Source organism: Heterocephalus glaber, unplaced genomic scaffold (assembly GCF_053883595.1).
Source record: "Heterocephalus glaber isolate CG9 unplaced genomic scaffold, H.glaber_assembly_v1.0 deba00001608, whole genome shotgun sequence".
Taxonomy (NCBI): Eukaryota; Metazoa; Chordata; class Mammalia; order Rodentia; family Bathyergidae; genus Heterocephalus; species Heterocephalus glaber.
In genome coordinates this window covers 35,020,258-35,164,436 of record NW_028258379.1, presented here as the reverse complement: position 1 = coordinate 35,164,436, position 144,179 = coordinate 35,020,258, and positions in this window count along the sequence as shown.

Below are 144,179 nucleotides of genomic sequence, written 5' to 3'. Positions count from 1 at the left end.
CATGACAACCTGTTCCATTTTAAAGATGTCTTAATTAGGCTAATCCTGATTGGGCTCTTTCCAAAACTCCTGTTGGCAGAGTCCGATTTCAATTAGCATTCTGCTTCCATACGCAAATGCCCTTGCTCAGTATTTTTTTTTTTAATGTGCTATTTTGGATGTCACCACTCCAGCATTACCCTGTCTCAGAAATCCTACGGCTCCCAAAATATTTCAAAGCACCAGCATGCAGGAGAATTTTGGCAGTCCCTCTTCCCTGAAACTCTCAAGAAACATAGTTGTGTTGATCAGTATCTCGCTCGCTGTGATTGTAAACTTGCAGAGGACAAGGTGCACACATCGTCCGGAACTTCCCAAATCGGCATTACCTTTTTTTGTATTGATGATAGGAAGTTGAAACTGAGAGTGTGGGGAGACCATTCTTGCCCAGGTTTATCCAGCTCCAGGTGAACTGGTGTTCAGGGCCCACAAACATAGTAAGGCATGGAGTCCCCACGTCAACCCTGCAAGGTGGGTGCCATCTGGTCCACTGTGTGGATGAAGATGCCCGGAATGTAGGAGATTTAATTGACTTGCTCAAGACTACACAGCTCACAAGTGGCATTTGGGATTCGATTTCCTTGCACTTGACTATCCCAATATGCATTTCATAAAGTATTGCTATGTTTACTCACCAGCTACCAAAGGATGAGATATGAATTTGAGCAAACATGTTGGGTACTTTGGCCATCAGTGTGAATGCCAAAGCCTGCTTCCATGGAGCTGCCATCTATCTCTGCTCATGAGTCAGGGGGCAGAGCTGGTGTCTAGCTCCATGACCCTGGACAGATACACCCCCCTTCTCTAGATGCCAATGAATCACCGGAGATAAGGGATCACTAACTTCTTATCTCAGGGGCTGCCCCAAGGATTCACTGAGGTGACCCTCACTGGTGTCAGACACCATGAACAGCAGGAGCTCTGAGCTGATGAAGGCTGTGGACCACAGACTCCAACTCTCAGCACTGTGGGTGGCCCGGCTGGATCCATCTTCGATTCGTGCAATTCTCTGTGCCTCGTAGGATGGGTAGCCAAGTTGCCGGCCTTCACCTTGTGGCCAGTAGCATGTTCTCCTGTTGTGGTTATCAAATGTTCCCAGGCATTGCCCCATGTCCTCAACCTGACAGAGTGAGCAACATCGTGATGTGATGTCCCAGAGCTGTTCTTTCTGATACACTAGCCGCAAGCTACTTATGAGCACTTAAGCTGTAGCTCAGGCTGTAGATTGACATCATAGTCTGGATAACTGGGTTAAATAAAATGTTATTAACATTAATTTTACCCATTTATTTTAACTTACTTTTTTAACTATAGCTACTAGACATCTAAGAATTACATATGTGGCTTGCATATACTTCTGCTCTAAGATCACTCCAGTTGGCTCTCTCGAGCCTGGTCCCCATTTCTTCATGGCCATGGACATCACCAATGACTTGACAGCTCACATAGCAAAAGACCTAGCCTCTTTGCTCCATCCTGCCTTGGTCAGCCAGGCCATCTCCACCCTCCCAAGTGACTGAATCTTGAACACCCACCACCAGCCTCACCTCGTTCCTACTACTCGATCCTATATCCCAGTCCCAAATTCAGCATTCGACGTCCCTATACATCTCAGTGTATCTAAATATGAAAACTGATCCATTAACCACGGAGAAAAACTAGAAACAACTACATGCCAATAGTAGCGAACTGATAAGTAAATTACAGCCCGTCTCCATGGTGCAATACTATGCTAGAGTCATATGTGAGGTTATTGATATTCGAATGAAAAATGTTTAGGCTTCACATAGAGAAGGAAATAAATTAGGACACAGAACAAAGGCATGACTTTATTTTCATATCAGGAGTGCCCTGTTGAGACTCACACAGGTGTATGCATATTAGATACATTAGCTATATCAACAGAAGTTTTGGATGGCTCATGAGAACCCAGGTGAATACGTGTTTGATGTTATAGCTTTGTTCCCATGTTTTCTACAATGGAAAGAAAAGTAGTGCATGTTGTTGAGAAGCATACTCCCTGAGTAATCCATGTACTCTGGCTGTGAATTGTTTGTAAATGCAGTCTCTGACCGCTGGCAACCAGGTACTGACATGGTCTACAGTGATTATGGGAACGTATGACACTGCCTGAAGACTCTTGGTTGTCATGATTGGAGAAGGAGCCACATCCTGGCATCTGATGGGTAAAGGCCAGGGATGTGGCTAAGCATCCTACAATGCACAAGGAAGTGTCCATTCAAAGACCAATCCAACCAGGCTGTCCACAGTGCTGAGCATGGGAATCAGTGGACCACAGCCTGCACTTGCTCATGCGCCATGGTCATGTGGTCACCATGGCAACCAAAAGTCCCTCACAAGTTGTAGGTCTGGACCAGATCCTCTCCAGGTCCCGGACTGCTTCTACTTGACTTCGAACATCTCAACTGAAACAGAACCTTGATTAGCTCTCCAACAATGACCCCATGGGAAGCAAGAAAATTTGTTGGAAACAACACAATCACCCACAGGCGAGGCAGGGAAGGGGAAGAAAACAGAATTCACCTTCTCAGGGAGGCAGCGGCAGTGTCTGGTTCACAGTGTGGTGGGGAGGGCAGCACCATCTGCCACGCATGGCCCTGCTGGACCTGTTCTGTCGAGAGTCTACAGTTTTGAACACGGTTTGTCTGGCGCCCTTCACAAGCACTACATTAACTGGAGTTCATTTGAAATTCATCATTTCCAAAAGAGACAAGACACTGGAGGTTGCGTTTCCAGGATTTTAAATGCAGGCATCTAACATGCGCTGTGCAGACACAGCATCTGGAAGGGGGTGTTTTTGAAATGTAAGTACAAATAGGAGAGGCTCTCTCAGAACGCACATGGCCGGGACTGTGCTGGGCCACCTCTCCGAAAAACAGAGCTCACTGCTCAAGTTAAAAAAAAAAAGAAGCAGATGCTTCAGGACCACGTGATCCTCCCCCGCCCACTCCCCACCTCCACCCCCGTTGAAACCAAATTCCTAATGTGGATGTGGCCTCTGGAAGGTGCTATCAGGAAATGAGGGTTTTGCCCTCTCAAATGGGCTTGGCCTCCTTGCCAATGAGGCCTGAGGGAGGCTGTGAGCTTCTTTCTTCTTCCGGATGTGAGGACTCAGGAAGAAGGCACCATCTTTGAATCAGGCAGCAGACTTCATCGGACACCGAATCTGCCAGCAATTTGGTCTTGGCCTTCCAGCCTGCAGCACCATGAGCAGAAGAAACTCCTGTTGCTCGTGAATTCCACAGCCCAAGGTGTTTTTGTTACAGCAGCTCAAATGAACTAAGACAGACGAGTCTCTCAAAACTGGTCAAGAAGAGAGCCTGACATGTGTGCACCCAAAAAGAAATTGTCCTTCCACACTCAAGGCAAAATTAAGTGTCAGGCTCCAGCCACACCATCCTCCTTGCTATTTCTCAGCTACACCAGGGACATCCCTGACTCAGGACTTTGGTTCTAGCCATTCTTCTAGAATGTCCCTCCTCAGATACCCATTTGGCTCCTACTCATGGCCATTTATGTCTTTGCCCCTTCTCAATAAGATGCACACTTACCTTGCTCCTGAATAACTCAGTTGGTCACCTCCTACCCCTACGCTATTCCATAGCTTTGTGTTTTCCATCCCTTGCTCCAATCTGATGTTCTCTTGTCTGACTCACCACACAATTTCTCATTTATGTGATATTTATTGTCTCTTTCCCCTTGAAGAATGTAAGGTTTACAAAGATAGGGCTTCCTTTTTTCACCGGTGGACACACAGTGCCTAGAACATGCTATGGTGTCTAGAGAACATCTCTGGGATTCGCATGATTCTCAAGCCTGTAGGAAGGAAATAGTGCTAGTGCCTGTCCCTGTGTGGGAGGAAAGTACAACCAGAATAGACCATGAAGCTGTCCCAGGTCCAGGGGTGTCACAGAGACAACTAGAGGAGCTTGAGCTGGCTTCTGGTGCTGGTAAGCAACAGACATCTAACCCATAAGACCCCCAGCAGATAGGGGCATGTGGTTCTGTAGGTGCTTTGGGAGCCTGGGGAGGGGTGAACATGTGTGTAAAAAGGGAGTGACCTTGTCCACAGACAGGGTCCTCATCACAGACAGGGTCCTTATCACTGGGTAGCAGCTTCAAAAAATGTGGTTGAATGAATGGAGGAATGGTGTGGAAAGGTTTGTGTGCATTTATGCATAAATGTATTTTTATAGTATGTAGATATACATCTAACTACATATATAGATAGCTAGAATACACAAAAGCCTAAAAACTAGTATATATTACACAGATATAATGTGTACATATAGTATGCATATATGCATATATGTAATATTTATACATAACCCATACATACTCCAATATATATAATTTTAAAAAGAATTTGAATCAGTTTGTAAGAAAAATATACACCTAGAGCAGGACATTATAATTTAGAGAGTATAAAGATTCTGCTTTGGGGAAAACTCAATATACAAGAAGCCCCCCTTTTCATGACAGTGCCTATTTCTGACCTTCCTACTGACCAAGGTGACAGAAGAGACCTACAGGTTAATACAGAAGAACAAATGTTAGCCTAGAAACGTCTGGGGATACTAAGAATTCAGCTCTTCCAGGGAGGCACATTTGGAGAATGGGGAGCAATGTCAACATTAACAGTTTCAGAAAAGACAAAAATGGTCTGTAAACCGATGTCTTTGGTATATATCACTCTGTGTTCAAAATCAGTACAAGATGACATGAAGGTTCGGCATGGGCATTTCATCCCCGTCATGCATGGTGGTCATGGAGGCCGGGAAGGAAGGCAGAGGGTGCGCAGGAGCTGAGTCACAGTTAGACAGGAGGAACACCCTCTGTGGGCTGTCGCACTGCAGAGCGACTACTGATAACAAGAACGCACACTGCGTGACAAAAAGTTAGAGGAAAGATTCTGAATGCTTTCACCATGCAGAAATAATACATGTCTGAGGAGATGCATGTTTAACCAGATTTAAGCCTCACGCAATGTACAAATGTACAGAAACATTACATGTACCTCATTAATATTATGTTTTTATGTAGTAGTTCAATGTAGTTCAATTTGAAAAGGAAGAATCATTAAATGGATTCATTTCTCCCTGCCACTCTGGAGCCTGTGGTCACAGGCTGCTCCACTGAATACCAGCTGACAGCCTCTTCCTGACTCCATCCCAGAAGGGTGGCTAAAGGGATCGCCCCCCACCCCATTTACTGTACAAGGAGCCAACTTTTAATCATGGCAATTAGCAGCACCTAACATGATATAAACAGGCAATGTGTCTGGTGATAAAGTGGGTCATGAGTTGAATTTACCAGGCTTTTGATAAGATTTATCATTGACCTCCTATGATGAAATATTGTAGATTCTTGGGTCAGTCAACAAACCACCCATCTCTGCTAAGGGGTCAGGAAACACACTGTGGTAAACATAGCAGAAGCAAAGAGGGTGTTTCAGGAGGAGCCTCCTGTCACCCTGCAGATGCTGTGACAGTAAGGTCACCCTGCCCTCCAGTCGGCTGGCAGTGACTCCAGAGGATAAAATACCACTCTGGGCAGGGTAATTAGAAGAAATTCTTAAAAGATGATGCCTCCCCCCACTTGAAAATCAAAATCCCAGACAGCATAAACAATGTCAAGGAGCGTCTTTCAGCAACCAATGACAAGGAGAAAAGTTCTGCTCCCAACAAAGGAGGCACACAATGGCGGGCTCGTCCATGAATAGGAACCGTGTCTATCTAACTTCATGCAGCCTCACAGACTGCCAAGTACCTGTGGGCGCTTAATAAATGCCTTTGAAGGGTGATGAATGCCGACATTATTACATCTGCCATTATATTTTTTAGTGAATGAACCTTCCTTATCAATCTTTACAACCATGATTTCAATAGTGTTAATTCAGCCACCTCCAATACCAAGTGCTTTTCTAAATTTTAGTCCTCAAACCTTGTCAAAAAAAACAATGCATTTGATTCTTGCAGTGTCACATGCTGGAATCAAAGAAAATCTAACTTATATGCCATCTTCTCAAAGGGTTGCAGCATAAGTGGCTCATAAAGAACATAAAAGAATTATTTTCCAGTTTCCGGTCTGTACCAATACTTTAATTTTTCACATGATGTTGAAGACTTCTTTCAAAATGCTATTTGATGTTAGCAATGTATGATTTTGGAAAACAAAGAGCCATTGTTTCTAGGAGTGGTTGCCTAAAAAGTAAATACTTGGATATTGCCTGTGAACTACAATGCTTTCCATCATATTTTAATGCTACTTAAATCAAGGTAGACACAAAATTTAAAAAGCACCCAGAATCAGATCTTTTTTATGGATACAAAATAGTGACTGCCTCAATTCTAGTGCTCACTTTTAATTCGAGTTACCTCTTTAGCTTCCAGGGCAACCCTAGGATCCTTTTCTGTCCAGCCCAAATAACCTCTTCCTCCTTTGAAATGATAAGATCTGTTATTTCCAACACTCATTGGACAAAATGTGAAAACACTAGCCTTCCTTTTCCCCTGCCTTTTTATTTCTTCTTTTTCTCTCTTCTCTCCCTCCTTCCCCAAACAAAGAAGCCACCCTGGACAGAGAAGCGATTCTGGTAAAGGAGTGGAAACAAAACACTACAAGGTGCACTTGGCAAAGAGAAAGTATTCAGCTGGTCTCCAGTGAGAAATGGAACCAAAGGTAGAATTCGGCCAGATTATGAAAGGGATTGCACCCCTTGCTGAAGGACTGGACTCAGCCTGCTACCAATGCCCACACTGTGTAGCTCACTGTAGGTGCTTTGTTTGGTACCCAATATACAAGGTACAGTTCATGGTAGGTGTTTTCCTGGTACACACTATGGACTTGTAGCTCATAGTGTGTGCTTTACTTGATAGCCATCCATAAACTGGAGGGTTCACAGAGGGTGCTTTAGTGACATACACTCACGTATCATGTGGCTCACGGTGGCTGCTCACTGCCCAAGACACTGGAAAGTTATTATGTTTAAGTCACACAGTGATACAAAGGAGACAGATCCTGGTGTTATGGTGCCTAGAGCTTAAAGTAGTTTTGAGCATTGCTTTAAGAAAACAAATTTTAAAATCTATGAGCTGCAAACCGAGAGAAGGGCCAGCAGGCATGTGGCCCCAGGGCTCAACTGCATTAGCTCCCATAGCCTCTGGATGTGGAGGACTCTTGGGGACCAAGGAGTCAGTTGGACCTGAGCAGATAGAAAAGAAAGGCTCCGAGCTGTGCTTCTCCATAGCTGTGCTTCTCTGTATCACCAAGCCAGTGGGATGCCATGCTGGTTTATCACCCAACTACATGGTCACTGTGCAGGAGCGGTTATTGCCCTTTATTTCCACAATGGACCCCAGCAGGATGCTTCACAAGAAGCGCTGTAGCGACATCTGGCCTCTGACACTTGCTACCTCCATTAACCCACCCTACCTCTCTCTCTTTCTGAAAACATTAACCAAGCATGTATTATGTTCCAACCATCAGACATGGCATCCATGACACATCAAGGAAATGGGAATAGAAAGGGCTCTTTCCCTGCTCTTGAGAAGCTGTAGCTCTTAAGAAAAGACAGGCAGCGTGGTAATCACGTTGCATATTTACTGTATGCTGAAATAACTGGAATAACATATCTCATTTAACCTTAACAATCCAAAAGACAGGCAACATTATGTATGACCACTGTTATATGAATGAGGTCACATAGCTAATAAATGACAGGACTGAAATATGAAGCCAGGAAGTGTGACTGCAATACCCATATTTATAGAAAACCAATATTAAGCAAAAACATAAAAATAGGGTCACATGTACGTAATATAGCCTGTTTTTATCCCCTTCCTTCTTTCCTCCCCTCTCCCCCCTCCTTTTCTGAACTAGTACAACATGTACTAATAAAATAAAATAAAATAAAAAATAGGGTCGAGGGGCTAGGGGTATAGCTCAGAGGTTCTGGGTTCGATTCCTAGCACCACAATAAAAAAGAAAGGTTGCCAAAGAGGGCAGCAAATTCTAGGACAGGGATGGCACAGGGATACAGTCAAGGAAGTGGCTAACTGCTGTGTGTTCTGGGAGGCATGAACTGAGACTCCAAAGGAGAGTACCACACAGGCGGAGAGGAGGGAAGAGCGTCCGAGATGCAAGTGGGAAGAGAGGTCTGAACCCCACGGCCTGCACTTGCCAGGGGCCGGGAAGCGGTCCAGGAGTGCTTTCCTGTGCAACTGTGCAGGCCTGGCCAGGGTCCTACCTCCCTTTTGCAGTAAACCCTGCCAACTGCAATGCGTGTCTCCAACAGGTAATGACAGCCACGAGGCCCTGAGCAGGGTGGCAGCTCCCTTCGAGTGGAGTTCTTCAGGAGTCCAAGTGAGGCTAACAAAAGAGGAATTAAACACAATGCTGCGTCCTGGCACTTTGACTTAAGCGTCCACTTAGAATTTCAAATAAAATTAGAAGATTCTTCTAATAATTGTATAGGATGGCAAATAAGGTTCAGGGCAGGCACATGTGGCAAAAAGTGACTAATCGTATTTTGCAAAAAAGGCACCCGGGCCTGACCCTTCCCGGGATCAAGCTGCAGGGCAGTGAGACAGGAGGCGAGGTTACTGAGGTTAATGTTAAGTAGCCATCCACCGGCCGCCCCCTGCCCCTCCTCCATATTCATGGAAACTACACCCATCCATATTCATTACTGTCCAAAGAGTTTAAAAGTAGCGAATCGGAGCGTGGAAGATTTCAGTTCTAATAAAAGTGCTTCTGATGACGAATGCCACAACCCTCCTCCCCTGCAACTTCCAAATTAGAGTAAACTAGTGAAGGACACCAGCAGGCAGTAGCGCTGGAACAAGCGCATCTTCCTTAAGGCAGCCAAGTGTGCCTCCAGTCACCGGGTGTCGGCTGGTGTCTGCACTGACTCAAGAAGTCCTGGAGCAGGCCTGCGTGGAGTCCCAGCTCTCCTACTTACGTGCGAGCTGCATCGCAGCCAGGGCCTCGGTTCCCCCCACAGTCACACCCTCCCTCGGCCGGGCTTGCCCATTTGGCCACCCTTTGGGTGTGCTGACCAAGTCACCTGTCCCCTGCACCTTCTTTGGAAGATCTCGGGGAGCCAAGGAACCAGGATGAGGTACCAGCACCTAGTACCGCTAAAGGCTCAGTACAGTTTCCAAGACTTCAAGTTTCTTTCCAGAAAGTACAACCGAGTCAGAAGCCTTCTGGGAATCAAGTGAGCTGGCAACAGAGCTCCTGCTTTCCATCTGCCTCTGCCTTAGGCTCAGCAAGACTCCTTCAGGCCCCACCCTCTCCCCATGCCTGGCTTCACTGGCACCCCCATCCAGCCCACTTAATGAGGGGGACACTGAGCTTTCTAAGCGCTGACAAATACAAATAGGTGACCATCTCAGCGAAGGCCAGATGTCATTATTGGGGGCTTTTGTTCCAGTTTCATGAAGACCAAACAGTAAAATTTGAAGAATTTGCCTAAAAAACCATATCACCTCAGGAAGATATCAGTCTAGGATGTTTGGCTCCAGGGAGAAAGTGAGTCCATGAGCACAGCCTGGGGAGAGGGCATCCTATAAAGGATTGGAGATGTAGCCCAAGGCAAGCTGGAGGAGGGAGTCCCCAGTTCTTTCTGTCCTGCAATCTATGAGGGCCCCAAGAACCCTTGTTTCTGACCTGTTGTGGAGCCTGGTCCCCTAGGCAAGTGGGAGCCACTGCTGAAACCAAACGGGGAGGGAGGGGGCCAGGTTCTCGGAAGCACAGGAAGAAGGTCTTTGATGTCACAGGGTTTGGGACACACACATGCACACACTTTTACTTCCTTTGGTATCGGAGGATTGAGCCCAGGGCCTTCACAGTGAGCTAAATGTTCAGCCCTTTTTTATTTTTTATTCTGAGACCGGGTTTTGCTAATTTGCTGAATTACCCAGGTTGTGCTCCAATTTGTGACCCTCCTGCCTCGACCTGTCCGGAGTGCTGGGATCAGAGGCCTGAGGCTTGCACACGGGGCCTATGTAGACGTGGTGAGTGTGCTGGGGATCCGGGACCCGATTTCTCCTCACGTGGTTTTTCCGGGAGGAGGCAGAAGGGCCCGGGCAAGAGCCCCCCCACACCCCAACCCGCCCCACCTGCGCCCACATCTAGGCTCACTGGGAAGAGCTTAATTCCCTGTACCCCGACACGAAACCCACCCTAGTGCACCCAGCTCCCGGGTGGCTTCCACCTTGGCCCTGGGCTCCTGCAGCACCCAAGCAGATCCCCAAACCGCCCGTGCGCACCTGAGATTGGGGAGATCTGGGCGCGAGGCCTAAGGGCAGATTCCGAAAGGAACCGAAAAAGAGGGGAGGCGGTTAATTCAGCTAAACACAAGGGGAGAAGAAAACAACCCGGTTACGGTTACAAAAGCCAAGAAAAGCTCTCCGAGCCTGGGACATTGCGGAGCCCTGGCCCTGAAGTTGGGGTCCAGGGGGCTCGCCGGTGCCCTGCAGCCCCGCGCCAGCTCCCTCCCCGACTCCTGCAGCACCGAGGCGGGAGAAGGGATCCGCTGTGGAGAAGAAAACCCAGACCTGTCCAACGAGGCTGCTCTTTGGAGAGCAAAGCTAGCTGGAGAAGCTGATCTCCGGACGGCTCTGGGGACCCAGGGCTGTGCGCGGTGGGTGGGGTCCGTGTCTCCGCGGGATCGGGTCTCTCCAGGGCTCCCCGAAGTGTCCGGAGCCCAAACCGCCGCCAGCGCGGCTGGGGCTGGGGGCTGAACTGTGGGCCGCCTCCTCGCCGGCGCTCGCCTCCCTCGGCCTTTAAGTCACTGTGGTTACAATGGCAGCCAAGCTGTTCACTGGACCAGAGCGGTTCCGGCTCCGGGCTGGTTTAGTCTGCAGATCGGAAAGCGCCCCCCGCAGCCGCCGCCCTGCCCCGGGAGCTTTCCCAAGGTCGCCGGCCCGCTTGCTTCTGGGCCTCATCCTCCTCACTCTGCTGGTTGCTGCGACCCCGGCTATTTTGCTTATAACGGGAGTGAGCCAGGTTCAGAAGTGACGCAAAAGCCCTGCTCGGATTTACAGATAGATGCATAACATCGCAAATGCTTTTAAAACAACATGAGACTCCTTTTTTTAACGAGAGCCTGCCAACAGTTACTGCGATGGAATAAAATTGTGCGGCTGAGCAAGTAACTAAAGGACATATAGAAAGTAAATGCAGATGACAGGTGGAGGTACAGGATAGTCTGAAGGTCTCCACGCCACAGTTTGTCCCCTGGGGTGAGAAGGCCTGCAGCCCAAACCGAGGCTTAACCGGTGAACCTGTGAACCGGAAGCCGGGAACAAACGGCCTTCTGGTGTCTTAAGCTCCTTTCCCAGGTACTGGAAAAGACAGAAGAGGCCGGAGTGCAGCCCAGTCATTTACAAAGTGGGGAAACTGAGGCTGTAGCAGTCATGGCCCAGCCAGAGCCTGACTCCGTCCCCCAGACAGCACGTTGGAGGAGGGCCCACTCAGGACGGAGATCGTCATTCCATTCTGTGTGTGCAAATAGAGAGGTTGAGAGGGAGGTGGCACTCAGGCTCCACTGGGGTGCTCCAGCCCGTGCTGCCCACTTTGGGCCCCACTGCGGGTCGGAGACATCCCCACATGTGACCATCATGAGACTTGGGTCCGGATGCCGTGGATATTTTTTTCTGTACCCGGAGAGTAGAACCCACTTCCACCCCCGAGCAATGTGAAAGCCGCTTTTTGGAACCTTTGATTAAATGCTGTGGATATGGGTTCTTTTCTGTCTCATCTCTCTAAAAGAATAAGCACTGTAAAATAGGGCTCCTGGGGAAAGTGTCCTGGACTGAGGTGTAAGCAGGCAGGTTGGGGGTTCTGGAGGCCAAAGCTGGGTCCTAGAGGCGTTTTGTTTGCAGAGATGCAAGTTCACAGATTGCTGCGTGGAAGCCTCTTCACATTCTTGGAGCCGAACTTAAATGCCTCTGAAATCTTGGCCCGCCATTATCCTGTAGCTGTTAATTAAGCTTCGAAAACTTTACATCGTGTTTACAGTGCACTGTGTAAATTGCAAAATAAATTAGAACCCCCAAAGAAGTTGAAGTTTTCAATAAATGGAGCAAAAACCCAGAGAGACTCTCTTCTTGTATAAGAGACTCCCTCCGATTTTTTAATATGTATTTCTTGCTAAGAGGGGAAATGGTCTATGAAGAAGTAAACTTTTGCTTCTTAAAAGCAAAATGTCCTGTCTAAAATTTCATCATTTTGCACCTGTGTGCTTGTGTGCTCGTTTACGTTGAATTATTCTGCACAGAAAATCGAATGAAGAAAAAGTCAGTGCAGTAAGAGAAAGGAATTCCTTCACCACTGAAGAGACCTAAATTTCAAGACCACACTGATCATTCTCAGAGCTAAAAGCCACCGCCGCATAAAACAAAATTACAGTATGGCATCACAAGTCCTAAAGCAGATTCCAGGTGAACTTTACATTTGCTTTCGATTTTTTAAAGCAACCTGTGCTAAATTTGGGAGACCAAAAATAGCTTTTTTAAAAAGGCATAAACAAAACTCCATGCAGAGAGAAACAGCTGATGTTTTCCAAACCTCTAACCTAAAAGATAACTGCTAAAATATATTCTTTTGAACATTATTGTTATTCAGCTCTCAAAATAAAATATCATATACTTTCTTCATTCTCTAAATGTTACATTTGGAAAAAGGGCTTAGCAGAGCTTGAAACTGGACCTTAAAAACTGTTGTAAAACTGAGCAGATATGGAAGGTTTTATGAACAGAAGAGGGAGGAGACTGTGTGTTTAAATCAGATAAACTCATTTTTTTAAAAAAATCATTCAAAGTAAATCATTCGCAGTATTCCATTCTTAAAGTTTTAAGAGAATAAAGAGCAATCTTCACTCTCACTTCTTAAAATATTTGCTAATTTGTTTTAAAATTGGAGATTTGTCATCTGCCTCTCAGAACAGATGCAAAAAATGATATAAATTTAAATCTTACTGGCAGTTTTTAATCCTGTCATAAAAACTATGAGAGAAAATGGGAGGGGGAGAAAGACAAAAAAAATTCCACGGGGGTATCTCCTAAACAGTAACTTTCCTAGAATGAGCCCATAGAAATGGTTGCTAACAATGTGATAGCCCCTAACCTCCTCCCAAAAATCATTACATCGTATCTCCTAATTTAAAAATAAATCTGGTATTTTGAAACCTCTCTGCAAATTCTAAATATTAAGACACAGATGATAAAAACCATCTTTGTGTTCTACCCAGGGAGCTAACTCTTCACACCAAAAAACAGCAGCTCACAGAAACACCGCTGACAGAGGGCTGGCCAGATATTGAGCTTTGTGAATAGCAGGAAAAAAATTACAATATCTGCACTTCCCTCCTGTCCTCCCTCCTTTCTTTATTTTCTTTTCCATTTAAAAATCTTATTTATTTGAGTGTGGCATGAGAGAAGTGACAGAGAACAAGGTTTGGAGTCAAGAGATCCCAAGTCTCAGTGGTTCTTTATGCCCAGCCCTGTGACCCCAGTTAGTCCACTTGCTGAGCTGTTTCCTCATTTGGAGATGGATCTGGATATGGCCATGGAAAAAGTTCAGAGCCAATTTAGAGCTAGATGTGGATATGGATCTGAGAAAAGATACAGGTGTAGGTATAAGGACTGTTAATATAGCTATGGGAAAGATACAGAAATGCAGACATGGCTATAGTTACAGACCAAAGAGAAGTGTGCAAAAGCTATAGGCATAAAAATAGAGCTATAGGGCCAGGGATTTAGCTCAGTGGTTCCGCCGCCTGCCTGCCTCGCAAGTGGAAGGACCCGAGTTTGATCCCCGGTACCAAAAGAAAAATAGAGCTATAAATGATGTAGCATTGGTAACAATGATGTTTATTTGCCAACCACGCAGGCTCAATGGCAAACATGCAAAAGAATATTCAGTGTTATTTTTTATAAATTGAAAGTGTGAGAAATAAAACTTCACCTTATGTGAATGGCACCTAGTGCCTTTTCAGTGAATTTAACAATTCCTAGGTTAAGTGAGTAAGAGAGTCTGAGGCAAGCATTCATTTTTTTCCTCACAGTTATTTACTTCATAGCCACTCGCTAGGTGCTTAGTAGGTAAAAAGAGTTTGCTTTTCTCTGCCTGCCTTTAAGTATAATTTCTAATGATCAAAACAATTAATAGCATCCACACCACCCCTTCCCTAGGCCGGAAACCATCAGTGACTAGCAGCATCACACCTATTTGTCACTCATCCCGTAGACAAACGTGGAACACTGAATGGGGTTCTCTGCATTGGCTAATAGGGAAACTGAGGCACGGGGAACAGTGATGAGCAGGTGCCAACTCCCACACTTTGGTTCTCGTGGCCTTTAGGGAAACAAATATAAAGCAAACAATAATCAGGTGGCTTAATTTGTCCACAGGTAAGTGTTTCTCTCCACATGCAGAGGGACAAATATCTAGCTTGTGGCTCTTAGTCTGTGCAAAGTTTTGACATTTCACTAGCAGAGGCAGAGGGACTTCAGGACGGAGGGATGTGGGGACAGAGACAGGATAGCAAGGACATCATGGTCATTCTGCCCATCCCTTGCATTTGACAGATGAAGAAACTGAGACCCAGAAGCAGTGAGTCGTCCAGGATCATTCCACAGCAAGTATAGAAGCCAGGAAGGCTCAGAGTCATGAGTTCTGGCCTCAGGTCCAAGGTCAACACTAGCACATTTTGCTGAGCACAAAGAGTAGTGGCGAGTTCCATTTTTCTCGGATTAAAATTTTATGCTGCCTTCATGCCGGAAGGAAAATGAGGGAGGCGTGGACAGATGCCCGTCTCTAACCTGGGACAACACCAGCAGCAACCTAGACCTGCCCATCCTGCTAGGCATGTGTTCCAGGCCTGTTCTCTTCTGGGCTTCCTAATTCCCAGTCCCTTCCATTGCGGGGGAGTGGTGCTCGATCCTGTCCCACAGCACCGATGCCAAGCTGTTGAGTCTGACTTCCGCACCTCCACGCTGGCCATGAAAATGTGCATGGCCCTTTGACTCGGGTCTTCCAATTCACGCGCAGCCTTACATGTACAGAGGTACAGAAAAGAAATGCTCCTGATTCCTCACTAATAGGAAGAAGCTGAGTAAAAATGAAATGCCCAAGCACACCATTATGGTCATTAGTGGTTTGCCTTTGTGTTAGTGAAGCAAGCAGAACAAGCTCTGGACTAGAACTAGATGTGCAGATGGACCCAGCCTCTTACACTCACCTGGCTTTCCTCAGGGGCTGATATAGCATAGGTCTCAATGCCAAGAACCGCACTGCCTGCCCTGTGATGTGGACGTGTCCTACCTCCCCTGCCTGCATGCACAGCAGTGGCACCCACACACACGAGGGGTGGCCAGCACAGACTGGGTGTGTATTTCCACTAGCTCAGTCTTTAGGCACTTACAGGGGATTCTCGTCAATACCCTGCAGCATAGAACATCAGCCTGTGAAGAGGAAACAGGCACGGAGAGGCCAAGTTTCCCACCAGTCACAGAGCTGGGACAGGGAAAAGCCGGAGCCCTGAGTCTGGGTTGGCCTCACGCTGAGCCTTTGTGGATTAGATTCAAGAACACGTGAAAAAGTGCCTTTCAGGACTGGGAAAATGCAACCCCCACCATCCCTGCCACTTCTGATGTTTTAGGCCTTTAAATAATCAAACAGTGCTGTTGCAGTTGGTCAGCGGGTCAAGGGCAGGATGAGGGCTTGGGGAAGGGGAGATTCTCTTTAGACCTTAGAGGATCCATCGGGAACTCCATGCTCAAGCTTACTAACTGTATTGGAGCCCTTGTGTGGCTCCAATGCCTCACTCGCCTGCAAGAAGCAAACGCCAGGGCCCCAAACTCGAGTGCTCCTCCTGGGCCCTGGGCCCTTGTAGGCACTGAGACCTTGAGCGAGGACTGGTCACCTCTCTGCCCTTGCCTCAGGCCCTGCCCCCATCTCCATGTTGGGAATCTCTAACTGCCCTTCCTGTTGACCTCATGGGACAGGAGGAAGGTCTCAGAGCAGTACCAGCTGGACGAGGACTCGGCAAATCAGCAAGCACGGGGACCCTGGGAAGAGCCGGTGCACGGAATTTGTTCTCAGTCCCTCCTGGGGTCTTCTCATTTCTGTCATCCCCCTTCTGTTGGTTCTTTCCTTTAGACGAAGATGTCAAGAGGTATGGTCTGCATTTGAACTGAGTATTTTTTCAAGTGGAGTTTGAATCCAGGCCCTTAGCACTGGGCTACATCACCAGCACTTTCTTTATATTCTTGAGACAGGACCTTGCTAAGTTGGTAAGCAGCCCAGGCTAGGCTTGAACTTGGTGTCTTCCTCCCCATCTTGGCAAAGTGCTGGGATTGCAGGTGTGCACCACCCTGCCCTGCCTGGGCATGGCCTTTAATACCCTCCCTACTGATGGTGTCAGGCATGTACCACACTGCCTCTCCCATTCTCACTCTTGGGCACATTCCCATCTCAACCCGCTGCTTCCACCACCTCCTGTCCAGGCTTCCAAACCAGAGCTGAAAATGGGAAAATCCACACAAGACTGGAGTGCAAGCCCTCCTCCGGTGGTTAGCTCCATACTCCGGATTGCAATTGTGCTGTTTCCATGAAAAGGAGTGTCATCAGCCAACTGCACAGGGAAGAAAACATTTTTTTGAATTTTAAAAACATGTATCGCTTTTAGGTTTTAGAGTAATAGTGGCTTTTACCTTCTTGCTTTGATTCATTATCTTTGCAGAAGCATAAAACTGTCCTTTGACCACTAACTTCTATTACATGCATAATAACAACAACAACAATAATAATCACAACATCAGTGATTTGGGACTTTACAACTTATTTTCCTTAAGTTCCAGAGCTGAGTTGGCTATGAAATAGCATGACTATTGCAAAGGATTCTGTTCTTGGATTTTTTTTTCTTGGAATTCTAAACTTTCTAAATATTGTTTTCAGGTAGACGGGGTATTTGTTTTACAGAACTTGCCTGTTCTCAACTCAAAATTGCTTCTGCTAACAAAACAGTTGCTGCGTCCCTCTTTTGATAGCATTTATGAGCCCAGAAAGATCTATGTAGGTTGAAATCCATCCTTCTCCAAAAACAGGATTTTTTTTTTCCCTTGCATGAACAAAGAGTATAGATCAGTTCATGAACTCATGTGTAACATGCATGAGGCCCTAGGTTCAATCCCCAGCACTGCAAAAATGGGGGGTAATTAATCACACATTAATGACAAGCTACATCTTGGAAAATAAACCTATTTCCTTTCATTTAAAATATATACACGATGCTTACAGGATAACCCCAACCCAGGCTAAGATAAAGGGATGAACAGTACTTGCTTCTATTGTGTGATGGTAGGAAATCATTTCAAGATATTTCTCCATTAAAATTTGTTTTATAATATGTACAAGAGTCTTTTTCTCAGGGCAATAAAACAATGTTTCATTAATGATAGAGACAAATGAGTGTGTGTGATCCCCGTAATTTCCACTTTAAACATTAGGCCTTCTCTTGCTGAACATTTTCACAGCAAGTTGATCACAATTTGACACGCATACAATTTAGGAAGATTGATTCATTATACAATTTTTTAAATTCCTGAATTGCAATTGTCAAATAATGATTGTTCAGCTAAGGAGTTTTGATGTTCTGAGAGTAGCCTTATAAATCTACCCCACTGAATAAACTCGTAAGAATTTCAAGCAAAATAGAGCACTTGGCCCTGAACAGTGCTGCCTGAGACAGAGAGTTGATATCAACTCAGCAGGGTGGAGTTGCACTGCATACTGAACACACTCATCATTAATTCCACATGAGATTAATTGATTTATCTTTCTTGTGATGGAGAAGTGGTGTCAGGGTGAAAAAGTTAACATTGGTGAGTTTCTACCATGTGCATTTTGCATGGAACATTTTCATGTGTATCAGCCGTGTAACAAGCTGATAAGGACATTCCCGCCACAGACAAGAAATGAATATTAACACAGAGACATTGGACCACTTGTGTGAAGTCACACAGCATTCAGCAACAGGTCTACTCAGCACATACCAATGCGCTCTCTTCCCCGTCTTTTTGTGTTAAATCAGCTTTATTTTATCTCTCTTGTTACAATCACAGCAGCAGTCAATGTATGATCATAAGTAAAAAAAATTTTTTTAAATACAAGCAAGAGTTCTCTCATAACCCAAATGCATAGTCACTTCCCCGTCCAGTTTTTCTTATCTATACTGTTATCATCGTGTTGCTGTTACACTGCAGAAGGAGGAGTGGATATTCTCTCCAAGACTCAAGACGCCTCACATTGTCTGTTGCCTGTGATTTTTAAGTAAAGAATCGTACACACTCATTTTTTAAATCTCCAGAACGAACGGAGAAGCAGAGCTTAAAGCCGGCTTGAAGTCCTACCCAGATGGCTCTGGGAGGCCAAGCAGCTCCATCCTGGGGCCCTGGCCACACGCCCCAGTCTCTAACCTGCTCATCCTAGTCTATTTTTCACCAAGCGCCACTGCACCCCGAACATTTCTCTAACAATCCTCTGCCTTTTCTCCCCTAAACACAATGGAAAGTTAATTGAATGTTTTATGCCTTCAAAATATCAAAGAAATGAAAAGAACGTAGGTTTCAACCATATTTCAATAATAAGTGCATTAATTTTTACCTTTTAACTGACACTTGTACTAATTTCCTTAAATGCTCTCTCTGGTTCTTTTTTGATCTGTCTGGCTTTGTTGGGCTGGTGATGAAGGCTTACTTCAAATGCAAAGAGATTAGCTCTCTTTTCCTTAATAGCACAATTACAGATTGTATGATGTCTCCATCATGAAGGAGGGCTGGGACAGACTTTTAAAGTCACACGAGTTTATTACGAAAGTGGCAGTAATAATTTTAATTACTTTACCCTACAAAAGATATCAAAATTGCCCTAATTGTCTGGTGGCATTTAGGAATTGTTGTGGATAAAATGCGGGAAAAGAATTCAGTAGGGCCCCCCACCTTTAATTTGACTTGGGCCATTGTTTTAATCAAGTATTGTGATACATTATAACATGAGCCCAGTTTTCACAAACCCCGGTGTACAAAAGCCTTCCGAATGCAGAATAAGGTTCCTCACATCATCTTCAAAATGAGCTAGAAATGATAACTCTAAGTACTATTTGTGGCTTACTATTTAAAGCCCAAGAAAAACAAAGAATAAACTCCTTTAAGTTTGCCAAATGCGTACAATGTTTAAACTCAGCAGCGAGTACAGTTCAAAAGACCAGATGTTCTTGTGTATTTGTATAATTATTTAGCACAATAGTTTACCACTGGCAGGAAAAAAAATCAAAGTATATTGTTGTATTCGGCATTTCTATGGTTATAAAGAAACTATCTAGAGATTGCATTTTATTAAATTAATTCTAATTTTATTAAAGCCAGAGAGAGAGAGAGACAGAGAGAAATAAATGGAGAGATAGTCATATTAGTCTTTTACTAAATTAAGTCCAAGAATAAGAAGCAACATTGATCAGAGAACAGAAAGCCTCCGTTCTAATGCATTGAGGTTAAAGGAGGAGAAGCGGGAGCAGTGTGACCATTGTCAGTCTATTTTAAGATGAACGTTTGTTAAATTCTAATGAAAAATGTTGCACTTAAACTCTGGCAGAGAGACAATTAGTACTTCCCCCACCCTCCCTCTACTCAAAAATTAAAAAAAAAAAAAAGTCCAGAATTTAAAAAGTAGAAGAAAAAAAACTATGAGGAATAAGCACTTTTAAAATAATCTGCTGGAGGAGGCGACATTGTGATAAAATTAGATGCTTCCAACAAAATTGTCTTGAACTGAGGAGCCCCTGGTTTTTATTATCTGTAGATTTGCAGGTAGGAAATTACACAGGTTCCCGTAATGAAGGACTTTTCTGGCAGTAAATTTATTAATTTTAAGAAAAGATAGGCCCTTTCAATAAAAGCTAGCCACCTAAAAGGAATGATTGTGGAATACAATAAGAGAAAGAGTGTTCTATCATACAGTGCGTTTAAAAGACATTTTAGATTCTTAAATTTCTATCTTTCTAATTCTTTGTTCACATAGATGATGAATGTGGAAAGTTATTGGGAGGCAGAGATTAATACAAATGAATATCTCATCGGGAAGGAGAGGGGAAACCTTTTCTCATTTAATATTATCTAGATTTAGTAGCTTTTTATCATACAGCCAAAAGCAACAAATAAAAAAGAAAGGAAGGAAAAGTAAAGAAACATTTGATTTTATTGAGGGGGAGAGGAAGGAAACGTTCAAAGCAGCTGTTTAAACTTGGCAGTGAGGAGAGCAATTCTGAAGCCCGGTACCGTCACCCCTCTGACGCAGCAGACCCAGGGGCGCTGCTTGTCACTGCAGAAGAAGCACCCAGGGAAGGGACCAGCACTTTGGCCTTCAGAATGGCACATGGAATGTCCACCCTTTGTCACCACTAGAGTCCAGAGCAGCCTCTCTCTGACTTCCGGCTCCAGGGCGCTGATTTGTATTTCCCGGAGGAAGTGACCGCTGACATCACAGCACACTGCAGATGGTGACCAGAGCAAGGGCGCCACCACAGGAGACCACCTTGTGCATCCTCGGTCACGGCTGCACCTCCTCTGCTGGGCACATGGGCCACTCACTACATAAGCACCCATTCCACAAATGCATGCTTCGCGGAGAAAGAGGCGAGGTGCTGTATACATCATCCTGTCTGCAAAGACAACCTTCTTAAAAGGCTACGCATGGAATTCAATGAGCCACTCCCTGGCGGAGGTGACAGGAAGTGCCAAGCGAAAGCCACTGCAGCCATTTGGTAGCATGGAGAACAACCTGGCTGCCTCCCTCGCCTCCCGTAGATGCCCAGAGCCCAGGTGACCCCGCCAGCCCCCCGCCAATCCGGACACCTCCCTGCCCACCCTCCCTGTGCCTGCTCCTCCTCCTCCTCGAGCCTGTTCGCAGGAGCACACTGTTCCTTAGCAGTTTGCGCTTGGTGGGAAAAGATGGTGCGGCAGGCAGCTCGGTCCTTGCCAGAACTGCGAGAGTGTGACGCTGCGAGGAAGACACCGTCAGGAGCAGTTGCTAATTTATTTTAAGTGCCCCCTGAGTTTTTAATTTCTCTGGAAAAAAATAAATAGATAAATCCTAGGCTGTCTCTGCCAAGCCAGCCCAGCGCCCGGTCTGCCAGTGGCTGTGAAGTTTTGTGGGGTGACAGCGACTCCCGCCAGAGAGAGGCGTCAGTGCTCAGCCCACAGAGCAGGGCAGGGCTGCAGATCCTGGTTGCATTAGAACCGGATGTATCACATTCGTGCAGAACTGACCTTTTCTCTTCCTGAATTGGCTGCTGATACACTTGCTAATTTTTTTTTTCTTCTCCTTCATCTTCTTCTTCTTCTTCTTCAAATAGTCTGCAATTCCAAATAGTACCGCAGGCTTCTCCAAGCCCAGATTCACTGGCAAGTTTGGAATGCAATTCGTCTAGTTTAGAAATCCATTTTCCAAAGTGAAGAGCCCGGCAAATATTATAGTTTCATAAATATGCAGATTTTGTTTACTTAAACATTTTTATGACACTTTGTGTTTCCCTAAATTGGGTCATCATTTTAATATAATTGGAATCTGATGTGTGTCCTGTTTTCCTTAAAAGCCATCTGGTTCATTTTTGACTTTCAGAAACCAAATTATTTGTGGTAATATTGGGCCTTGTTCATGCCTCCTTTTGAGCCAACGTGTGACTTTAGGGTGTCGGACCAAGGGCCTTTTGGAGAGGCCTCCTTCATCCCCACTTTCACCGTGGGTTTCTAGGCTGAGCAACTGAGATGGATCCATGCCATGAAGACCTGTAAGGACCACAAGAAGCCACATCCAACTGGAAAGAAATGATTTAGAGTTAAAATGTCCCCCAAAGGCCAATTGATGGCTTTTGGGAAGTGACTGGATCATTGGGTGCTAACTCAATAGATTAATTCACTGAAAAGTTCATAGTTCCATGGGCTATTAAGAGCCAGGGCCTAGCTAAAGGGTGTGGACCATGGAGGCATGATTTTGGCACCTCCTCCATGCACCTTCCTCTCTTTCTCTCTCTCTCTCTCTCTCTCTCTCTCTCTCTCTCTCTCTCTCTCTCTCCCCCCCCCTCCTCTTCCTGAATGCCATGAGGTAAACAGCTTTCCTTCTCCATTCCCTTCCACCATGATATTTCTGCTGTACCATGGGCCTAGAAACAACAGAGCCAAGTATCCATGGACTGAAACCTCTGAAACTGTGAGCCAAAATAAACCTTTCCTCCTTCACATTGACTTCCTCGGGTATTTTGTCACAGGGACACAAAGCTGACGCTGTAAGTAAACAACTCCACTGGGCACCATCTTGGATAGAGGGCAGTGACTCACCATGGCCTGTGTGGCTAAGACAGAGTGCAGAGGTCCTGTGTCACCTAACCACAGACATGACATCCCAGCACCTTCGCCATCCTCTGTGGCTAGGAACCAGTGAGGGCACCCAGCCCACACTCAATGTGGGGGGAGGGGTCCATTATCCTCAGGTGGGAGGCTCAGGAGCCACGTTCAAGGCTGCCATCTATCACATGTGTCTCTTTCAATCCAAAACATCAGGTCCCTAATGACCCCAGCAGGACTGCTGAGTCAATGTTGGTAAAAAGAAATTAAATTAAAACAATTTGCTGCTTACACTAAATCATAATTGTAGACCACTGGACATACCCGTTGGAATACATGCGTGCCTTTATTTGTTGTACATAGAGATGCAATGACCAAGACCAACATTCCTTCCAAAGTCCACCAATAAGAAGCTTTGAAAAGTTTGCTTGTTATTTTTGCATATTTGCATATTATTTGCATATCATCCTGCCAGGGAAGAGGAGCATTCCGTGCCATCAACTACCCCAACTTCACTTGTGGGATAAGCTAGGTCACACCTGCCTGGCTCTGGACTAGTCAGGCATTGTGGGTAAAGATCTTACCTGGAAATGAGGGTAACAACAGCACCTTCCTTAAAGGGCCATCATCAGAACATCATGATCGAATATCATGTTTTTCAGACCATGGGTCACAGCCAACTGGTGAGTCTGAAGTCGGTTTGATGCCGTTGTCGACAAACCTTTTTCACTGTAAGAGGATCTTAACACTTTACACATTGCAGGTGTAATGGAGTCTGTCTTTTGAAAGTGTGCTTTCGTAGTGGGAAAGCTGCCACTGATGCTACATACACAAATGCATGGCTGGGTTCCAATAAAAACTTTATTAACAAAAACAGGTGGCAGGCTGGATCAGGTCCAAGGGCCATAGTTTACCGACCTGAGGGTCCATAGATTGTGACTAGCAACAGAAGACTACATTAAGTAACACTGAAAATGTAAATGTGCTGTGCACATAGAGAAGGTCAGTGTGGTGTAGTGAAATTTTGACTTCAGCAGTAATATATATGGCAATGGCTACACACACACACCATTTATTGAGGTGAAAGGTAAGACGTAGTTTTCTATACTTTTTGATTTAAAAAAAACACCACGAAAGCAATATGTGAATACCTGTGGGGGGGGGGGTTGTTTGTTTTTTTCAGAGAAGGTCTGGCCGTGTAGTTCAGGCTGGCCTCAAACTCACTGAGCTTGTCCTGCCTCAGCCTCCCAAGTGCTGAGATTACAGGTGTGCACCATCACACCCAGCTTACACAGAGCAACCACTGCACCAGGCACAAAGAGGCTGGGCTGGAATAGGCTGTGTCCACAAGGATGCACCATGTGCCAGAAATCAGGGACCAGCTGTGGGAGGCTTCCCTCCAGGAAGCCAGCGCAGGATAGTCCAGTGTGGAAGAGGCAGGACAGGTGCGTAGCTGACATCCATAGCACAGGTCATATTTCGCCATTCGAGGGCTTCCTTCAGATGGATCAGGTACCCCTGACTGAGAAACAGGTGAACCCTGAACAGGGTTTGAGAGATCAGCAGGATATGCCTGTTTAGTCCTAAAGTGCTGTAAAATTAGTTTGCTGCAGTCAGTTTAATTCTGTCTGGGAATTATGCTTATTAAAATAGTCATGTAGCCATCAGCAAATGCTTATTGACCAGACTCCTCTGTTCCAGTAGCATTGGTAGTAACTGCAACAAAACCTAGCAGTTTACATTCAAGTTGGTGAGACAGAAAAGTGGAGGGGGCGGTCACACACTGTCGTGACGGTCCAAGAAGATTGTGACAGAGCTGAAAAATTTCCACCTCCTAGTGACACAGTCGCCATTGTCACATCACAGCACGACAGGTTACTCATGGTCCAGACAAACCCACAACACTGCCAGTTGTGTAACGGTACAGCTTGTGCAGTTAGCTATGGTGTCTGACTCTGGGCATTGATAATAAACCTCTCTGGCTTGGTGTGGTGCTGCACACCTGTAATCCCAGCACTCTGGAGGCTGAGGCAGGAGGATCACCACAAGTTCGAGGCTAACCTTGACTGCATAGTGAGACCTCTGTCTCAAAAAAAAAAAAAAAATACAGCCACTCCATAACTGGTCTGTGTATTCGACTTTCTGCCATTATCTGAGAGCATGCTTCTTCTACTCCTAAAAACATTACTGTAAGGCAGGCTGGCGTTACGCAGGCAGCAGCCTTGCACCCTTCATGATGGCTGCTTTGGTGCTGCATCGAGAAGCCACATCTGGGTCCTGGCTGCTGGGTTTGTGTCACTGCGCCCTGAGAGGCCTGCACAGTGACAAAGTCACCTAAGTGTGCATTTCTCAGAAAGTCGCTTGTCGCTAAGTGACGTGGCTGGCTGTGTACACATTTTATGGACATATGCGTTCATATCATCTGTACAACAGGCTAAGGAGAGAGAGGTGCGGATCTGGGGGACAATGGGGAGAGAGAGATTCGACTGAAGCAGAGAACCACTGTGTCCCTGAGGAAGGGTCTGGAGGCCCTGCACTGGGCACAGATGTGGACAGAAAGGGAGCAACAGGACTCTGGCACCCAGCAGTGTGGGAGCTCAAGGAAGGGGGACCCAGGGCCTTCAGTGGGTGGGTGTGGGAGCTCAGGCAACCCGGTGGGAGCCGGTGTGGCTCTGCCTCCAGGTAGATCAGGTGCCTGGGCTCTGGAATCAGCCTGAGTTTCACTCTTAACTCTGGAAACTTCTACTCATGTGGCCTCAGCAAGCTGCTTGTCTCAGTTTCTCCCTCTGTAAAACTGCACCTTCCTGAGCCAGCGGGGTGTTACCCACCCACTACCCACCTTCTCTTCACCCTCCCTAAGTGACCTCGGGCATTAGCGAGGACGGCAGTGTACCCAGCCCTGTGCTACTCTCCTCAGCCTCCCTGGTGGACAGGAAGGGGCAAAGAGATTTGGATGGACATTCCGGGGTGCTGCACGCCCCATAGCCTGAGATGTAATTATCATTGTCATCAGATGCTTCTAACCTGCATTGACTCTGTGTAAAGAATGTCTCAGGAACTGGTCCTCCCCACTTGCTAATATTCCCATTTTCCAAGTAAAACAAATCCAACAGCAAAGAGTACCAGGACTCAGGGCTGGAGAGCAGGGATGGTCAGGCATGGCTTGATGCCAGTTCCTTGTCCCCCATGTAATGACTGTTTGGGGTCCCGATAAAGTTGTAAGGAGTTTTCAGCTCAATATGAAATGCAGCCTGCTATGTCACTGAGTTATTACCTCCCTCTGGCCACCAGACCCAGGCCTTTCTCCTGCAGTGTCGGGAGGGCACGGAGGAGCGGTACTGGCACAGCACTTACGGCTGCAGACTGCATGGAGGAGGGAAACCTGAACTTGGGTGAAGAGTTTGTCATCAGGCTCGTCATCGGCCTGGGTGGCCCCATAAGCCCTGAAGTTGAGGTTGAGGACACGAATGGGAAGTGGAGGGTGATTCTCCGGGAAGACAAAGCTGACTAGTGCCAGGGCAAGGGGTGGGTGAAAGATGGAAGAGAAAACCTTGGAAAATGTGGGTTTATCTAAAGGAGAAAACCAACCTGCTCAGAGTAGAAAAACAAAAGCAAAACCCCACAAACACCAGCAAGTCCAAACTTACCACTAACTTGAAATTTAAAAACAGAGATCTTCCAACAAGTGACGTTTACATTGCCTTTATAAAGAGTTTTAGATGATTTCGCCGAGGCAAGGCAGCAATATTCGTCTTCTATTGGAAATGAGAACAGGATCTGTCACAGTGTCTGTCAGAGACCTCAAGTGACCTGCTCAAGGCCTGTCCCTAGTAAGCATGCCCATGGGGATGTGTCGCAGGCACCCTAACCTACTGCTTGGCCAAGACAGGAGAGATCTCTCCAGACCCTGGCTTGAGACAAGCCTAACACCAGATAAGGACAGATGTCCCCCAGTAGTGCCACCACCTCTGGTGACTCGATAGGGAGCCAATGATATGGCAGTGTCAGGTCAGTGGAGGGGGAGTGGGTGGAGGGAAGGCAAGGTGTGGGTAAGAGTTGTCGGCTTAAAATGTAATAGGAAAAAATAATACACTTATGAAATGATAATTTGTTAAAAATAATTGTGGGTATGGCATATAATGCTTAATACTACAAAAGACTACACACAGTATACAAAGTAGGAATCATGGGGCACACATAGAACATACAATTGATCCAAACACTTTTTTAACATCCTCTTTTTTATGTAAGCACAGGAATATAAAATGGATAACGCCCCAAATGCCTTAAAAGGTGATAGGTGAGTGGCAGGACTAAAAGTGATTTTTATGCTCCTCATGCTTTGCCAAGTTCTCAGATCTTCTTCTGTCAGCTGTATATTTCTTTGGAATCAGAAAAAAATATTCCAGTAATGATGTGCTGTTGTTCATGCTGTTCGCCGGGTGTTTCTGATTCCTCCACTTCACTGACACAACAGGTTGGCACTTCCTGGTGCCCAGGGTGGACCGGAGTCACATGACCAGCTGCAGCCAGTGAACGGTGAGAGCAGTGATGTCGACACCTCTGACTGTGCACTGGGTGGCCAGGTGAGGCTCTCCAGAGCTCCTCTCCCCCATGGCACAATCAGGTCCCCTTGTCAGAGTCACCTGACTCCCTCAGCCCCGCACCCTTCAGTGGTCACCAGGGCTACAGCCCGAATGCCAGACTCGGATCCACACAGGCAGGGCACAAGGAGAAATAAATGCATATGGATTTCACCCACTGACATCAGCATTTTTTTGTCACTGATTTGATTGTCTTCAGATAGAACCAGTGAATCGATTTCCTTTTTCTTTCACCTTTTCCCAATGGTCAATAATGAACATTGTTTTTCAGTAGAAAAAAATGATCAAATCAACATTATAAATGAAATGAGACTGCGTGGCATGACTGTCAGACTCCTTTCAGGGGAGTTGGTGGATCCCCCGGGTCCACAGTGTACTTCCGCTTCCGGGTCTTCCCCTGCAGCAGGGGGCTGGCCTAGGGTGCTGAGGGCGAAGGATGTGGGGGGCCTGGCCTGCATGGGTACGCAACAGCAGCACAGAGGTGGGGTCTGACAGTTGGGTGGAGCTTGTGAGTATCTGTAAAGCCTACACAAAAGATTTAAATAATCCCCAATTCATTTGAAGGAACAGTATATTCTTCTAGATTAGCACAATTGTGCATGGAGGCAAAGAATGTGAACACCAAGGTATCCCTCAGTCCTTTCCTGAACTTCCATTTTACCCAACAGGGCTTTGGGTCTCCCGACTAGGGCACTAGAGTTCATGTGGCCATCTGCAATATGGCGCATGTTTGGGACCCTGCCCACTGTCGTCTTCCTGTGCACCGAATTAGCCAACCTCAGCACCTTCCAGTCTGTCATGCATTCCCCTTGGGATGCCAGTCTTGGTGCCTGCTGCTGTTTAAATGGGTGGTGGCCCTGAGATAGACGGGGGATATGGGAGGGTAGAAGTAGGTGGACTTGGTTCAAATCTAGACTCTGCCTGTAACTCTCGGAGCTCTGCCCTGAGTTTTGTGGGTTCCGCAGGAACCCCAGCCTCCAGAGACAAACACCTAGATCTCCAAGTGGAGCCCAGAGAATAAGGAATTACAGAGGAGCAGGCAAGGGCACCAGTGGTGGAGAGAGCATGAACAAGAGGATTCAGGGCTTGTAGAAATACCAGGCAGAAGAAACCGAGTGGACAAACATTTAAGAAAAAGCAAAATCCTATCCACAAGAGCCATTGATCTTAATAGAAACAGTTTGTTCCATCTCATGCCTGTGATAGAAAGCAATTATCTATACCAGTCACTGGGCGATCATCCAAACCTACGTCCTATTAATTACTTCTCTTCTTCACAGATATTTCTTGGGCACCTCCAACATGCCAGGCAGTGCAGTGGCATTTGGGACGCATCAGCCAACTGCTCTTCTGTCCTCCCCTTTTAGTTTATCTGAAATAAATGTATTTTGCAAGGAAAATTTATGTCACTTCCCTAGAAGAAAAGCTACATCTTTGTCATTTATAGAAAGTAATCATGAACGGGGGGGGGGGGGGCACGTGCCTGAAGCCCTAGCACATTTGGAGGCGGAAGAGGGAGGATTGCAAGTTTGAACCCAGCCTGGACAACTTGGGGAAACTCTGTCTCAAAGATTTCAAAATTAAAACTTTTAAAAAGACAAGCTGGGGGTGGTGGTGGGCATCTGTGATCCCAGCACTCTGAGAGGCTGAGGCAGGAGGATCACAAGGTCAAGCCCAGCCTGGGCAACTTAGCAAATTAACAAGACCCTATCTCAGTAAAAAATACAAGTGCTGGGGATGTAGCTCAGCCTGAAGGCCCCGGGTTCAAACAATCTCCAGTACCATAAACGCAAATAAATAATTTAAAAGATCTGGGGATGTTGCTGAGTGAGTTCAATCTCCAGTACTGGAAAAAAAAAGAGGAGGAGGAGGAGGAGGAGGAGGAGATAAAGAAGGTAATCCCAGAAAAATAAAATTAAAAAGTCAAAATCATTGTATTTTTCAGAAGATACTATGGCCGGAAGTAGGCTCCAAATCTGAGACCTCACCCTCTTTATTAGTAAATGAAATTCAGCAAGCTCATGGTGTGGCAGAGCAGTAGAAACTTACCAGGACCACACGGGTCCTTGCTCTCTAGGGAAAAGTGAGGAAAGAGTTGACCGAGAAGAGCCACATCCCTGCCCGTCATGGTGTTGGCACCCACACCCTGTCCCTGGGAGAAGACTGTCCCACAGAACCTAGGTCCTGCATGTTCAGTGCTAACCCTGAAGCACAACTGGCCACTGACTCATCAGAGACTTCACGCCCGCGTACCCTGAGAAGACGGTGACCTTAGAAGGTCGGGGAAGAAAATAGGACTCGGTCCGACCACATTGGAAAACCGTGCATCTTCACGGCTCCTCATGTCACAAACCGGGCAGGCAGGACAGTCAACGTGTGGCCCCAGACCTGTCTGACCCCAGTCGGGCTCAGCCCACGGTCCCTGTCACTGTCTGTCACACAGCCTATAATGGGCTGATCGGGTCGCGGAGAGGTTGACAGCAGGCAATTCCATATTTTCTCCAGGTAGAATCAGCTGGTCATACAGTGGCAGGCACATCGCTCTGGAAATGGTGCTGTCATCCCTGAAAGGAAGAAAACGTCGTTGTCCCCTCTTTACCATCCTCATGTGTCCCCAACCATCTGTTTTGTAATATCGCCATGCATCCCTTCAGAAACCTTTTTTTTTTTTAGGTGTTAAAGAAATCCAGAGAGGACTTGGGAGGGGAAGTGTTAAACATTTTATTATTCTCACCACATTTGTAGTAAATTGTGTAATAGTTTTCATGTCTTAATTACTTAAATTTTATATTGAGCTATAGTGATATTATCTCTCTTTTGTCTCCACACAACTGTATTTTATAATAGCTTTTATTAGAACCCACATGAATGGAATTTAAAATGAACACATCATTTCTGAACTCGTGCAGTATAGAAAAGAGAGCACTTCTCTGATATTTGGCATGAAAAGTACCTTCCTTTGTATTTTATGACATGAGCAAGTTATATTAGGTGGGGACACACTTTGAACAGAATGGTAACTAAGGGAGACTTTGAACCTCTTTTTTCCCCTCCTTTTACTAACTTCCTTGCTAAAGAAGGGTGTAGAGTGTTCCATGGATCAAGCAAAACTCCCCTATAAAAGAGGCATCTAATTATAGTAAAATGCAAATTATATATATAATTTTAATCTGAGATTTTTCTTCTAGAAAATTTGGACGTGGTCTGTGAATTACAGAACTGTCAGAAAATTAAGTGTTAAATTATGATATTACATTTCCTCTATTAATGCAGTACCTGCATTCATTTTTTTTAACTCAATAGTTAATCTCACATGTAGCAAACTGAACAAATTGTGTCCCGCTCTGGCTCCTTTTAGAAGGTTGTGATCTTTCCAGCCTGGAGTTTTCAAAAGAAACCAATAACTTGTGTTCAAAGAGATATAGCAAGGGCTTCGATACAGAGCTGGAAATGGTTTCCCTTGTTGTTGCGTTGTTTGGTGTTTTTTCCTTCGTTTCCTTTTTTTTAAACCAAGTATAGTAGAATCTGTAAAAATCAAAAAGCCTCTTGCATCTAGAAACTCAAATACAAAAGGGAAAAATCCCAACAAAGGATTCGGTGGGTACTTGAGAACGATGGCAATGGAAATAAATGTGAAGAAATATTAGAGATGCATATTTAATATTGTTGTGTTTATTGCTTCATTTATAAAAGTCAACCAGCTAGGAACTGTGAATGAATAAACTCCTCTCTGGATACAAGTTCGACAAAGTGTGAGGTATACCTTAACTCTTACTGTTCCCAAGGCAATTAATTTAGAAAATAATTGCTTCATTATAACAAAAGGGGTTCTCCTGGAGGAAGAAGAAAAGGCAGAAGCAACAGGCATTTCTTCCTGGCCAGTGCCTGGTAAGGGTTCCGAGCTGGCACCACACTCCCTAAAACACCTCTTCTTCCTACTCATCCCAAAGTTGCCTCCTCTGTGAAGCCACTGGGCTTTCACACTGGGAAATAACTGCCCTCTTTCCATCTTGGTTCCCTGCCTATGTGTTCTGAATCTCAAACCAGCATGAGGCTCCAGCCCTTCCCGTGACGGGCAGCCCTGTCTACCCACCAACAGTGACCTCTCTTTTTTTTTTTCTTGGTACCAGGGATCGAACTCAGGTCCTTGCGCTTGCGAGGCAGGTGGCCGCACCACTGAGCTAAATCCCCAGCCCTCTGACTGCCTTTGTACCCACAGCATCTACTACACTTCCTGCTCTTGCTAGGGCCTAAATTCAGTGAGGCGGCAGGAAAAGGACTGCAGCATCCCTGACAGGGTGCTTGGGGATCCAGGCATCACATCTCATACAAAAGGATACTTTCTCCCCTTAAAAAAGGACAGGTTATCAGCCCCAAATTCCCTGCCCTTACAAAATTTGAAATTCTGTTGATTAAATAAGGCACAAAAGAGTGAAATGCATAAAATGGTAAAGTGAAGATACATGTGATGGATTGGACTTTTTATGGACTTCAGAAGAGAAGCTCAAAGGACTGGACTAGAATAGGGGAGGAATTCTAAGACGAGAAAAAACAATCCTGTGCTTACTCTGTAGGGCTGGGCCCCATAAACAGTTCTGAAGAAAGCTGTGCTTTCCTGAATGAGTCACTGTACAGCACATGTAAGGAAAGAGAGAAGTAAAAGAGGAAAGAAAGGAGGGAAGGTGAAAGGAAAGAAAAAGGAAAAAAGACAGGGAGGGAGGAAAGGAAGGGAAGGAGAGCAGAAGGGAAGAGACAAAAGGGAAGAGAAAGGGAAAAGGCAGAAGGAAGGAAAATGAATGTATTAGGTAAGTAAGAAAGAGGAAGGAAAGATCAACAAAGAGACAGAGAAAGAGAGAGAGAAAGACAAAAATGAAAAGTGCAAAGACATCAGACCCCTAGCTTCTTTATGAGGATCTTTCCATGATTTTCCCATTAGCGGCTCCAGTCCACTTCCAGATGCTGTGCTTTTCCATCTGCACTCAGCCTCCCTCCCTGTCCCGGGTCCACTCTCCTTCCAGCCACCCCGGAGGGTGGGCACGGTCTCCCTGGGCTGGCCCCGCTCTGCACCTGCTGCTGTCCCCCCCTTCAGAACAGGGGGTGTGAAGGCCCCACCCGGCCCCCACCTGCACCCCTGCTGCCTCCATCAACTCTCTTACACCCCTCTTCTTTTTATTAACATGTCCGTCCGCTCTGGCTTCTTGGGGAACTAATTCCACCACGTTTGTTTGGATGTTGTATGGATGTTCAGAATGGAGATCAAGAAGCACAAAAATAGATTTTGTTGATTTATGAGTCCTCGCTGTTTCCAATTCCCCATCAGTATGGGCAGGCACGATGTGGGCTAGAAAAGCAGCATCTGCTTCCCCTACGTTTCATTTGTGAACTTTAGCACCAGATGTAAATCATTCATAAAATCCCCAAGTGTTGGAAGGTACTCATCCCTGGCTTTCACAAACATAGACTCCACATACTGTACCTAGTGATTTCTGTCATTTGTTACAAATGGCAGGAGCAGAATTTTAATGACTACCAGAAATAAATTTCCAGCAGCAGGAAAAAGAAAAGAAAAGAAATCCTAGTTCAGGAAATATTGGGAAACCCCAACATCCACTCCTGGCTTCTTAGAGTTCTTCTGAAACAGAAGGTGTCATGCTAGGGTGTCCCAACCCAACATCTCCACTTTAGGAAGAATTAAAGGGGATGACTTCTATGGGGTTGATGCTGCTCTTTTCCATCCTTTTGAGGGTGTCTGATCCATGTAATGAAGAAACTTTGAAGAGCACTGCAAAGGATGCTTGCTGCTGATTGGGTAGCATCTCTGTCCATCCTCCTTGGCCACACCCACTCTGCTGCCTGAACTCCAAGAAGTTGTTGAACTTCTTTCATGAGGCATCTGAGGAAGGCACAGTCCCTCCTCCTGAGACATCCACAATCCTATGGGGCCAGGGTTCGTCCAGATGTGCATGTCAACAATTGCACTATGGAGTGGTGTCATAGACTTCTCTCTGACTGTCCAACAACAAATGAGCTTCCAGTGGAGATTTGGAAGGTAAGTCGGGTCAACTGAGGACTTTGCCATCTTCTCCCGAGGAAAGAGAGATGATGCAAGCAGATTCAGACACTCCATGGAGCGAGTGACCTCTAAGAAATGGTCAAAACTGATGCATCCCAGCAGCCATGGTTTCCAACTTTGAGTCCCCTGGACTTGCTCCAGTTCATGACTTCCAGACCCTGGTTACCCAGCCCTTCTGACCTCAGAGCCACACCACGATGTTCCAATAAACGCTTTTCCATAAAGGTCGTGCAAAGCCTGTTCCAATTGATTGCCGCAGAGCTACCTCTATGATGTCCTCTGGAAAGCCCTGCCATTATTAGAGAATAGTAGAGCAGGCAGTGATAAATTTTGTCTGGACAATGGGAGGAGGAAACCATCAAAGAAGGCTCCTTGGAGAAGGTGAAGTCCAAGACTCCTTAAGGACAGGAATGGACAAGATGAGCTTCAGACACCTTTTTCAAGGCCAAAGTTGTGTGGCCACAAGGATGACTGCCACTGCCTGGTGAATGTCCACCCTGCATGTCTTCTGCTGGAGGCATCTGGATCACATCCATGCTGTTTTCCTAAATCTACTCAGCTCTGCCTAGGGTCACTCAGACAGAGACTTTCAAGCTCTAGGTGCTGGGATTTCATGCCAGCTGCCTGCCTGCTCTTCTCAGAAGAAAACCTCCCACTGGTTCGTTCGAACAAAGAGATCCCATAATTCCATGAATGTCTCATATAATGATGAAGGGCACAGGGAGACTCTTGGTTGGCTCGCCCTTGAGAGTTTCCCTTAAAATGACCAGAATAAATGAAAAGAAATGGAGAATGAGGCCAATACTTGGCTTTTCTTCAGTGCTGTGTCCTTATTGCTTTGTAGGTCAGGTGTAAGGAGAGGCCCTGGGGATCCTGCCTTTAATGGGTCATGGAAATTATCATAACAAATATCTATGCTGTCTCTCTCAGACTTTGTCCATCCTGTCATTTAGGCTTCCACTTGCTCATTTATCAATCAACTCCTTCATCGTTTATTGTACCCTTTAAAGATTTATTCATTTACAAGAGAGTCACGTTATATAAACATAATAAAAAGCATTATCTCTGGAATTTTATCTCTGGAAGTCCAAAGAAATGGCTATTCTAAGTACAAAATGTTAAGGTAGGCATGATGGTGCACACCTGTAATGCCAGCCTCCCAGGAGGCTGGCAGGAGGATTTCAAGTTGGAGCCTGGCCCGGAGAACTTAGGAATTTAATGAGATCTTGCTTCAAAATTTAAAAAAAAAGAAGGGGGCTGGGGATGTAGCTCAGTGTGAAGGCTGTGGGTTCCATCCCAATACACACAAACAAGTGTGGGTCTGGATGAACCGAGATGTGTATCCAAGAGCCAACACTGCAACTGATGGGTGGTGAGAACCAGCTGCTTAGCCTGTTTGGAGCCCTCACATCTGTCTGCATTTGAGTGTGGTCAGAAAGACTGAAGCCACCGCTATTCCTCTGCACCCCAACGGGCTGGGGGGCTATGGGATCTCTCTGCCCTCATGATCTGATGGGGTCACCACAGCCTCAGCACCCGCACCCCACTTCCAGCTACAATGCCTGCAGCATCAGGAGGGAAAACAGGAAGGAGGGCGGCCAGAAGACTGGAGACGGACTGGCATTGTCCTCGTGGCCAAGAGCCGTGCTGATGCCCATGCCTGGCTGAAGACAGGATGGTCCTGCTGGAGGTCCAGAATGCTCTGCCTAGAAATGCTGACTGCTTAGCTCAGCCCTGTCCTCGTGCTTCTCCGCCCTGAGTCATGGAGCCTGGGCATGACAGTCTCCCTGGGGCCTGGCTGATCCCCTAACCTGGGTGGCCAAGACTATTCTGTGTCCCTCCCCTCCCCTCTTCTCCTTTCCTCTCCCTCCTCCTCCTCCTTCTCCTCTTTCCTCCTCCTCCTCCTCTCTCTTCCTCCTCCTCCTCCTCCTCCTCCTCCTCCTCTCTCTCTCTCTCTCTCTCCCTCTCTCTCTCTGCTTTTTCCCCTCTCATTTTCAGTACCAGTAACAGAGATAACCCCTGTGGAGCACCTGCCTTTGTAGGAGCCCTACATGCCTGTCCCCACTGGGCTCTCGTAAGAGTGTGACCATGAGGATCCTGCTGCCACTCATCTGCATCTCACAATAACCACTGCAAAGGGAAGTGACTTTCGGAGTCACCTGGTTGGAACGGCAGGCTGGTAGACAGAGCTGAGCCAGCCTGCTGGACCCCAGATCTTGACAGTGAACCCGGGCCACTGCCACATTTAACACTGTTTCCTCCCATTGATTCTCTCCCTCTGTGTCTCTTTCCACCTCTGACTCTCTTTACACAAACACACACACATGTGCATCACACACATACACCTGAGCTGATAAGAAGGTAGAAGACACTGCCACCCAACCTCTCTTGCCAACTTGACTAAGCCACTTTCCCTTTCTTGATCTTAACTCTCAATGTCCACATGTCTAAAATAACCCCACCATGTCTCCCTTTAGACCCCGTTTCTTAGTTCTTTTCTCAGTTTAGGAAAATTTTCTCTGAGTAGCACATGCCTCCAATCCCAGCTACTCAGGAGGCAGGGGAAGGAAGATTTAAAGTTTGAGACCAGCCTGAGCAACTTAGTGAGGCTTTGTCTCAACGTAAAAAGGGCTGGGGATGTAGCTCAGTGGAAGAGCACTTGCCTGCCATGAGCAAGGCCCTCAGTTCCACATGCAGCACCAAGAAAGAGAAAAAGGAAAGAGATGTCAAGCTTGGCGAACAGCTTAGTGGAGCATGTGTGCCAAGTGTTGGTGAGGCCCTGGGTTCCTACACCACTTCACAAAACAAGTTTGGTTTTTTTACCAAGCACCTTTGTGATAAATGATAACTTCTATCATTCTGGTTCTACCTTAAAAGGTGTAATAATTGATCTTTTTATCCACTATCCATATTGATGACGTTCTCTCTCCTCATTTTACCTTTTTATTTGCATCTTCATTTTAGGACGAGTCTTAAGTTTTCTTCCACATCACTGATTCAGACTTCTTTTGTGTCGATTTTGCTATTCTCTACCCTGAAATCCGTGTAGAAGTATTTCCCTACTCTGTTTTCTTTCCTTACTTTGTTTTCTTATTTTAGCTCTCTATTTTTGCCTCTTTGCCATCCCATCAGCCTGCTTTTGTTTTTCCTTCAAGCTTTTGAGGCGTTTTGCTCTTTCTTTCCCCAGACTTTGTCTTTCCTATGCTATTAAAGATTTTAAATTTAAAAAGCCTTCAGGAAACAAGATCATTTTCTTGGGTGCCCTGAGCTGACAAAGAGGAACAACTGTAGTGTCTTCTGCCCAGATGTAGCAGTGTGTGCACACATGTACGTGTGTGAGCCTGTGTGTGGGTATGTACATATGCAAGTGCATTGTGTGGGTGTGGACATGTGTGTGTTTCATATGCATTATGCATGTGAACACAAGCATGTGTGTGCATGCATGTGGATATGTATGCATAGCTCTGTGTGTCCATGTGTGTATGTTTGTAACTATATGTGTATGCATTGTGTATCTGTGTGCACGTGTGTGCATGTGTGTAGATGTGCACATGCATGTGTAGACACGTGCCTCTATGCTACTGTGTGTGCACATATGTGTGTGGCTGTACATGTGTGTTACTATGTGTGTGCACATGTGTGTGTTGTGGAATGGGGCAATGCGGCATCACTAAATGACTTTCCAGAGAAGAGGAAGGCATGTAGGTTTCTGTGTCCTGCCTGGCAGTGCTCACTTTCTGGACGCTGCATTCCTCACCGTCACTCCTGTGGGCGCTGAGCTGGGCACATCCCTGAAGCGGCCTCTCGAAGAGCTGGGCATCTACGCCAGAGCCCCCAGGAGTCTGGATGTCGAGGTTGGGAACAGGAAATCTGACACTGGCCGCCTTTCGTAGGCTGCACTGTGATGCCAGAGCCTCTGCCATCCCGAGGCTCAGAGCAAGGCTTGGCTGGCCCTGCTGGCACCTCTGCTGCTCCCCTTTGGGGCGAGATGGAAAGGGCAGGTCCCCCAGGGGCCCCTGGGCACTCATCGACGCCCACATGTGCACAGAGCCAGGAGCTCTGCCACTTGACTCCCGGGTGGCTCCAGGGTTTGCCCAGTCTGGCTGCTGCCATACACGACAACTGGTGCCACCGCAACTGGCCTTTCCTCTGTGCCTCGACAGCCAGGTCAGGAAAATGGGCTTCTCCTTCAAAAAGCAGGGTCTGTAGGGTGAGGTCGGGGTGTCGGGGGCAGGTGGGCAGCTCTCCTGCTGCATCTCAGCTGTGCCTGGCTGGGCCCTCAGCCAGAGCAGAGTCCCCAGGGTGGCGGGGGAAGGGGCACCGTGGGCTCCTGCAGCCCAGGCCTCCCAGCTCGGGCTGCAGTGTGTCATGAAGGGAGCGTGTCACGGGAAGTCAATTCATGTATGTGCACATGTGTGCAACACAAGTGTGCATGCACAAACACATTTGCACATGTGTACACATGCATGCACACATGTACACAGGTAGGCCTTTTCCAAAGTGCCCAGGTTTTTTAATGTGGGGAATTTAGACCTTCATCAGCCACAGCCACAGCTTGCCCTGGCCAGGCCAGGCCCAGGGGGCCAGAGTCCAGCGTCCCTGCACCCGACAGAGGCCCCAAATGGGCAGGTGAAGATCCTAGGGATGGTGGTGATGACAACTGTCATGACGGGAGCCCCTAGGACCTCTCAGAGGTGGCTTAAGCACTCTGCGAGTTATAATGAGCCCTGTTGTCAAGATGCGGACACAGAGCTTTGGAGGAGTCATGAGCTTTCCCAGGGCCTCATCGGTGGATGTGGGTTCAAATCCTGGCCTTGGCTTCCATGGCTGAGGTCTAACAGAGCACCCTCCTACCCATCAACAGAGGCTGAGGACAGGTGTGCTGAGGCCTTGTGGGCAAGGTCAAGACAGCATGGAGATGTGGTGGGAGATGCTCAGGCCAGTCCTGCACTTGGGGACGGAGGCCAAAGATGGGGAGGGACTGAGGGCCCCGCCCCGAGCTGTGCCATAGCAGTCTGTCTCCGGGCGTGCTGAGGACAGATCGAGCCCCCCTCCACTCCGAGAAAGCCTTGCCCATTAGTTTTACTCGGAGCCTTTACGTGTTTGAAAATATTCCTCTTCATTATTCATATTGTGCCACAAGAATGATATATTTGAAGAAATCATCATGAATAAAGTGGCCAATTTAGCAGTGAGATTTAGTAGGAAAATACTCAGTAAAAAATAGTCAGCAACCACATTTTTGGGCAGAGGAAATAAAAATGCTATTTGGATCTTAATAGTCAAAGAACAATGCTCATAGCCATGGGATCCTATTCAATAATGTTTCCTATAACATTTCTTGGACAAAGGAAGAAAAGTTTATTTTTAATAATGATAAAAGGGGGAAAAAAGTGGCCTCAGTGCTATTCAAACCTAGTTACGAGGCGGGGAGCGATCATCCTTTTTTCCCTATCATTCTAAAAGAGCTGGGGGTTGGAAGGGATAAACACATGTGTACTTTAAAAATAGAATTGCTAATAATCTCTCGCTCTGGTGCTTTGGATTTGGGAGGCCAGATGGCAGGGCCCTCTCAACCCAAGCCCACCCACTCCGCAGTCCGGGGAGAGGTCGGTGGTTACAACTCAGTAACTCAGTTAACTCAACTTAAAATAGGGCTCTTACTGTGCTTCACAGAGAGGAGAAATTGGCCTTCAAAACTGACGTCCTCCCTGCCATCTCCGGAAAGTGGCTAGAAGCGTGCTGTGAAAGCAGCTCTATCCAAAACCAAAGCAAACTGAAGCCTCATGTTTGCAGCATTTGCCAAAAGCTGAGGTGTAAATGCTCACATCAAGGCTGACTTCCAGCCACTAAGGCCACACAGATAACAACACGGGGCATGGAGTCGGGCAGAGGCCGGCCTTGGTCTCTGGAGGAGCAAGGGCCGGCATAGCCTGAGGGTTTGTCCAGCCCCCACCATGTCCCCCAGCCCCCCAGCTCCCCAGTAGCCAGCTGCGGTCTGGTTTTCTCATTGCTCTACGCTGCTTCCAGGGCAAGCATTTGAGAGGTGGGGCTGCCTCCTCCATGCCCAACCTTACCTTTCCTGCAGAGCCCCAGGATGAAAGGCACCTGCCTGGAAGAATCTGCCCTGGACCGCATCATCCACCTTAAACTGCGAGCAGATTTGGAAACAGCCTTCAGAGACACTGGTAGCCTTACCTTAATGAAGCAGGTATGCAAGGCATACTGATTGTCTGATAGGGCTCTTCACAAAGCACTTAACTCAGAAGCAGGCACGCAGGGTACTGGATGTCCCCTCCCTGATACATGCACCAGAAATAGCAAAGGTAGAGCCACTCATTACTGTGCAGGAAGACAACGGCTCCTTCCCTCAGGTGTGAACAGGCTGCTGTGTATAGATATCTATTTATTGATTAAGCACATTTACTGAACATCATACCATTTGCAAAGATAAGTAAGTCATCTTTTCCTTCCACAAGGCAGCCGAACTCTGGTGGGGAGATAGAGAGGAGCTTTGTATACCTAGGCCCTTATTCAAAAATGATAGGGAGGTGCGCATGGGCAGTTTATGGGGGACACTTCAAAGCTTCCAAGCACTGGGGAAACTCCTTAAACACCTTAAAGGGCTGGTTTTATTATTATCCCCACCTTACAGAAAGAGAAACTGAGTCTCTGTAATGTCAAAACTAGGATGAGCACCCAAGTAGTCTGGCCCCAGGCCAGATGCTCTTAGTCATCTCCTGACATCACTTCCTGTGCTGGTTCCTACAAAGCGCAAGGTCATGAAGAGATGGGACAGGTGTGGGGGAGCTTCTGAGACTGCCCTTGAAGGACATGCAGGCTGGGTCACCGGATGCCAAGGAGAGGGATGCTCCAGGCCCTGGGGAGCTGGAAAGGAAGTGGAGCCCTGGATCAGGAAGGCCCCACCTTCCTGGTGAGGGAGTTTGGGCTTGACTCCAAAAATCAAAGAACTTGAAAATAAATTCGAAAGCCAGACAGGGCTTGGATAATTCCAGTTCTTCACTGTAAACGACTACCAGGCTTCAACTCCAAGTCGGAGCTATTCCACTGATTAGCTCAGATTCCCTTCGCGAGCAGTTTCTCTCCAGGACTTGGATTTATTTAAGTTCACCATTAAAATGCAAGCTGGAACCTGTTCTACCATCTCCATAGCAATGAATGTCCTCAAAACCAGCGCCAATTTTAATGATTAAATTATCTTTATTTTCGGTTTTTATATCTCGACATTCCCCCCACACTTTATTATACTTTAACTCATTCGATCATACTTTGCCGAACACCAGAAAGAAGTGTCGTTTCCTCCAAAGAGATTCATTCCAGCTGTGAATTATCCACAGTTGAGACATCTCTTCAAACGCCACCATTTGAACAGTGGTTAGGGACTGCTTATTGTAACAGTTTTGAGTCACAAATCATAATCTTGCAGAATAAAGAAAAAAATCCTCTGCAGCCCAGGGAAGCCTTGTGGGGATGGCATGTTGTTTGGAGTGGTGGAGAACATCATTTCAAGGAGGAGCTTTTTTGCTAACGTTTTGCAAGACATTTGAGCAGAACTGATGCTTTCTTGGTTGTCGTCATGAATGGGGACAATCAGGGCCTGCAAAGCATCAAGTGAGCCTGGTGTCATTACCGTGATATCGTGGGTTGTGAAGCAGCACAGACAAAGGTGGCCTACACCAGGCCACAGCAGCAGCTTTCTGTCTCTCAGTTTTGACCCGGTCCCCACCTAGGCAAAGCCAGCATGGGAGCTCACCGAGAGGCCGAAAGAGGAAGTCCAGGAAATTTGAAAAATGTCTTCAAACCTTGATTGATTCACCTGTTCAAAACAACTCAACCAGGCCCACTTGGTTAGGGTTAGGGTTAGGAGTTAGCTGTTAGTGTTAGGGTTAGGATTAGGGGTTAGGGATAGGGTTGGAATTAGGGTTAGGGTTAATGTCAGAGCTCAATCCCTGGAGGTCTTGTGAGCACATCATTTCCTCCAGAAAACCTTCTGGGCACCAGAGTTGAGGGTTGGGCATGCTGGCTGGTGTGCCAGTGAGCTCCTCCTGAGCAGCCTAGCTGGTAGCAGGCCAGAGTGTCTTTCCCACTGTGGGCTGTAGCCATCCTGTGGGCCTGATTCCTGCACCAGGGCCTCGATGGTGTGAGTCTGACCATGCTACACAGGTGCATCCCACTACAGAGGCTGGGCTGCAGCCCAATGCCACTGGGTGGTGGAGCAATTGGAACCCACTAGCACCATGTAGCTCAAGCCCACAGTCTGTGCCTTGTGTCTCTCACAGCCCCTTGGGAAGAAGCGGCTTCTCTCCCTTCCCTAGGGCCTGCTTGTGCCTGGGAGGCCACTTCCCCTGTCAGGGGCACATGGTGTAGAATTGGCCTCCTTCCTGGATGGGGAGGGAGGACTAGGAAGGAAGGGAGGATGGGTCACCTGGGGCCTCCACCCCGCTGTCCTCTCCAGAAACAGCTCATCTGAGGCCTGGGGCAGGGCTGTAGGTGAGCTTGTCCCTGGATGGAAACGGGGAGAACCTTGCCCTCTAAAGTCAACAAGAGTTCCTGGGAGGTAAAATCACACCTCGCAGAATCCAGTGCCCTCTCTGTTATCCACCCCAGAGTCCCTTGCTGAAACTGCATCAGTGACCTTCAGAGAAAGGTAAGAGAGGAATACAGTGGAGGCCTCACCGAGAGAAGCTGAGGTGGAGATGGTGCTACGATCAGAGCTGACCCAGACCCGGATGGTTGCATACCAGGCACTGTTATGTGCACCCCATCCACCCAGCGTGGGGACTCTTTACCTCACTCTGCAAATTTGGAGACCAAGGCACAGAGGAATCGATCACTCCTAAGTGGCATGGTTGCCATTTAAGTCAGAGTAGTAGCCAGGTTCTTAACTGCTCTAAGTAAATCTGTTGTCCATCACAGCCGGGGGACAAGTTTCTCTGTGAAAGTATCATCAACATTGATTCTGCAGGTACAATACTAATAATCATCATCATCATGAGTAATCTACCCTATGTAGGAGTAGGGAGATCAGAAAGTTTGCTCCGAAAGGAGTAGCTGTGTCATTGGGGTACTAAGGGTTACATTGGAATTGGCCAGGGCAAGAGGTGGAGGAAAGAGAATCTCATATCTTAGGTGACCCCTGAGCGGAGATGGAAGGGCCAGGAATAGGACAGGCAGCAGAGGCAAAGGAACTCACTGTGGCCAGACTGGGAAGGGCCCCGATACAAGGTTAAAAATCCCCTTCTCCTGCTGTCTTCGTAAGAAACAATGGGGCTGGTTTGCAGTCTCACCTCATTTCCCTTCCTCTGCCGCCCACTTCCCACACAGCTCCTGTAAGATCTGAAGAGCAAGCTCAGGAAGGCTGTCAGCCTTGGCCAGAGTGCTCAGCACATCCGCACTGTGGGCTGAAGGGGCAGAAGGCCCGGGCGGCCTTGGGGAGGCCACAGCCTTCGGGGGTGGCCTGTAGGGGGACAAAGTGGCTTCCCACACATGGGCTGAGTCTCCCGTTGTTGGTCACCAGGAAACCCCAGATGCTCAGATAATCTGTAACCCAGATCCTGGGTCCTGAAATAGCAGAGTGTTATTTTTCCAAGAGATTATTTTTAAAATGTACTCATCAGATGTATTTATACCCCACGTTGCTCAATTTAAAGGAAAAAAAAAAAGGGATTTGAAGCAGCTAAAATAGCCAACATGAAATAAGATTGATAAAAGAGAACCTAAAATAAGAAAGAGTGATTTTTGACAAATAAGCATGAGCACAGTTCCGGTAATTGAGTTCAGAACCATGTTCTGGGTTTCCTAGTGGCCAAAGCAAAAAGAGAAACTTAATGCTATACAACATGTGTTGCCCCAAAACAACCAAGGGTGTCATTTCTCCACAGGAGACAGACGTTTTCCTTGTTCTGAAATCTGAGTGAAACATTGCAAGTCCAATGTTTAGCAGGGAACACGGGAGTAGCATCAGAGAGCTCATAGAGGGCTTACATAAAATACAGGGACATGACAGTCACAGCAGTTCTCAGGAGGAAGGGTGTGGTGCACACAAGGAAATTCCCCGTGACCCCCGGGTTCCCCTGCCTGGGCTCATTCTTTGGTCATCCATCTGCTGGAGTGGTTCATGCCTTTCAATGCCCACTTGTCTTCTAGACCCCAGGAAGGTTGATGAGCCAGGAAGTCATGGGGAAAGAAGGAACTCCAGAGCTGATCTTGCAAAATACATAACCAATACCAGGCAGAAGACTCGAGGACAAAGCCAGGAGGTGTGCATAAGCTCGGCACACCTCGGGGTGGTGCTAGGGCCCATTCCAATGCCCAGATGCAGGGGCAGGCACTGGCCACCACTCAGGTCTCTCACAGGAGAGTCCCCACAGAGCAGATGTGGCAGGGGACCCCAGCTGGACTCTGCCCCAACCTTCAGGGTCTCCTCTCCAGCCCCCCGCACTGCCTTCCCTGCATCACAAGAAAGCAGGGTCCCCTTTGGCACACCCCTCTCTCTCTCATCTGGAAATGGACTCCGATGGCGTGTATGCATCCAGAGGGCTGGAGTTTCGGCATCAGCGATAAACAAACACATCTTCCACATTTAACAGGGACGAAGGTGTTGATCCCCGGAGTCTGGGGATTGCTCAAGTCCTCCCCCTACCCTCAAGCCCTGTAACCACCTTTGTGGGGCATTTGCCCTCTTCTCCCATTAGATGTTAACACCCCACAACCAAATCCTTAAAGAGAGAAATCCAGGAGCCAAAATATAAATTTCACATGATCACAGGGAAACTTAATATTGCACTGAAACCACATACAATTACATTGTTCAGTGCTGGGCTGATTTTCCTTGCAGCGATTGTACCATCGATCTTCCTAACAGGCTAATTTGATGAAGTATCAATTAGTACTTTTCAGTTGTTCATTTTGGGACTAAGTGACCTGGAGAGCAGAGGATGAACACGGCCAGGACCCTGGCTCTGGATCACCTGGGCCTTTCCTCACCCAGCAGAGTCATCCTGTATTTGGGTACAGTTGTGCTGGCCTCCGTGTCACCTGGGTGGAGGAGCCACTTCTCTCAGTGAGATGGGGACGAAGCTCCTGGCACCTAGTGGGTGCTCGGTAATCGGCACTCTGTCCTGATCACTGTTATGGTCAGTGTCTCTGGTGTGTGGTGGTCTAACTTCTTTTTTCTTTTTTATGAGTCCATGCTTGCTGTGCACACTGATAGCAATCACTGTGGGGAGTTGGTGCACACACAAAACACATCCTAATTCTATTTTCATCCCTTTCCCTGCCCCTCCCTCCTCTCTTGGTCCCCTTCCCCTATGCAAAAGATGGGTCTCTCCTCCTTTGTATAAAATGAGGACCAGAGATCTCCAAGGCGACATGGCTCTGAAAGCCTGAAGTCTCCAGGGCTGCAGCCACGGCCCTGGACTCCTCCCGCTCAGCCTGCAGCTCCATGGGGCCTGGGCAGTGCCCATCGCACCTTTTGCAGAGTGGCCACTCTGTCCCCAGGCTGCAGTGACACTCTCCAGATGCCTAGGACACATTTCCAGGCCCTGGTGCTTTTGATGCCTGGAAGAGACAACAGATGCATCGCCGTGACCCTAAACATTCAAGTCCCTCACTCCGGGGCCAGAGCGCCCCCTCACTAGAAACTTGTAGGACAGAAGCAGGCCCCAAGGCTCCTGCAGGGGACATGGGCTCCAGTGGCTTCACGGATGTGCTGGAACACAGCAGCAAAGTGACACGTGTAAGACGAATACCAGAAGGAGCAGGGGGCCCAGGGGACAAGGATGGATCAGGAGAGAAAAACTGGGACCTGAAGGATGGGAGGGAGCAGCCAGGTGAGTCCTCTGTCCAGGGTTTGGGACCAGAAGAATGACACACTCCACGTGGCCTCATGTAACGATGGCCTCATGAGCCAAGTGTGGTCCTGCATACTTGTAATTGCAGCACTCTGGGAGGCTGAGGCAGGAGGATCTCAAGGTCAAGCCCAGCCTGGGCAACTTAGTGACTTAGTGAGACCCTGTCTCCAAATAAAAAATTATTTAAAAAGAGCTGAGGATGAAGTTCAGGGTGAAGGCTCTGGGTTCAATCTCTAGTACCCCAAAAAATATTAAAAGGAAAAGAAAACAAGAAAGAGAAAGGAAGAGAGGAAGAGAGGGGAAAAAGGGAAGGAAAGCAGGAAGGGGGGCGAGAGGGAGAGTGAAGAGTCCTTGGCCTGTCTGCTACCGTGGTGCTGAGTCCACCCGAGCCCTGGGCCCTCCCTGGGGATTCTGTGGTCTGAGCGAGACTTCCCAAAGCACCCTGGACTCCAGACTCCCCCATGGGACAACGTGGGCACGGCCCTCTGCTTGGCATGGTCCCTGGGCTCCGATGTGAAGAGTCACCAGTCAGCACACAGCGTGACCTCACCCTTTTCTGGGCCAAGGGTTCGGGCTGGGGTAGTGAAGGCCCTCTAAGCCGCGCCTTCTAAGCAGCCACTACAGCCCCAACATCAACAGAAGCAGTGACCCGGCCCCTCTGCATCGGAATAGGCCCCCTCGGAGCACCCCTTTTGGGGGGTCACCCTGGCAAAGAAAGAGGCGCCCTGCAATTTGAGTGTCAGATGCACAAACCAAAATGTTTAGTAGTCGTATGTTCCGAATATCGGATTACACCCTACCTACCCACCGCCTCTGGGTGCCACAGCTCCTCATCCCTGCAGCCCCAGCGTGGACACCCACAGCAGCTGGGGCAGCTCAGCTCTGCACCTGGGGTGACCCTCACTGGGCAGCACTTCCGAGGGGCCTGGGCTCCGCCACCACCCCGGGGAGCTGGGCAGCAGGGCCTCCCATGGCTCCTGAGACTGTTTGGCTGACAGAGCCAAGAAACAAGAGAAGGAAAGAATTTGCAAAGGAAATTTTGGAAGCGATAAATGTCAGCCAGGGGAGGTTTCCACGGAGATCTGGAATCTCCCAGGGGCTGACTCAGAGCGGCCTGCTGCACAGCCACCAGTAGGCCGGAGACGGGACAAGGACAGGCCACCCGGGGCCACCCGCCTCCCAGGCTCCAGAGATCCGGCCCGCCCTGATGCCGCCTCTCCTCCCCGGCCCTCTCCTTGCTGCCTACAAGGCACCAGACGAGGCCGGACTGGACCAGACCACCAAAGTCCGACTCCTCTCCTGCCCTGTGCTGGGGTCCACATCATTGCTCCCAGGGCAGAGACAAACAGGCTAAGAGAGCTCACAGGAGCCAAGAGGGCGGTGCTGCGCACGTACTGCCTCCTAGCAGGGCTGCCCTTAGCAAGGTGTCCGGCACACAGTAGGTGCTCAGTAAATCTCCGCCAAGTCTGAACGGGAAGCGAGGAAGCACTAGGCCCTGCAGTTTCTGCTGTTCTGATTTTAGGGAGAAAGAAACGGGCTTTTTGGAGGCAGCAGACACCATTCACTACTAAATTCACTCTGAAGCGTGGCGGGGGGAGAAAAAAGCCTCCACTGAGGAAAGAGATAAGGCTTAGGCCCGGAATGAATTCAGGCTCGTATTTAGGTAGAGAACTAATCAGACCATCAAAGCGGAAGGAGAAAGTGAAAGGGTGTTAAGACAAATGAATCTGAAAGCACACAATACCAGTCCCTGATTCACTCTCCCGGGCAATGAAATATTTCAGAAGATTAAAAATGGTTATGTAACTCCCAGAATCCACATTGTCAAAAAGATTTGTAACTCAATGTTTTCCTATCCAGGTACCAAATGAAAGAGTTTCATCTAGGTTTTGATCCTGGGCAATTTTTTTAAAGATATAAAATATATTGAAATATTTAAATTGCTTGTCAAATGTAAACTTGCCCGTGTCCTGACACTTTAAAATATAACGTGGCTTCAAACATCACTTCTCCTGATAGGATTTTTTAAGTTGTTTTATAATGCATTAATAGTGAAGATCAGAATCCGAAAGACTACTGTATTTGTAATATTCACTTTATTTTTTTTTCCTTCATCCCCTGTAATTTCTAGAATGTAACTCTGCCCCCAGCTGGCTAAAACATCTCTGACAGAGAGAAATGGGAAACCTTCTAAAGGTCTCCAGCTTTAGGGAGAGGATGAGGGAGGGAAGTTTGCAGAGCCAACAGCTGCAGTGGGGAACAGGTCCCCCGGCTCCGGGGGCTGTGTTTGTTGGTGGGATGCAAGCGCGCAGTATTTCTCTTTCTGTAATCAAGGACACCCAGACTGAGGGGGAAGTGTCTCACCCAGAGCTAGTGGCGACTCCTGCCCAAGAGCCTCCCATTAATGAGGTATCCATCGCCTGGCTGCGATAATTATGCCATCGCTGGAGATCAGCGGGGATGGAAAGTTGATACAGAGGACCGACCAGGACCATCCCAGCCACGCAAGCCACCACCACCGGGTTTGTCTTCTTAATGTGCGCATTTTCACCTTTTGCATTAAGTTTTCGAAAATGTATTCTGGCCGGCAAGGTCACCGGGGGAGCAGCGGGAGTGCACCTCCAGGGCTTCGGGGGCTCTCTCTGAGCCCTGGGTTTCTTCCTGCCCAGAGGAGCCGGGTAGGAGGCCAAAGCCAAGGTCCCCGCCCATCCTGGCACCCAGCATGGGCGCCTTAAAGGCACCAGCCGCGTCTCTGTGGCCTGGAGGACGGATGGAGGGGACGGAGCTCCCTGGCCGAACGAACCCAGGAAATGGCATTCGTGTCGAAGTTGCGCTACCCCAGCTCTGGGGGAGGCCCTGGAGCCCACAGGGAGTTTCACTCAGAAGGGTTGCTGCAAGGTTTTATTTATTTTTACTTTTTATTTAGCCAGCACTGGGATGTGGACCCAGGGCCTTCACGCTGAGCTACAGCCCCAGCCCCCACCCTTCTTCTTTTTGCCAATTCTCTGTTTATCTTTATTTACTTTTATTTTCACTGGTACACTTTTGCAGTAGGTAATGATCCCGTTGTTTATGGGGAGTTGGTACACATGCATAATACATCTTAATTCCTTTTGCATCTTCTTCCCCTCGCCTCTCTCCCTCCCTCCTCCTCTTGTGCCTTTCCCTTTTGCAAAAGATCTATTGGGACAGCAGCACGGTGGCCCTGCAACTGTGTGCCCTAAAGAGAGGGAGATCTAGCAGGCTGGGGTGGACAGGACCTGGGCTCTGGAACAAGGCAGTGCCATGCGAATCCCTCCCCTGTCCACTCCCGCCCCGGGAATTTACAGGGCTGTTGGACTTCACCAGGCCTCCAGGCAGCATGTGTGAGTTTGCAAAATCAAGGTCAAGAGCTAGGAGACCCAGGGCATCTGAGAATGTGGGCAGGGTCTGGGCCACGAGGGGGCCACTCCATGAGTGGAGATGCTTTTTCTGCCCCAGGGCCTTCAGGGAGCCTTTGCCAAGCTTTTCTGTAAAGGGCCAGACATAAGAAATACTTTAGGCTTTGCAGGCCAACAGGCAAAATCCAATTCATCGTGTAGATAAAATACTTATAAAATTTTTTCTGCAAATAATGAAATTAAAAGTATAATAAAAGGCCAGGACTTAGGGAGGGATGACTTAGTCCTGGGGTTGAAGGCCTCAAGATAGGCTTGGTGTCCATATAAAAGTGGCCTGAGGGAAGCCAGACATTGTGGTACAGTCCTGTCATCCCAGGACTCTGGGAAGCTGAGGCAGGAGGATTGCAAGTTTGAGCCCAGCCTGGGCAACTTAGCAAGACCCTGGCTCAATAAAAAGTAAAAAAGGGCTGGGGATGCAGCTCAGTGTCAAAGTCCTGGGTTTGGGCTGGGGATTTAGTTCAGTGGTTCTGCTACCTGCCTCACAAGCACGAGGTCCTGAGTTCAATCCCTGGTATCAAAAAAAAAAAAAAGCCCTGGCTTTAATCAACAAAATACATAGTGAGCAAAATGGCCCCAGGGAGCTTGTTTTCCCCCTTGGCCACCTGAAGATGCAGGAAAAAGCACCTTGTGTTTGAGCCAGATCAAGCCTTACCAGACACTGCACCTCCCTATGCCTTGGCCTCAGACTTCCAGCCCGCAGAACCACATGAAGCAAATCCGTATTGGTAAAATACCGGCCCATGGTCCTTTTGTTACAGCAGCCTGCACTGACACAGTCATCTCTCCCAGCAAGCCCCTCCTTGCTCCTCGTCACTTCTTCTGGGAAGCCTTCCCTGATTTCTTCTTGCTTCCCAAAGTGACTAACACCAGCTGCCCTTGACAGGCACCCTGTAAGACCCTGCAGGGAGCCAGGAAGCCCTTGAGGCAAGGCCTGAGATTTCTCACCCAGCTGATTCAGGAAGTGGAGCCCGGAACTCGCTGAGCTCAGCCCATGCGCTTGGGGAACAGAGCAGAGAGGGATTCGGTCTGGGCCCAGCCGGCACGAGGACCCTGCACGCTGCGGAGCTCAGCCCTTTGCAGCTGGCTCTCACTGAGACACAAGAGGCGCTACTGTCTCACCATTGCACAGACCAGGAAAACCAGGCCAAATTACCTGGGTGAGGTCCTCGGCTTCCGACCCACCCCACCCGCGTACATCCCCGTCACCTCTCCGTCCCAGCCAGCACCTTCCAGCCTCATTCACCATCAGCATCGTTACCATCGCAGTCCACCATGGTCACCGTCATTGTCACCATCACCCTCAGTCACCTGTCCGGGAGTTGCTCTCACTGCGTCATCAAGAGAGCAGCACATGCAAAGGAGCTTTAGGAAGTAGAATATGGCAGAGAAAACTTGCGTCCTTCCTATTACCGAGGATAAGTCCTTATTAACCAGCTTCTCATCTGTGCTCAACCCCATGAGATGTGGGGTGGGGGTGGCACCTGGGAGCCCCAATATGTGCTTGGCACAGTGACCCAGTTGTCGTGAGCAGCCCGGCCAGGAAGTAGCAGTGAAGGGATGGGAAACCAGGTCCCCCTTCCCCAGATGGTGCTTCCTTCTGGTCTGGGGCTGGAGCCACCTGAGCCGTGACCTTCCCACTGTCCTCCTCCAGTGTGATGGCGGCACAGGAAGTCAGCCACGCCTCAGCCATGCTTTTCTAGAATCGAGGATTCGTCAGTTGATCCTTGCTACAACCGAGCGTCCACTCCGGGCTTGGGCACTGGATGTCAGGATGAGACCTGGAGATGCGGTTTTTAATAAGAGTCGCAGTCCCTGGTGAACCCGGAAAATTCAGAGTCCAGAGGAGGGGAATACGGGTGAGCGCTGTCCCCAGTCACCAGCCACTCCGGCTGCATTAAATGGCCTTGGGATCCACTCGCTGTCCACGGTGTTCTCTTCCCAGCTGATCTCTCCAATCACACACCTCCTGCGACTTCAGATCCTTCCGTCCCACGCTGGCACCCTTAAGGAAGCTCTGGCTTCATAAAGTAAAGCAGAGTCCTGACCCCAAACCCTACAGACAACAGGGACACAGCCTGGCCGCCCTTCGGCAGGAACCGTGGGTCACCTTCCTCGCAGGATCCGCATCCGGTCACCCTGCAGCCTTCGCCCTGCCTCCACCCTGCAGCCACGCCCAGCCCTCTCGCCCCGCCCTTCGCCCTGCCCACTCCGGCCCCTCTAGCCTCGTGAACACACCACACACTCTGCCTGGGAGTCTTGGCACTCTCTGGTCCCTCTGCCTGCAATGCGAGTCCCAAACATCCACACAGCAGGTCCCGTGGTGTCCCCTGGACCCTTCCGAAACCACCTATCAAAGAAGCCTGCAGGGAAGAGCCACCTCCACACCCCACCCACGCCCTGGTCTCCTCCCCAGCCTTACTTCCTCCCCTGCTTCAGAGTCTGTCCTGTTACAAATATGCCAACCTGTTCCTTACCAGCCTCCCCCTTCCTGGGGTGGAGCTGTCCCACGGACAGGAAGTGGTGTGGTTACTGCTATTACTGTGGGCCAGGGGTGGGAGGTGAATATGTGCTGAGAAAAAGAGAAAGGGAGGGGAGGAGGGAGGAAGGGAAGAAGGAAAGAAGGAAAGAAGGGAGGGAGGGAGGAAGGAAGGAAGGGAAAATTAAAACAGACAGGACTTCCAAGCCGTCCGCAGTTGCTTTCTTTGCAACTGATCTAAAACCTTGAAACTAACTTCTGAGCCATGTTAACTTTCCCTTCTCACACAATGCTCTCTGCAGCCCGTTCCCTTTGTTGTGATTTTTTTCCCAAATCCCTCAAACTTCGCACGTCCCACATTTCAAGTTCCAGCCAAGCACGCTCACCGCACAAACTTCAACTTGCAATCTTGTTGTCTGAAACCTCCCAAGGTTGTATAATAACCAAATGTCTTTGTTCTCACAATGAGAGTATGCATCAAGAATCAAAGAAGCAGGAGGAAAAGGAACGTTCCAGGCTATTACTGTAACAATCCAATTACAATGCCTATCAAACTTAACTTCACAGGTTATAGCTCCTAATTGCCTGACAAAAATTGACACTTCAGTCTCAACAGCATAATATAATCAGAGTCCAAATTAAATTTGATCGTGGGCAGAAAACGATGCTATCATTCGAAGGCATGGAAACAGGAGATCAACTAGCATGATACTAGGGATCAGAAATGAAAATTATTCATTAATGGCAATGCGTTTCTGATAATGGAAATGACACAGTTCAGATGGCTTCGTAAAAACACTATTAATTAAAAAGATGATAGACCTAACAAGCCGTAGAAACAGAGGGCTTTTTGGGGGTGTGCTCGTTAAGGTGAAGGATAACAGTCCATTTGGAGGAAGTATTTTGCTGACTCGCGAGCCAAGTTTACTGGCCGCTGCTCTGTGAAGTGGCACTCTCGAGGGGGCCGTGTTCCAGGACTATAAAAATGAAAAAAAGGAAAAAGAAAAAGAAAGACTCTTTGGCCATAACATGGCTTTGTAGTAAGTGCAACAGTGCTGGCTATAAAACAGAAGGGTCCAATTCATAAAAGAAAAGCACATGGGAGTTTTGCGTACAATAAAAGGGAAAAAAATGCCTGGAAGCAGCTTTGGAGTGTGCGTGTGTATGTGTGTGTGTGTGTGTGTGTACCCATGCATACAAGTGTGTTTTTCATCTTGCCAGGTCTGGGTGAATTCTAGTCTAGGGGACTGAAGTAATCAGTAGGACAGGCAAGCCCAACAGGGTACCGAGTTTAGGGACAGACACTGAAGCACCTGGTTTTGATTTAAAAGACAAAAAGCTCCTAGGAAAGTTATACCCCGTGACAAAGTTGCTTTGGCTATTTGTTCATCCCATCACTATTTACTGAATGTCTTCAATGTGTTGGGTCAGGGGCAAGGATGACACTCACAAGCAGAGTTACTGGTTCCCCGTCTTCCTCTGCGGTCCTAGGGATGGAACCCAGGGCCTTCACACTGAGCTACATCCTCAGCCCTTCTTTGGTTTTTCATTCTAAGACAAGGTCTCACTAAGTTGTCTAAGCTGGGCTAGAACTTGGCATCCTCCTGCCTCAGCCTCCCAGCGTGCTGGGATTACAGACCTGCACTGTTCCTCTTCCTAGAGAATATTCCGTCCAGCCAAAAAGAGGAATGACCAGGAGTTTCACCAATGACAGGAGGACTTCTGGGGGGAGTGACTCATACCCAAGACCTGAGTGAGTTCCAGCCCGGAGAATGACGTCCTGGAGCCTTCGGTGTCATCTGCGGGTCCAGCAGGAGCAGAGACAGACACAGCGGCACCACAGGACCGACCACACCTGACACAGCTCAGCAGTGTAACTCAGCTCTAACTGCAGGGCCTGCCTCGGCCCTGAGTCCCTACAGGAACAAGCAGTAGAGGACACAAGACCACCACCCCCCCCCCCCCGCGGGAGACCCAGCTGCTGTGTTTGGCCCAGGGCAGGGCACTGGCCTCAGCCATTCTGGACTCAAGTTCAAGAGCAAGCCCAGGAAGCTGGGCGTGGTGGCTGACACCTGTAATCCTAGCACTCAGGAGGCTGAGGCAGGAGGATCACTGCAGTTTGAGGCCACTCTGGGTTACACAGTGAGTTCAAGACCAGCCTGAACTGCACAGTGAGACCCTATCAAAAAAAAAAGAGCAAGCCCAGGGAGTCTCGGGTTCAGGCCTCTCCCTCTCCTGGATCTCAGAGTAAAAGTGACACAGAAAGATCCGCAGCTGCCAAGGGCGGGAGGGTCCCCTTCATCTCTGCTGCCTGCTGTGCCTCTGGTCGCCCAGGTGGGCACTGCACAGACACAAGCCAGGTGTCCCCCCAGCCCACAGGACACAGGGGCGGGGCCGAGGAAGCTGTTGGGGGAGACTCAGAGCGGTTGGCATTTGAGGGGGAGACTCTGGTGCCGGGTAAAGAAGATCCTTCCACAGGGACGGGGGTCCTTGTGAGGTCCCCTGAGACCCTGAGACCCGTCCCTTTGCTCTCTATGGGAAGCCGAATGCCACCACCCCAAGGCCACCAGTGACAGAACATGGACCAGGCTGTCCAGTCCAGCTGCATTTAGCCTGGGCCAACATCAGCCAAGCAAGGGGATCTAAAGTAGGCAAGCGTCTCAGCTCCAGCCTTTTACCCTCTATCCTCATACTCATTCTCTCTCTCTCTCTCTCTCTCTCTCTCTCTCTCGCTCTCTCTCTCTCGCTCTCTCCCTCCTCTCAATCTTTAAAAGGCTAAGATGCTGGACAAAGCCGTGTCTTAGCCCCTTATGTCACCATAGCAGAATCCCAGACACTGGACCCTCTATAAAGAGCAGGTTTGCTACTTGCAGCTCCAGAGTCTGGATTGCTCCAGGTGGAGGGGCCACCATCTACCCAGGGCCTCCATGTGGAGCCATCCCATGAGGAAGGGAGCTGACAAGAGACCGGGATCGAAGGGGGCCGACTCTTCCCTTCCTCGAGAGCCCACTTCCGCCATCACCAACCGGGCCCAAGGCAACGCCATCGACCACCCACACAGGTGTCTCACCTCTGAGCACAGGGCACTGGGAACCAGCTTCCCAACACAGGAACTTTGGGGGTTCATTCAGACCACAGCAGGCTGCTCCCCTTGGAGCAGAGGGAATGTCACTGCGCTGGCACAGCCCAGGGCTTCCCTGAAGCAGGACCCTGGCTCCTGGCCTGGAGGTCCACACAGCAGACAGCTGGGCTTCCAGGTGCAGGTGGTGAGGATGCCAGGGTCACCCTGGGCCTGGGCCTGCCATAGCACCATGGGCAGGCTGAGGCGGTGCAAACAGGGCTGACAGCAGGAAGCGGAGCCCTCCCACCAGCGATGGCCGGGCCGCAGCATCCTTCTCCCGCTGTGTGCAGTTCCGAAATCGCCCAAGAGTCCATGCCACCTCTTGCTCATTCACTCAATAAACACTCACCGAGCACCCTCTGTGGGCCAGGCCTCCCCAGGGGCATTATAAACCCGCACACAAGTGACTGCACAGAGACCCACGTGGGGAAGGCTTTGGAATGGAGCGAACAGGTGCCCAGCTGGAAGGTAACTGCTCACAGCGAGGGACAGAGGGACAGAGCAGAGCTGCCTCCTGTGGAACGGACATCATGAGGTTTCCTCCAAGAACTCACATTTGCACTGAGCCCCACCCTGGGACCCGCAGGCGGCCAGGCCACCAGGGCAGGCAGAGAACACCTGGCTGTCTGGGAGCAAGAGGGTGCACGGGGTGGGCGGAGCCGTTTGTGAGGGCGAGAGGCTCCCCTAGACCCTTGGGTACAGAAGGCTCTTCAGGATTCTCCGTCTCAGCACCCCGCTGAATCCTTCCGGGCTGCGTCAGCTGCTTTTCCATCGCTAGCACACGAGACTCGAAACCCACAGCTTGAAGAAGGACAGCTTTGTTGGGGCTCACAATTTAGTGCATGGCCGGCTGACTCCAAGGCAGCAACAAGATGGCAGAGGGGCCTGGCAGAGGGGCCTAGCAGAGGAAAAGCTGCTCACCTCATGGCAGCCAGGGAGCAGAGAAAGAAGGGAGGAGCCAGGGACAAGGACACCCCCTTTCGGGTCAGGTCAGACCCCCTGGGACCAACCTCCAAGCAGACCCCACCTCCTAACAGGACACTCAGCTACTGAGCCCCTCCACGGATGAATCCACTGAGAACACGGCGGCCGCATGGTCCGGTCACCTTCCACGCACATGGGACTTTGGGGGCAGTTTAGGTCTTAAACCAAAATACATGCATTTCTTACCATTTGCATTTTCCCATTGTTTTATTTTTAGGCGTCTATTTCCTCCTTGAAGTTCTTCTGAGTTCCACGGAGTCGCTCCATCTTGCTCCCCATAATGTCCCTCTGCCTGCAGAAATGCACAGAAGGGAGGAGGAGCTGATGGGGAAGTACCCCGTCTAGGGACAGCCTAGGCACCAGGGGTGCTGGCTTGGTTGAGGCAGGCATTTCCATCCCTCCAGGTGCAGGGTGCTAGGTGCCAGCTGGACCCCAGGGGGATCTCTCCTTTCTCACCATATTGCGCATTACCGAAAACTAAAGCAGAGTCAACAGGGGAAACATAGGCCACAGCCATCATGGGAACTAGCACGTCGCTCCTGCGCCTGCGTATTGTGCGTTACGGGCGGAAGAGCTCACCAAGAAAATGGCTGCTTCCCTGGCGGCCCCTGCAAGGGTAGAAACCAGAAATAAACACCTGGCGGCTTCCGAAAGAGTTTAATGGTCCCAGAGCATCTATTATCTTCCTACACAGCAGTATCTGCAAGGCTCTGCCCGGCTTCTCATTGTACGCATTCCACTTCTTGGCCCCAAAAGACTGGGGGATGCCGACATCTGTGTTACAATAGAAGTAAGATCTTGGCAGCAAAAGCCTCACCTTTGTGATTAAAGAGAAAAACCTGTGAGCTCCTCAACCCCATTCGTACAATCCAGAGAGTAAAGTGCCCCAGGCTCCATGCATAACACCAGAACGGGGAAGGAGGGTGAATGATACCGAGCTTCACACGGAAACGAAAACAAATTCTAAAATGAGCCAAAGAATTAAATGTAGACTTGGAAACTAAAAAAACATGAGTAAACATTTATGTAACAAGGGGTAAGGAAATTTATTTTAAGTATAATAAGCCACAAAACTCAAGAAGGGAGCACACCTGTGATCCCAGCACTCTGAGCGGCTGAGGCAGCAAAATTGCAAGTTTGAGCCCAGCTTTGGCAACTCAGTGACTTAGTCAGACCCTGTCTCAAAATAAAAAATTAAAAATGGTAAGAAGTGTAGTTCAATTAGGCCCTGGGTTCAATCCCCAGTACCACACACACAGAAACAACAACAACAACAAACGAAAAAAAGAAGACAAGAAAATACTGATTTTGAGAAATATTTTAAAAGTCTGTATATCAAATATAAGAGAAAGAGTAAGCTTCACACCAGAACAAAATGTTTTTGACACACACACTAATAAAGAATTCGTGCTTTACCATGAAAAGCTCTCTTGTAAATTTTCTTTAAAAAGATGATCACCACCCCCCTCCCACCACCATTGAAGAATGAGAAAGTGATGTGAACAGGGAATTCACCATGGATAAATCTTAGTGGGGGAAAAAAAAAATCTACATAACATGTAATTAAGAAACAGAGGTTAGACACAGTGAGATATCATGTTTCAGCTACTCGAATGGGCTATGATTTCTTTTTGAATGCTGGTCTTCAATATTGTATCATAAAGAGTGGACCGTCATCACATGTGCTTCTAGAAGTTGTTAATGGTCACACCATTTGAGGAGGCCAATTTTTACTTAAACCCTAATTTTTATGACCCTGCCTGTGGCAGACAGATGTCCAGCCTCCCAAAGATGGCCACATTGCAATCTCCAAAATCCACAAATGTGTTACATCACTTAGAGGAGCAGTTGGAATTAAAGCTGCTAATCAGCTAACCTCAAGATAAGATGATCCTGGATTATCTGAGTGGGCCCAGTGTGACCCCAAATCCTTGACATTGGAAAAGGGAGATGGAAAAGCCAGTGTCAGAATGATGTGGCAGAAGTGGACTGGACCAGCTTCAGCTGGCTTTGAAGATGGAGGAGCCACAAGCCAAGGAACCCAGGTGGCCTCTAGGACCCAGGGAAAGCAAGGAAAAGATTCTCCCCAGGACCTCCAAAGGGAACACAGCCCAAACACATGTTGATTTTAGCCCAGTCAGATCCATTATGGACACTTGACTGTCTTTAAAGGGAACATATGTGTTGTTGAAGCCACCAGATTTGTGGTAGTTAACACAGCCATAAAACTAATACAATGGCCTTTTGCGACCATTAACCCTGATCTGCCAACTTCATGGGATTAAGAAACACCTAGCAGGTTGCTAGAGCAAACTCCGGGGATCTCGGGGGGGGGGGGGCACAGAGGTGTGGCCTCAGGTGCCATATATGGTCCCTCCCCCTTCCTCTCTGGTGCTGTCCTCCTGCTCTGCTTCCCAGCCTCCACAAACTGAAGGGCTTTGTTCCTCTGCTCCCTCCCACCATGCTACTTCTGTCTTGGAGCAGCCAACAATGGACTGAAACCTCCAGCAAATGACACCTTGCCTACTCTAAGTTGTGGGTATCAGGCACTGCATCTTGGTGAATACAAAGCTGACCAATACCCCTTTCTCCCTAAAAAAATAAATTTTTAACAATTTACCCTATTAGTGATAATCAGAAATGTGACTGAAATTATATATTCAATCACGCTTATAACGGCATGATATATAAAAGTAAAAATTTGCGAAAAAGGAAAACAAAGTCATTTATAAAAATGAGATCTTGGAATCAATTTCACATGATGTGCAGTGGTGGATAAATAACATGCATCCAGGATGTGGAATACTACACAGCCATTAAAATCAATTTGTAGAAGACAATTTATTTTCATAGGACAGTGTCTGTGATATGTTGGTTTGAAGGTGGTCTATGAAACAGCGTGTAGAGTAAGGCACAATCTTTGAAAAACTACCTGTGTCTTTGATGCATCTATTTATACCAAACAGCAGCCAAAATCATTGGGTTAGCAAGCCTACAGACAGCTTTTTCTTTCTATTTTTCTTGTCTATTTTTCCAAGTGTCACAAGCCTGTGTTATCTAAGCAATTTTGAAAAACATATTATAGAAGTGTCTGATAGAGCAACATATAATGAGATAACATGCTACTGTTTTAGCAAATCAGAGTGTGGGGGACATGCAGTGGTGCTGGAAACTGCTGATGGTATGTTCACAATTGAGAGTAGTTTCTGATCACTCATAGTAGGAATAAAAGAAAAAGACAGAGAAAGAAGGTTGACCAGAAAGATCCTGGCATGTTCATTCCAGTGGGATCGTGAGGGGTTTCTGATGTCTGTGATTAAAGCATGGGGATCATTTTGGTTTGCAGAAGCACTTGGGAGTAGTCTCCCGGACACCAGACTGGCAGTGACCACCAGAGGCCAAGGGCAGCGGCAGAGCATGGTGCTGGCGGTGATGCCCTCTCCGTGGGCCAGTGTCCCTATGGCATCCCACTGCCTGTGACCCTTGGCCACGTATGCACAGAGCAGGGTGCAGAGCTGGTGGGGAGCCCTATGCTGGAGCACCCCATCTGGGCTCCTTCCTTGGAATCCCCAGTGCCACCTCCTGCTGGGCAGCAGCTCTACAGTCTCACCACCTCTCCCCGAGGGAGCCTGGGGCTGGGGAGAAGGCAGGAGGCTTTCTCATTTCTTCTCCATACTGTGCCTGGGGACATTCTGCTCAGGGCCCCTGTTGGCCAGGCCCTGGGTGCTGTCCCAGGGTCACTACCGTGGGGCACCCTCAGCTCTTCCCTTGCAGTGGAGCCTCGTTCCTCCTCCAGCATTCTAGGAGGAAGATCTTGTGTGGAGACCAGAAGTGTCCATAGAGGAGAATACAGGGGAGAGAAGGCTCCAGAACAGAACCCCTGATGTTTTATGGCTTTAGATCTCCCCCTAAAGGCTCATGCAGTCCTAAGCAGGATCTTTAGAAGGTGATTAGATTTTAGGGGTGCCGTAGCTGACTTGCTGTTAAGAAGTGGGGTCTGGTTGGAGAGCCAGGTCATTGTGGATGTGAACCCAAGGTACCTCTCTTCTCTCTCTGATTCCTGTCCGCCATGCCGTGAGCAGCTCTCCTCCACCAGGCCTCTGTGCCATGTTGCCTGCCTTGGAGCCAGCTGACCACAGACTGAACCATGAGCCCAAATAAACCTTTCCTCCTTTTAATTGTGGATTCAGGCATTTTGTCCCAGTGATGAGAAAGGTAGCTAAGAGACAGTGTGAGCCTCATGGTGGGCTGGGAGAGCCACTAATACTGCAGTGGACAGACCTGCAGAAAGATCAGCAGTGCCCATGTCAGTGAACCAGGGGATTGTGTGTAGAGAGCACACTGGCTGCTTTAACGTCCAACCTCCTTCTGTGTCAATGCCACCATCTTACCCTCCTGGGGCTGGGGACTTATTTGGGGGAGGGGCTATAATGGCCACAGAGACAGATGGGGACACCCTCGGGGCCAAGCTGAAGGAAAGTTACACATGAGGAACACCAGTGGTCATGAGATTTCTGCAGTCCTCACACGGACATCCCAGGCCCACTTGTACCACACTCACCTGCCATGCTTTGGGGAGTCTGGATTGGGGCCTTTTTGTGGGTTCCTGAGGATGCAGAATGGTGTCCTCCTAACTGAGCCCAAGGTCAGTGCTCCTGGCCAAGCTGAGCTGGGCCTTCCGTGCTCATCCTCCATCTCAGAAAGGCTATCTGATGCCTGGGGCTTGACGTGATAATCAAGAACCACAGGAATTTGGCAGAACTGATGCAAACATGGAAGACGCCAAGATCGTTTGGCGGGAGCTACCTTTCAGGCCGCCTGGAGACCAGCCAGATGAGTAACCAGTGGCAACAAGAGCCTCGGCCTCCAGTTGGAACATCTCAGAAGGTCCAGTGTGACAGTCAGAAGGAGGCACCTGCCTGGGTGCTCAGGCTGGCCCTCCCTCCGGCCTGGTGTCACCTGGCCAGATGCTGGGGAAGTGTGACCCAGGACAGAGAGACCTGGAGCTAGCCTGGACCTACAGCAGAATCCAGCCCAGAAACAATGCACAGTACTCCTTATACTGAGCAGCAGTGGTCGGAGATGCCATTTACAGTGCCAACAGCAAAAGCAGGCTTCTGATCCCCGAGCATAAGGAATGTTCTAGAATGTTCTGGAATGTTCTGGAATGTTCATCCTCAACACTTTCCCAGTGTTGCTACACTCAGAGGCTTTCAGTTAGGCGCACAACTCTTCACGACTCTCTCTTTCCAGACTTCAGGGGACTGCAATAAGCAGAACAAAATCCTCTGGGATTCTTACCTCTGGGCAGGGCCTGATACAGAGAATCAAGTGCTACCTGTGACTCTGCCTAGGTCTTGTGGACAAACTCTCCCATGCTGCCCCTCTGGGAGAAATGTGCAGAAGATGTTTGGAGACTTTATATTTCCATTTCCACACTTTCATCTCCAGCCACAATCTGCAGCTGAGGAATTCTGAGTCACTTAGAATTGGCTTGTTTGAGTTTCTAAGAAAAGATTCTGCCTCAAAGACCACATAGGAAATTGAGGGAGAGGATTATTTGAGATTTTCCATGTATTTGTCTTAACTTCTACATGCTGTCCTATCAAAACACTTGATTAAAAGGAATGGTAAGAATAAAGCAGCAGAGACTCTCAGTGCATTAGAGAATGCTCAACAGCATCACCTCAGGCATTCTGCCAGATTAAAGACGATTCCTCTTCCTCCATTTTCTGCTTGGCAAACTCCTATCCATCCCTTCAAACCCTAACTCAAATTTTCCATCACCTGTAGAATATTCCTTGACAACACCATTTCTTTTCATTTCTAGACTTGGTGGGGTGTTTTTTATCTACTTGCCTTATTATGGATGCTTATAATCTTTGTATACTTTAATCTGCTATGTGTAAAAATCTGCACCAGTAAATGTTTGCTTTCCATAGTGAAAAAGATGGCACTGAGCCTTTTGCAGTTCCTCCCAGACTCAGGTGACATGGGACCTCCCCCGCCACCCACCTCTGCCATGAAGTCTACAGTGGTGCTACTTCCTGCCCTTAGATCCTGCAAGAAGCAACCAGAAATGAAGTCACAATTCTTCCTGGCCACCCCCTCCTAGGCTGGATGAAAAGACCCCCAGGGTGGCCAGGTCAACTCAGCCTCCACCTCAGTGTCCTGGGCTCTCGAGAGTGGAACCAGTGCTCTGCCCATTTCAAGCTGTGTGACCTCCAGTAAATCACTTGACATCTCGGAGCCTCGATTTCTCAGCTGTGAAATGGGCAAAGTGACAACACCGAATTAGAAGACCATTGTGAGAAATAACAGATACAGCAGCGTCAAGTGCTTAGATGCAGCTCCTGATTCCAGTGGGAGCTCGATAACACTAGTTATGCTGGATTTGTTCTACGGATTATTAAGAGTCTGAGTGGAAACTGTATCTTCTCTCTTCCCCAAGTGCTTGGAGCAAAGAGAGAAAGATTTGCAGGGCCCCAGGCCAGTTTGCTTTTCCTGAGTTCTCCCAGGCTCACTGCAGGGTCCTTCCTGTCCCCGGAGGCTGTGACAGGGATCCTGATGGGCAGGAGAATGAGGAACCCCCGACACAGGTGTGTAACTCCCTTCTGTGCCCCTGGGGAGGGACAAGCTGGGGATAAAGGACTCTGGAAGGGCCAGTTGTGTCCAATAACAAAGGAACTTGGGGTGAGAAAAAAGGACAAAGGACAGCTGAGCATGGTGTCCCTGCCTGGCCCAGCCCCAGGCTGGCTGCAGGTTGGTCCTCCTGGCGCACAGCAGCCGGGGCTGGCTGCCGACTCTGCAAGTGCACCCGACCGAGCTCATCTGGGCCACACCTGATCGGAAGGCGGACTCCTAAGAGAAGGGTACCAGGTCCAAATTTTAGATGAAGGGATTCAGATCTTGAATCATCTTCACAGAAGAGAGGAGCCAGGTGTGGTCCCCACACCTAGAATCCCAGCACTCTGGGAGGCTGAGGCAGGAGGGTCACAGGTTCAAGGCTAGCCTGGGCAATTTAGGCATTTAACAAGACCCTGTCCCAACATAAAATATTTTAAAAGGCTGGGAAGGTATCTCAGTGTGAAGGACCTGAGTTTAATCCCCCATAGTGCAAAAACAAACCCAAAAAGTGGAGAGAGAGGGAACAAATTTTTTATTTTCCCATTTTAAAATGGGAAATTGGCTCTTTTCTGTGGCACCTCCTAGGTGATAATCTGCCTTGAGATGTGGTACTCAGGATGTCGCATCCGACAATAGTATCCAAAGATAGATACTAACTTTTTAACAGACATCGAGCAATAGTCACTGCTGAAGTTAGTTTCTGTTACCACTGCTGTTGTTTTCATTATGCAAGTTCCCCAGTTTCCCAATTTTTTCCTTCGTTTTCAGAGGTCTGATCTTAGCTGTCACTCTTACAACACCCTAGGGAGGAGGATGCCCTGCTAACCCCACAGTGCAGCAGCTGGGAAGCCGGGCTGAGTCTGCCCTGCTCTGGCGCTGGCGCATGCAGCAAGCTATTCAGTAGCCAAACAGGTAAGAGTGAGTTGCCAAAAAAAAGGAGGGACAGGAAGGGGAGAGAGAAAGGAAAAAAGATAGGAAAAGGCAGGAAGAAAGGAGAGAGGTGCGTGGCTCCGCTACCCGCCGTGCACAGGTTCCTTCTGGCACGGTCCATGCTGTCCCATCCTGGTCCACGCACCCCCCCCCCACCAAGTGCCATGCAATATGGCTCTAGGAACCCCAGGTCTCCTAGCTGCTGTGGTGGCCAGGCTGCATGATAAGCATCGCAGCGGAAATACAAAACCAGGAGCAATGTTTTATTATGTGTATGCTGTATTCGTTCTTTCTTTCTTCTTTCCTTCCTTTTTTTTTTCTTAGCACTGAGGATTGAACTGAAGGTCTTTGTGCTGAGCTACATCCCCCCCAACCCTTTTTTATTTTTCATTTTGAGACAGGGTCTTGCTAAGTTACTAAGTTGCCCAGGCTGGGCTGGAAATGGCTGTCCTCCTGCCCCAGCCTCCCAGAGCACTGGGATCATAGACTTACGCCACCACCCCCAGCTGTGCTGTACTTTTGCACAACTGGCAGCACCGTAGGTGGGTTTACAACAGCATCACCACACACACAAAGCTAGTGTGCTGCACTAGGGTGTCACGAGGTAGTGGGAATTCTTTCAGTTACCTCACAGCTTTGGGGATGCCCAGCTCTGACTGAATGTCTTGCTGCAGCAGGAGACCCACACTCAGTGCACAAGTCGGCGTGGAGGGTGGCACTCACACACTTAGCTCTTCACTGCACCAGGGCTCTGCAGAGCTCTGCTGGGTCACAAGGGGAGGCGCGAACACAGGGGACAGCTTGAAAGAAACTTGGGGTCTGCTCTGACCAGAGTGAGGCAGGTGCCTAAAACATGGACCCCGAATGAGCAAGACAAGAGGGACATGAGATCCTCCATTCCCGAGTCTCTTGCCACTTGTACCCTGCCAGCCACATTCCTTGGGGACCCCAAATTATTATTATTATTTCTTCTTCTTCTTCTTCCTCTTCTTCTTCTTCTTCTTATTCTTCTCCTCCTCCTCCTCCTTCTCCTTCTCCTTCCTCTTCTTCTCCTTCCTCTTCCTCTTCCTCTTCTTCTTCTTCTTCTCCTTCCTCTTCCTCTTCCTCTTCTTCTCCTTCCTCTTCTTCTTCCTCTTCTTCCCCTTCCTCTTCTTCTCCTTCTCCTCTTCCTTCTCTTTCTCTTCCTCCTTCTTCTCTCCCACCTCCTCCAAGGTCTTGCTAAGTCACCAGGCAGGCTGGCCTGGAACTCACAATCCTTCTGCCTCAGCCTCCCAAGCAGCGGTGATTACAGGTGTGCACCATGGCACCTGGCTCCAGATCTCTTCTGGACCAACCACCCCCATCTTCCCAATGCAGCTCCCCCAGAGAGTATGTGGCTCTCACCAAGGAGCTTATGTGTGCTCCCCACCTGTGCAGCTTGGGTTCATCACTTTCTCTCCCTGAAGCTTAGGTTCCTCATCTATAAAACCTGATGCGCAAAGAAGCTGTGGTGAGAATGGAATTAGAAAACCCTCCTCATACGTAGTCCCTAGGAAAGGCAAGTAGTCATTGCTATTGTTGCCTTTCAGGTCACAGCTTCTTCAAGGACATACAACCAAACTAAAATCAGGATAGAGTCCAGCTCCGAGCAAAGTAGCTTTTGAATAACAACAGTTTGGCAGCCAGAAATCATTTCAATTTTTTCTGAAATCTCTTAAGGAACATGGAAGGAGGCCCAACTCCAACTCCATGGCCAGACTCTCCCTGCTCTGCTCCACCTTCCACCTTTCACCAGCACTAAAGCCCCCAACACAGCATCTGATCTCTTTCCTGCCCTACCCTGACTCCTGGCCCTGCCATGCCCATTCTCATGGCCCACTCCATTCCTGATGTGGCCCTTCCCTTTCTCCATTGCTTCTTCTCAGTGTCCTGCCCAATCCATGAGGCCGCAGGACATGCCAGGAGATGATATCCTTCCTGAGGAGGGCGGGTCTGCAGAACATCTGGGCATTAATCAGCTCTGCCCCACTATCCACTGATAATTAGAATCACTTTTACAGAGAGGTACAAAATAGGGCATGCCCTGCTGCTGGCAAGGGCTTCTAGCTCAATGACCAGCTGGTTCCTCCCCTGGGAAACCCTACAGGCCCCATCCAAGCCTCAAGGACCCTTCTTGCCTCCTCAGGAAAGAAAGAGCCCAAAAAACCTCATGTCAGAACTCCCCTAAAAGGCCTTCTGAAAGGCCCACTGACTCCTTTCCCATGACCTCACCCAGTTTGGTTTTCCAGGGGAGAAGCCACTTGCCAAGCAGGACTGTTGCCCTCCCTGTGGGGCAGAAGAGCATGTGAAGAGAAGTAGGTTTACTGGGAGGTAGGTGCTGCCCTGTGCTCCTTGCTCTACTTTCATCGAAAGCTCTGTTCCCTGTTAGAGTGGCCTCATTCAGTGTTTTCAAGGTCTCTGCTTTGCCCTTGACATTAGAAAGCAGTGATGAGAAAATTTGAACCCCTCTAGAATATTCTAGGAGACTCTAGAATATTCTATAATGTTCTAGAAGACTCTGGAATGCTCTAGAAGAAAAAATTATGTAGATGGAAGTCCACTCCTGCAGGCATATGGTAGATAGAACTTTGTACTTGGAACTGACAACAAATCTACTGAAACCTTTGGACCTCAAGTCAAGAGCACTTGAATCTGGGCAACATCCATCACCAGCGCCCTCAGAGCAAGGCCCATCACTCAGCAGGCCGAGCGAGGGTCTGCAGGTGCCCATTAGCATTTAATGCGATTCTTTATGGTAAGTGGTGGCTGAGTTCCACTCATTTGGAAAGGGCCTGGGTCTGTTTGCCCATGGAAAAGGATGCATTAGTGAGATTAAATGGGGCTCATCATGCCAGCACATGTCACTGGAGCTGCTACAGACAATAAGGACAGCAGGAAGTGATCTTTCCCCAGTGATGAATTCGGGCCTGGATTTGATCGTGCTGTTTTGTGAAGGTGTACAGAGGGTCAGAGCCTTGCACGCTCCAAGCCGGTTTCCTGCCAGCCTCCCAGCCCCAGAGTCCTGAGCAGATTGGGCTCACCACTCTGTCAAACGCAAGCTCAGGGTTGTGCCTCTGAAGGAGATGTAGATGCTGCTGGGAAGTGTAACAGAAAGTGAGAAATAACAGTGGGTGGATTGGGGAAACTGCTTGTTGTATCCCAGGCAATGGGTCACATTGGTCAATTAATCATATCTGTTTGCCCCTCAAATACAAGATCCTTAAGAGTAAGAACTATGTCCTATGCCCTTCTGTTTTCCCAATCCCATGACAGCACTGACACATAGTAAGCACTCTAAGAGCTGATGAGCGCATGAATGATGGGACGTTGCTTGATTCCAATTTTAGGGAAATGAAAACTAGACACATTGTTTTAAATAGGGGGGAAATAAATGAATGAAACAGTCCATGTTCATTATAACACAACAGTATAATGCAACATTGTGTGGCCACTATGGCAGTGGATCTACTGATGGATGGATGGAGGGATGGAGGGAGGGAAATAGATAGATAGATAGATGATAGATAGATCTCAAGTTTTAAAAGGCCAGAGATTCTGACTCATGCTGCAACATAGGTAACCCCTGAGGAGGTCATGCTAAGTGAAGTAAGCCAGCCATAATGGAGTAAATATTGTATAATCCATACAGGGGCTACACAGAGTAACCAAATTCATAAAGACAGAAAGTATAAAGGGTGGGTCCCAGAGGCTGGGGCAAGGGGAAAGGGGTTACAGAGTTTCGGCTTTATTTTGTGCTACCAAGATATATGTGTAAACATGATTAAGATGGTAATTTTTACGTGTGTGCTACCACAATTAAAATTTAACATTGGAACTTTTGACTAAGTGGGAAAATTCAATGTGTTTGTTCAGTGCAAATGACAGAATGAAGAATGACCTATACAACAAGTGCACACAGGCACATGGACAGGAACAGAGGGAAAGGCATTCCATGGCGGTGGTGGAATTATTAGCATTCTGTTGCTTTTAAAATTTATTTGTATTTTCACATCTTCTTTTAAGAATCTTTTAGAAAGTAAGATGAAAAGGAATACCTAACAGAGACAAAGGACATATAGATCTGAAAGAGACCGACAGCAGGGCTGTGATCGTGGGCTTCTAGAGGTTCCTGGTATAGGACACAGAGCTCTTTAGACACCAAGCCCTGGTGATGGGCAGAGACAATGAGGGCTGCTGCAGTCATGGTGGTGATGGTGGTGATGGTGGTGATGGTGGTGATGGTGGTGACGATGATATAATTCGACCGTGCAATTATTAGATGACATAAATTAATATAAATTATAAAGAATTCAACAGCACAAAGCTAACGCTGAAACATGAAGGTGAAAACTGAAATCGCTGCTAACAAGGCAGCTGGCCATGAATTTGGGGTGGAGGTGGACATTTAGAAGAAGAGGGCCCCATGACACCTGAGCCCCAACTCCTTGAGCCAATCACTTCTTCTCTGGAAGCCACACTTTCCCTGTCTGTGAAAAGTCTGCCCTGACAATTCTCTCAGCAGCCTTTCGGCTCTGACAGTTTCCAAATGGACTGAGCCTTGTCAGCCCCTCCTAAGTTCTAAAAGATAGGCACACTCCCACAATGACTGTCTAACAGGCATCCTGTTGCAAAAGGATTTCCATGAATGTTATTTTTAAATTAATCGGATGCAGGTTTGCAGTGCTCACAATAAATATATGAATACAAACAAGAAAAATTCATGTAAATATATAATTATATTATGCACATTACGTAAATGTCATATAAACTCTGAGAGGGTAGAAACCAACCATGACTACAGATAATCCTGAATAAATACCTCGCAGTGCTTAGCTGTGTCTTGAACCACAAGGTTTGCATTATGGAAAATGACTTCTCTCGTTGCCTCGTCTCTGTTGGTCTTGGTATAGGTCTTATCCACCATAGGAACTCAACAGTGGCAATGCAGCAGTAATTTCAACTGTATATTTTAGAAAATACCAAAGTTTCAGGGCTTTTGGATTCATAGAATGTGTCCAAATAGCATGCCACTATAACAAGATTGGACCAGGGAAAGAACAGAAGTAGCAGAGGAAACTTAGAGGACCCCAAGTCCCAGGAGGGTAAAGCAAGATGGTGACCATTTGTGCAGTAGTGGAGGTCAATGTCCTCTGGTGTCATTACAGAGGGTCCAGTGACCAACAGAGGAACTTGATAAACCATGGTCCTCCCTGAGGCTCCCTGTTAAGCAGGAATTGGGAGCCACCATGGGCTGTGTGGGGATGTAGGCCAGGGCTAAGATGAGAATTCTCCCCACTCTTGCAAGATTCAGGATATGCCAAGAAAACTTGGGGAAATGGGGAAGCCAAAGCAGGCAGATGCACCTCTAGGTCTTGCAGGAGCCCTTGGGGCAAGAAATAGAACACTGACAATCGAATGATGGATGGGTTTACATGCAGAGGTGACCACAAATTATCAGTCTGCACACTCAAAGTTTGCCATTTTCTATTTTTTTCACATCTCAACATGATGTGGGAAAGTGGTACTTCCGCTCACAAAATTTAGGGAAGGTCCACCACCAGCCAGAGAGGATCAACCCCTGCATGGAGCTTTGTGCTGGGTTTGTGGGTGACCTCTGGTCAGATGAGAACCTAACCTCACCTGGCCTCTGGATGTACCATGCCAAAACTTCCATCCTGATACGCAAATGTACCTGGCTCTCTATGAAGGTAAAGGGAAATCTCTAGAGGGGGTTAATAGGGACTGAATGTTTGTGTCCCCAAAAATTCTAATGTTGAAGCCCTGACCCCCTGGTATGGGAGATGGTTGGTATTTGGAGAGAAGGCCTAGGAGAGGTACAAAGGGTGATCCAAAACTATGGTGAATGTTTAATTATTTTTAATTTATTAGAGTAAAAGGCTCAATTCCACTAATCCTTTTCAAAATACCCTCTCTTGCTTCGAACATAATTATCCCGTCATTCTTGTCACTTTCTGAAGCACTTCTGGAAGTCTTCTTTTCTAAGAGTCTTTACTTGCACTGCCACGGCTGCCTCGATGTCCCGAATCAATTCAAAGTGTTTCACTTTCATGATCGCTTTGACTTTAGGGAGGAGCCAGAAATCTCACAATGCCAGATGCAATGACTAAGATGGGTGAGGATACAGCATCACATTTTTATCAACCTGCCTTTCCGATGAATGACCCTTGGCAGGAGCACTCAGGGTATGTTTGATCACTTCTCATAAAGATACTCACAAAAGAAGATTTCCAGAGCTGCTTCAGAAAATGGCAAGAACATAATGTGAAAGACATCTTTGGAATGGCATGTCTGAAGTCACAGGCAAGAATCCACATGGACGACTAGACGGAGACTGTGTTTAAGAATGGTACCTTTGAAATATTGGTGGTCCCAGCATCTGGTTATCTGCCCAAAGGCCTGCATGTTAGCTTTTTTCAACATCCACTTAATCTACCAGTCTGAACCCTTTTTCCCAACTGAGCTCTGACTCTCATGCTCCGAGAAAATATCCCACAGGACTAGGCCCTCCTTAACGGTCTTATCTTCCTTCTAATCAATGTAAATTCCTGCAGTGGCTATCTTATGGCAAATACAGTAAAAATTTGTTGTACACAGTTTCTATTAAATGTTAAAGAAAACATAAGAAAAGAAGATAGAGAATTAGAAAGTAGAAAGAAGTTCTAATAATTCCCCAAAATTAAGTATTCCACGATTTCAAAAATATTTCAATATATATGCTAATTTGTTTCATTTGCACTGATAGGTCTTCTTAGTTCATTGAAAAGAAAGTTTTGATCTATTTGTTCTATTTGTTTCCTTTTTGTAAGAGCCTTTTTTTGTCTCTGACTTGTACTCTAACATTTTGGCCATTCTTTTAAGATTATGGTACACAGTGTATTAACTAATGTTATTCTTTAATCAATTTGTTATGAAATTTTGCTTTATTTTGCATTGAAGTTAGAAGACTGTTTTTAAAAAAACATTTTCTTTATTAGTATCTACTTGTATTACATTGAAATAAAAATTTTTAAAAGTGGCAAGAACAATGGGATAAGTGTGCTCAAAGGGAGGGGGTATTTTGAAGGGAATTAATGGCAATGTGTCTTTTATTGTAATCAATTTTTAATTTCAACATTCACCATTTTTAAGTTTTTTATTAGTATATGTTTGCAGTACATAATGCTTACAATCTGTACGTGGTGTTGGGACTTGTTCTGAACACATCTTAGTTCCTTTTTTTTCCCCCTTTTCCTCCACTCTCCCCCTCCCTCTGTCTCTTGATCCCTTCCCATTTGAGAAACATCTATCGCCCTACTTCTTATTATCTGCCTTTTATTTTGCTCTTTATTTATAATTTGGGTTTCTCATATAAGAGAAACCATGTGATGTTTAAGTCTGTGCGTCTGATTTATTTCACTATATATTTTGATTATCCTTTCTGGATGCAGGATTCATTTCTTATCAACTAAGTAGTGATGATGATTACAATGATTAAGGTGATGATTGTTATGGTTAATTATGTCCCCTAGTACTTTTAGATGTCCTCTTATTTGAGAATAGGGTCTTTGAAGATTATAAAGTTATGGTGAGGTCATCGGTGTGGGCCTCAATCCAAAATCATTAACGTCCTGGCACAGAGGGCAAATTTGGATGGGGAGAAACAGGGAGCAGGAAGACAAGGATGGGATGAGGTGTCTACCAAACATCGCTGAAGCCACTAGAAGCCAGGCCACAGGAGAGGACCAGGTTCGCCCTCCCCGCTGTGGAAGGAACCAACCCTGCCAATGCCTTGACTTCAAACATTCAGCCTCCAGCACAGTGAAGTAATGACTTTCTGCTGTCTCAGCCACCCACCCAGTGGGTGACACTTTGTTACAGTAGCTGGAGCAACTAATACGGTGACAATGATAATGACCAGACCACTGCCAAGAGAACACCAGCCAAAGGATGGCTCCTCTTATGAAGGATCAAAGGAGGCAAAGAAGAGAGCCAGGCTTCCGGGAGAGACTGACTCAGCCGTGACTCTGCCACCACGATCCACGTCACTCCGGCAAGTGGTCCAACTTCTCTGGGCCTCATTTTCTCATCTCCAGAACAGGGGTGACATGACAACTCACAGGCGTGCCCCTTGCTCCAACAACTATATGAGATCATGGACATGAGTGTCTGGTTTCCAGGAAATACTCTAAAACTAGCATGTTGTTTCTGTTCTAGAGTTCCCATTTATAAACCCTTTTCAGGACACTATCTAATCCTCCCCACCTCTAGTCCCCAGCCAGCTACTATCAGCATCACCCTCCCCACTGCAAAATCTTAGAAACAGCAGCTCGGAGAGCCCTGGGCTGACCTCTCCTGAATTGTCCACCAGGCTCAGCTTGGAGTCTCCCACTTTTTTCATGACCCTTGAGATAGAAAACACGTGCTCCACGTTAGCCATCTACCATGTAGAGTTTATACCCTAAATAAAGATAACATTAATGAATTCACAGCCAACGTTTTCAGCCCTGTGATAAGAAAAGATTTTCAGTCACTTTAGCCCAAGCTACATGCGCACCCAGGGTCACCCAAAGAAAAGGACAACACATTAATCTTTGTCCTCCTTGTGTTGAACAACCTCTCAAATAATCCATAGCACGGCACGAAGTGAAACTCAAAACCTTAAAATTCCATTTATCTGGTCCCCAATTAAAACATAATCTTTTTAAACTGCCAATACCCACTGACCAGAATCAATAGAAGGGACGATTATGAATGACATTTCCTGGTGATCTGGTCTGGTGGGGAATGGATTGCTGCTGTCACGTCTGTAGGGAGGGGACAGCAGACCTGCTAGGGAGCCACAGAGTGGAAGGAAAGGTCACAGATAACCTAGATTCCCCCTCCACTGTAGCTGATGTGGAAATTATATCTTACAATGTGGCCATGGAGGTGAGGGTTTAAAATTTCCTGTGAAACCGCAATGTATGTTTCAGGAAAAGAATTAAGCATTTACCTGGCCGCTCGACGGACACTTTGTAAGTGCATCCTCCACACCAGGTGCTCTGCCCAGTGGGAGGGGCTGTGCCCTGATGCTGTGGTCCAGGCCCCTGGCCTCTCTCCCTCACTTCTCTCAGCACGAGATCACAAGGCTTAGCACCTCTATGGGGTTTCACTGAGGTGAGAATCTGCCCTGGGACCTGGGGATCCTGACACCAAGTCTCCCATCCTTTCTACCTCACTGAGCAGCAGGCAGGGAGGCCAGGTCACCCCTCCGAACTGGGCACCAGGGGACTTTGGCACAGACACAAGCAGCCCCTGACCTAGCCACCTCCACACCCCACACTCACTTGAGTCTTCTTTCTCGAGTGTTTGCCGTGCAAAATGAGGATGAGACTGGAGCCAAAGTTCATTCACAGGGGCCACTGAGGACCCTTTCTTGGGTCCCTCCGCTCTCCTTTTCTGTGTCTTCTTTCTGGCCAGCATGGTTGATCTAAAAATGTCATCATGCCCTATAAACAGACGATTCCTTCACCATCTCTTTGATATCACTGCTTTTGCCACTTTGCACACTACCCAGAACCTGGAGGGGCTGTAGGAGAGAAGCTAACAGTTAGTTAGTAGGCGCCTACTGTTTACCAGGTTTCAGCTCACTGCAGAGCAATGTGTGGAGGGAGGTGAGTGGGTGAGGAAGGAAAACTGAGCCCACGATGTTCCCAGGCCCAAGGCGATGAACCCAGCAGACCATGGACTGAACTCTCTGAAACTGTGATACATCTTTCCTCCTTTAAGTTGCTCTTTTCCAGGTATTTTGTCACAGCTACAGAAAGCTAACAGAGTCCTTCTTCATGACTTGAGTTGTTTAGGTTGTTCAAGTGTTTGGGATGCTTTTCATATGGATCCAGAAATCAAACAGACTCTGTCTTCAGGGGGCTGCTGGCCGAGGTCATGGACCTATGGACAGTCCTAGGGACAGAGACTGATGACCATGTGGTCGGAAGGGAAGTCCCTGTGCCCCAGGAAAGAGGGCTGCTGGGAAGGAGTTACCAGCAGAAGTGTGTGACAGGGACTAACACCAGCAGAAGTGGCCAGCTGGAGGCAGACCCCAAGTGCCACTCTGACACCTTGCTTATCTTTCCTTTTGATACCAGGGATAGAATCTAGATCCTCGCACATGCTAAGCAAGCACTGTGCTGCTGAGCTACAGCCCCAAGCCAGAAGTGACTGTCACCCTTGACTGCCATTCTCTGCCCTATCTGGCCACTGCATCTTGGGCAGGTGGTGAAAGGGATAAAAAGATAGCATCCCAATGGACTAAAAGTAGCCCATGGGACACACTTTACCAGATAAGGTCACATGACCCTGTTTTGCCAGGTGACACATGAAGGATGAATCAGTTGGAGTGTTTGGGGCTGTGAGGAACACAGTGCACTATGGCCGGCTTCCTCTCCTTCACCCCCTTGGCTTGGTCCCCTTGTGTTTTAGTGTCCACTCAGGAGCTGCCAGCAGCACTGTCTCATTCAGACTCAGGCCAAACAACAGCAACTGGCTTCCTGGGCTCTCTCCTAAGAGCAAGAAAGTTTATTTCCCAAAAGACCCAGGAAATTACCTCTGGTTCCCTGGGCCCCAGTTGTCTCCTGGCTTCACAGCTTCTGCATCCTTGGGATGGGGCTGGTCTCCTGCTGAGGAGTTGCCGGAAGTTAACGACAAAGCACGTAACCCAAGCAGCAATTGCTGTGTGCACCTGAAGCATATGAAAGCACCCAACTGCTTCATTAATAGTATTTTAAAACTGTGTCCTGCATCACAAACTGACATGGAAGAAATTCTTGGATATTAAATATACCACACACACCCAGTTCAAAGCTCTTAAATAAACAAAACAGAAACTAACACATATGTTACAGAATTTTCAAATGTAAATAAGAAAATTGGGGCATTACTAATTTAAAAAATCATATTCAACTTAATTTATTAAAAAGAAACAATGGGACTGCGGGTATAGCTCAGTAGTAGAGTGCTTGGATAGTACGCATAAGGCCCTAGTCTCCATCCTTGGCACTGCACAAAGGTGGGGGGAAGGAAAGAAAAGAGAAGGAAGAAAAGGAGGGAGAGGAGGGAGGGAGGGAAGGAGAGAGGAAGGGAAGAAAGGAGAGAAAGAGGAAGGGCAGGAGAGAGGCTCCAGAGGGTCAGCGCCTCAAAACATCATCCACGACTTCGCCTGTCAAAGAAAGCAACTGCCAATGTGCGCATGGGTTCCTTTCTGTCTTTTATGTATCTGTCCTTAAACTAATTAGGCTCCTGATTTTATTTAAACCCTCCGATAAAAAAAAAAGCACTTGTAAGCCCTAAAACATGAGTATATTATAATTTGTCATTTTCACTAGAAATATGTGTGGCTTTCACAAATTTTACTTTATAAATACTATATTGTATTTTACATATTGATACAGAACCTTTGATGACAGTTGCCTAAGTAGAAAAGATACCCAGAAATTTAATTACAGTCGAAGACAGGCACCTTTCAAGGAGTCCCAGTGAGCTGCACATCATGTTGTTGTCCCACAGTGGGCACTGAGCATGCCCAGCTCGGTCCGGTGGGGACCACGGGGGCAGCATGGGTTAACCCAGGCAGTGATAGAGCCGGACCTTCTGGGGTGTTGCTCCTGGCTCTAGCTCTGGGCGTGGCCTCCTCTGAGAAATGGTGATTACTGGTATCGTGGTGCACTCTTTCTAGAGGGTCACTTGAAGGAATGTAAGGGAGCACGTATCCCCTCCAGGGAGTCCCTGTGGCCAGGTCCTTGTCAGCAGTGTGCTGGCAGACTTCACAGGTGACCCTATGCCATGCGTGATGTGCTCCAAAGATGACAGAGTCCCAGGCGGGCTCTTCAGGGACAGTGTGTTCCCCTCTCCTTCTAGGACCATGACATGGAAACCAGCAGGTCACCGCTCTAAGAAAAAGCAGACCTTCTTACCTCACAGTAGCATCAGTTACAGAATGTCTCCAGGGTGACAAAAGCTGCTCTGGGAGTCCCTTCCTGCATGTCAAGGTCGTACTGTAGCGTCCCCTGTGGCTATGGCTGCTCTCCAGGCACAGCTGTGGGCGCAGAGCAGGAACTGGGTAAATATTTGACAGATTCAATTCCCATCTGAGTCCGAATATTCCCCACATCCCCAGCCTTTCCTTACCAAATTTCCCCCCATTTTTTCATTCTGAAACAGAATTACCGGAGCGCCCCAGTCTTAACCTTAAGTATTTAAAGAAAGGAAATACTTTTAGCTGCTCCTACAGAACAGGGATTGTCGCTAACAGCCCCTTTCAGTCCTGTTTCTGAATATGCCGAGAGCCAAGGATGACCGTCATGTGTTTAAATAGTTGGGAAAAAAAATCAATATAATAGTACTGTAACACCTGAAAACTGTATGGGATTCAAATTCAGTGTGTGTGACTGAAGTGGATCCGGACAGAGTCCCATCAGCTGTGGCAGTATTCTCACCAGCTGTGTCCCCTCTACAAGGGCCAACTCAAGTGGGAAAACAGAGATTGTATGGCCTGCAAAAATCACGATATTTAGCATCTGACCCTTTACAGAAGAGTTTGCTAACTCTTGCATAGAGAACTTGTCTTGTTTAAAGTATCTGATACATAAGCAAGAATGGCCCGAGCCCCCTGTACCCCTGAGGAGATAAGGAAGTCATCATTAAAAAGCTATCAGACTTCCACTTCCTTGAGTTTTAATCTACACTGGAATTTTAAAAACATTTAGGTACCAGAGGGGGCAAGTGAAATGGTTCAGAGATCGACAGTGGTATGTTGCAAATTCAAAACTCTTAACAAGCAAAACAAAGCAAAAATACAATAAAGTGTGTATCCTAAAAAAATTCCCACAGAGCTACCGGGCTGAAATCGTTTGTGACAAAAGTTTGGCCTCCTCACTTGGTACTAATTCTCCACTGGAAAAGGTGGCGCTGACCTTCGCCAAGTGATTTAAATGGCTCTTACAACACACCCGGCCACGTTGGCCTCTAAATACAAATGTGGCCCCTCCCGGCCTCCCCCGTGCTAGAGGTCAGCCCTCAATGTCAGTAAGTAACTTCCAGTAATGGATTTCAAAGTCAAGAATCTAATGCAAATCTAAGTATTTGCTTATACGCTCTCTGAAGTCTCAACAGATTAAGTTTGGAAGTATTTTCATAGATCATATCTACATAATCTAATAGAGATGATTTCAGGAATATGAGAGATGCTCCCCGCAATGTGCCACCAGAGTCCTGCTCCTCACCAATGACATTAATAAAGCATGGGTTTTGTTTGAATTTTTTTTAATTTCATCCAATTTATAGGACAATGTTGAAGGGTTTTAAATAATATCGTACTTGTGTAGGGAAGTCTCCAGCCTGACAAATGTCATGGAGAGAAATGGATGGTTCTGAGGCCAGGAGACCTTGGTCTCTGGGAGGCTGGTGTCGTGTAACTGACTCTGCTGAAGGACATTTAGGAATCATGCAATTTCCATCTCTGGAGAACTTAATACATCACCCGCACGAGTTTCTACTTATTTAAATATTTCATTGTAAAAGGAGCAGCAGGCCGGCAACTGCACGCCCACCCAGGCTTCCTGGGCTGAGATGGATTCTGTAGCCCACCTGCTGGACCCATGACTCCAAGAAGATGAAATCTCTCTGCCTCTCTTGACAAGAGAAACGGTGCTGTCACCTGACCTATTTCCATCAAATTACAGGAGGCCCAGACAAGGTTTGCCTAAGCTAATGTCTTTGGGGGATCAGAAAAGATTAGACTCTTAAACCATCCATTTTCCTAATGTAAGTCATCTTTCCCGGTGTAAAGCATGTCGCTGCACACAGGGTCACGGGGTGAGGAGAGGACACAAGTGCCACTCGAGTTCGTGCTGTGAATATGCCGCCGCCTTAGCCACTCCCCGATCCACAGCTTATCGTCTGTGTGAGCTTGGCTTTGTTGCTCAACCTCTCCGGGCTTGCCTTTCTCTGAGGTGAACTTGGGCCAGTGCTAGAGCCTTGCTCTGTAAGGTCATGCACCAGGCTCTCCTGGCACCAGAGTGACAAGGACACCCAGCCGTGTCCTCAAGGAGCTCTGGGAGTCCTGTTTTGGAGCCCTCCCAGCAGAGCTCGGTGTTTGGGAGAACCAGGCCACAGGGACAACCACAGACACCTGAGACAGCCACTGCCAGGTGGGAGGGGCCACAGCAAAACCAGATGGAAGACCCCGCAGGAGCAATGAGGCCAGGGCTGCTTCATTCGAGTGGCCGGAGAACGAGCACAGACCTGAAGGTGGAGAGGAGCCTGGCCAGACTCAGAACAGGGACAGGGACAGCAAGATCAGGTGTCAGGGTCCTGGGCAGGCTGAAGGGCAGCGACCTGCAGGGAGCCAGCAGGTGACATCCATCGGCCAGCAAGGGGAGAGAGGTCAAGAGCAGGAACCTGGTTGATGCTGAGCTCTGTGGGCCTCGGAGCGGAGACTGACTTCATTCTAAGGGTACTGGGAAGCCGCTGTAAGGTTAAAGAATGGAAAGAAAGAACATTAATTAGTGAAGAAATGGATATGAATGAATGAGTGAATGAATGAATGAATGGGTGGGGCCCTGGGAGAATTTATCAAAGCATGTGAATATTATGTTAACATTGGTGAAATGCAAAAGAGCAAAACAAAACTTTAACCATAGTCTCCTCATCTATGGACATCAGCATGAATCCGAGAGAGCTTGGTGCATTTGGACAGTGACATTTTTGCTGTACCTCAGTTTTCAGATTGTAGGATATTCAGGATGTGAACACATTAAGGGAGGTTGCATACAGGCCATGTAGCATATATTACATCATGCTCGATCAAGTGAAATCATTTTGCTCTGCAGTATTGTACATTCCTATTAACTTGGATACAGCCCTCAAGGATTTAATCTACAATACTCCCCGTGTTAGGACCTTAGAAAGTTTTAATGAGTGATAGAAATAAGACAGATTATTTATTTATTCTTAATATTTCAATGCAAAGGCATTGAACATAGATCAAGCGCCTCACAATAGGCACCATAATGAAGGTGGGAGTACACTGTGGCCGTTATAAAATCAAATGACAAATTATTTTTCTCTGGTGAATAAACGGCGAAATAGAGAAAGACCGGACCACAGAGGACAGATTCAAGAGTCATGGGGATTCAGCCTGAGAAAGATCAAAAAAATACAGAGGAGGGTAGAATTACAGACAAATGCTTCAGTAGAAAAGAGTACTGAGAGACACGTTAAGGATCATAGAATCGAGTCCAGTCCTTGTCTTCCCAAGTATGCTTTAGATGATACTACTCTTCCTGAAGTATTATTGTATAAAAAGTTTATGTCTACCAAAGTCTCATTAAAGGTGCCACAATAAACAAAGCTGATATTGCGTTCTGTTTGCATCCTTGAAAGTGCACTTCAGAATGTTTAAAGCTCTGCAGATTCACTCATTAGACAAGACTTTAATAATGAGTGAAACACTTCTACCCAGTTGCCCTTAGGTCTTTCCTGCAACAATTGTATCATTGTTATAAATGTTGGGTTTTTTGTGTGATGCAATGAGAAACATTTATACTAAATAAATACATGTGATACATAACAAAACAAAACTTTTAAAACTCCTGTTTTATATATGGCATGTGACCTTCAGTATGTATTAGTAAATTAATAAATTGGTGATGATTGAGTTTATTTTTCAAATAGTCAAAACATCCAGGGGGGATCTTTCCATAGGGAAAGTAAGGGACCGTCTTCCATTTGGGTCTATTCACTGAGCTATGTGCAGCAAACATGAAATCTCACCAGTGTGGCTGTTTCTAAGCCAGAGCGTTCAGGGAAACTGTGTAGGAAAAATGTAGCTGTGGCTTTCGGAGTGGACGGTGCGTGCTGGGGCCTCTGACTCTCTCCCTCACCATCTCCTCTGCATGGGCTGGAATGTGGACCCTGCCCTCTGCCTCAGTGACCCACAGGTTCTTCCTGTCAGGGCGCACCTGAGGACCTGGAAGGTGAGCCTGAGCCACAGTGCTCTCCAGGGTTTCTGCACGGCTGCCCTGGGCAGCCCCACTGAACTGCCAACTTCCTTGCTGCAGGAGCTGAGGTTGCTGCCAACAGCCCCGTGATATCGGCAGTTCCTGAGTCCCTAAGCCACAGCACTAGCTTCCGAGCTATATGCAACCTCAGGTCTCCCCATGCTTTGGAAAGTCTCTGCTGCCTGGCATTGAGTCTCTTCTTGCCTGACATACTCAGGGCCCCTTTGGTCCACCCCTGGAAGTGTTCCTGCTCCAGGAAGCTAGTAGATCTCTCTGATCCCAGCTCCAGCTGCCCCTGACCTTGGAGCTTGGCCTCTGTGGCCCCTTGGCACCCGGTCCCCTTTGCCAAGATGTTAGAGCTGCATAAAAGGGTCAATAAATGGAATAACAAGCTCTCCGCCACCGGTGGTGTGCAGGAAAATGCCAGAGGGTCACTAACGGAATGTGTGACCTAATAGAATGTGCATCACTAAGGGAATGTGGACTCCAGCAAGGGGGCCATGTGGGTCCCTGAGTTAGAGCCAACCTCACACTGAGGCTCTGGAGCCAGAAACTTGAGCAAAGACGTGGTGCCCAGCTTGGGACCCTTCCAACATCCTCCCTGGATATGCATTCCACGATGGCCCTAAAAATTAACCTGTCTTTGCCAGCCTGCAGAGAGTCCAAATGCAGTGCCAATACTGTGGGCATGAGGAATGTAGGCCTGAGAGAAGAGCAGAAGCCACCCAGGAGAAAGACCGAGCCATAGCCTAGCAAGTGGCACAGCGAGGGGCATGGGCCAGCTCTTCCATGGATGGGGTTCGAGCAGTCACAGCCTCTCTCTCCATCCTTCTTCTGTCGCAGGCAGGCCCCGATAGGTCACCGAGGTCTCCTTGCCCTCCCCAGCCTATTATCCCTCCTAGCACCCACCACTCAGCATCACAGCTCTCTCTATAACAGACATCATTTTCCAAAGCCAGCACATATTCAAGGGAGCAAGAAATCACCAATTTCTCCTCTTCTTTCTGTAGCTCAACTGAATCTCTAGTTTGGATCTATATTAGAAGTGCACATTCAGAGTGGTTTATTCTGCTTGCACATAATAATCTAGAGCAGTGATCATGAACCTTTTAGGGCTTTCAGTGATACAATCAGCCTGCTGTGGCACACGTGCCATAAGTTCACCACCACTGGTCTAAAGCAAGCAGACGAGCTCTGCTTCTCCCCACAGGGTGCCCAAGCCGGTGGGGTGGCTTCCACTTCTGAGCCTAAAATGGGGATCCCTTTTGTTCTCTTGCATGTGGCCAAGTGCAGTCTTCCAGGCTTGGGTCTCAAATTACAGACCTTGGAGAAAGGGAGAATTGGAGGACACGACCCTTCATCTCTAAGTACAAGAAGCAGGAGTTACACTCGACACTTGTTCACAAATCCCATCAGCCAGAGCATGGAGGGCCAATGGATGGCCCCAAAGATGCTCGTGTCCTTAATCCCTGAACCTGATGTTTATGTCCCCTTAGGTTAAGGTTCTTGAGATGGGGCAGCCACCATAGGCCAACCATAAGGGCTCTATGTAGAGCGTGAACCCTTAAAAGTGGCAAAACTGTTCCGGATATAGTGAGTCTGAGAGACAAGTGACAGCAGAAAATCTCAGAGATGCCAGCTTTGAAGATGGAGCCAGGAGATGTAAACATCCTCTGAAACCAAGGAGGGGTAAGAAAGGATGTGCCCAGGAAGGAACACACCCCAGCAGACACCTTGATTTTACCCCAGAGAGGCCTGTGTCCCCCGCTGAATTCTTACCTCTAGTGCTGTAGGAAAGGGAAATGGCAGTGCTTTAAGCCAGAGCACCTATGGTAATTAGTTACAGCCGCCAGAGGACACAATAGGCCTGCTCTCACAGCCATTGCTAGCTGCAAGGGAAGCCAGGAGTTTGGTCTCCGCTTGGTGCTCAGATGCCCTCCCCTGAGTGAAGGAATTTGCTTTCCCCACCTTCTCTGGGGCCAACAGAAACTCAAACTGTGGGCCCCAGACCCTCTCTGCACCTACCCAGCCATATCCACAAAGCATGTTCAGTGAAAGAAGTCTGCAAGGGTCCTCTATTCTCCAGCACCTGGCTTTGAGGCAGCAGCCAAGGAATTTTAGCTTTCATCATTATTTACATTTCATTCATCCATATTTGTAGCCATAATAATATATCACAGCAAACCTACAAATTCAGTAGATTCTCCCATTTTATGGAGGGAGAAATTGAAGCACTGAGGTTCCAGTGCTGCCATGGTGGGCTTTGAACTCCAATCACAGGCTGACGTTCGCCCATCTCTCACCACTGGAGTCCCTCCCTGAACTCCCAGGAGCATCAGGGGGCTGTGGTCGAAACCCAGCCTTGCGGTCTGTCTCACTAGGTTTACCTTGCCGTGGGATCATAGCTGAACTGGTAGAATTGGGCTTTCATAGAGGCAGAAGAGGAAACTGAAGCCCAGGTCTTGTCCGGATTTAGGCCTCGATACACAGGCATTGGTCACCAGCCGCAGGTGTCTGCCTGGCTCTGGAACTGATCAGGCAGCAGAGGCATCATTTCATCCCACATCACTCAGTGTCTGGCCATCCTGTGAAACTCTGGAGCTTCTATGGCAGTTCCTGAACCCCTCTGGGTTGATCAGAGAAGGACGCTAATGGAGATGCCCAGCCAGCTACAAGGAATCGGGGATCCCCTCCCAGAAAAGTGGGGAGCAGGACTCTGCAATGGTCCCTGCGCCTATGGAGAGAAATCAGGAAACAGTGACATACCGCAGTCTCCTGGGGTCCCCACTCCCTCCAAACTAGTCAGATGACTCATTCTGGCTCCTTTCATTCTGACCTCCAGGCAGTGTCACCTCCCCGGGAAGCCCTCCTGACTGGCTGCAGACCAACACAATCTTTCCTACAACACACCCCTCGCACCCCTCACCTGTGTTGTCCTGCCCAAGCAGTTCTTTTGCAAGGTCTTGAGACCCCTCCTGAGGAAGATCCCAGGGAATGAGAGCCAGAGCTTCTACCTTTGGCTGTCACCACCCAGCAAACCAAGCGTGGCAAATACCAGGTGCACACGAAGATATTGGGGGATTAGTTGAATGACCGAACCCTATGCATCCTTCAACACTTAGAAGTCACATGAAAGAAGGGACCAAGACAGGCTCATTTCTGGCTTCCCAAATTTTAGCACAGTGCCTGGCAGAGTAGATTTTAGGGTGAAATCTACACAGCCCTTGTCCTTGGCCCTTACACTGTCCTTCCTCCCTGAAGTGTGGGGTGCACACAGGAGGTACATCCTTCGCAGACAGACTGTGCATCTGCTTCGGACCGCTCTGCTCTCTAGCGTGAAACAGGTGCTCAGGAAACCCTGGGTGATGGTGTCCCCCCTTTCTCTTCATTAGTCCCATTCAGTCCTTCAACCAAATTTTGAGTCCCCAGCTCAGAATGGCCCTGTGGACTAAGAGAGCTACACAAATAGCCTCTGCCCTCAAGGGCGGGGAGGGAGCACTAATGGAAAGTGAGCCGTGGGCTCTCATTTAATCCTGCGAGAGCTCCCCGGGGCATGTAATCTCATTGTGTCTTACCCAGGAGGAAAAAGGATTAGCCAGAAACTCAGCGGCCCAAGGTCATCAGACTACTTGGCAAGTCAAGGACTGCCTGCTCCCAAGCCCCTGCACTGGGCTGACTTTGTAGAGGAGAAGTAATAAAAACGATTCTTTAAAAGAAAACAAACAAAAAGAAGAGGACAGGCACAAAGTTTGGAAGCAGATGAACAAATTGCTGTCGCTGGTCAGGCCTGGCACAGACGGAGTGGATGCCTCCCCAGCCCAGCCCTAGGGAGCCCCCTCCCATGCCCACTCCCCAGAGGGACAGAGGGGCAGCCTCAGCCAGACAGGGGCCAGGCCACACCCAAGCGCCCAGGAAGGAAGGTGGAATCCTGTACAGGATCTTCGAGTTTCATTTCCCCTTCCAAACCCCGCAGTCAGAGCTGCCCCCTACGCCAGCACAACAAAGAGCGTACCCCTCCCAGGCTCATTACTTTTGCTCAGAAACTTCTTTTCCTGCTGACCCTTTCTCCCCACCACAAAAGCCATTTCCATTTTCCTTGCACCCTTTCTCCCTTCCTCCCTCCTCCCTGAGGGACCTTTTTGCACATCCTTGGAAAGTCCCCCTGGCAGTGCCCCGCATCCATTTGGGAGATTCCCACAGCTCCCCCAGCCTCTCACATGCACTTTGGTTCACTGTCTCCTCTCTCCTGCCCTGCCTTCCTGTAGCTGCTGGCAGGCGACATGGCTGGGAGCTGGAGCAGTGACTAAAGAAGAGTTTAAACCACCTGGAATCATGGCTTTCAACATTTTTTGTGGTCAGCTTCTGGCTCGACATTCTGTCTATCGTCCTCTGTTTTCAACATGATCAACCACACATTTTTAGTGGCTGTGTAATAGTCAATCTGATTCCCACTCCACGTGTGTTTGTGGGGTAGCTGCTGGAGGCAGGCACTGTGCCAGGACCAAAGAAACCCAAGAGATGCCATGAGCATCCTGCTCAACACACCAGCATTCGGGGGTGCAGCGCTCATGAAACGGAGGCAGCACACGGCCTAATGCACCCCCTGGGACACAGACCCTCTGTGGGACACCCTGCATGTCCACCTTTGAGTCCCCAGAACACCCCTGTCTGTCCCCGGACCCCAGGCCAGGGCCCAAGCCTCTCCCACGCATTCCTCTCTCCTTACAACAAAGGAATGCATTTCTTCATTAGTTAGACTTCCACAGAGTTCTAAATCAAACCAAAGCATTCAAATTTTTAAAGTTTGATCAGCTGAGAAATAAGGACATTAAATATGATTAAATATGATTGCATTTGGGGGCACAGACTGTTCTTCCATTACCTGCTTTGATTAAAAAAAGCTATCTGGGCTGTGAGGTAGAAAAGTTAAATGCGACAAGGAAAAAAAAGTCCTGCGAGTTTGCTGCCATTCCCACTTTTTTGTAAGAAAATGGTATTATTTAAAATGTGTGCGTCGGCACATCAACAACACATGAGCTAGCATCTGTAGTTAATATTCTCCTCTCCCCTTAATTGCTAAAAATAAGAGTGATTAGAATGAATCAAAAGTTATTCCTATGATTCTTCAGGGAACCTACACTTTTTAAATGGAACACAGAGTAGAAGTTCTGAATCCTAAGCTGAAATTTAATTGGCGCAATATTGAAGTTTAAATAGTAATAAAGTTTTTTGTCCTTGGGTTACCAGGGGAAAATTACCCATAACTTTGTTTGGATTATAATATTTTAGCTCCCTCCCTGGCCTGTCTCCTTCTGAGATGACGATGATGATGACGATGATGGTGATGATGATGATGACGACGACGATGATGATGATGATGATGATGATGATGACGATGATGATGATGATGATGACGATGGTGATGACGATGGTGATGATTGCTATTCTGATCATTTGTCTGTTTCATCCCCTCTCTTCTGAGCTTTGCAAGTGATACTGAACTTAAGGAAACTTCTCAGAAGGCTGGGCATTGTAAGGGTCAGCGTGGATCTAGACAGAGGGATACTATGGAGAAGTGCAGCAAGGGTCTTCGATGCAATGAGAAGGTCATCTTGAGAGATGAGACAAATGCCGAAGAAACACCTTTTAAAGGAGAGACAAAGACAGGGAAAGAGAATGAGAGAGCAAGAACTCCTGGGTAATAGCTCACTTATTTCCCCCTTCTAATTGCAGAGCTGGCTGGGGCTCAAACCATGGCCTGACCTGCATGACCAACTGCAGCCCTCGGGCTGTCCACATCGCCACCCAACGGAAAAAGGATCAATTGCAAATGAGCCTTTTATTCGTGGAGCTTGAGACTTGTTGAAAAGAAAGAGAAGAAAAAGAAGCTCTGAAAATGATCTCTGTCAAAATCGTTCCAAGCCCTACCTCCAGGCTGCAGAAGCCTACTGAAATTAGAACCCAGACATGGCTTGGAAAATGAAAACCAACTCAGCCCCAATTGCACGTGGCCTTGGTGTCGCCTCATCACTCAGCAGCAAGGCTCTGGAGTGACTGCTATCCCGGGGCTGTGACAGTGGGGACTTTAATCTGGGGCTTTTCCCGGCCACCTCACTGGAGAAGTGGGAGGAAACAGGGCTCCCAGGTTTAGTATAAATCCAGCCAGCCCAGTTACACTGGAATTGGGGAAAAACAAATAAGCCTTTAGTATAAGTTTGGCCAGTGCAATATTTGACACATGCAGTATGCCTGAATATTATTTGTTGTTTCTATGAAATTCAAATCTTCCTGGATGTCCTAGATTTTATTCGGCAGCCCTAGGCAGGAGGCAAGCTGTATGTCAGCCTCGCCATCTCCTCCCTGCATTTGTTCCCCAGGTCCCCAACACTAGGCCCCTGAGACCCTCAAGAAGACCCAGGCTGGCTGGGGTCTCAGCAGGAGGAAGCAGATGGGGAGGACAGGACCCATTTCCAAGGGCTCAGCCTGAAGGCCCGACCTCTGTGCCTACCTGTGAAACCCTTAGGGTCCCTGTTGGCAGTCAGGTGATGGTACTGCCTATGAGGGTGGGACTGCACACAGCTCTAGAGGCTGAGCCTGTGCATTTCCTGTTCTTTATCAGGCACCTGCTGCCAGGTGAGTAACAGAGTTCGAACATGGCCCAGGTGTGAGATTATCAAATTTCAATATACACTGGAACCCACCTGAAAACCTGCCAGGAGCCCAGAGACCTGGGTGGACCCGAGGACCCGGGAGTCCATAGATGTCAGGTGCACCCGGGGTTCTACCTTTTTAATAAGCATGCTCTCACACACCAGGTGATTCTGATACCAGTAGATTCTTTCAGGAGCCGATGGAGAAAATTTGTGTGTGTGCTTTGTGTGTGTGCACATGTGTGCGTGTGTGTCACTGGGGATTGAAGCCAGGGCCTTTGCACTGAGCTACATCCCCCTCTCTTTTTTATATCTTCTTTCTGTGAGACAGGGTCTCACTGAGTTTCCCAACCCTGCCTCAAATTCATGATCTTCCCGCCTCAGCCTCCCAGAGTGCTGGCATTGCAGACATGCACCACCACACCTGGTTTATTTTTAAAATACAAAATCAGAAGCATTTTGTCCAAAGACCATATCACTCATGACTTTGGCATTTCACAGTTTGATAATGGACAATTTCTATTTTCTCAACATGTTGTAAAAATCAGAGTAAAGAGTAACACTTCTACAAATGGACCATTCTTAGAGAAATCAATTTTCTTGTCTCAGTTTGTGTTTTTATTTCTTAATATAATTTTCCCCATGGTGAAGAGCAAGTTAAATTCTTTATAATAATTTACTGATAGTTATAGATAATTCTTCTGTACTTGTAAGATGAATGAAATTATAGAATTTTAGAATTATAATGTAAAATTATTAGATGAAAATAATTACAGAGTTTTAGAATTATGATGGAAAAGAAAACTGATGATTACAAAAAATTTAAGCTTTACTTACAGGGCGTTTTCCTATATTTTCTCCTAGTTAGGTGTATAAAAATAGTATTCTTACACCCATTTATGTATAACAATATATAGAGGATGCAAATATATTACTGAATCCTATGTAATGTCATTAGACCCACTCCTACAGAATACTAATAAAGAGATATCTTTCTCCCAAAATATCTGTGGATTACCAACCTCACTATTCGGAAAGTTCTTCATGACCTAGACTTTCAGTACCAGAACAATAGTATTTGCCCACAGGCTTTTTAAAATGACCTAGTTACAGGGGTCAGAGATTTAGTTCAGTGGTTCCATTGCCTGTTTTGCAAGCGCAAGGTCCCAAGTTCAATCCCTGGTACCCCTCCCCCCCAAAAAATGACCTAGTTAGGAAAATGTCTATTTATATTTTAAAGGTATACAGAAAATTGATGGGCTATTTTAACTATAGAGCTTAGAGATAATACTACAAAATATCATCTGAAGAAGAATCAATCGCCATGTATGGTGTTGTAAGCTGAATCACACCAGCTCCAACCACAACCCCAAAGCCCATAGGCACCCAGTGGAATGGGCATAATTGCATCCCCCTAGCAGGTAGGTTGAAGCCCTATCTCCTGGTACCTGGGAATGTCACCCCATTTGGAAACAGGGGCTTTGCAAGTGTAATCTGTGTAGGAGGAGCTCATTAGGGAGTGCTTAGAAGGACAGGGACATTTGCAGGCAGAGCAAGGCAGAGGGGACAGAGGGAAGATGGTGGCAGGGACTGGGGTGGGGTAGCTGGGACCCACCAGAATCTGGGAAAGGCGAAGGTCTGCCCCACGTGGCCTCTGGAGGAAGCACCACATCCTTCCTGAAACCTTGACTCATGATTTGTGGCTTCCAGGGCTGGGGAAGACTGGATCTGTGTTGTTGGGAGCCACCCAGTTCACCATCCTGGGCTACGGCAGCCCGAAAACACTAATATACTTGGGGTTTATGACAAGTCTACCAAAGAAGTTTTCACTCTTTTCAAAATAATAAAGTGAAAGTTTACAAATGCTTAATAAAATAAGAGTAAAAAGTCTTTTAAAACCTGTTAGGAAAGGATGCTTCTTCTACACAGGGCTCCTGCCGCCCAGCCAGCCAGGTCCTTGCCATCTGTCCAATGCTGCTGCTCATGTTCCCCAGAAGTTGCTTCTGTCTGCCTCCTGTTGCTGGGTACCATCCCTTCCAACAGTCCCCTCCACAGGACCAGAAAGGGTTCCCCAGGTGCCCTTTGCAGCATTGAACCGGAGTGTATTCCCTGCTGTGAAGTAGGCTCACAGTGCGCTGGGTACCCCCTGGCCCATCTCCTGTGAGACAGAACACCTCACATGCCCCAAGTTCCACTGTGTCCCCAGACAGGACCCAGGGACAGCAGAAGTCTGGGAGTCACTGCAAGCTGATCCTCCAGGGCTCAGCAGAGCTGCAGGGTGGATGGGTCTTATCTGAGAACACCCCATGGCCTCAAAGCTGGGGACCCTGGGAAGCAGCACACCCTGGGTTCTACACCCCAGGTACCCGGGACTCTCTGGGATACATTCTGTCCTGGAGGAACTGGGGTGTTCTGGTCAGCTCCCACTTATAGCAAGAGGTCATGGTTGGGATCCAACATGTACAAAGGTTCATTGTGTTGAAAGCTTGGTTGCTCATGGACTTTTGGGATGTCATTGGATAGTGGAGGCTCGAATATCATCAGCACATTGATCTGTTGGTAAATTGTGCTGTTACGGTATTGTAGGAGGGTATTATGGTTTATATCTAAAATGTCTCCCATCACTCTTGTGTGTGTGGAAAGTGACTGGATCACAAGGCCCTGTACTCATCAGTGGATTCATCCAGCAGTGAGTTCAGTAGGTGAATGTCCTGGGAGAAGGTGGGGCCTGGCTGAAGGTGTGACCTGGAAGGCTGCATTCTTGTCCTTGGTCTCTTCTCTCCCTCTCTCTCTGTTTCCTGGCCGCCATGCTGTGAGCAACTCTCCTCCGCCAGGCCCCTTTACCATGTATTTCTGCCTTGGAGCCAGCTGACCATGGACTCAAACCATGAGCCAAAGGAAACCTCACCTCCTTCAAGTTGTGGGTGTTGGGAATTTGTCACAAGAAAGTGACTAAGACAAGAGGAAAGAGGAGGTGGGGCCCAGAGGAAGGGAGTAGATCACGAGAGTGTTACCTTAGACACCATACTGGGCCCCTGGTCCCTTCCTGTCTGGATCCTTCCCTCCCTTTCTGCTTGCTGGCTGCCATGAGGTGAGCAGCTTTTGTCCTCCACACCTTTCTCTCATGATGTTCTGCCTCAACTCAGGAGCACATTAGGAAACCAGCTGACCATGGACTAAAACTCCTGCAACTGTGAGCCAAATAAACCCTTCCTCCTTCAAGGAAGATAATACTTTGTCAGGTATTTTATTATAGCTGTGGAAAACTGACCAACCCACAGCATACTGCTCCATCCTCAGCCCATTCTGTGGTCCTCCTCAAGAAAGGGGAGGAACTTGGTTGGGCCCAGGGCCACTAGAGAACTGTCCCACACCTGCCTCTCTCCAAGGGCCCTTGCTTGTGTCTTTAATACTAAAGAATTTCAACCACACTCTCTAATCCAGGTGCACACTGATCCCTCCTCTTGCCAAATATTTCTCAGAACAACCAAGAAATATTTGAAGCCTTTCCCAGCCACCTGTATTCAGGCCACATGGACCACAGCTATGGGTCCATCATGCAGAAGAGACAGTGCAGTAAAGACAAATGACTCTGAGCTTGGGCCTCACCGAGCTCCGCCACTACAGTCATAGATGGCGTCACCACACAGAGGGAAGAGCTCTGGGTTGCTCGGCCCCAGGTTCAGACCCTGGAAGCCAGAGGAAGGGGATGGGGCCTCTTCTTTTCACAATGAGGAGTCATCAGCAAAGTCCTGTGCATCTTATTTGTCTTTTTTGGGGGGACCTGGCACATCATACCCAGGACTGAATGACCAGCCTTCTCTGAGGCTAAATCCCCATGTCACCTCCTGTCAAAGTCACTCAGTTGACACCTATGGCAAGCCTGATCTGTGTGGACTGGGCTCTAGGCACCCACATGAGCAGTGAGGGAGTCAGGCCCCTACCCTCAAAGATACTTAGAATCTATTAGCCAATACACTTGAAGAAAGCTTCGTGTGAGAGGATTTGTTCCAACAGTGTCAGGCAGGGTCAATCCTAACAGGCTTTCTGCAGAAGGTGCCTGGGTCAGTCTCATGGCCTGAGAACTCATTGTCAGGGTGAAGCTCCATGGATCCTCCCAAGTGTTTATGGGAAAGAGTTCATGTACATACAGAAAACAAATTCCTTGTGAGTTCCTAGGATGAGAGAGAAAGATTTTGATAACAGAGTTGTGACCTTAAATATCTCTTCCTACAGGGAATCCTTTTCTGTTTCCACCACTCACCCCTTTACTAGGCACGTCCCTGGATATGCCTTCCTGGGACCATGCCTCCTCCTGGTATGGCTCATTGCAAGTGTGATTGGTCTCCTGTGTGGTCCTTGGCTCAACATCTGTCATTCCCAACTGCCTGACCCTTCTGATCCCCACTTCCTGCTCCAACAGAGCCTGCTGTGGTACCTGGCATTGGGAAAGTCCTTAAATATGGATTGAAGTAACAAAACCCTCAAAATTTTCCTCAGAGTATGGTCCCTGGACAGCAGCCCAGACACCATCGGAAGCTTGTGAGCACCTCAGAATGCAACGAGAACTTGCCTTCTAACAAGCTCCTCAGTGACTGATGGCCACAAAGATGGAGAAGCAGCATTGCAGGGCACCAAGTCCCCCCTCAACCTGGTGCTATAAGCAGCTCTCAGGCAGGAGCTGGAAGGAACTGCAGACCACCAGCAACTATTTGCCAAAACGCTCCCTGGTGCCTCTCCCTATCCCACCCCTCATGTCTCTGGACCTTTAGCACCTGCACAAGGAGCCTTCCTGAGCCCCACTCTGCTGGCTCTGTGGGCTTACCCCCACACAGTCCCCTGGCTGATCTGTCCCCCATAGGCCTAGGGAAGAAGTCCAGGTGTTGGTTTTGTGTCAGTCTCTTGCCTTTTTTTTTTTTTGGTACCAGGGATCGAACTTCAGACTTTGCGCTTTCAGGGCAGGTTCCAGAACCACTGAGCTAAATCCCCGACCTGGGTGTTGGTTTTGAAAACATTGCATCCTCTGCAGCTGACAGACCCTCTAGAGTCACGTAGGTGCTCCCTAAGTAATTGTTGGTCTTCAAGTGACCATTTAAATCTTCATCTACTAGCCCGATTGCCAGGCCTTTCCACCGCCCCAGCACACATTTCAGGAGAGGAGCAGGTAGGATCTTTCAGCCACCCCTGGCCTGTGCAGGAAGCCCTTGGGAGGCAGGAGACCTCACTGAAAGCTGGCCTTCCTGGAGGAAGTGGCGGCACGTGTGAGTGTCGAGTTGGTATGAGAAAAAGGAAAGAGCATCTCATTTCATGGCAAAAGCATACGAAGTTCACCTACAAGACAGAGGCTCCAAGGCTCCTAGGAGACAAGGGTAGATGGAGGTCTGGGAGAAGATGCTGCAGACTGCAGCACCACGGGTGGGCCATCCCACCAAGGGCTGTCACTCAAGCAGCTGCACAAATAATGCCCACAGAGACCCCACATCCACCCAGGGAAGGGACCCCCCCCCGGGGTGCTCCCCAAGGTGCATTCACCATCTAGGCAAGCTTTCCAGTCCTGGGTGAAGGAGTAGTTAGTTACTTCAGGCTCATGGTTCACACCATCTTTGTTGCAATCCCTCAGCTCCGCCATTGTGGTGGGAAAGCAGCCACGGATGGGATGTGCCCCCAGGGGCGTGGCTGCGTGCACAGAACGCTAATCACAAGGAAGCTGGGGAGCCCACACACTCCAGCTGGCCACCCGTGGTCTGAAGCAAAGCCAATTTGAAGCTAAGACAAGCATAGACAGCCACTGTGAGTTCTGAAAGGCTCCAGGCTGGTGCTGCAGGGGTCTCTCCTGCTGTGCCCCCATCTCCTGCTGTTTCCTGTCCACAGTTGGTCCCAGGCTAAGCTCCCTGGGGATTCTTTCAGGACATAGGGGCAGCTGATGAAAGCAGAGTGTTTTAACTAAAGAGGATAAGCTGAGTGTGCTCCTTCCCACCCCTGGTGGACAACAGGAAGAGGTTTGTGACATCAGCCTCCCCAGGCCATGGTTAATCATTCATCAACTGAGGACCAACACATGTCTTAACTGTGAGCTTGTGTATACTCATACGCATGCACACACACACACACACACACACACACACACACAGTTGGTGGGGGGAGAGAGGATTTGACATGATGCCTGCGGAGTGCGTATGTAAAATGTTACAATTAGTATTTGCCTGCAGTTAAAGAGGCTCCCCATAAATGTACAAATGGCATTTGGACCATAAAATGGATGGGTTTACAGAGTCGAGTCGTCACCCTGTCCAGGCTCCCATTAAGAAGCTCTGTGACTTTGATGCAGAGCTATGGCCTCCTGCCTCTATTATATTACTCTCCCTCTTGCCTCAATCCATAATCATGCTTCATATCCACATTATAACACTGAAGACGCTTGGCTCCTAGGCATCCTGTATGACGAGAGCATTCATTTTATTTATTTAAAGCTTGGCTTGCCCGGCTGGTCCCGGGAGATAAAGCATCTCACATTCATGAGGGTCCAGGTATGGCTGGAAGAGCATTCATTCCAATAGCACTGCCTTTGAGCCAAGGCTAAAAGCAATTCTCAGACGTGAGGAATCAGGAAATCTACAGCAGGAGCATAATGTTAATATCACCGTTAAAATAATATCCAATGGCTCTTCCAAATGAGTCCATCAAACCAGTGCTTCACCAGCCATGAGTCAACTGGCTTTATTCATCAAGGGCAGGGGTGGCTGTCAGGAGAAGGTATCACCCTTCATGTCTGCAAAGAGCTCTTTGCAGTGACAAACTCAGACAAAACTACACACCTTGGTTTTCCCACAGCTTCTATGGTTTCAATAATTCATGTGGTCATGCAAAGAGAACTCAAAACACCAACGAGAACAACAAAGCTTACTTTGTGTGATTTGATCTATAAGTTCCTTCAGGAAATACGTTGCCTATGAGCTACGTATTGGGTACTGTCTAGGCTATGGGAGCAGAAAAAACACTCAAAAGAAAGCTTCTCTCCTTCATCTTTCTACAGGAACAGGGAATACACAAGCAACTCCGACACAGAAAGAGCTAAAATTAAAATAGTACAGTAGCAGAGATGTATTTAAAAATGCAAAGGTGATGGAGTGTGGGATTGGAAGTTGTGTGGAAGTGATACTTGAGTTGGTTTTTGAAGCTTCAATACGAGTTTCCAAGGCCAGGAAGGGGGAAGTAAGGAGGACTTTTGGTGGGAAGAAAAAAGCGAACCCTGCACATTCTGAGAACGAAGAACGGTCTGCCGCAGGGATCTGATGTAGACAGAGTTGCCAAAACTGGACTTGGAAAGGAGGCCCCCAAAGGAAGAAGCAAAAGGCTCCATGGCCTGGTTAAAGAATCCAGACCTTGTGAGCCAGAACCACCAAAGTTTGCTCCATTCTCAGTTTCATAAGATGCTGACGGGCATTACAAAAATAGACTTGGGGCTGTGAAATATTAGGAGACTTTCTAGAACCTTTAATGCACACTGCACTTTCCAAAGTGGGATGTAAAAGATCCAATAGTTCCCAGCTATTTTAGTCAGAACTCTTTGTTTAATGTTAAAGAGGAAAATTTGATGGGATTGGCGTTCTAGAGACCATACAGTGGACATGCTATGGAAGCCACACAAAGCTGTGGGTGTTTTTGAGTCATGCAATAGCCTGTAGATTTTTAGGGTCCATCCCAATCCTGGCAGCAATGAGATATTGAAACTGGGGTATCAGAGGGAGGAGACTTGGGGCCAATTTTGTATGAGGAACCAGGAGCCCAGGACGATTTGTGCTTCTGTCCTTGCCGCTGTATACCAGAATACCCAAGAGTGGGTAGTTCATGAAGAATAAAAATTTATCCTTTACATTTGAGGAGGCTGGGAAGTCCAAAAGCATGGAAGCAGCTGCTGAGGGCTGCCTGCTCCCAGTACAGCACCAGAACTCTGTGTTCTGTGAAGGGGAAGAAAGCTGTGTCCTCTCCTAGTAGGCAATGCAAAGGCAAGAGGGGCCAAAGTCCCTCCATTGAGCTCTTTGATAAGGGCATTAATCCCTGCCTGAAGACCACCCAGACCCCTTCCCAAAGGCCTCACCAGCCACACTGTCACCTGTGGAATTACATTTCCAGCACGCCTTTCAGAGAGGACACTTTCAAACCAGGGCCCTCACTGAGAAGGGGATTCGGTGACCTGTGACAGGGAGGCGCTCAGGAGGAGGAGCCCAGTGACACGGAGCATTTGGGGACAAGTTAACCTGGCAGTGCCACTTCCATGACATTGCTCAGAAAATGAGCCACCGATTGCCCTACGTTATTGCAGGCTCATTTTCCTCTGGAAAAAAAAAAACTCAAGAGGAGGGCAAAGTTTTTAATGGAATGCTATGAAATGCATATTAATTATTTTCAGGACTTGAGTCTTCTAGTGAAATACATATTTATAAACCTTTGTGGAGCACAGATCATTTACCTAATAGAGCAAGACTGCTCTGAAGTCGCCGTCCTAATCTATCAGGTAAATATCCATCTATAATTGGTTATTTAATCTTTGCTTTTCTCCCAATAGGTCGAACAGCCCCAAAAGCCTGCTCCCCTCCTCAGCGGAAGTCTGTTATCATCCATCATCATGCCAATAGAGATATATACATTAAAGAAATTATGGAAGTTACTGCCAGGGACAAGAGTTAACCCTGAGCCAGAGGGATTGCAACATAATGAAGCACCAGCTGCGGGTGAGGAGAGGATTTTCCAAGATAATAACCCATCGTACTCTGGTGCCAAAAAGCAAAATAGAAAGCTAGCAGGGGTCCTGGATAGGACCCCCACTGTACTCCAAGGAGAAAAGGGCAAGTATTGTGCACCCTAAGTCCCCCACTTTGTGACATCCCCCGTAGACACGTACGGACACTTGGTTGCATTTTGTGTATTTTGGGAAGCTCAGTCCTGCCATTTTTGGAGTATCTAGTATGCGCTGGTACATCAGCTTAGTAAGTCCCATCCACTAGCCTCACAAGCCCCCAGTGCAGGTCCCCTGAGGAGGAGCAGGCACTGGGGCAGTGCAGGAGCCTCACACCCCACAACCCGAGATGCAGAGCTGGACGCTGACCCGGCCCCCCTCTCCCCACTGCTCTGTTCCAGCTCAGGCCCGCGTGACCCCACTCTGGGTGCCTTAGCTCCAGCAGGACCTGGAGCCAGGAGCTGCCTGAGCCCCAGATCTGGGAAGAAAATGCTTAGCAATGAGGAAGCTCGAGATGGGGAGCCACCACCCTGCTCAGGCAGGCAGCCTGCCAGTGGTACTCATGCCTGGGCCACAGCTGTTTTCACAATCACAGGGCCCAGGCATCTGCCAAGTAGATGTAGAGACAGTCACAGGAAGGATGCTCTAGATTGAAGACTGGCCGTGGAGGGCGAGATCTCATTTAATCTCCACAGTAGGAATTGTTCCCTGATGACAGATGGGGAAACTGAGGCACGGGCAACCCAAGTCCTGCACACAAGGGCACAGAGCTACCGAGTGGAAATCCGCGGGAAGACAGGCCCGCTGCATCGAGAAAATACGGTACCCCTTCTCTCTGTTCGATCTTCAGGAAATGAGTTTTCTCACCCAGTCAATTCTCCGGGTAACTGAAATGTATACCTTTGAGCCCCCAAACGTTTTAAGATTTTAATTATTTTAATGGAAACATTTTGTCTGTTCTTAAAACAGCCTAGTCAGTGTGATTAACCTTGTCTCATTGGCTCGGTGCCATTAGCACGAAGGACGGCTCTGTGCTGTGAGCTAAGCCAGTGATGGATGTCACACCCTCAGGCCAGCGCTGCCTGGACACTGGCGTGGCTGCCTGCCTCACCTCACAGGCCTCCCTTCACAACTTCCTCCCAGCAGGCCGTGCCCCTTCCAGACACCCGTGGCCTGGCGCCCCGGCTGCCAGAGCCTCGGTGACTCCCATCACCTGCTGGGTGAAGCACCAGCCACCAGACATCCATGCCGCACCAGCCTCTCAGGGTGCTTTTCCAGGATGCTCTGGGTAACTAATCCCCTAGGTCACAAGCTGGGGCTGCCTCGGGCTGTTCTCTCTGCTTAGGAACCTACAGAGCTCTCCGGGGTCTTCCTGCTTCCTTCTCTTTCCTCTTGGGTCATTGAAGCTAGATTCCTCCACGCACAGCAGCCGAGGCAATATTTCTCAACGGATTGCACAGGCAGCCGGCTCTGAATCGCTAGATGCCTTCTGCTAAGCCAGGACTCATTGGAGAGATTTGCAGAAATCCAAAGTAAGATCATTTTTGACTTTGAACTTGTTTTGGAATGGGTTATTTTTACGTTTGTGTGAAATGGCTTTATTATTTTTAACAAGTTTGAAAATATTTTTATACTTTGGTTTTTATTTCTACTATTATAAATGTTGATCTTTGTCACCCACATAAGGAAAGTTCTTTGGGGTCCACAGCAATTTTTTAAGAGTGGAAACGTGTCCTAGGACCGAGAAGTTTGAGACTGGCTGGCCTACATCACCTGAACCTCCTCCCCTGCTGATCCTAGTCCTCTTTCAAAACCTTCCTCAGAAGCCACCTTCTCAGGGCAGAAGCCCCAGGTTGGGACAGGTGCCTGCTGATGCACTCCATGTCCCTGCCTCCACCCCACATTTATCCCCTGCTGGAGCTGGTTTGACCTCCTGTCTGTTCCCTTCAGTAGTTTTCCTCTGGAGTCAGGAATGAACCACGACATATTTCTAGTCTTGGTACCCACAGACCTCTCAACGTGAAAATGCACCCCCTGTGGGTGATCACTGCCCCTTCCCATGGTCCCATGAGTCCATCAGGGTCTGCACTGTGAAGGGCATCTCCCTGTCCTGGGCCTCTGTTCTCCTGCCCAGTTTGAACCCATCTTGCAGTTCAGCTGCCTGTCCAGTGCTGGGGAACTGGCCCCAACCTGCTCTGAGGCTGCTGCAGTAACCCAGGCTGAGACTAAAGACACAAGGTGCACTCATTCACGAGGGCCGCCATGACAAATGACCACAGCTGAGTGGCTTCAAATAGCAGCAATCCATCCTGACACATTCTGGAAGCCAGGAGCCTGCAACTGAGGTGCTGGCCAGATCTAGCTCGCCCTGACGCCCCTAGGGAAGGAAACTTTGCTTTTGCCTACTGCCGGTGGCTCTGGGCTGCGCTTGGTGTCCTTTGGCTTGTGACTGTGTCTCCATCACCTCTGCCCCATCCATCCTCACCCCGCCTTCATCACTGTGTGTCTTTCCATCCTCTCCTCTTCTTGTAAGGACGCCAGTCATTGACGTTGAGACCCAGGCTGATCCAATATGGCGCCATGTTATATAACTAACTACTTTCACAAAGACTATATGTCCAAATGAGGTCCCATCCTGAAGTACTGGGATTAGGAGTTGACCACATCTTTTGGGGGATACAGCCCATCCTACCACACCGGGCTAACACAGAAGGCTCTAAGTGGAGACAGAGAACATCTACCATGAAGAGGACCACATGGGCCTGGAGCCTGCTTGTCTTCGTGATCACATTTCCAGCTCTGGGAAGACTTTGCTTATGCTTGGGTTCATGGGAAAGATGAAGAGACATGTCAGAAGTCAGTCTTACAGACAAGAAGAGCTTGCTGTGCTACAGAAAAGAGGAACCCTAGATGCAGAAATCGGCATTCCATCACTTAGGAGCTGTATGATTTGGGGGAAGTTACAAGTCAGCTTCTTGATGCAAAGCATTAAGAACCCACACTCTCCTCCATGTGGGTTCAAATCATATAAAGTGCTGATTAAAACACTTGGGACAGCAAGAACTCATTGAATGCATGTGGTTATTGTCTTCATGACTGTTATTTATGGATTTTTCTGATCCTTTCAGTAAAATTCATTCAGTGTGAGGAGACATGAAAGCCAACTTGGAAGTGTCACATGGAAATCATGCCATATATTTGGGGGAATTTAAGGGCAATGCAAGGAATACCAAATACAATACCTAGAGAAGACCACCAGGCTCTTCTGCTTCTGCCTGGGGGTTGATTTTGAAAGCCAGTGAGTCTTGTGGAGAACAGGCACACAGTGAAATGCCCACTTTATCCTCTCTTCACTCCACTTGCCAAGATTCCAAGGGTCCCAGTAGTCACTGGAACCAGCCAAAGGAGAGGAAAGGAAATAAATGCTCAGTCTATAACAAGCTTTATGCTCATCACCACTTCATTCACTCAGTCATTTAGTGAACCTCCACTAAATGCCACCCACCTGCTGGGGCTGTGCAGGACCTTGGGATTCGAAATTTAAGAGAAATACATAGAACTGGGCTTACGGGGCTCACAGTCTAATGCGAAAAAGAACCAAAGCCAAGCAGAAAGACAAGTAGAGCAGAACAAATGGTGATACATATTATACAGGAGCAATAATTTATCCACCACTGAAATCTTATGAGGTCATAAGAATGATTATTCCTATTTTACAGATGACAGAGCCGAGGCTCGGAGAGATGATGTAAGTTATCCAAATGACACTATGATCTCATGGAAGTGGGGGACAGAAACTTCCATCTGACTCACTGCACCTCCCCTCTAGGAGGAGGGAGTTCAGATTTCAGGGGCTGTACCTCAAAGACATGAAACTTAGAAAGTCAATAACAGAATGCAAGGCAGGTGTGGTGGCACAGGCCTGTAATCCCAGTATTCTGGGAGGCTGAGGCAGGAGCATCATAAATTCAAACCCAGCCTGGGCAACTTAGTAACTTAGGGAGACCTTGCCTCAAAATTACAAAGCATAAAACATGGCTGGCGATGAAGCTCCATGAAGGCCCTATGTTCAATCCCCAGTACCACCACATAAAAAAATTTTTTTAAATTAGAGCTTGGAGCACTTGCACTCCCCACAGAAGTCCTTAGATGGCCACTTCTCTGGCAACAACTGTCCCCATGTGGGAGGAGGGCTCCAGAGGAGACTGACCTCAGACCCAAGCCAATTCTGCAGGGTGGCACCATCTGGAGATCAGAGATCTCCATCTGCCATCATCTGCCACCATCGGCTGACCCACTACTACCCAGATTCCCAGCCCACAAACAGAAAGTCCTAGAAAACCAGGTGCAGAGCCCAGCCCAGCTCTCTCTCCTCCTAACTGCTTCTTGTTTTGACTTCCCTTCCAGATCCTCACCTTATGTGTTCATCCACCACACCCATCTGCTCTGACCCCTGTTATGATGGCTTGGCCCTGGGACCCCCACACTAGCATCCACTGCCCTTTGACTGGCAGTGCTGTGACCACTCCTTCTGAAAGAGGACTCAGTCCTATGGATGCTTCAGGCTGGGCTAACATGAGTGCTCCCTCACCTCGCCCTGCCAGTGATCACTGCAAACATTCCAGGGGCATTTATAAGGTGGGATGCCTGGGAGAGACTCTGGACACACAGATGTGAATGCAGTCATGGAGCACAATGCTCAGAAGGAAGCACAGGTTCCAAGACCAATGTACTTGAAGTTCAACCCAGCCCCTCTGCTTAGTAGCTGTAATCAACCCTAAGTCAGTTAATGACCCCCCTAAGCTATTAGTGACATCAGACAAGAAAACAGACATTAAGACCCAACTAATAAAGTTCTTATTAATGGTAGAACGTGGTCCTTACCCTCCAGAAAATCATCAAAGCAGACCAAGCAGCAGATGGTTATGGTTTGTCTCCAAAATGGAATTGAAAAGATAAGAAGGACAGGAAGGTGAGAAGTAATAAGAGTCTGGCTGCTTTTGTGGGAAAACTCCTGAGATTTAAAGAAGGCCACCCTCTGGTCCTGCTGCCTCTGGAGAGTGTTCTGTACTACAGCCAGACAAGGTGTGTCTGCCCACACTTGGGAAAGCTAGGGACCTTGGTCAGAGAAAATAACCAAGAAGTGGGAAGCCTGACCGAAGCTGAGGGAGTAAAAGCCCTGCTGGCCAGCAGTCAGGACACTGAGCTGGTTCCAACAGAGTGCATTGTCGCTGGCCTAAGCGAAGACCCCTCATGAGTCCACAGAACATCCTAGAATGTGAGGCCAGAGGCATTGCTTTGTCGATTGCTGTTACCCTAGAACCAGGAGCACAGCCCAGGACAAAGGGCTGGGGTAATGGATGTCAGCTGGTGAATGAATGTCACGTGGCTTGGCTGTGTGACCTAGCTCTCAGAACCTGCATGGATGAAAAGCACAGGTGGTTCTTAGTCAACCAGAAGGCCAAAATGCTTTGGGGCCTCCAAACAACACCTGCCTGGGGCTGACCTGGGATGATGGCAGCAGGTAGGGGCGCTGGATGGTGGGAGCAAAGGCTGCTTAGAGTGGAGACTCAGAGGGGAGACTGTGGGCCACGAGGCTGCCTTCAGGGGCTGCTCAGCTGCTGTGGGGGTGGGAGCAGAAGCTTCCAGGAGTCTCAGGGGCAGGGGTAGCAGAAAGACCTCTGCAGCAGACAGAGCTTCCTGAGGCCTGGATGGGGGCTGTCTTTCTGCCGCTGTGACAGAATGCACTGACAGTAATAATCATAAATAAAAAGACTTCGCTATAAACAATAAAGTGTGTTTGGCTGGTGGTTCTGGAGACTGGGCGGGAGGGAAAGAAAGAAGCAGATTCACCCAAACTCATCCGTTTTTTTGTTGTTGTTGTTGTTTTTGTACTGAGGATTGAACCTGGGGCCTTCACCTTGAGTTACATCCCCTGCCCTTTTTCTACTTTTTATTTTGAGACGGAGTCTCACTAAATTCCCCAGGCTGGGCTCAAAGTTGGGATCCTCCTGCCTCATCCTCCCAGCGTGCTGGGATTACAGGTGTGGACCGTCATGCCTTGCTTGAACTCGTCTTTCTGAATCTTTGTTAATCAAAAGCCCACTTCCCCGATTCCTAACCCTCTCCCACAATGATGGAATCAATCCTCTGTGGGGGCAGAGTTCCCTTAATCGAACCCCCTCTTAAAGCTACTCTTCACACTGTTACCATAGCAGTAAAAGTTTAGCATGAGGGAGGGGACATTCGACCACAGCAGTAGGAGAGAGTGAGTTCCCTATCCCTGGCGCCATTCGAGCAGGGGCTAGAGATCCAGCTGCCACGAGCCAGCAAAACACTTCATTCAGACTCCTCTCTGGCTCTCCCGAATTTAAGGACCCTTGTGATGACACTGAGCCCGAAGCTAATCCAGGATAATCTCCCCATTTTCAGGCCAGCTAGTGAGAAGCCTAAATTCCATTTGTACCTTCATTAGCCCTTTGTCATGGGAGGCGGGATTATCATGGGTCCCAGGATTAGGAAGTGGGCGTCTTTGGGGACATTATTCAGCGGCCCGAAGCTCTCTGCACACCACGACCCTCATTGTGTTAGGATTCATGGCACCTAAACAACAGGCCTCAGGGCTTGCGTGACTGCCTGTCCCCTCCCCAGCGGACCCTGAGGGTTGGGGGCTGTGGTGCAGTGGCCCTTGCCAGTGCCTGGGTGCCCAGCCCTGCCCTTCCCTCTGGGCTACTGTAGGGCTCCCGTCACTGCAGGACCCCGTCTGGGACCCAGGAGAGGGGCCAGGAGCAGCACCCAGGGGTGGACACAAAGGCTGCTGTGGACAGACAGGTGCTCCCCGAGCACACAGAGTGCAGTCCCAGACTCCTCGATGTGCACAAACGGCCACCGTTGGAAACATGCAAGCTGCTTGGGGCTTGAAGCAGGAAGGACTTCAGAGATCACAGAGGGAAGGGCAGGGAGCTGAGGTTCCGGAGAGCTCACCTGGCCCAGGGACACACCTGATACTTTTGTGGGAGCTCCCATCAGCCTTCAAGAAACCCCTGAGGGTTTAGCACCCTCGCTGCCTTTTGGTGGTGCCAGGGGGTGCTGGAAATAACTGAAATGACTGAGCCTGCAAAAGGAAATGGGGTGAAATCCAGGACTTCCTGTCCTGCACATGTGTCCCCAAGTTCATGCCGCAGGGGTCCTGGACTGTGCCTGCTCCCCAGGCACTCCCTGCCCCAGAGCCACCCCTAAATGACAAGACCTCTTCAATGTAGGAAATTTGAAAAATACAGACAACCAGAAACAAACTGAAATCACCCACCATTGCACACTATTATCATCTGGAGTATATCTCTCTAATTTTTCTGTTTAGGTTTGTATCAACATTTTATAAACTGGAATTGTTCTGTTCCTGATCTTTCTTGTACTATGGTTTTCTTTTCACTCTCTAGACTGTAGACATTTTCTTCTATCTCTCCTATTCTTCAGCCACAGGATTTTTCAGCTGTATATGGACGGAACACAGTTTATTCTAACGTTCCTTGGCGTTGGACACTTAGTTTAGCGTGTTCTTCATTCCTGTTATAATTCTGCAATCAAATCCTTGGCAATAAAACTGCACGCACAGTTAAAGTTTCCCTGGGGTTTTTCTAAGCAGAGTGGACAGGGCCAAGCAGGTGGTATTGCAAAGGTCCCAGCTACACATTCACAAAAGTCTTCCAGAAGGGAGGCACTCTCCCCTCCACACCACAGCAGTGCTGCATTTTATCTTTTTTTTAATCTTCTTTAGGCTTCTTGATTTTATATGAGTCCCATTTCACATTTCATGAATTAAAAAGCAGCATATTTCCAATAGTCCCTTTCTCCCATGACTTAAGGATCAGCAGACTTTTTTGGAAGGGCCAGATAGTATTTGAGGTTTTGCAGGTCATTTAGACTCTGCTGCAGTGACCAGGTTCTGCCCAGTGGCACTGAAGCAGCTATGGGCAATTACACAGAAATAAATGAGCATGGCAGTATGCCAATAAAACTTTATTGGTGGACACTGAAATTTGAATGCCATATAACCTCCATGTATCACGAGATATTATTCTTTTGAACTTCTTCTCAACCACATAAAAAAGCAAAAGCTATTCGTAGCTCCCAAGTCCTTCGAAAACAAGGAGTAGAAAAAGTTCATTTGATCCAAGGACCTTAGTTTGCAGGCCCTGAGATTTAACTGAAGGCCCCATCTGCTCAGGGCATTTCCCCCTTTAAATATCTCTGCAAGTGAGGCCTTTTCTAAGTGTGTCATACTTTGTCACCTTGGCTGCATGTTAAAATCACCTGGCAAGTTTAAATTAAAAAAGAGAAAAAGCCAGTGCTGGGCCCCACCCCAGTTAAATGAAATCAGGCCCTCCAAGAGGTGCATGTGACAGGGTGACAGTCCCCCCAGGTGACTCTAATTCTCAGCTCAAATGGCACTGTAGTCACCCGTCACAAACCCAGCTCTGTTCTGCTAGGCCCTGTGCTTGGGCCACCTTAGCTTTGGATCCCAGGGCTCCTAGGAAGCTAAGGGACCTGGTAAGAGGAGGTGACCATGTACAAGTCTTGGGTCCCCAGGCTCTCTGCAGCTAAGCTGACCAAGGGCTCCTGATTTATTCAGGGTTCGCTGCCAACCTCCTGGGGGGTCAGGTAGAGGGGGCTGTTTCTGAAGGTCTCCAGGCCATGGGAATCAGCTCAGGTTCTGTTCTTGGAACATCTGACCCTCTACACTGCCGAAGCCTCTGCCAGGGGCCAGGCTGGCCTGGGGCTGCCATCCTTCACTGCAGAGGGAAGATCAGGTGCAGGAGGAGGCGGATGCTGCCTCCTGGCTCCGTTACCCTGGCCCTCTCCCGCTGCAGCCCTTCATGAGCGTGGGTCAGCATGGGGTGGATGCACAGCCTCACCAGTCTCTCTCTGTGGGTCCTCCCCACTCTCTCCTTTTCTTTGCAGATTTCAAGGTGATGACAAAAGAGAGAACAGTCTTAGCATTTGTTAATACCCACTTGACCCACAAAAGAAAATTCACAGCATTCCGCAGCTTCTAATTTAAAAACCATTAGACCGTTCCGCTTGGCGGACCAGATCTAAATATTCTTAAAGGGGTGGTTTAATTTAATGATTACCTTAACAAGCCCCCTTTTAAAATGATGATCCGCCAAATTCGGGGGATTTGTTTTGGAATCTGATCCAATAAGTGGCTTTGTACAAAGAGGAGCAGAACAGAATCTGATTTGGTTCAGAATGCAGTGAAAATCATGGAAATTACTTTGCATATTTAATCACAGTGGAAACATGAGTACTGACTACTTTCTAGAGATTACCTTAGGAAAGGGGGGCGGGGGGAGCTCCAGGCTTTGCAGCCAGCATGCCAAGTACTTTGATTTACAGGGAATTATTTGGGTTTTGTGGAAAACTCAATGTTTCAAAGACTGCAACCTACTCAACCAATGGCAGGAAGGTACTTTTTAAATAGTAGTGAAAAGCTGTTCTTTGGGAAGAATGGAGAGAAAGGCACCCTTCATTCAGGCCTGGAGAGTGCCTCGACTTCCCTCCTTTCTGTACTCAAAAGATGGGAAGAAACTATGAAGGCACAGGGCCTTGAAGCCCTCGGGATCTGCTGTGGAAGCCTAAGGGTGCTTGGTGCATCTCTGGGAAGACAGCGCCTTCCTGTTGCCCCAGAGCGCAGTGTGAGAAGAGGGCCCCCGAGAATCCACTGCCGCCCTGAACATGCTCAGCAGCAGCCTGTTCGGTTCCTGGGAGTCAGGGCTGCACTTGGATCCCAAACCCACCGCTACTTCGGGGCCTGGGGTCCCAGGAAGGGACATCTGCCTCCCCACACCCCTCACTTCTTTACTCTGCAGCTCCTCTGGGGTTTTACCATCATCTCACCGGTGAGGCTTCCTCAGTGCACACCATCTTAGAAGGGATACTTTTCCCCTTTCTGGTCTTTATTCTTCATTACACACACTGCAGTCTCGCTTATTGTCCTGTGACTCGCACAGGGTCACTGTGAACTGTGACGGTAAGTGCAAAATAAAGCAGAAGAGTTGTGTACAAAGGAGGGAGGACGGGAAGCAGCAGGGACCATCAGGCCTCTTTTCATTTCCTTCCTGATCAGCACCCACCTCTTAGGAAAGTCTGGGTTGCATTCTGGGGGATTCAGGAAATAGATGGATACTTTTTAAGGTATATTTAATATGTATTTTTTTCTCCAAAAAATATGCTTTCCGAAGAGTTCTGAGCCCCAACAGCTGGCAGCCAGCTCCACCATGCCAGGCCACATGCAGGCACTGCCTGTGCACGCGCCTGGAGGTGCACACCCCCCACTCTGACTAGACTTTGCCAGACGGGTGTGCGCTGGTGAGTGTGGGATGTGTCTGAGTGTGCTTGGCCTTGTGTGTTTCCAAAGAGGTTGGCAGGGACCAGATGTGCAATCGGCATGTGTGTGTAAATAAGAGCAGGCGGACGTGCGCGCGCGCACACACACACACACACACACACTCAGACTTTCCTGCTTCTGGAGTCCAGCGCCTCCTGTGTCCCTGAAAGTTTCACATCTACCCTCGCTCAGGAGCCGAGAGGTAACAAACGTGCTTCCTTCCCACATGCACTGAACAGATGATTTTCTTCTGCTTTTTATGGGAAGTTGGAAATGCCTTTGAGTGACAGGGCAATTTGTCAATCAACTCCAAAGAGGAAGGGACCCTCCCCACATGACATCACACCCTGCATCTACCCTGGCCTCTGGGGCACCCTGAGCAGGGACAGCAGGGACCTTTCGGGGGGCATCAAATCCATGCTCTGCAGCATCCAGGCCTTCCTCATGCCAATGCAGCCCCTGAGTCCACTGCTGGGGACCCAATGAAAGAGGGAGAGTCATGGGCCTTCCAGGGACTTTCCTTCATGGCTCCACCCTGACTCTGCCAGAGAACAAAGAAAAGAAAGAAGAACCGAGATATATTACGTACAGGTACATATTGCCTATGAAGTGTGTATCACAATGTATCTCAAAAGTGTACCAGTAAAATTTTTTAAATTCCAGGAGGAAGGAAAAGCTCCTTTCCACCTGGACCCAACCCACCCCCAGCACCTCCAGCTTCTCCCCAGCCCAGCTTAGCTCCAGGCCACCCTGGCCGTCCCCAGCCATCACATCTGTCCCTCCCTGCTTACCGCTGGAATGCAGTCATTCATTCATTTGTCCATTCATTCATCCACGCATTGGCTGTTCCCCAGCCATGGCTGCCAGGGTGTGTGGCAAGTGGCCCTGAACCCAGGCCCCATCCTGACTGCTTCCTGCCCCGGGTGGGACAGGCGGCTGCTTCAGTCCCACTTGCACTGTGTCCAGTAAAGAGCTGTCACGGCCACACTAGGTCGTGTTCTCTCACACCTTCCCCACCTGTGTGCTGTTCCCCACTGAACTAACCCCCAGCATGGACTGCTCAGCTCTTCACAGGCTCAGAAGCTGCCTGCAGACCAGAGGGACGGTCACCCAGGGGATGGGACAATGGAGGATGGGTGGGTGCAGGAGCAAGGGTGTCCGTCCAGGTTAGTGCTGAGGCGAGGGATGGCTCACTGAGAAGCCTTTTGGGTGCATATGCCCAAGGCCCACTGAATGTGCGAGCAGTAGCATCGTTATTTATTAATGAATGGTCGCTGCCTTTGTTATCCTCCATTTCTATGGATGTTTATAAATGTCTGTGCATTTTGCTAGCAACTGTAAAAGTGTTATTCTTCCTTGGGAAACTGAGGAAGGTTAAGCGACTCCTCCAAGATCACACACCGCCGGGAGGCAGTGGGGAGCTTAGGACACCATTGCTCGGAGTTCAAAGCCACTGGCCCTTCTCGTCCACACACACATCAATGTCTGCATTCGTAGCTGAGCTCTAAGAGTCGCCTCAGGCCCCCACCCTGGGCTGGCCTCCCTCGGGGCCAGTGGGAGAGGTGTCCTTCCTGCCGAGTCCCCTTTCTCTAGCACTAGCCAGTCCAGGGGAGGGCTTGGCTAAAATCAGAATTACGGAAATAGGTTGTCAGTTACCCCGGGTGGCTGTGTAAAAGAATTACTGCAGCAGTCATGGTGAAAAGAAAACTTTATTTTCACCACTTTCCAGTAAAAGCTAATTCAGAATAACTCCATTTAACAGTTATTTTATGCTGAAATACCGAATACCTCGGGGAGTCTTTTAGGGATTTTAAAGTCTCTTTATTTATAAATGATTCATGCTGCATTTGCAGAAAAACCTACAATTAGTGTGGGTAGCACAGAAGCTCCTTAGGGAAAGGTAAAAAAAAGAAAAGAAAGAAAGAAAGAAAAAGAAAATATGCATGCATTCTCAGAGCCCCTTTCCACATCTCTGCTCTGCAGTGGACTCTAAAAAGAGAAGGAAGAAAAAGGCGAAGAGATATTTTGTCTGACCTTTTAAACTTGGGCCCTGCTTGACAGGATTTGAATAGTAGTTGTTCTCATGTTCTGCTCAACCCACAGAAGTCTTTGAATGCAGCTTCTATTGGGCACATGCAGAAGCGCAAGGAAATCAGAGCTGCTTGGGCCAGAGCCTGGCTCAGCAGCGGCAGCATCTAAACAAGCTTCCTGAGGGTAAGTCATGGTCGGGGTGGCCCTGTGACCTGAAGAGATAGCAACAGGAAGCTTGTGGGGGTCCCTCTGCAAAGCCCTCTGGGGCAGAGCTTGGGAGGACAGCTGCCAGGTCCCCAGCCCCTCCCGGCCTTGCCTGTCCAGAGAAGGCTATTCCCTGTGGGGCTGTGTCATCCGGTCGCCTGGCTGTCACCTGCTCTGGGACATGTGTAAGATGCTCTCTGACCCCAGAAGGGCACAGGCTACTGAAGAGGTGGACACAGAGCAGCCCAGCAGTGGATGGTGGGACAGAGGCTGCCGGAAGCTCAGGCAGTACAGAGGTGGGAAGATTCAGAGGAGGAGGAGGCAACGCCTTTGCCAATCAATCCGGTGAGCCTGGAGAGGCAGAACTGGGCAGGGCCAGGGGCAGGGATGGGGCCCTGGCACACAGGACATCATGAGAGGATGACGCTGCACATGATCCCAAAAGCTGGGGCAGCTGGAGACGCAGACTGGAGCTGCAGAGCATCCTTGGGGTGATTGTTTCCATGAGGGTTTTGCAAACTGAGAGGAGAAGGGGTCCTGCAGGTTGTCAATGATTATCCACCCTTACTACCCCCTTGGAGCACCCCAGGACGGGAAGATCTGACTCAGAGGGAGAGCTGGACTTTGCTGACGTCGCTGACGAAGCACCTCTTGCACCCCGTGCTCATTCCTAGTTTGTGCATTGCGACATGCAGGATGACAGGGTCGCGTGCTTTTGCATATCAAATCAGGTGTATAGGGAAGGTAAGGGGTGACTGGCCTTTTGGCTTCTTGGAAGTAAATACAGCAGGTTTCAGAGTGGTTTAAAAACCACACAAGAGAAAGAAAAAGGCAGTGTCTTCCATCCTGAACACCAGCAGAATCCACACCCAGGACCCCTCCTCTCCATCCCTGTCACCGTCAGCTGTCTCCTGGGACAGCACGTGCACGGCCAAGGCTGGGGAAAGAGCCTCAAGTGCTTACTTGAACTACTTTTAGTTAAATGAGCTTTTTTATGTAATAAAATTCTTTCTTAGTTCATGGATGTTTTCGATACATCACTGCCACACCTGTTTTGGGAATTGGTATGGGCATCATCGATCACAGGGATCACTTTCCATCCCCTCCCCAGCCCCTGCCCCATCTCTATAAAGTCTGCCTTTTTGTTTGCTGACATCTCTCCTTTATTTTTTCGTACCTCTGTTACGTGCCAGGTTGCGTGGAGGATGTAGTAGGAGGACAGGCATGAGAGAGAGCAGCCTTGCCTCCGAGCGTTCACTTGTAGCTCAGGGAGATGTCACCTGGGACAGAGCTGGGGTGGGGACAGGCAGGTCAGTGCTCTGGAAAGCACTGAGACCCCACCGTGATGCTGGGCAGGGAGGTGGCACTCGGAAGAGCATCTTCACCTGCTACCTGAGGGGATGGCCTGGGAGGTGATCGGGTCGTCAGCGGTCCTGATGGGATGCAGGCCTTCATAGAAGAAGCCCCAGAGGGCTGCCCTGCCCCTTCCCCCACGCTAGGGCACAGAACAAGAAGACACCATCCATGAACCGGAAAGCAGGCCCTGGGCCGGAACTGGGTCTGCCAGCACCTTGACCTTGGACTTCAAGCCTCCAGAACTGTTTGAAATAAATTTCTGTTGTTTATAACCTTCTCAAAGTAAGACCCTTCCTGTTGATGCTTACTGTCCCAGCAATACCGCCTCAGGGAGAACTGAAACCAAGGGGGGATCCATGTGCTCTGGGCTCTGCAAGGTGACCTGGCAATGCAGGCATGATATTCGTTCCCATAAATGGATCGCAGATCTATACATAAAATGGATCTACACTCGAAATGGATCACAAATCTACACATAAAACTTAAAATTATAAAGCTTCTTTAAAAAAAATCTTCGTAACTCTGGAATAGGCAATATTTCTTAGCTCTAACACCAAAAACATGATCCATAAAAGAAAAAAATGATGACATAGACCATTAAAATTAAGAATTTTCTTTTACTCAAAAGATAACAGTTAAGAGAATGAAAAGAAGCTACAGATGAAGAGACAAGATTTGTTAAACACTTATCTAATAATGGATTTATGTTTAAAATATACAAAGAACTTTCTTAATAAGAAAACCAACAAACTAACCTAAAAAAATGAGATGAGCCTGGATAGGAACCTCATCAATTCATACAGACAGCAAACAGGCACATGGAAAGGTGATGTGCAGCGAGCGGCTGTGGGGAAGTACGAGTTGACCGAGGAGATGCCACTCTACACCTATCAGGACACCCACGATCTGGAACACGGCAATAGCAAGGGCGCGGAGGGACAAGAGTTCTCATTCATTGTCAGGGGGAGCTCCGAATGGTAGAGCCACTTTGGAAGACAGTTCAGCCATTTCTTATGAAACTAAAGACACTTGAACCCCTGCTAGCATGCTCTTTGGTATTTCCGCAAAGCAGCTTAAAATTTAAGTCCACCCAAACATCTGCACACGGATGTTTGTAGCAACCCTATTCCTAAGTGCCAACACTTGGGAGGGACCAAGATGTCTTCTGTTGATCTCAGGGGAAAATAAAATGTGGTACATTCAGATGATGGAATACTCTTCAGTATTTCAAAAAGTGAGCCATCAAGCCATTCAAAAATAAATGGAGAATTTTTAAAAATAATAACATATTTATTTAACACTTCATAAATGCTTACATATAAAAATGTTCAACAATACCCAGAGTAAAGACAGATCAAAATATGAGAAATTTTAATTGCATTCACTAAGTGGAAGAAGCCAACCAAAGAGACTATCGATGATTATACATCATTACAATCCGTGGCATGTGTGTCACCAGACGGAATCCCAGTGTAAACTACAGACTCTAGGTGACAATAGTAAGTCTCACGGACAATAACCAAGGTACTGCTCTGTCAGAGGACGCTGGAGACGGAAAGGCTGCTCATGTGTGAGAGCAAGGGACTTGCGGTGGGAAACCTCTGTGTTCGGTTCTGTTTAGCTGTATCCCTAAAATTGCTCTAAAAAATAAGAAAGAAAAAAAAAACCAAAAAAAGATTTGAAAAATAGAAAGATGCCAAACAAACACAAGAAAAGATACTCAACAGGATTAGTCACTAGGGAAATGTCAATTAAAGCCACAAGGAAATACCACCACACAGCCATCTGGATGGCTGAAGTTAAGGGGGGTTGATAATAGCAAGTTCAGGCAAGAATCAGGGGCACTGGACCTCCATGTTGTTGGTGGGAATAAAAAACAATACACTGGAAGACAGTTTGACAGCTTCTTATATAAGTAAATACATTTACCATACAGCCCAACAATCTAACTCTGAAGTATTTATACAAGTAGAATGTAAAGCTCTGTCTACATAAAAACCTGAAAGAGAATGTTTACTCCAGCTTTGCTGATAATCACCCCAAATTGGAAACAAAAACAACCCAATGTCTCTCAACTGTGAGAAAGAAACCAACTGTGGTACATCCATACAGTGGAATACTATTCATCAATAAAAAGGAAAAACATGAGCTTCTCATCCATAATGACATACATGAATCTCAAGGTTCTTAATGCCAAGTGCAATAAGCCAGACACAAAAGGCAAAATCTGTAGGATTCCATTTGTACCATATTCTTGCAGAACTACGGGCATGGTGGACACATCAGAGGCTGGCAGGGGCTGGCCAGGGAGGAAATAGGTGAGTGTCAAATGACACAGGAGCACATTTGCGTGTGACAGAATCCTTGCACATTTTGAGTGTGGTGGTGTTACACAGCTGAATACACTGGTCAGCACTCCCAGAACTGCACACTAAGGAGGATGGATTCCATTTACAGAATTGTACCTTAATGTTAAAGGCAGGGGAGGAAATAAAGTCATTATTATTTTTTTTAATCTACAGGAAGATCCAAAATCATCTCTAATGAAAGAGCCTTCTTAAAAAAAAAAAATAATGGGAATCCAGCAATTCCTTGAACTTTATGGCCTTTCGTTTCTAACAGTAGAGTTAATGTTGTAGAAAAGCCATCATTTGTATAGAGATCACAATACACTGATAGGATGTAGAATTTAAATCTTCATAAGGCACAGAGGGGCTACTATTCAACTGAGCTCTGCTCTGTACACACAGCGATAGATGGCGTGGTTAACTGCAGAAATGGGAGTGAGCCAGTCCCTTGGGCCAACTTTTGCCTGCTTATTTTCTAAGTTTTCCTCCCCAAACTTCTTTGTCAGAAAGCAGCATGATGTTGACACTTCTCCTCCTTCTGCCTCCCCACCCCAAAGTTCACAATTCAGTCAATCAAGCGGTCTACACAGTAGCCAACTCTGAGCTGACTGATTTTTTTCCCTCCAAAACTGACAGAATCAAATGGTTATTTATTTATTTATCTGCTAATAATTTATATCCTGTCTCCTTCCAAAAAGGATGTGAATGCCTCCCTGGATGTCTTGGAATCGCCTCCGAAAAGCATAAGCGTCTCGGGGAGGAAAATAACGTCTGGAGAAGTGGTCTTTGGTTTCCTTCCAGAATCCACAGTCACACGGAGAAGTTTAATGAGCCCATTACTGCAGAGTATGAATAATGGAGACTCCCACCTGGCTGCTGGGTTTAAGTGGGGTGCTAGACACACCGCTCCCTCCGCATGGCTGTCTGTACAGGGCAGAGGGTGAGGTACTGGTTAACTGACACATTGGTGAGATGAGGGCTTTCTTCCCTGAGAAAGTCAGTTCAACTAAGAAGTCCTCAGTGGCCTTCCCATGGCTTATAAGGGCCGACTCTTCACAGGCAGAATGTCAACAAGGTGGCACAGTGCACACCGGGCCTCCCTGGACAAACAGAGGGAGAGAGCACGTGTAGCTTGTCCCTGACCACAGAGCTGGTGAGAAGTCACCTTCTGCTCTCTCATCCAGGCCTTCCAGAATGCAGAGCCTGGCCTTTCAGGCCTTTCTCGTCTCCCTTCAGGCCTCTGAGCCCAGCCAACCTGGCTGGTCCTGGTTGTCACTGGTAATGACCTAGTTTATTAAGAAAACGCTGACATCTTTCGCTCCACCTTGAACACTGCTTCGACAAAATATTCATAGTGGCTGAATATTTGGTTAGGATGAATTCAGCTACAAGTAACAACAAGTTCAATTCAAACTGGCTTCAGCAGTGAGGCAGGACTGAGGTCCCCAAGCAGTGGAGGTCGGGAGGCAGGGAAGGTCCAGGTGCCACACGCAAGAAGATCAGCTCTGCCTCTTCCCCGGGCAGCTCAGAGCTGAGGTGCAGCCGCTGTGGGGGTTTCTCCAAGAGGAAAGATAACCTTTCCCTGAGCCCCGCTGTCACTGCCTCAGGCCTGGCAGGACTGAGTGGCATACGCTGGCTCACATGCCCATCACGAGCCACTCACTGCAAGGGCCAAGAGATGACCGGTGCTGTGGGGGACGCCTGGGACATGTCCTCTGTTCTATCCCCCCACGCACCAGAAAAACCACCCGGAGGACTCCATGTAGGCCCTGAAAGATGATGGCACTATAGGAAGAGAATATATGAGTTCCCAAGTGACTTTATAAAAGACCACCCATGTCTCTTAGTGACTTCTCATCAATAGGACAAAAATACCAAACACCTGCCAACTTAAAGGAGGCGAGGTTTAGTTTGGCTATGGTTGGCGGTTCCCAAGAAGAAACCACACAGCAGAAGGGTGTGGCGGAGGAGAAGCTGCTCACCTCATGGTGAAGAGGAAGCAGAGAATAAAGGGAGGAAACAGGGAGGGGGATGCACCTTCCAGGCCACATCCCCAGGGACCCGCCTCTTCCAACTAGACCCTGCCTCCTAAGAGCCGGTCAGCTGATCATGGTCAATTCCATGATCCAATCATCTTCCAAAAGCCCCGCCTATGAGCACATGAGACCCTTAGGGAACATCCAAATATAAACCCCAGCACCATGGGACCAGACATCACTGATGTGTTGTGTTCAGCCACCCAGACCTTAGGGCTCTTCGTTACTACAGCTAGCACCGATTACCCTAATGAATCTAGATGGTTTCAACAAATTATCTGGGGTAGAACTGAAGTTGGGGAGGCAACTGTGATGACCACTATATATGCAGCTAGATATGTGCTTCACACATGGTAGAACAGCGTAAAGGCCAAGGGGCAGAGAGAAGCTATCAGTGAGCTATTTTGAAATTCCTGTCTCTACGATTAGTGGAGTTCACATCAGCCTTTGTGTGACCTTGGCAAGTCATCCTCAAGCTCAGGTCTTGGTTTCTCCAGGAGAATGTGACATCTAAACTCTCCATAGACTCTGACACCCAGGGGATCAGGGGCTTCACTACTTTAGGCTGCATTTGAGGGGCCACACTGTGCAACTGGGGAAGAGCCAAGCCCCAGCACCCTCTCCCAAGAATGTGCACTGAGAACCCAGGACCCCAGCAATCCACGGGGGTGACATCTGGGTGTGTTGTCCCCCAGGGTGGCTCTTCACTCACCAGGAAATTATTCTCATGAATTTGATATAATTCCTACAAAACATGATTTTCATAACTCTGATCAGGGACCCGATTAATATAACTCTTATTTATTGTGACTGCTTCGGCATTAAAAAAAAACACACAAATCAAACTGATTCCCCAAACCCACTTGGATCCCCGCATTGCTAAGTCACATCCATTTTGCTGCATTATAGTCACATTTGTATTTTTATTATTAATGCTGCCAATACAATATTTATTCATCATGAAACAGCCTCCATTTAAGAGGGAATGTCTGTATTAAGTGCTCCTAATCATCCCAAGGTACGTGCATGCACACACACACACACACACACACACACACACACACACATACATGCTGGCTGGCACATTTATGACTTTTCGAATAACCTACTGAAGTCCCACTAAGTGCGAAGCCACTTTTTATGACCATTATCTCTTTTATCCTACCCATAATCCTGTCCTGCTCAATCTCATTTTAAAGACAAGCACAGCGAGGGTCAGGAAGGCAAAGTAACCTGTCAGTTATCCTGCACACAGTCAGTGAGGAGCTGCATCTTCAAAAAGCCTAAGGACTCTGTCCATTAACACAATTGCTTAAGCATCTTCCAAAACTGAAGGGAAAAGACTAAAGTAAAGCAGTCAGGTGGGTGTGGTGGCACATGCCTGTTAGCCCAGCACTTGGTAGGCTGAGGCAGGAGGATAACCTTGATCTCTTCTTGGCCTTTTGGCTAAGATCAAGTGTAGGAGGATAACCTTGAGTTCGAGGCCAGCCTGGGCTACATAGTGAGTTCAAGACCAAAAGCATTCAAGACCGAAGCAGCAAGGATTCCTAGCGGCAACTAACTTTTAGAGCCCTTCATTTATTTTTTCTCCTCTGAACTGCCACACACCCAGTTTGCTTTCAGGAGAACTCATGCAGGCATCCAACAGACAAGGGCAACCGGAACGCCCTGAAAGATGCTTCGGGTATTGGAGGGACTCCCCTGCGTGACCTCAGCCACCCTCAAGGACATCCGAGGCAGTATCCACCACCGCGCTCTGCAGTTTCCGAGAAGCAGGAAGTCTCTTGCACAAAAGGGCCCCGCATTTCCTAACCTCTCCCCCTCAGCCCCACAGCTGCCACCGCCAGGACGATCAAGTGGTCCCGACAACGCCTGAGGTAAGCAGGAAACAAGCCAGGCCAGGCCGCTGGAGGAAATGCGGGATGCCGGTGAGACGTGAACTTCAGACGAACAACAGGATTACTCCGGCACACCTCTGTCCTCAGTCAGTGGGACTGAATTCAAATGTAACCCAGCATCTTGTGTGCTGGTTTACAAAATCTGGCAACTGCGTCGACAATGCTCCTTCCTTCCCTCTTCCCCTTCTAGACCTCCAGGCCTGCAAGGAAGAGAAGTTGCCAGGGCGACGAGCGGGACCTAGGGACGCCCTGGCCCTAACCTTTCGGCGGGCCTTGACGGCCACAAGCACTGCGCATGCGCACGCTCCCCGTACTGCTAAGTGCGGGTAGGGAGCGGATTGAAGCCGACCATGAATCGATTTACTCCGCTCCAGCTCTGAAACCTGCCTCGGGCCAGGGGACAGGCCAGCCCGCGGTTAGAAAGGGGACAGGAAGCAAGGGAGCGCACAGCCGGGCTGCAGCACCTGCTCTCTGAAGTCGCAGTCGGTGCCTCCCCGGGGATAGACGAGGAGGAGGAAAGAGCTGCTTCTGGCCCAGCTCGGCTTCCTAAGCGCTGGCGACCCCGAGACCGTGTCCTGCTCAGGGCCTCTTGTTTTGCTCTTTGAAAAACAAAATGGTTCAGAGGAACTGTGGAAAATAATATGAAGTTTCCTTTAAAAATTAAAAACTACCATATGATCCAGCAATCCCACTTCTGGGTTTATATCCAAAAGACTTGAAATCAGGATGACAGAAGGATGTGGGAACGAACTCCCATGTTCCTTGCAGCGCTATTCCCAATGTCCAAGATGTAGGAACAATGAAAATGTCCCCGGACACATGAACGGATAAAGATATGTACTGCACACATACAATGGAGTACTATGCACCCTTTAAAAAGAAGGAAACCTTGCCATGTACAACCATGCAGATGAGCCTTAAAGCAATTGTGCTAAGAGAAATCAATCATAAAAGGATCAGTACTGCATATCCACTTAGGGGAGATATCTAAAATGATCAAGCTTATGAATGCAAAGAATAAAATGATGGCAGGGGCTGGGGGCTGCTGGTCAGTGAGTATAAAATATCAGGCCAGACGGGAGAGCTCTAGGGATCTGCTGGCCAAACCTATACTCAGGGGACAATGATGCCTTGCCCACCAAGAACTCGTGAAGAGGGTAGATCCCATATTATGTGTTCTTGTTATAATAAAATAAAACTCACCGAAAAAGAACTGCTCAGTAGCTCAGGCAGAAAAGTAGAAGGTGCAACGATCATACCTCAGCCTAGAGGGTCCCAAAACATTAATAAGCCAAAGCCAAAACTCTAACTACCGTCTAGGAAGGGGAAGGGGCAGTCAGACCACAGATTTTTTTGAGGTGTGTTTGTCCTCCCCACGTAATGCAGCTCTCAAACATGGTTCTATTTCTTCAACTCAAGTGGCTCCCCACACCCAGGCTTCACACACCATGTTCCATCTGTATCTCAGAAATATCTGCTGCTAGCAGATAACCGAGGGTCCTAACTAATAACACAGAATCGTAGGGGGAGCTCTCGAACTGAAATCATAGCTGGCAGCAGATAAGGGGAGTCTACTGGAGCCGGGAGCTAGGGGGGCCTTTTTCCCTTTCCTCATTCCCAAATTCCTGCCGGTATCCTATGAGGTCTTATGAATTCCGGAATAATGGAACATGACACGATATAATGCAATGCGAGGCGTCGGCATGACATAAGCAAATGCAGGACTCGTTGTCGCCAAGCATGTCAGAAAGCACGGAAGTGCCCGTCTCCTGCTCCTAGTGCTAGGGTAGAGGTCGGGGAGCCGGATCTGGAAGTTAACGATGGCTATAAATGAGGGGTCCCCCACTCACATCCTTTTCCTGGGCACTTTCCTTTACAAATGGTGCTCAAGTCCATTCGTGGAGTTCATGAAGTTCAGAGCCAGATAATTACGTTTCGACACCAGCTCATCTTCCCTGCCAGTGACCACAGGTGGACACAGAGCTGCCTCTGCTTATAGCTGTCACCACCCATACCTCATCGTCATGTTTGCCACCTGAGCTAAAATTAAAGCATGTGGCATTTTTCCAAGAAAATTGTTAATCTGACATTGTAGGAGCTTCCTTGAAAATCACTGGTTTTGTTAGTGAGGTGATACATGTCTGGACTATTTAGGCAATGGCAGAAATCACGTTAACACTTGCCACTACTCTAAAGTGTATTTCTCTTACAAATACAAGCTGCATGCGGGGTTAGGCCCATCTCGTGGCTGGGAAAATTGAGGCCCAGAGACATTTGTATCTTAGCAAGTGGTACCGCCGTGAGCACCGGATCCTGGGGCAGGTGGGTGCCCTCTCTCTTGCCCGGGGCTCTGTCCTTGACTCCTCCCCATCTTGTGGTCCAGATACCCTCTCTCGCCCAGCAGGCTGCCATCAGCCCTTGGGAGCAGTAGAAATTCTGAAATACAGCCTGAACCTCCTAAACCCAACATCCGCTACCTGAAATGCTCCAAAACCTGGAACTTTTCGAGTTCTGTGTGACACAGTAAAGTCCGATGATCCAGTACATAGACACTTTGTTACATGCACAAAGTTACTGAAAATCGTGGATAAAATTACCTTCGGGCTGTGTGTGTAAGATGTGTGCAAAACGTTAATGGGTTTCATGTTCACATGTGGGCCTCATCTCCAAGAGATCTCCTGTACATACGAAGAGATTCCTAAATTCAAAACTGTCTGAAATCAAAAGCACTTCTGGTTCGAGAATTTCAGATAAGGGATCCTCAACCTGCAATGTGATGTTTTTCTTGCTTGGTTTCAAGATGTTGCATCAGAAAAAGCAACACGGAGACCAAATAAAAGAGAATTCCTTCAGAATGTAGTCCCCACTGGAAGGAACGGTTCTCCGCACTCCAGAGGGCCCCAAAGGCGATTTGTCGCTCCAGGACTCTGCTCCTGGCCCCTGGGCACAGATGCCACTGGCCTGTCAGTCATCCTGATGTCTCCAGAAGCTATCAGTCACCATCACGGATCCCAGATTGCTGAATTTTAGTTTCATAGAAAAGCAATCTGGAAATGTCGGCAGTGACGAAAGGGTTTCAAAATCGATACACGCCTATTAATTGTCAAAGGAGGTTTTCTGAGCACCGCAGAGGGTCCCTGCTTTCCTCCAGCCTGATCTGAGCAGTGTCACTCTGCTCAGAAAGCGGGCTGCCCGGCCCAGCCCTGTAACACCATGAAGTTAAGTGTGGGAGAAAGAGAGGAGGAAAAGAAGGAGGGAAGGGCAGGAGAAGAGAGGAAAGGATGAGAAGGCAGCCAAAGAAAAGAGGAAAGAAGGCTGGGAAAGAGAGATACGAAGACCAAAGTTATGAGAAAGGAAGGGAAGGCAGATTAGCCCTAAAACCTTCTGTGGCCTATCGTCCGCCACCGTCACACTTAACTCAGTCTCCCCAGCTCCAGACGGGCCCCTCGGAATTCTGTACACATTTTAAATGGTCTGAGTGAGGCCCAGAGCCTCACTGTAAATGTCCCCGGGGGTCCCTTGCTGTCCCTGTGACCCCACGGTCATCCAAAAGGGCCCTTCTGTTTCCATGACTCTTGGGACTAGATGCCTTTGTGATTGAGGGCAGTGTGGTCATCTCCTCAATGAGTCATTTAAATACAATATTTACACGTAAAAGCTGCTGCTCCAGAACTGTCTGGAAAGCAGATGTTCTGAGCCATCAGCCCTAGGAGTTTCGGAACAGCCGCATCAGCTGGGTGGCCACTGTGACCCGCCACAGCAAGGGGGCTCTGGGTCCCTGGTCTTGGGGCTGTGACCTCCCGGTGCCCCCTGAAGCCATGAGATGGAAGGGAAGGAGGAAGGGCTGTCACTCCGGAAATGGCCACTCCTCCTGGGTGGGGCTGTGCTTGATTTTTCATTTTGCAGCAACTGCACCCTGTGTCTATCCGAGGGTCTCATCCCCTCTTTCCTGTGCACCCGCCCGGGAAGCTCTCGGCCATGGCTGCTGCCTGAGTGCCCCAGGAGGGGGACTGTGACCCTAACCTGCAGGTGCAATGAACAAACTTCACACCATGCATCCCTTCTGGGGCCACAGAGCAGAAACTGATTCTCACAGGCATCTGGTGGCTCAAAGTCCACAATCAGCAGGACCACCCAGGGGAAGCCTCCCTTCTTCCTCCACTCCTGGGGACCCACGTGTTCCTGAGCTTGTGGCTGCTCCTGACTTCAGCGGCTGTCTTCTCCGTTTCCTCTCTTACAAGGACCGGTCTTTGGATTCGGGCCCACTCCAAATCCCAAATGAACTCATCCCTGATCCTTCACAAATCAGGCCAGCGATGACCTCTTTCCAAGCAAGGTTCCATTCACAGCCTCCGCGGTGACAGGAATGGGGTCCGGGGGCCTGTTCCCCCACTGCATGGCCCAGGACCATTCTTTGGGATCTTAAGTGAGTGAAAGCAGTTGAGGGCTTGGGGAGGCCTCACTGAGACCCAGAAAGTCCTCCAGCATGGACAATAGTCATGACAGCCAAAACTGGCGGCAACAACCCACACCAGCCACGTGCCACCAGCGCCCCTGGAAAGGAAGCAGAGAGAGGCCCAGGCCTGCGTGGGTACCCAGTGCCAGCCCCTTCCTGTGCAAACACCATGCCCGAGCCCGTCAGCCTCTGCTTCCTTTAGATGAATCTGTGCCTGCTCACCAAGCACCACCTGGAACCCTTCCCCGGGAAGACTCTGAAAGGCCTCAAACCAGATCTGACAATGCATTCATCTTTAATCTGTGCCGTGCACCTTTCCTCTGCAGGCCATTTGCTTTGCATGGCACCATATGATTTCTGATAAATTCTCAAAATCTGCAGCCTCCATCAAGATGGAGGGGAAAATCCAGCAGGCGTAGAGGAGGGGAGGGCCCCGGAGGCAGCGGAGTCGCTGGATGGCAGATGGCGGCACGGTAGACTCCAAAGCACATGGGAGCGAGGGGAGCAGACCCGAAGTGGCCCCTCGGAAAGGGGGCGCCTGTATCTCCACCAGTTTCTCCTGCCTCCGGGTCCAAGAAGTCTGCGGCGCCTCTTGGTTGAGAGCAGCACATAGCTCCCCCTTCAATGAGCCCTGAATTACATTCCCTGAAATAGGGCTTAAACCACCAAGCCAGGGCCTGTCCCCTCTCTCTCCGATGAGCCTTTTATGCGGAAAGATGTGACCCTCACTGCCTGCCAGCCAGGGAGAGCATTCTGGGGTAAAGTCTACATAAAGCCCCTACCTACTATTGCTATTAGTTCCTCACAGGGATGATACAGGTTGTGAATCCAATATTCAGTTCCCAAGTAAGCTTCAGGATGAAAAAAATCAGATTGCAACATTAACATCCAATTGATAAAAACTTTGCTGAAAAATACATATATATATATATACATGCACACGTGTGGGTGTACAGATATATACATACATATTTGGGGGAATAATTCTAAATCCTCCACACCATATACCAATGTCACATTTTAATGTAGTATCATGTCCAATGCATATTCATGACTTAGAATCTTGGCAATGGCACAAGAAAAGTGGGATGAAGTGTGTTTGGCGGAGTGAGTCACGTTTCCAGGCCAGCGGATTTTTTGATTAAAGTCCCTTATCCGTTTTATCATGCATATCCACTCTCTGATTAAAGTGATCTGGGGCTGACACTCACAATGTCAGTATGCACCGAGACCCTTCACACAAAACATGGTTGGAATTTATATCCTTAAAAAAAAAAAACAGAAAAGAGCCTGTACACCCGACAACAGAACTGAAACTGCGCTGGCTGGAATCTAAGTCTCCCTCAGAAGCTCTGTGTTGCTGATACCGAGTTCAAAGAGGTCAAACCCAGAATAGCAGTCAGAGTCCAACTTCAGATGCTAAATTTTATTTCTTTTTTTTTTTTAAGTTAAGCTGATTTTTTTTTTTCTGATTTGTTGAGCTTTGTAGCAAATGTTTCAACTTAGAAAACACAACCAGGAACTCCCAATACAGAATCTAAATAATGCATTTCCCCAGACGCCAACCTTTCACACACTGTGAAAGTCAACACATCCCACCATCTGAAGCACCCTGTCACTGCTCCCAGAAGGGGGCCCTCCCCACAGCAGGGCATGGAGGCGCCAGGACGACCACCCACATCTCTGAAGCAGGTGGGGAAACACCAAGGTGCCCCCCACCCCTCCACCAAGGTGGCACAGCCCTCAGATTCAAGGACACCTGGGCCAGAGCCCCGAAGGGGCTGGCAACCCTCTCAAAGCCATCGGCACCAGGAGAGAAAGCACGGAGCAGGCAGCCAGGTGAGTGGCAGATGCAGAGTCACAGGAGAACAGCGCAGCCTTTGGGGAGCTGGTCAGGCACAAGCTGAACCCCGAGGTCACGTGGCAGTGGAGGCCGCTGGCTTTGACAAGTCCTCCTGTCCGTCCAAGTCACCAAGGGCTCTTCGGGAGCGGAGAGGATATGACGGTACCTACCTTGCAGACCTGCTGAGCGGGCAACTCCATCTCACAAACAGGGACAGGCATTCTAAAGGCAGGGTCCTGTTTTCACGGCCCTAAGGGAAGGTGCGATCCCTTTCTGCTCTGAAAAAGCTCACTATCTTCCTGTTGCCTCAGAAATCACACATCCGTGTTTGAAATTCCAGTCTCCCCAGAATTCATTCTTTGGGTCCCCTAAACACCTCCCCACAAAGCCAGGGGGTCTCCTGGAACTTCAACTCATGCCCCAGGAGCATGATCCAAGTCGGTGAGATGCCACCTGCCCTGCACATGCTCCCAAGACCCTGTGGCTCCCCCACAGGGAGGAGCCAGGTACCTGCTTCTCTCCTCCCCTGCTGGACTGAAGCTTGAAGCAAGGACTGCCCTGGTTCACCGCTGGGTAAGTGAATGATGAATGAATGAATGAATGAATGAAAGCGTGAATGAATCTGCACCCCCTGAGTTGGGTTCCATTACTGTGCCAGATCCTGGGCTGGCCCTTCCCACTCTCAAGTTTCCCCGGCTGGGAGCTGGGATGAGTACGTCTAGTCTGCACACAAGCAAAGGAGACTCAGAGTAGCAGCCACCTGCATGTGGTTACCCAGCTAGAAAGGGGCAGAGCAAGGACACAAGTGCTCCTGAGTAGCCTGAGCTGAGGCTGCTCAGCAGCTTCTGGAAGGAGTTAGAAGCCTCTACTCTGTGAATGCATGCATGAATAGGGTAACTGGAGCAATAGTACCCAAACCTGTGGATGTCACAGAGAAGTTTAAAAAGAAAAAAGAGGGATGGATGGATGGATGGATGGATGCATGGATGGAGGGAGGGAGGGATGGAGGGAGGGAGGGATGGATGGTAGCCAGGAGAAGAGTAGCTAGAAGGAGGCAGAGCCCATCCGAGAACTCTGCATCCAGCAGTTAATGATCCCCTTCCTCCTTGCAGGCCCTCTTGCAAGACCATAGATCAGTCTAATGCAGGGAAGGAAGAGAAGGAAGGAGGGAGGGAGGGAGGGAGGGAGGGGAAATGACTGTTCCTTGAAGCTAAAACTGGGAGGAATCACACCCTTGCAGACTGAGAGTTTGGACAGACAGAGCAGGTCAGGAAGTGTCCCTGGGGTGACCCTGAGCCTAACGACTTGCGTCAGAGCCCCCCAAACAGAAACAGAGGAGGAACTGGAGACGGCGGGGCTGAAGAGGACGCTGGTAGTGTACGGTTGTTTGTCCTTTACAGACCAGCATTTACTTTCAGTATTTGGAAACTGTACTGATATTTTAATCCTTTTCTAATTTGATCTTTTCTCTTTCCCACACCCATGCAGAACCCCACTGAGACCTGTCTTCCGCATCTTCCAACTTTAACCTTGGCTTTAACAGCATCCTTCTGAAGAGGAAGAAGATGGGGTGGGGAGGGAGGGCAGGGCCACCAGGGAAGGTGGAAGGACTTCAAGCCCCTTCCAAGGCCAGGTGGCACTCAACAGGATCCCCGCTCTGCCCAGCCCCTGCTCCCCGGCCCAAGCACGCTGGCCACTGGTGACCTCCATGCATGCCTTGCCTCTTTCTCCTCAGACCCTCCCGATTGCCAGTTTCACCACCCCTGATCTTGACTCCTTTCCTTTCTGCCCACGGAAGTCCTCATCTACAGCTGTGTCAAGCCTCCAGGTGGGAAGGATGCCAGCATCTGTAACCACCGAAAGAGTCTCCAGCTGGACCAGTCCCTTCGATGGTCAGCATAGGCTGTGAACCTGCTGCCAGTGGAGACAGCAAACAAAGGTGTTAGGTTGAAAGATGGATGTACAGGTACCTTCAATGTCCAGGTGAGGAAACTGGGCTGGGAAAGAGGAAACTGAGTCATGCTGAGTCCTCTACATGGCAGTCATAGGCTCCACCTTCTTATATCGGCTCCGTTACACAGACGGGAAACTGACACCCCGTGACCTTGGTGAAGGTCACAGGACAACAAGCCATCCCCAGGTCTGCTCATCAGCTCTAAAGCCTTTCTGTGTCCACATCTCACTTCCTCCAAGATGCCTCTCGGGTTGGTCCACTCTGAGGTCCTCCCAGGGTTCTCTGGGTACAAACAGTATTTGAGAAATTGCTGTGCATATTCAAGTTCATGTTTCATTAGGAAGCCATGGAAATTGCACACTCTATTGATAGGCATGTGATGCTGCTGGCTGCTGTATTTTCCTAACGTGATTTTGATGGCAAGTACCCAGGAGTTCTCAGAGCTGTGTGGGTGCTTAGAAATCCTCCCTAATCTACCCCATCATGTGCAGGCAGCGTGTCTTCTTTCCCTTGTTCTCTCACCAAGTATGCATCAAGTCACACTAGTGACCAAGACTTGTCACTGTTGTCAGAGGACCACAGAGTGGTAAAGTCAAAGCACATGGCGCAGAGAAGGCCATATGCATGGGGAGAGACAGTGATGACCCAGAGCCCTGGGTTTGATCTCTGGTGACCTTGAAAGCTTTGTGGCCTTGGACAAATATGCCATGAGACTCAGTTTCCCCATGAGTGAAGTAGGGAGAGAAGATTGTCTGTGCACGCTTTGAGGGCTGCCGGAGACTGACTACGAGAGCTGCAAACACATAGGGACCAGAGGCCTTGGGTGCTGGCTGTGTCCCCGGCAGCAACAAGAGAGAGACAGAGACACAGAGAGAGACAGAGAAGAGACCAAGCAAGTGTAAGGGCAAACTCGAGGACAGAGAGCCAAGTGTGAGCAGGAGGAAGGGCCAGGCTTGGCGGGTGAGAGCAGGGGGACAGGGTGGGGTGCCAACAGTCACAGCCACAGTGAGGACCCCGATGGCAGCCACTGCTTTTTGAGCAGGCATCTGCCAACGCTCTGTGAGTCCCGCCTCTTCCTCTGCTGACCACTTTGGCCGCTCCTGCAAGCCCCATTCACAGATACAGAAAGGAAAGCTGTGAGAGAGTTCCTACCCTGAAGCCCCCAGCTAGGAGATGCGGCCTCCAGAATTTAAACTCAGGCCTGCAGTCCGGGTCAGGTGTGACTGGACTCCACACCCTGTTAGGGACCACTCTGCAAACAGGAGTTAGGAGCCAAGGCTCTTCTCTGTTGTAACTCCTTCCGGGTTCCCAGGAACCTCAACCATGTCCTAACAGCAAAGGGAGGAGAAAGGGTTCCTGCCGCATACACACAGGGTCTAGCTTTCGCACCTTTTTGGACATTTGCATTCCTTAATTAAAGAGGCACCTGGCTGCCACACCGGGTCCCTTGTTTACTCTACAGCAGCAAGAGGTGGAGAACATCCTGAAGAGGCCCAGAAGTGTTCGCTCTGAGAGGCCAGCTCTGCTTGGGCTGCTGTGCGTCCTGTCCAGAGCCCCCAGAGCCGAGACCAGCGCTGCCCGGCCAGTGGGAAGATGCAGCTTCCTGGAGCCTGGGGACCCATCCGGTGTGTACAGTGCCTGCCATGCAAAGTCTTTGGCCCCTACAGTCACACTACAGTCACCTTGCGAGGGACATTGCTGTCGCCAGCCTTGCTAAGCAGAGAGCCCAGGGGCCACCCTGAGGTTGTGTCTGCAAAGCCCTTCCAACATTGCCTGACCATCACCAGGGGCTGCATTTAAGGCTCCAAAGGGGTCGGGTGGGGCCTGAGGTCACCAGGGCAGACAAAGCAAATCCCACACACTGGGCAATTTGGACAACAGACATTTACATCTTTACGATGCTGGAGGCTGGAAACCAAGCTCACAGTGTCAGCAGGAGTGCTTGCCTCTTCAGCTTCTCTCCCCAGTCCTGACCTCCTCTTCTGATGAGGCCACCAGTCAGGGTGGCAGACTCTCATGCCTTCTTCTACTCCACAGCCCCTTTACAGGCTGGTTAGGGCTACAGCTCATGGAGAGGGACGGGACGCAGCACCCAGAAGCCCCTGATCCCCAGTTCCTCTGTGCCAGCTTAGATGTCCACACCAGATCTAAGGCATCGAATTCTTCCAGGGCTCCCGGGAAAAGGTTCTCGCACTGCCCTTGCTTTACAACTGCAGAGCCAGAACCGCGGTGAGGATGGGTGACAGCTCCACTCCCAGAGCACCCTCAGTGGGGGAGGTTCTTGCTCCAGCCATCTGGTCAACCCACGTCTGTGGAGCACCTCCTCTGTATTGAGCTTTTATAGAGCTTACATAAAGACAGAGAGCAGCAGGACCTAGAGGAGGGAATAGCAGGAGCTACACAATGTGGACATGAACATGACAGTGAGATGGATCTAAAGGGGGACAATGATTCTGGATAACATTGACCTCAGAAAGGCCCCCCAAGGAGGAAACATTTTAGTGAAGACCAAAAGGAGACAAAAGAGCCGATGCAAAGGCCCCGGGGTGCCCTGGTATGGATGTTGGAGGTGGGCAGGTACCTACTCATACATAACCTTAGCAGATTTTATTCTAAATTTGGTAGAAAGAAAAACCTATACCTGAACTAAGAGAATGAGAACTATTTATTTGATGACGCTCACAGATGGAGATAGGGCAGACCTCTCTTATAGGCAATGGGAGTGGGGTTCAATACATCTTTGGGATGCGCATTGTTGCTAAAGCTTAGGCTCCGTGAACCCAAAGGATAAAGACAGCAGGAGCAGGAGGAAACCCCTGCACACTCAAGGGGTTTCAGAAGACGCCACCCTGTCGTCAGGTCTATGGGGGACCCATGTTGACCTCCATCTCCCCCCTCTCCGGGTGCCGTTGTGGACTGAATCAGGACAGCCTCTGGGGAGGCTGGGGATGGTGCAGAAGCAGGGACAGGAAGCTGGGTGCCCTGGGAGGATGGAAGGTGGGCAACATGCTCCTGCCCCATCCTGCTGTTCCAGTACCCCAAGTCCTATCGCACTACGGAGAGAGCAGAAGGCTCCCGGTCCTCAGGACCCCATCACTGTACTCTGACGGACTCCAGGACCCCAGAACCCTGGCCTGCAATGTATTGCCTTCACAGCGAGCGAGTGGGAGCAAAACTGTTGTCACTAAATTAATAGATATAGGAATGACTTGGGCAAATGGGATTTAAAATGTGATTCCTTCCCTTTGCACTGACCTCGTTATGATGCTCACCATGTCACCTTGGATTCCTCCTAAAGAGTCACGAGTGGCTCAGCTACAAAACAGACCACTTTAGTACCTTTGAGTGCCCCTTTTGCCTGTGGCATCATATCTTGTCTCAAACACCCCTCAGAAGGCCCTCCTCACACCCCAGGGGCTGGGCACATCATATGGATTTTGTTTGTTCACAGGCACTGCTGCTCTGGGTGATACCAAAATCTGCCAGTGGTGAGGGGTCAAATGCTTGGTTTGTGCCCTTGGGATATTGAGTGTCCAGGGCCAGGCGTGGCCAGCTGGTCTGTGAGCTGATTCCTACCTATCACCTGTCTTCCTGTGGTGATCTGAGAATGGCCTTCCATTTGAAAAGTCTGAAGACATCACAGGGTAACATTTCATGCCTCATGACAGTGATATGAAATTCAGATTTCAAGGGCTACAAAGAAAGTTTTATTAGAACACAGTCACATCCATGTATCTACATCTTGTCTGCAGTTGTTTTCCACCCAAAGAGTAGAGCTGTACAGTTTGGACAGAGGCCACTGTGGCTCATGGAGCATAAAATATTTACCTTCTGATGCTTTAAAGAAAATATTGGCCAACACCTGGCAGGTAGAACCAGTGATTCAGAAAAGGGAATGGGCTGGGTATAGTGGTGCACTCCTATAATCCCAGCATTCTGGGAGGCTAAGGCAGGAAGACCATAAGTTTGACCCTAGCCTGAGGGATTAAGTGACTTGGTGAGGCCCTGACTCCTAACAAAAAAATAAGTAAATAAAAAGGCCTGAGAATATAGCTAAGGTCCTGGATGCAGTGCCCAGTATCACACACATACACAAAAGGAACCAAACAGAAATGAGAGGCAACCCACAATTCCTGAGAGTAGGCATCTTAGGGGCATCAGGTCATTTAATTGTCACCTTCAGACAGTGGGGTTGGAACTACTTTTCCCACTTGATAAAGGAGGAGACAAAAGCTCACAAAAATCAGCAACTTGGGATGGTTAACTTTAAGTACCAACTCACTGGGCTGCAGCTCTCTGATATGTCATCTAACCCAAGTCTGCCTGTTGCTGCAAAGGTAATTTTAATGCAATTAACATTTAAGTCAGCAGACCCTGGGTAAAGCAGATGGTCCTCCAAAATACGGTGAGCCTTATCCAATCAATTGAAGGCTTTAAGACAAAAAGACTGAGGTCCACCAGGGAGGAGAAGATCCAGCCAGCAGCAGCCAATCTGTGGACTCCAGCCTGCTGGGCTGCCTTGCAGGATGGGGATTTGCCAGACCCCACAATGGCATGAGCCAGTTTCTTAAAATAGATCTCCACCTCTTAAATCTCTGTATGGAAATGAAGATGGAGAAGGAGTGAGATGCAGATGGAGAAGGAGGAGATGGAGGAGAAGGAGATGGAGGAGAAGAGGGGAGGAAGAGGGAAAGAAAGGGAGAGAGATTCTATTGTCCTCTTGGTCCTGTCTTCGTGGAGAACTGTGCCTGATTTTAGCAAAGCCACAGCCAGAACCAGCTTCTGCACTGTGTCCAGTGCTCTTCAGACTCAAGCCTGGTTTTCTTCTGGGTCTGCCAGACCTGAGTTCTACCATGTGTCAGCCTGGGGTCATAAATCATCGACCTGGCAGTAATGTCATGAGGACTTTGTGAGTGGACGCACAGGCAGCACTCAGAGCAGGGCCTGGAGCGCAGAGTCTCATGCCAGCGTCACCCCCGCGGTCATTCTCATCACTGACTCCGGCCCGGCTCAGCAAGCGGGCGGCGGCCAGGCTCTGCACCTCTGCAGCCCTGAGTGCTCTTTGCAGGGTGCATCTCGCCTGGCCCTCTGGTGCCCGCTCGCATTCCCGCCTTCAAAACACATCGCCCACTGACTATTTAAAACCCCACTCTCTACGTGTAAAGGTGTAAGAAATAGTTAAACGTTTCCTATTGTTGTATCAGTGAACCAGTTCAGAGATTGCTGACTCAATTCAATCAAAATTAGTGACATGAAAGCAATTTTCCCATTCGGTTCAGCGTGGAGAGCTTTTTGTTCTGCTTTGTTTTATTGGAGGTGATTCTCTGCGTCTCTCCTGGAGGTAAGCTGAAGAACTCCGGCGGCTTCGTGTCTCCTTTTGTCTAGATAAGTGTTATCCAGTAAAATGAACACAATGAGACTATGTTTACCTTAATGCTGTTTAAAAATCACATCGCAATAAGAGATCAATAGCTCTCCACAACAATTTACCCAAGACCCGGCTGGGGAAGAGAAATTCAAATTGTATTGATTTTTTTTTTCCACGAGTGAGTGTGTGTGACAATAATAGCCCATGAGCAGGAGTGTTGACAACGTGGCCCACGAGCACAGAATTGCAAACACAAGTCAGAAGGCAGGAGAGGCGGCTGGGAACGGTGGGGCTGTCACCCCACACGCAGGAGCCAGGAGGGACTCAGTGCCCAAGGCCCACAGGTCACAGCCCTGGAGGTCAGAAGTCCAAAGAAGACCTGCAGAGGGACCGAGCCTCCTCATCGATGGCGTGCAGGTGGGGTTGGGGAACCAGGGCCACAGGGTCCCGGCACCAGAGCAAGGACCAAGCCTGGATCTGCAAAGGCAGAGGCCCCTCCCACTCATCCTGACCCTGGCACTCAGTAGGTGCTCAGAAAATGTGTGCGGAAGCCTTATGTGTGAGTCAGAACAGGAAGGGAGCAAAAAGGAAGGAAGGGAGGGGCGGATGGGTAGAATTGACCCAGGCACAGGGCCTGGCCACACCGGGTCACTGTCCCCAAGACCTCTCTCTACAAGGGAGCTGTGAGAAATGAACAGAAGTGTGCCATGCTTGCTCCCTGGTATGCAGTAGGTGCACAATTAATAACAAAACAGAGTCCGGTGGATGTTGCCCCTTCTGACCCCACATCTCAGTCTATTTCTGCCTCAGAAAGGATCCCTCAGGAGTGGGCAGTGCCCAGGACCGCGGAGGACCACCTGCCCTGCGACAGGAGAAGAAGCAGGTGCTGCTCCTATGGCTTCCTGCAAGCCCCACACTCCTGCTCCGACCACTTTGAAATAAGCTTTGGAAGAAGTCAAAAATTAAAAAAAAAAAAAAAAAAAAGGAGGGGAGGGAGGAGGAAAGCATGTAAGTGGAGAAATTATTGGAACTGGAGAGAGGTTTTAATGGCAGCCTTGGCATCCTGCAATTTCACACATTAAAACATATTTTTAAAGAAACGACTACAGTGCTGATTGTATAAGGGCGAAGCTTTCCACTCTTCAGACTATTAATAAGGGCTTCCCATAGAGAAGACAAATACATGCTTGATGCATTTTTAATCCTTTGCCAATACATTTGACTAAAGCTGTTTGCTGTTTCAATGACAGGATTTAACTTGCCCTTCTGTATTCAATGTTCCTGATCATTAATGACATTTAGGAAACATAAGCTATGAAGTTACATTTCTGGACTAATTGCAGCCTGTCCTTTGCACCCCAAGGAAGGGAACTTGTATCCAAACTGGGGGAAAGCCCTCTTCCACAGGGAGCCGGCACTGCAGACCTGGGCCAAGGCACATCCGCAGTGCTGTGCTACCCCTGAGTCCTCCCTGCCCTCTCTGGGCAGGGGCCTCTTCTGGATCAGCAAGGACCCCCCTCACCCACCTCTTCCCTTGCTTCTCTCGTCCTGTGACCTTGACAGCCATTTCCACCAGAACCACTCCGAGCTATCGGGAGATAGGTCTCGGCAATATTAAACTAAATTCATGGAGGATATTTAGATTTCTCAGGATCCCCCTCATTCAAATGCCAATAATAAAATCTTTCAGGAAGAAGAGGCAGCCAGGAGCCTGAATAACTTGGAAAAAGGGTCCAAGGGATCAAGCGAAAAGAAAGCTCTAGGATCTTAATAGAATACAAGCAGAGGGGAAAATCCCTTCCCAGACACAGCTGATTATTTTGTGCTTTTTTTTATTATTTTAAGAAACAAATTAATGCTCAGGTTAAAATGAAATTACATATGCTGATGCCCTCCAGGCCCTCTTGATTCCGCTGGGTTTTGGTATGTTAATAAGAGTGGTAACCAAAGAGCAATGCCTACCCCAGACCCAGCAGGAACGGAGCAGGTGGAAATGGTATGGGGTGCTGGGGGGCCACTGGCTGTGGATTAAACTCATCCTGCTGGGGTGGGGGTCACTGGGGACAGACCTGCAGGTGACAGCCCAAAGGGGAGGGAAACAAGCTGGGGTCACGGACAGGCTCTACAGGGGACCCCGTTATGCTGTCCACAAAGAGCCCTTCGCAGCAGAGCCTTTCAGCCCTCCCAGTGTTATATGCTCAGCCCTGACCCCCTCTTGTAATGAAAAGCAGATCCCCCTACGAATCACGGAAAATCAATACTGCATTTTACTAAGTTTGCGTTAATTTTACACCTTTCAGCCTCCAGATGGGAATTATTGCCGCAAAGATGAGAATTCCTCTTCTCCCCCCACCCCGCGGCCGTTTGGGCTTCAGGTCTGGAACGCCCTATCACAATTTTCAAAAGAGGGGAAAAAAACAGGCGACAGAAGAAGAAGAGGAGGAGGAGGAAGAAGAAGAGGAGGAAGATGAAGAGGAGGAAGAAGACGAAGAAAGGGGGTGTTGGGGTGTTGGAACTTGAGAGATTTTAATAGCTCATAATAGGAGACAGCATAAAAGCACAGATGCAATTTAAGCGCAAGAGCCCCTGTGTGAGCGTTGTTGTCAGTCTTCGGGTGTACTGTACGGGGCCGGCTCCCGAGCATGCCAGCCCAGAAATATAAAGTCCAGATTTAATTCTGATACAGAGAAATACAATTTCAAAACCGGACGTCTTATCATCGGCGTGTCCCACTGGAGAACTCATTTCCCTAGCAAAAGGCTGTCAATGCCATTATGTTGTACAAGGAGGCAATTTACCACTACAGCTAAACAGGGCGGCCGGGGCTGTGGGAACTTAAGCATTTGAAGTTATCGCTCCGAAAAAAATAGCATTTCAAATGTCAGTGAAATGGGAAGGAATAATTGAAAAGTATCAATCAGAGAAGCAAAGGGGCTTCGAAGGCCGACGGCAGCGACTCCCGGGCTCTGCTCCTTTGCTTTTTCTCCTGCCCTTCCCTCCCCTGCCCGCCTCGCAGACCACCACCTCCCACCGCTGCCCCAGCCCCACAGCCTCCCCAGGCAAGTTCAACTTCAACTCCGGAGAAGCAAGGAATGCAGCTCGGTCCTGGGGCTGTCTCAGACACGACAGGCAATTGCACGGCCTCCCTTAGATTCCAGGAGCTTACCCTGCCAGGTCCCGAGCCACGGCCAGACTCCAGATCCTTGGGGTCCCACCTCCCTCCAGGGCCTGAGACATTGCACATTTTCAAGTCCTCCTTGTGGAGGTGGAGAACATCTCGACAAGGCTTTGGAGGTGGCGGTGCGCTCCTGTGATCCCAGAACTCTGGGAGGCTGAGGCAGGAGGGTCGAAAGTTCAACTGTAGCCTGGGCAGCTTAGCAACTTTAGGAGTACCTGTCTTAGAATTTAAAACTTAAAAAGAACTGGAGATGTAGCTCAGCCCAGAGGTGCTGAGTTCAATCCCCTGTACTGTAAAATACAAAAATATAAAGCCTGGGGTGTGAAGAGCCCAGACTGGCTTTCTGCCTTGGACCTACAGCTCATGCCCTGCTCTGCCTGACCTCTAGGGTCTGCTCTCTGCAGCTCAGTGTTCTTGCCTACAAAACGGGGTAACAGCATCCACTGTGCAGGGTGGTGAAGGGACAAATACACGTATACAGAAGGCAGCTCTCAATATCACTCTCACCCAAGCCCCACAGGGGAGATGCCCCCCTTTCCCATATCCTAAAGGTCCTGAGTGACCGTTCACCTCTGGGAACTCGACAGTGACCCGTCTCTCCAGTCTTCCTTCTTTCTTCCAACACTCTGAGCTCCTTCCCACCTGTCTCTCTCTCTCTCTCTCTCTCTCTCTCTCTCTCTCTCTCTCTGGAATGCTCTCCCCATCGCTGCTGCTTCTCATCCCATTCTCAGCTCCAATACCAGGTCATCTGGGTACCCTCCCTGGCCAACCTACTAAGGGCCGCACCAACAAGCAGCTACTGCTCTTCTGTCGGGCTGTTTTCCTTAGGGCATTTATCTGTGAAAGTGCTGTCTGCCTTTCCCACTGGAATTTAAGCCCCATGAAAATATGGCCTTGGCTGTCTTCTCTACTGAATCCCTTCTGCTGAAATTGGGCACCAGGCACAAAGAAAGTCCCATTGGCCCCTCTTCCACAGGGGATACATCCATGAATGTAGCAGGTACCTGGAGCTGCAGATCCTACCTAACTCTACATATGCTATGGATTTCCCCATACATGTATGCCTATAATGAAGTTTAATTTATAAATTAAGCACTGGAAGAGATTAACAACAATCATAACAAAATTAAACAATTATAACAAGGTGCTATAATAAAAGTCATGTGAATATGGGGGTTTTATGAGGGTTCTCTCTCTCTCTCTCTCTCTCTCTCTCTCCTGCTACAGGGAGGGTAGCCTATATAGTGTGGATACACTGTACCTATATAGTCTGAACATACTAGCTAAATTCACATCCCAAGAGGGACAGAGAAAGATGGTGTGAGATTTTATCATGCTGCTTTGGACACCAATTTAAAAGTTAAGAATTGTTTATTTCTGGAATTTTCCATTAATTTTGGAAAACAAAATTTCTCCTTGAGTAAGCACAACCTCGGAAAGGGGAAATGCAGATAAGAGAGGATGAATGTTCCATAAACACAGCCACTTGGTGAATGAGGGAACAAGGGAATGGAAGCCCAGCTCACTGAGATGGAATCTGAGGTTGCCGGACAGAGAGTCTGGGAGGTGCTGGGAGTCCCACCAGTGTCAGAGGCCTCCCTGGCTGCGTCACTGGGCCTGTTCACAGCTGGGTCACAGACAGGGGTGGAGGTGGGGTGGGGGACACTCCAGGTGGCCTGGGTGAAGGTAGACACACCCGTGTAGAAACCTCTGTCCCCTCTTCCTGAAGAAACTGGGGCCCACCAGGCTGGGACAGCAGAGAGCTCAGGCCCTGGCTCCCCAGACTCCCCAGGGCCATCTGTCTTCTGGCTGTCCTTGCTCTCTATCCCCTCATTTCCTGGTCCCAGTGTCTCCAACGTGTTTCCGGTTCCTGTCACACCCCCTGCCCCACTTCCAACTGGGCCAGAAAAGCCCTCCCCGATGACTGCCTGCTCCTTCCTCCTCTTCCTTCCCTGCTTCACGTTGGTTCTCCTCAGGAAGTGTCCTTGGGCCTCTGGAATAACTGTCACCCAGTGGGCCTGTGTCCTCCCCCGATTTACCTTTGTCTCAGCCCTAGTCTCCCCCTGGCGGGAAGCTCCTGGGACCAGGGACTTCGCCTCTTGGCTGTGTCTGTCCACCATGCTGAGGGCACTGGGAGAGGCCGATTAGGGGTGACAGGCACACCCGGCCCTGCAAGGGACACTCTGAGCCTCACCCCACTACCCCTTGCACCCTGGCCTGGGGATGAGGCCGTCATCCCCATTTTACAGGTGAGGAAACTGAGGCTCTGGTCAGCTGTTCTTAGCACTGCCGCGTACAAACTCAGTAAAACAGAATAAAATTTTAAAAGTTAACTATTGCTAACTGCTCTAATTCTTCCGTTCAAAAATACACATTGCTTCACATTTTAAGATTTTTGAAATTCAGATGCATCCTACAATCGATGTGAATATTTAACATGGGAATGTTTCTCTATTCTAGAAAATCTGTTGTTCCGTCTGACAGTGGCTGGCACTTCGGGGCTGGGAAGACAGGGATGTGTGAACTCGGTGACCCTGGCCACTGCTGCTAGTGCCCAGCTGCTCGTGTCCCGGGGCCATACTGCTACTAGGCAGCTCTCGGGGCTCCCCCAGGGAAGGGCGAGGCAGGGACGCCTGTGGGGTGGCAGCTGCCCCCTCCCTTCCATGTGGGTGACATTTAAAGTCACCCCGCCCTGCTCCTCTTTGATGTCATCTCCCGTTGACACTGCTGTTCCCCTCTGCTTCTCTTTATTTCTCAGGAGAAGCCTCAGCTGTCCCCCGACCTCGGCTGGGTCCCTTCCACCTTCCAATACCTCTTTCTCAAAGCCCTGGGCTACAGCCTTATTCCATCAGCGTCATTTCTGCACAAGAGACCATGCTGAATGTTCTCCCTAGAGGTACAAAGTGGCGACCTTGGGGCCATGGATTCTGGTCTCTATCTGCTGTTCCTGTTGGCTTCTCCGCTTCCCCCAGAGGTTAAGCAGAAGAGTTAGTCCAAGAAACAGGGCTGCCAAGCAGATATCACATGCCCTGTCCTCGACCCGCAAAGTGAAACTTCACTCCCTCATGGGTCAGAGCAAGCCGCCTTTACGCTGAGAGCAGAAGGTGGCCCTCGGCACGATGACTGAGGAGAGAGCTGCCACGTCTGGGTCCCCGACCCTGCACCCCAGGAGGAAGTGGTCACGATGGGGCTTCTGCTCTAAAAGCAGCACACCCCTCACCCAAGCCACATCTCATCGCTCCAGCTGTCGAGGAGGGGACGGACACTCGGCACAAGTCACACTGTTGACCGAGGACCACTGTGAAGGGCAGTGCTGAATGCCGTACAGAAAGGGGATAAAGGGACAATAGTGTCCCAGCGCAGGAAGAGTGGCCAGCACTGTCACGAGCTCTGGTCTCAGCTTCCCCCACTGACCCCCCTCGGTCCTCCACTGGGGGTCTGACTGTCCCATTCTAGAGGTGAATACACTGAGGGACACAGAGGTTTTGCAACATTCTCAAGATCCCACACATATTTGGGGAGCTGAAGCCCCGGGTGCCTGGCTCCAGGGCCTGTACTCTTAGCTGATCCCTTAACCCGCTTGTCCCCTCACATTCCACCATGCAGGCTGTCAGATACAGGACGCGTGCCCCCCTCATATTAGCCAAAGAGAGAAGAGCCCAAAGCAAGATACCCCCAGTCCCGAAAAGATGGAAAGCAGCATGGCTTTTGCCGCCAGTGCTGTGCTCGTAGCAGACTCTTAGTAAGTATTTGTTGTGTGAATGAGTGATCTACTCGAAGAATAACATTCCTCAGTCTTGTTATTAGTGAAAACTGAGACATCTGAAATATATCACTATCAGAGTTGGAGCTCTTAGGAAGAACTTCAGAGAGCCAGAGGCGCCCTGATAACATGCCAGTCTCGGAGACAGTTTGCTGCCCAACTGTGAGCTCATTCGATGCCTTCCAAAGACCAGGGAGCCTCCTTTTCTTCTTTACATTAGCCCTATGTAAGAATTATAGAGTACTCAGAAGAAAAATAACATAAATTGAAATAGGAGAAGGAAGGAAGGGAAGGAGGGAGGGAAAGAGAGGAGAAAAGAAAGAAAAAGGAAAGGAAAATAAGGAAGAGAAAGACAGAAGGAAGGAGAAGAGAAGAGAAGGAAGGGAAGGGAAGGAAGAGAGAAAAGAAAAGAAATAACCTTCAAACAATCTTCTATTTGGGAGATCTAAAGGCCTGGCTTGTGTTTGGGAAATTGAGCTAGAACCCCACTTTTAAAATTCTACATTTTAATAGATGTTAGCTGTGTGGTTTTCTTAAATCTCTCCTCACAATAAACTGATGTAACTACATTAATACAAGAAACAAAGAAAATGTTAATGCTCTACTTCTTCACACTGAAGCTCTGATGTCAGAGTCTAACTCACGCCCTGGGACTGAGGCTGGTGACCTGGGTCCTAACTCAGCTCGGCCACACGGGTAAGGAGGAGCACAGACCAAAGTGACCTGGGATGAGATGAGACACGTGCCCATGTTTTCTCCTGGAGCTCACAGCACAAGTCTGTGCCTCTTCTACAATAGCCTACATCAGTTGTACCTTCTAGGGGAAACTTTGGGTGTTCTTGTTACTGTTCACGGCAGCTGAGAGCTGCCTTGCCAGTGTCCCTCTTGATAAGGCACAGTCACCATCATGAAGCTGTGGGCCAATCCACAGAGTGGAGAGTGAGACACCCCTCCTCTTGTTCTGCCAGATATGCAAATATCGATGCCACTGTAGACACCACTGTTAGAACTAGAAAGTCAAAAGCCACATAGGTCAACTCTCAGACCTTCTTCCTGTGCATTACTTTGCACTTGAGCTCTTCAATAAGACATTTGACTTGAATTTGGCTCGAAAGAAATCTATCCTTTAAATAAATGGCAAAAACCAAATCTAGAAATGAACAGGGGGATCTGACTGAATTCGAATAAAGTGGCAACCAAGTCAGCCCATCTGGAAAGTTTAGGCATCGGGCTGCAGGAGGGCAGGGCCACACACTTTCGCTGTGAAGTAAGGGTGGTAGGCTTTGCTGGCCATCCAAGCTCAGCGCCTGCTACTCCGCTCTGTCCTTGTAGCACAAAAGCAGCCACAGAAGATCACAAAACATAGGACGTGGCTGTACAAGTGCGCGATACTTTCGTGGACAATGAATTTGAATCCTATGTACTTTTCATATCTTTTTATTTTTTTCCCTGCCATTTAAAAATGTAAAAACTGTTCTGATCTTGCAGGCCACACAGAAACAAGTGGCAGTCCAGATTGGGCCCCAAATCTGTACTTTGCAATGACAATTTTGGAGAAGAATCTTCATGATCTGACTTCTAGTCCCAGTTCAGCCGCTATGGTAACTCGCAGGAAGTCTCCAGCAAGGCACTTCTGGCCCAAGCCCTTGATCCTGCCTCAGTCAGATGAAGGCCTGCGACACACGGCCTCTGGGGTCTTTCAGGTCTCTGCTGCTTCACCTCTGTGGAGGCCAGCCACAGGGTGACATCCTGAGGACCCTCTCGTGCTCCTAATCATCTAGCCCAGCCCAAGGATGGTTTAAAACACCTTGTTCCCTCATCACATTGTCCCCCATGGGAAGCCTCTCTCGATATTTTAAGGAGAGAAGAATAATTGATAGAACTTTCCCATGAAAGACATTTACCTAAACTCCACTGTCTGCAGCCTACTCAAAAGGAAATGATAGGGCCGGGGCTGGATCTTGGAAACATCCAGACAGAATGAAAGAGAATAAAAGATAGATGGATGCTTTTCTGCACAGAAGCTGCCAGGTTCACGGAAAATAAAAATAAAGGCTATCAGTACAGCCCCCCTAAGCCACAGTGTCCTACTCACTGCTTCCAATAAAGAAAATGCAGGCTTTTCTTCCAATTGCACTAAAACAGCAGGATTAATATTGATGCAGAAGGGGGAAAAGCAAACAGACAGGCAGGGACAAGACTGCACCCAGCCTCCTTCGAAACACATGTAAAGTTGGAGCTAAAATGTCACATGCATATGTAATTTATATGCAAAACTCTCCTATCACAGAGCCGCGGGCTGCCAAGACGCCTTTTGCTACCTCCCCAAAATCCGCTGAAACTTCCTTAATTTCCCATCATCAGTTCCCCACCGAGGGCAAGTGTGTCTGAGGAGAACACAGAAACTTTCTTCAGGCCAGCGTATTAAATGCTTTTCGAGAGTTGCTTTCCTGGTCGCTCAGCAGGCTGTGGCAGGAAGACCTATTTTTTGCTCCTGTTCGGGCTCTGTCCCTGGCAATGCCTGCCTGGAGCAGACTGCAAGCAATTCTGCCAAGAATCTGAGGCTCTGATGATGTGAGCCAACCTCAGACTAATAATTTTATATCTCAATATAAGCAAAAGAGCTCCATAAAAATAGACCGTTTTTAACAGGATGGTGTTCTGTGCGCAGAGGGCTGGAGCACGCCGGGCACTGTGCAACCATCCTGTCTGTGGTACCTAACTTTAGCAACTTCCATATGTCTATTTGTCTGAGCACTGAACTTGAGGAGTGAATGCTGAATGAAATGTGACTCTTCAAACTCCTGTGCCCGAGCTCCTTCGAGGTGAAATACCTATTGGTGTACAGATAACACTTCCTTCCTTTGAGTTCCCAGGAGACAGAAAACAAACAAGCCCGAGGCTCGACGATCAGGAATCCTCATCAAATGTCTACGTGCTGGAGAGCACGCGGGTGTTTCCGCTTGCAAATTAACAAAGAAAATATCGATGCCATGGAGGGCAGGTGTGGGAAGGGGCCATTCACTCTAAAGGAGATTTTATTTTCAACGTGCAGAGTTCGAGGGTACCAGGATAGCTCAGACAGCCAAGGGTCCCCCGTGCACCCTGATTCAGCTGTTTCTCCACTAAGATTCCTGGGGTGAAGGGTCAGAGGTCCATCTCCCCATGGAACTCCAGGACTGGCTGCTACCCAGGGAGAGGCAGAAGCTGACAGGGACCCCAGCTTCAACATCTGGACACAAATCAGCCAGCTCGAAGGGAGTAAGCAGGGCTTAAAGGGATGGGGAGAGGTCTTTGGAAACCTTGCACATTGATGAGGGTTGTTCAGAGAAGCGGAAGCAATAGAACGAGTCGAGCAGGAGGCTGATTTGGAGCAGGTGGCTTGTGGCATCAAAGCGACTCATGGGAACTGGCCAGCCCATGTTCTGCAGGGCAGGCCAGCAGGCTGGAAGCTCCTCAGATGTGAATATTGCAATCTTGAGTCCAAAACCGCAGGACAAGTGGCTGGCTGGAAATTCAGACGGAAGTTGGTGCTGCAGTGTTGAGGCAGAATTTCTAATTCTTCTGGAAACTTCCGTCTTCCAACAGGTTGGCTGAGACCCAAACAGATCTCCTAAAACAAAAGAAGGCACTGCCTTCTACAGGTCTAGATTTGTATGAGATGTTTAAACATCATCTTTAACATCTCACGTAAATTTATCACACAATACTTTGGTATTTTATCCCCAAGTGACCTCCACTCTCCACCTGCGAAACACTAGTCCTTTCCCTCCCATTCTTCAGCTAGACCAAAAGAGCACGCTTTCCCCCTCTGCTGTAACAGTGTGTGTGTGTGTGTGTGTGTGTGTGTGTGTGTGTGTGTGTGTGTGTGTGTGTGATTTGTGGCTGGCCTGGCCAAGCAGATACTTAGAACTCATGTCTCACCTGAAGAAATTAAATTAGGCATGGCCAGAGTGAGGATCCACTCAGCCAGGTGGAAACAGGGATGCCTGGCCGCCCTCGGAGACATGGGCCGGCCTCCGTGCTGAGGACCAGTCCAGCAGACCTGAGCTGGGCTCCTCCCACGTGTCAAGGGCGCCACCTGACCAGTTACAGATGGCGCTTCTGGTGTGTGAGCAGCAGATGGGCAGATCAAAGTCCGTGATGGTGGCTGGTCCTCACCAGGTATCTCCATCGGTCTTTGTGTAGGGATGACCAGGGGGAGACACGTGCTCTTTTGGTCTCGGTGAGGAACGGGAGGGAAAGAACTGATGTTTCACAGGTGGGGTGTGGAGGTCGCTGGGGATCTTTGGAAAGCCCTCGGCATCCACATCTTTCTGGAGGCTCAAGACCACGCAGCAAGGGCATCGCAAAGATCCATAAACAGTTACATAAAACACAAAAGTACTGTGTGATAAATTCACATGAGATGTTAAATATGATGTTTAAACATCTCATAAATCTAAGAGAACTGTGAAAGGCAGTAGCTTCTTTTGCTTTAGAAAAAAGAGAAAAGGGCCAATTGATGCTCATCTCTCCTCTTTCTCTTCCTCCTTCCTCTTCCTCCTCCTCTTCTTTCTCTCTCTCTCTCTCTCTCTCTTCCTAGGCTAAATATTATCTCTCTCTAAGATTTCATTAGCTCCTCAACATTTAGTTACACCTCAAAATGTGGGGGTTTGGGGGCAAATGTGATCTTAACAATTTTTCTGAGACTTCTTCAGAATAGGCCCTGTCTCCCAGAGAAATATCTCACATGTGAACAGACTGATTGTGGGAAACTGGAGGTCTGGGTATGACTTCCAGCTGTGCAGAGATGAGTACCGTGCCTTGGGCCAAACACCAACCCGAAGGCTACAGGGCCAATGGTCCATCAGAGAAGCTCTGGAGCCACCTGCCTGGACTCGGGTCTGGGTGCCGCTTGTTAGCTATGTGACTTCAAGCACACTGCTGCCTGCTCCTGGGTTCCTTATCTGTTCAACCGGGAAGACTACAGTGACCCATTCAGAGCACTTAACACAGCACCCAGCATGGTTAGTGGCTCCTCCCTTCTACATCTTTAAATGAAAAAAAAAATGGTAACAACATCTGTAGTGCCTGTTTCCCAGACTCACTACAATCCACAACAGAAGGGAGGCCCGAATAAATGCACTGCACTAGCAAGTGTGTGTTATTCTACAGATGGCACTTGTTAAGTTGAGCTCTGAGACCACTGAAGCCACTTTCTCACAAGGAACAGTCACCAGGCCGGTGTCTCCAAGCAGTGTGTGGCCTTGAAGAAGCCATGTTCCCACCCAGGGCTCTGTGTTCGAATTTAAACCTTCATGGTGGTTCTCAAGCCTGTATCTGGGTGGGACAGGGGTGGGACAAGAAGGTTCAGAGGACAGAGCAAGGGTTTCTGATAATATGGAGGGAGGGGGTGTATGAGATGTGATCAAAATACACAGTGAATATTTAAATTTTAAAAATTATTGCAACAAAAGGCATATTACAGTTCTGGAAGTCTTTTTTTCAAGGTGTAACCAAAAATATGGTAAATACTGCTGCCAAGTGCCATCGAACAGAAAGGCAGGCTCAAAAAAACAAGTGTGTCTTAATCCACCTTATTCATTAGGTCCAATTCCAGCTCTTCCCCAAAGCCAAAATGACCATGAGAGGTCATGTCTTGAATCGACTCAGGACACTGAAGTAGCCATGACAGCACAACTAAAGACACTCATGAAAGAGGACTCCAGAACTGCTTCAGGAAGTAGTAAGAATCACAGGATAAGTGTGTGAAGGGAATAAGTGATAATGAAGGGAAGTGAGCAGTGTTAATTGTTATGTGGCTTTTACTGTAATAAAATGTTTTATATATCTTGTGTTTAACTGGCATTTGGATAATATCAAGGGGCCATTACAGATGATTGACATATACCTTTTCAGTTTGCACTTAGAAGTTGGCACTCTGCGTGGTATTTTGTGAGACACATGGATGAAATTGCCTAATTACATATTTCTCAGATTATATTTCCATCACGTGTCCTATGACTGTGTTGAAATTTAAATTTTAAAAAATCTGACCTATGTGGAGTCTATTAGATAACTAGAATTTTCATTTCCACACCACTATTTGTTCAATATTGGTTTTGAAAATCTTTTTAAAACAAATCACATCCTCTGATGTCTTGTTGATGCTTGAGATGTTTTTTTAAATTATGTGGAAAAATGTTTAAGTACTTTTCAGTTTTGTTTTGGTTGAGTTCTAGTATATTTGAAAATTATTATAGTTTTTTCCCCTTCCATTGTTTTTCTTTGAATAATTTTAATTTTTGTATATGTGTGTGCTTGATAATAAAGTTATACATTTTTAAAATGTTTTATAAATTTACATATTCACTGTATTTGTCTATCATACCTCATATTCAAAATGATGTACAGAGAGAAAAGGAGAGGGAATTTTTTAAATCCTGAGTGATCTGCACAAAAATATCTACTGATCTGACATCTGTAGATTTGGAGACAGCAAAAGAGAAGAGAGATTGGGATAGAAAAAATATTTTTTTAAATAGAATGAGCCAAAGTTTGCAAAACTGATGCAATTATCAACTCATGTTCCAAGTAGTTTTCCAAACAGGATAAACCAGCAACAACAACCAAAAAAATATTGCACATGTTATTAGGCACATCATGTCAAATTGTTGAAAATGAAAAGATAAAGAGAAAATCTTAAAATCAGCCAGGGAAACAAACCAATTACACAGAAGAATAGTGGTAAGAGTGATACTGTCCTCAGAAATAATGTCCACATCAGAATACAATGGAACGATACATTTACATGCTGGGGGTAGGAATTGTTGTGTATCATATTCAACAAAAAATATCCTTCAAAATAAAAACATTTTCCGATAAACAGAAACTGAGAGAATTTACCAGTAGCAGATCTACAGTCTAAGAAATGTTAAAGGGAATTCATTTTAAAGAAGGAAACTTGAATCTACAAAGAAATAAACAGCCTCCCCAATGTAGGAATTACGTGTACAAAATCAAAAGATAGTTTTCTCTTGTTTCTTAAAAGATAATTCATGTTTTTTAAAGTGAATAACAATATATTTTGCAGTTTATAGCACATGAGGGAGCACAATGATGATAAAGTACAGAAAGGATCAATGGAAGCTTAAGGTTATAAAGTTCTTACAGTATAGGTGACATAGTGTAATATTCATTAAGGATAAAGTGAAAACATATGTTGCAATCCCCAGAACACCATTTTTCAAAAGATAATTTAGAAGTACAGCCCAAGAGCCAATGTAAGAGGAAAAATCAAATATAAGGAAGACAGAGAAGGAGAAGGAAGAAGAGGAGGGGGGAGGAGGAGGAGGAGGAGGAGGAGGAGGAGGAGGAGGAGGAGGAGGAGGAGGAGGAGGAAAGAAGGACAAAAGTCCTATGAGACAAATGGAAACTCAATAGCAAAATGGAAAACTTAACACCCACTACAACAATAATTATATTAAATATAAGTGGACTAAATATTCCAATTAAAAAGCAGAGATTTTCAGTCCAGACTAAAGACAGTAAGACCCAACTATATACTTTTGACAAGCCATGTACTTTTTATGGAAAAGGACATGTCTTGACCTCAGAAGTTCCTGGGAGACAAACAGGAATGCAGAAGCCCACGCCAACACAGCCACCCCAAGATAGCTCAGGCAATCATTGGATTCCAGGTGAGGAAGTCAGAACATGAAACAGTGGAGAGATGAGGGAGAGCCCACAGCTGTCGTGGCCAGTCCATTCTCTGAAAGACTCCAGCAAGTGGTGAAGGTGAGGAGGACACAGCTCAGACTGAGCTAGGCCCAGGCTCTGGGGCAAAGGGGTGAGCAAGACAATAGCGTGGAGTGTTACCTGGCTGGTGTCATGATAGTGAGAGTCCCAAAGCCAGTCAGACCTGTCCAGAGGGTGAGGTGGGGTAACCAGGCGGGCGGCACAGTGGGCATCTGAGGGCCTGGCTGAGGACTGAGCCATAGGGAGGGAGTGAGCAAGGCTTTGGCTTGGATCCTTCTTGGCACCCAAAACACTCCTAGTCTATCCAATTCTGGGTATGGCTGGAAACCCAGGTTTTTATTTATTCAGTTTCTACGCCATTTTATAATGAATTCGAGGCAATGTATAAAAATATACTCAGCACTAAAGAAGGAAATATGTTTTGAGGAAATCAGGCAGAGGGAGGAAAGGGAAGCAGAATCATAAAGACCGGGGTCTGCAATACTGAGCGGGCTCACAGAATGTTTACAAATGAGCCCTCAAAATGCTTCCAAGACTAGGCAGAACCATGACAGACAAGCGCAGCAAGGCCCTTGAGGTAGCACGATAGGCACAGCTGGATCAGCTCATCAGTCCAGCATGTCTAAGGAGTCAAACAAACAGAAAACTGCCAGGGGCTGATGCCTGGCAAACACTGGAGTGTTTCCTTTAAGAAGCTGTCATGGAGTCCATTCTAGTGCCAGGCACCAACCTAAATAAACACAAGAGGAATTGTCAGAGTAAATCAAGAGACCCCGCCCTGTGTCATGCAGCTAGACATAGTTCTAGTTGCTGGGTTATAGCAATGAACAACCAGGTAAATAAATAGAACAAGCATCATGTGGGGACAGCACAGAAAATCCTGGGCCTGTGACCTTGAATCAGGAACCTGACCAGGCTCAGAGGAAGACTGGAAATTGGGGAAATGAGAAGTGACATTCGAACTGAGCTTAGAGGAAGAGAAAAAGGATGAGTCAGGGAGAAGAGGACATCGGACCGGACAGGAGGCCACATGTGTATGAAGAGCAAGAAGCTGGGCCCAAAGGTGGCTGTGAAGGTGAAGCGAGATGACCAGAGATGGGGTGGGGAGACACTCCCGATCCTCAGAGCAAGGGCGATGGCTGAGGGGTGTCAGGCTAGGGAGGTGATGCAGTAGATCTATATTTCTGTGGGACCATTCTGGCCTCTGTGTGGGGGACAGGTTGGAGGGAAGTGGCGTGGACATGGGAGGACAAAGAGGAGGCTCCAGGGGGACCCAGGGCAGGACGAAGCAGTTCGACCCCCGCAGCAGAGTTGGGCTGATGAAGCAGGTTGGCAGGAAGTGGAAGAGCAGGCTGCGGCTCCTGCTCCACCCTGTGCTTAGGAATCTCGGGTGGTTTGCAGCTCCCTCAGTGATCCCGGGGTTTCCTGGGACAGAGGCGCTGAGGACAGAGCTGAGGCGTGGGGACCCGCATCCCCTCGCACTGGCTGCCCCTTCTGCCCTCCCCCAGACACCCACACGACACAGTTCCTCCCCTGCTCAAAACGATCCCTCCCACCCACCCTGAGCTCCCATCT